Source organism: Nelusetta ayraudi, unplaced genomic scaffold, assembly GCF_046127955.1.
Source record: "Nelusetta ayraudi isolate G7.1 ecotype Tasmania unplaced genomic scaffold, CSIRO-AGI_Nayr_v1 ptg000024l, whole genome shotgun sequence".
NCBI classification, from domain to species: Eukaryota; Metazoa; Chordata; class Actinopteri; order Tetraodontiformes; family Monacanthidae; genus Nelusetta; species Nelusetta ayraudi.
In genome coordinates, this window is record NW_027466074.1 from 538,783 (window position 1) to 672,500 (window position 133,718).

A 133,718-nucleotide genomic window follows, 5' to 3' on the forward strand; every position below is an offset into this window, starting at 1 on the left:
TGAGCCTAGTCACAAACAATTTGCCTGAAGTGTCTCAGTCTGTGATGGACACCAACATAAATTAATCATAGCTGGTATGGGATGTGTGTTTGTGCCATGGGTTGCTTAGTTAATTACATTTTAGGATCTGGGCTGCACAGTCAGGGAGCTGCAAAGGCCAAAGCAGAACCCCTGCGTTCTCTCCCGAAGCTACAACAGATTTCAAATCATCCCACTGAGCTTCAGGGCGGACATTGTGTTCCTCAATTTGCAAAACAGTCGTCTTTCAGTATGCTTTCCCAAGTATCCACCCTGAGGAATACTGTCAATACGTAGAAACCACAAATTGGTGGGATGATTGAAAATTGAAATCTTGGGAAATTCTGCTCTTTCATGTTTGCAGGCCATGTGTTTTAGACAGTGCAAAATATCAAAAATGGGTCAACGTACCCAGAAGTTTGGAGCACCTGTGGTATGGTGGGGTTAAAAAAAAAAAAAAAAAAGGTCTTTGATATTAAGACTTTACTTTCATCAAATGTATTTGGCTTCAGGCATCTTGTTTATGATTTGCAGCTTAAAAGTTGCTCAAATAGAAGGACTAACTGGCAGCCTGTGCCATAAGCCCTTGTCTGACAACCTTATGAAGTTTATTTTTGGCTCCGGAGGACTGTCTGGATCATTGGAAAGCTCCCAGCTCTCGCCTCCCATGTTTGTCCTCCATATTGATTATGCTAGTTGACTGAACTGCCAGCTTTCCAGCCCCACCTTGCCTTTTTACAACCATGCCAGTGTTAGGCTAGACCAGGCATGGGCAAACTATGGCCCGTGCCTGGTCTATGGTCATATGTCTAAGGTCATATGCGTCCCCTTAGGCTTTTTAATCCAGCCCGCTTAACCTGAAGAAATTACATTAATAGTAAGTAATAAAATAGCTGTATTTCATTGATGTTTTCGTGTTTAAAGAGTCATTTCCATAAAGAGCTCAATACTATGCGGTTTCAAAGACAAATATTTTGTTGTCAGGCTTTTGTTCATTTGCAACTGACATTAAAACACATTTTCTACATATCCCATGTTATGTTTATCTCCTATGAGGTGGGTCACCTAAACACTCCATCCATCTGCTCCTGGTCTGGCTCCTCTGTCAAATTTTAGAACCCATCTTGGCCGACCAGTCAAAAAGTTTGCCCACCCCTGCTAGACAGTCCCTTGAAGGCCACTAAACCTCAGAACCTTTAGCTTTACACGGTATAAATGCTTTAGCGCGTAGGTGTGTGTCGCACAGACATGGGGACCGATCTAATGCTGATAGGTCTTGGGAAGGACAGTGCAGAGTTGCAGAGCACAGCAAAGTTCTGTCAGCTAGCGGAGTTTCAAATACAGGCCCCTCTTGTTAACTGTGCAGCTGCCCCTGCATTCACACGTGCATGTGCGTGTACCTACTTGATCATCTTAGTGGCCACTTGACGTCCGCGACAGAGAGCGGACATAGAGTGAATGTGAGCGCCTCGTATTGACCACTCAGCAGAAGGAGGCACAAAGTCAATTGTGGCAATGAGAGCGATCAATGATGTACAGTGCGGACTGACAATTAACGTTTTGCTGCTAATTAGATGATAGGATTAGGAGGCGTGTGAAGGCTAAACCACATTGGCACTTGATTGGACATCTTTCCACGATGAACGTCAATAGCTGCAACCGGCGTGCCGTGCGCTGGAGTCGGAGATGGGAGTCTTTGTCCCTCTTACTCGGAAAAAACAATATTGACCGAAGGCCTCATAATGGGCAAGATCATTGGGTATTATTATGTGCTGCATTCTCTTTGTGGTTCAGCGTATTAATGCACGGCAAGCGTTTCTCCACAGCTTTGTTCAGGCACTGTTTCCTCCAGATAGAGAAGAATGCGCGTCTCCAGCGGCATGCTCGGAATGACAATGCGGGTCTATTGCTGTGCAGCAAGCATGTTCGCCATGTTCAGCAACTTACTGAGGCGTGCGAGCATGCCCACTTATGGAAATTAGCCGCGCAATAACATACAGTGGGATTGATGGTGAGTAATTATGGTGTTCGCTCGCTGAAAATCAGTCTGCTGAATGCAAAAAGATATTTTTCGCTGAATGTATCGCTTACCTCGTTCAGACACGTTGGTCAAGGACAAATGTGGGCGTCTTTGAGATTTTGCGCTTTAAGTTTTGACAAAGTCCCCGTCAGGGAGCGGTTCATGGTTTGATGATGTTGTCCAATCACGCTCCTCGACATCCAAGCATTCAGCCTCACAATTTTACTCTGTTGAAAATTGGCGGCGTTATGACATCCAAAATAGAAAATAACATCACATGACCTCTGTGTGTGTGTTGTTCAGCTGCTCCTTGTTTACCGACTGGGCTGGCTCTGCAGTCATGTTAATGCATGCTGTTCTCCTCTTCCTCACTGCCTTGGTCTCCTCCACAACCACACACACTAAAAAAACACAATGATGGCAATTGAGGATCCTCTGAGTGATCTAAATTCATTACACAAGATAGATAACTTTCCAAACTTTCCATTCGGGATTATCTACGTTGTACTTCACTATGTTTATAGCCGTGTACATAGACTTCTCTTTCCTTTCATTTTTTTGCATGCTTCTATTTTTTTTTTGGACTATGTACAGTTGAATGGAGCACTGGTACGAACAAAATTTCCTGATCATGTTGTGTTTTTTTCGAAACTGTAAATGGGCTATTCAAATTGACTTGTGGCATAATGCCTGATCTGGAGGTCACGGCGCTGTGTCAGTCGTTAAAGTTTAGCTTGTGGTTCAAGTATCGTGCCCATCTGCAACAGACAGGTGTGTTTTAGGATGCGCCTCCTTCCATTTCTACCTTTTTCTTTTATAGATAGTTGTGATTTTTTTTTTTTTGCATCAAACTTCATGTTGAACTGGATTCTAGGACAAATCTTTCGACAGAGGACACCGCATCGATGACATCAGTCGCCTCTCTGCAGGCCTATGCTTTGCCTCTGCCTGTCACACCACTATTGACGGTTTTTTTTTTCACTCCCACTTCAGCCAAAATTGCTTTGATCTATATCTCAGGAAATGTTTCCTTCCTCTTCCTCCCCTTATTTTCTTTTACCACGCACGTGCAGAGGATTTACCTCTGCATGGTGATCATCGCGCCCTTATAGCGAGCTGCTGGTCTGCGATTGATTGGCATTCATCGACATGTGAATACAGTCAAATTGGGGTTTTATGCAGCATCTTAGTGGTGCCCAAGGGATTTATGCAGTAGTAGTAAGTAGTAAGTGCTCTTGCGCCTCTTTTACTACTAATAAGACCCAGTAACATGGTAATCAAATTCTAATGTAACGCTTTATTGAGGTATTTTAACATAAAATAGGATTTAGAAAATAGATAGGTGTGCTTTAAGTTAAGATATATTTTCTTACCATTAAATGCTGTCGAATTTTGCACACTATGCTTTTAACATTTTTTTTTTACTTGTATTACTAACATACACAAAGTATGGACATTTGTGTTGTTGTGTGCTAGATTATTTCTTTGTTGCAACAATCCTTCTTGTGCAATATTTAACAACATGTGCTAAAATAGTACATAGTACGGTGTAATTTTGTCCTAGAGTGAACTTATGTGACTGAAATATCTAACACTGTTTGTGCAACAGTAAAAATACACACACACACACACACACACACACACACACACACACACACACACACACTCTTTCGCTCTGTAGGGGAGACTGGGATTAAGAAAGCATCCATGCACACAGCTCTGTCCTAGACCTGTTCAAAAATATCTCTGCTCTGTCAACAACTGTCTCCACCGTTTCGTACGCTAAACATTGTTCTGTTGGGGATTTGGCCCTCTCGTATTCTGCTCTGCATCTGTCCAACCTCTAAAGGAACAGTGCATTTGGTATCTCTGAGATGTGTGTCTGCGTATGTGTGCCCAGCATCCTGGACTAGAAGCCAAAACCACTTTGGGGCCTTCGCAGACGTACTTTAAATATCCTCAGTGCACATTTTTGCAGAGGAAAAGTAAATCTTGCCCAGATTGGCTCAGACAGATGAATGTGGGTATCAAGGTGCATATCAGTCCAAGATGAACGTAATGTTATATAGTCCTACAGCTCTTACCTAACAGAAACCCCAGACGTCATCATCAGAAAAGATGACGTGTTTTCTTGATGTACCTGAATTTAAACAAGCTGGTGATGCAACTTCATCTGTTTGAAATTCCATCTGCCGCGTTATTTCCATCCTCTGTTGTAATTTTGTTTTTGTGACCTTCCAGAATACAACATGCAAGGCGCTGATCAGGCGGTGGTTCAATCCACCATCAGCATGCAACATCGCACCACAGGTCAGTGGCCCCTATTTTCGGCATTAAGCGGCTAAGTTTACATGGTCACGCACAAATAAAATGCACATAGAAAACACATATCATTTTCATGTTGCACTGACACTGTAGCCCGGATTACATTTGTAATGATGCACACGCATCCCCAATCACGATGCAGGTTAAACTCTAATTTCCCCAGAGATGGTGTTTCACAATGCTGAGGTACGTGCGTTGCACTTGATTTTTCACGCTGCAAAGCAGGTTGCATATGTGAATTATGTACCGTGGCAGAATGCAGATGAACTGCAATGCAGTACATCCCAGGACCAAGTTTTGCCGAATACGCAACGTGTCCTAACAAGCACCCTACAGAGGTCCAGCAACCTTGGAATTTGCTTCATCAACTCATTGTCCTTGGCCTAACACGATGACAAAGTGCTATGGTATGCATTGGATTGGAAACATTTGAATTAGTGTAAGGCATAGGGAGAGAGCAGAGGCAAATGTAGACCGACACAATGCGAAATAAAAGGAAGAAAACCCACAAGAGAGGAGGAGAGCGTAACCCAGATTGCGTTCCGTCTCTTCGGCACACAACATACACCCCCACATGGGGATAGCCGTGAGTGACAGCGCTGAGGTGAGGCTGCTAAAAACAATAAACCACGGCCTCAACGCAGACGAAGCATTATTAAATTTGTTAATCATAATAAATCATGAGCACATCGCCCTGCAGCGAAAAATACGCCATCTGACACTGAATTGTGGTCGTGGCCTCACGTCATTTCTAATAAGTGCACCACCATGTCATCAGGACGAATGAAACGCCCCGCTCAGTTTATTTTACACGAGGCTACAAAGCACGCAGTGTTTTATTGGGAAGAATTTTGTAAAAAAAAAAAAAAAAAAAGATGCTGTCAGACTGTTTCCTTTGTGTTGCAACAGGGCAAAAAAAAAAAAACTTAAGCTTTCCAGCTGTTTGTATACAATTAAAAGCGCTGTCAGTCACACCCCCAGGGTAAATGAGGCTCTCTCTGTTAAAAAAAAACCTGTTTGGTTCAGGCAATGTTAACGCTGAGCCACAAAAAGGAAAATTTAAACACTGTCAGGGTTCACTTGTCAACCTAGAATACTATAAGGTCCAGTGCGTAATATTGCGCTCGATTAATGATTTTTGTATTGGTAAAAGCTTAACAGCACGATTCACAATTAGGGTCACAACTCTCGACTTCAAATAAACCAACAAAGAAGCAGGTGGACGAGGTATCCATGTTTGGGTACGCAGGCCACCGTAGTTCACTGGCAAGCTCAGGAGGGGGAGGGACAGTGAAAGACCACTTGATGTCTCAGTGTGAGAACCAGAAAGATCCTCATATAGCTGTTTGTACTGTGTCTTGCAGTGTCCTGATAACTGATAAATTATTTTAATGACATTGCTTGTGTTATGACAGTGAAATGCAATAATTAAACTTTTTTTGAACCATGACTAAAAAAAGAATAAAATACATTCAGGTGTTTCATTTTTTAGACAGTTATAATTAAGCACATTTTAAACTCCAATTGCTGCTGTAAGCCGACAGTTCTTGATGTAATTGTCAAAGATTTGAATTGATGAAGAACTGACTGTCCACGTAGCTCAACATCACCAACTGCCTTTGGAGGAAGAGACTGAAAAGCAAGACTCAGCAGGTCGCAGTTCATAAAGCCTGTGTTGTTTATTGACGGTGCTTCACATGAAATTATCAATTGATGTAACTCTAGCACATTTTTATGGATGGATATTGTTGGGGCCTCAAATTGCTGTCGGTGCTGCATACAATATACAACAATATCTGGACAGAAGTCCTCAGTTGGAACCTCAGTGGACCAGTTGGCCGGAATAATTTTGCCTTTATTGAGTTTGGGGAGCAAACATGAGGAATGATTATGACTTTGTTACAAAGCCTGTGAGTATTGAGTTGGATCCTAATATATGTGCTTCTTAATTTCTGTTTTTTTCCCCCCTCTTTGTTATATAAATAATCAAATGTTTTATTTAGCTTGTAATTGAATGTGGTTTAGTGCCTCTGTTAACTGGCAGTCATAAAGTTAATTACACGAGTTACAGACGGAAAAATCTATCTTTGCTACACGATGAGCGACGCTAGACCTGTAAAACTTAAAAAATAAAAGCAGCATCCAAGCATTTTAAAGTCGTAATGGAGTAAAATCAACTCAACATATCTTCACCAAATAACTGTGGCGTTCACCTGTTATCCTGTTTTATTAGGAATTAAGTTGCTGATCACAGAAGTTTTATACATTACTGAACACCAGCCAACTGTAAAGAATTTACTTTGACTAACTGGCTTTATGTTACATAAATGTAGCTAACATCATTGAACCTTGTCATGGGGTTTTGCATGATTGCTGGTCACGATGCTTAATAAATCCCAAGTCCGGAGGCACGACACTTGGTATACATTCATTCAGTATATTCTTAAAAATAAAAAAAAAATACATGTAGCCACACTGCTGCTTTTGTTGCAAATGAACATAGGTGCCTTGTTGAATCGTGTGCATGCAACTCGTTTAACATGTCTGTGGAATGTTATGTGACATAAATGTGGAAGGGAACAATTTATTGGACACAGCATGTCCTGTTTCTGGGGAAGCATTTGCAAACTGTTGCTATCCCATGATGACAGCAACTTATAAATAAGACTTATACATACCCATAGCAATCTGGAAAAGTATAAATGGCAGCAATACTAAAGCCTCTTCATGTGATAACAAACAACCAGGAAAGGCCCTGTGTGGAATTTTTAATCTACCGTTGCAGTTACACTGGTTTGCTCCAGCTTAGTTTAATGTCTTTACCTCAATGCCTTGTCCTGTCATTCTCAAACTGATTAGCTCTACAATTATCACTCACTACTAAAACAAAACAAACATTCACATTTTTTTTTTTTATGGATTAATACTATCAGTTAAAATAGCCAATCTCTACATGTCAACCAACTCATGCCTGTGTGTGTACTATTTCAGCACCTGCAGCGGTTATGAATAGTGAAACAGATATGGTATTAATATAATCCACATTTGTAATGGTCAGCTTTACTCAACAGTATTAATTTATTCATGAAAAAAATCGTCATTTTTTTAATCAGAAATTTTAACTGTACATTAGTCCACATGAGGAAGACGCTATTGTCTGAACGTCTGCATAAAAATAGGAAATGATGCTCTTAATAGCTACTACATCCCTTCGACAGCTCCACCAACACTGTTAACTGTGTAACTCACTTCTGAAGACAGTTTATGCATTTTTATGACATCAGTATACTGATAAACAGGGGAAGTTCATAAAGAAAAACCTTTTGCATTTTTGATAATACATAATTTGTGATTTACATTTTTCATGAACTCATGCAGAGCTTTCTCATCGTTTAATCTGTTATCTGTCAATCACATTCGCTGTTTAAAAAAAATTAAAAAATAAACAAATGTGATCAACAGTGACGAGCCTTTTGGAATTGAATGTGTCAGCTAACTGTCACAAGCTTCTAGTCTGCTCGGGTTTCAACGACAGGTTGTCCTCTATGCGTTAAGACAAATGAGTAAGGCTGTTTACTTTTCCCACTCTGGATCAATGAATAGAAATGAGGGTCGGAGTGAGTGAAGCAGGGTAGGTGGCACATCGGTGTCATTCGCTCCGCGCGGACCTGTCCTTGATCATAAACATCGGCTGCATTCCTACAAAACAGGATCCCATAAAGGAGTGAAATCATAATCGACCAGTGCAGAGTGCTGGCTGGCTAAAGCACCATGGGGTGTGACGTGACTTACAATGAGCTACCAGTCCTGTGCGGGCATCCCCCCACCTGACTGTGAGCTGCCACGTTAGGTGGAGACGTTCAAAGACATTGGACAGTGTTTTATAGCTCGCCCTGAATTCAAATGCAGCGTCCGAAAATAACCAAAAAAAAAAAAACTAGAGCGAAATAAGACATTGCTGTGGTCTCTGAACAGCTGTAAGACTCGCCCATTTTCAAAAGGTACAATAAAAAAAAAATACTCTGGTCAGCTGTGACCAACGCTGTCATCAGGTCTTGTTAGTTTTCACTCCAAGAGCACCAGAAATTAAGCAAGTGGCAAATATTCCTGGTTGCCGTGTGTCGAAATGAATGTTATGCAGAGATGGCTTAAGCTGCAGATTTACTTTTTTGAACCATGTGATTGCAAAGGCGTGTAATTTACACAGCGGGTATTTTTCTTTTTTTAGTTGCACTCCCTATTAAATGCCCTTGGGGTATGTTATCAGCTGTGTGGAAGAGGAAAAAAAAATATGGTTTGCTGGAAAAAAAAAAAAAAACCTACTCCACCTCCTCACCTGTGCTCCCCAAGAACAAGCTCTCCAGTGGAGTGGACAGACGGGTGGGTAGGTGCCAGTGTCAGAGAAGCGAAACAGACAGAAAGATGGATACCTCGCTGAAGATATTTTTCAATTTCTTGGATTTTAAATGGCGGTGGGTTGTGTGAATAGTACATAGAGCTTGAATAAAAAACACTTGGCGCCTGCTCTGTTTTCCCCCATCTAATCATTGGCAAACTGAACAAAAGCAGAAGTGTTCATTTTATGAAAAAACACACACACTGCTGGAATGACTTGGAGTGGAGTGACACAAAAGTATCGGACTGTGAAGAAAAATTTAATGGGGATGGAAGCATTTTTTGTTGTTGCCAGCAGCGGATTGGAAATTCTATTTTTATTTTATTTTATTTTGTGAAAGAGCTTTTGGTTTTCACATTCTTTTGTCGAAAAACATGGCAACTGATTTACAATAACAATGACTGTGAAGCCCAGAAGCGCGTTCCTTTCATCGCAGATATGGAGTCAGCTCCCCGTCCTCCTCCACGGAGCACAAAACCCTCCAGACGGTCCGTATTTCAGGAACAAATTGCATGACCATGTCTTCCATGCACAATAGCCAATTTCGCAGGAGAAAACAAACGAACCAAAACAAAAAAACAACAAACTCCTGACCTTTCTTTCTGAAAAACACGAAACAACCAAGGACTTAGTTAAGGAAAGCAAAGTTTGTGAAAATGCATTCCTCCCCCGCCTGTAAGTATCTACCGCGCTGTTCACAGCCTACTTTTGGACATCTGCTGTCTGCTTTTCAAGTGGCAGCTTGTCGAGGGACCTTCAGCTGCCTTAAGGGGGAAAACGCCTGCGTCCAAAAACTCAGTCCACCTCAACTCCTTCAACCTTGCCAGAGAGTGCGGCTTGATTGTTGTCAAGCCGATGTGATATGCTGCTCTTCCCTCCACCGCATCCTTCAGTATGTCCCTGCTCTCACTGCAAGGCTGAGCAGAGATGGGGGAATTGGAGGGGGTGGAGGAGAGTGGGTATCACCCCCCCCCCTCAGTCCATTGGTCACAAAGAGTGACTTTCTCTGAATGGCCTCAAGGACCGTGGCAGAGCAGCACAGACTTTCTCTGCCACTCTTGCTAATCAGCCAGATAAAGGTGACGCTCAGGGACTCCACAGATACGTCGCTATCATCGTCATCATCAACATCGTCACCAGGTGGCCTAGTTTGGTGCGTCCAATCTCTCTGGGACCGGACCGTACTTCCTTGGTGTTGAGATGGTAGTTGAGAAAAAGAGAGAGGGGGAGTTTGCACTGGTTGGAACATTACTTATTCACAATCCATGAATAATCCATGAATTTGACACATCATCCGGGAAAAAAACAGCCCATGGACATTGGTTGAACATTTATTCTGTCTGTTGTATCATAACAAGGCAATCATATTTCCTAACTATTGGAGTTGTGAGCTGGCAGCAGCATTGTTCTTCTTACTGGGACCATCCAGCTTTTGCACAACAACATTTCAACCATAATCCGCTCCTTTCCAAAGTTGAGTGACCGTGTCAGCCATATTTAGATGATGGGAGGTTTTTTTTCCTGCTGAGATTTTGGAGTTTTGATCTCAGCAGTCCAACTGTTTAGTAGGAGTAGAAAGAGAGGATCGCTCCTTTCAGTTTTATATTCACTTTGGTGATAAGCAGGTCCATTTGCCTTGGCCTCCAGCACTTATCCTCACCCTGAATTAGTCTGTCCTTTAAAGCAATGGGACACTGCCAAATGGTGCATGGCCTCCCGCTACCACAGGGACACCATCAGCATCTGCTCCCTACAGATGATGCAATCGCACCAGCACAGTACCACAAAAAAATTGTCTTTTGTTTGTTGTTGTTATTATTTTATATATTTTTTATTTTCATTTAATATGTTTCTCACATTGATTCATTTAATTAGAAATCCACTGTGGGAAGACATGGGTCTGACAGTGGTTTTCTTCATGAGTCACCTCTGGAAGACACATGCTGGAGGTGTTACATTTGAAATAAAATCATAGTTGATAGTTGATCGCTGCCCATACAGTGTTGTGTGTTGGTGAGCAGCCCAATCCAGGATTTGCATTCCTTCCTACACTCGCTAGAGGTACAGACTGACCCTGTTCTGTCTGTCTGGCTTCAGGTCTTTTTTTGTTCTCGTCAACTTTCACCCCAGGCTGCCGGGCAGAGAATCTCTTCAAGCTTAGAAACGTCTTCTTGTGTTCGAGGCTACAGCTTCCCAAGCGATGAGGTCAACACTCCTAAGCACATTACTGGTCCCACTATGACTATCCGCTGCATCAAAACCAGACGCACTACACAGTGGTCTGGATTGTCAGGTTGTGGTGCTGTGTGCTTGGATTGAGGGTGCTGCCAGGAGACCTTGTGATGAAATTTCATGTTGAAGAATGTGTTGCTAATACAGAGACCGTTGTGACAGCAGTTCTGTTTATTCGCCTACTGCCAAAATGATCCATACTGACAGAACAGGATTGATGATCTTCCCCTTCTGAAATCCCAGAGGTTGCACGGTGACTCTTTTCGGATTCCGCTGGTGCATGACTGGGGGCCATCATCAAACTTCTCTTTTATTTCTGCCAGTGAAGTCGAGATTGACAGATATGGAATGATTAAGCTGACTTGTTTCACTAATGAGTAGAGCTTGAGAGACAGGATAGAATTGGTACCCTCAGTGGGTGGCACTGGTGGATCCCAACAAGATGATGATGCTGTTTACGAAACAAAACTCAAAGGTCACACATTCCAGCGTTGTCTATACCGGAGAGGAACTTAACATTGTAAACAAATTCAAGTATCTTGGAGTGACTACAATTTGCTGTTCCTCACTACTTTCTGACATACAGTATGTTGCACCATGTTCACTCTGACCCGAATTGAAACATATACTTTGTAGCCATGTCATTGAATTCTAACTGAAGTAGGTACAGGGACAATATTTTTAGCACATTTAAACACAACCTTCGACCCGTGACAGCTGGGGCAGGCTCCAGCTGACCCCCGCGACCCTGGGTGCAGGAAGCGGGTATTGAAAATTGATGGATGGACAATATAATACATTATAATATAACATACTGGCGACAAGGTGGTTCACACTGTCCCCACTCAGCAAGAATGTTGTGAGTTTGATGTCTACATGAATTATCTCTGGGTACTCCAACTCCCAGCATTCCAAAAAAACATGCATGTGAGACAAATTGGCAACTCTAAATTGGATGCAGGTGTCTTAGCATGTGAAGAGTTGTCTTTCAATGTGGCCATGTGATGAACTGACTACTTGTCCAGTGTGTAACCTGCCTTCGCCATATGACGCCTGGGAAAGGTTCCAGCACATCCCCATGACCCTGAGTGCAGGAGAATGTGAGTATAGAAGACCAGTGAATAGATTATATAACATCCTCCACGAGTTGAGTTACCTGAGATTTTAATGTGACCTCTTTTCGTTTCTGCCAGCTCCGCTCTTTACCAATCTTCACAGCCAATGTTAGAACAGAAACGCGGACCACCGCAATCATCTGCAATTTAACAGGCACTGTATTGTTTATGGTCCAGGAGCTCCACCTCTTTTACATGTCACCTTGTCCTCACCTCTCGTACTGTACACGCCAACGTGGCAGGCGGCGTGTAACTGTGCTGATGTTTATCTGCATCGGAGGCGCGGCCATTTATAGTCCCCACAGTGCCATGTACTGTAAGTGTCATATGGACGTATCACATGATGCCACACGTGAGAAATGGCCCCGCGTACATTGCACTGAGGGGCTTTCTGGATGATGTGCAGGCCAGAAATAGTGCTTCTTTAAATGAACCATGAACAGCGCCGGTCTTGCTGGGGGTCTGACGATAGAGAGGCCCCCCCCCCCCCAATGATGCAGTGCCACACCGGCAAGTCCGCGGAAAACCCTGTGGGCCATTATCTTTTTTATTTAATTGTCTGTTGGAATAAAAGAGGGCCATAAGCCCGTGTGAGATACCATAAAAGCAACACATCCGCACTTAAAGAAGGGGACGTGGAATGAATCACCCAGAATAGTTTCGTCACCACTTACTTACAGTGCACAGCCTCGTTGAGCTGGCACCTGTCCGAGTGCTAATCAATGTGTGCGTTTGTGTGTGTGTGTGTGTGCGTGCGCGTGTGTGTGTGGCAAAGGCTGATAAGACCTCCTTAGACGTGTGTCCTCTTGATGTCACAATACCCTGAGGAAAAGCCAGCTCCAGCGGAGGATATCAGGCAGAACGACGACTGCTCTGCTCCGTGATTCCTCTGTGCTGTCTGCGACTTCACCTCCCCGTCCCTCTGTTTTGTGTGCAGTGGCCCATTGCTGTCGCACTGTATTACTAAATTCACACTACACACGACACATACATACACCATACATACTATTTTTTTTCGCTTTTTGTTTGCACTACTTATGGAGCTAAACAATGTGGATGATTATTATCTATTTTAATCCACACACTGTTTTTGTTAAATGCGGAATCCCTGTATCTAATGGCGGAACCTCAGATTCACTGTTTCCTTGCGATTACAAAAATAATTGCCAATTATAATTCGGCTGTATTGTGCCACATCGTATCTATAGTAGGCGATAATACTGTTGTTTTTTTTTTTTTATTTCACCTTGAAATTATACTGACATTGGGAAGATGTGAGATCAAGCGGGACACTAGCAAATAGAGATAAACACTAACCTTGCTTACTTCCTGTTAAATAGCACTAAATCTCAAGGGCGGAGCCTTAAAATTGAGATGGTTGACAGTTGAACTTGCTGACCATTACTGGCCTCAGATTAGAGCCACCTCATTATGGCAGTGACATTTGTGGGTGTGGTTAACTCTACTGCAGTCGCACCGTAATTGCTATGTGCCCGTATTACTCTGTGATATATTCGACCCTTCTGTTGTCCTTGACTGTGCTGTTGTCTGTTTGTACTTTATATGTCGTGTAAATGCAGCAGTCTCATTACTAATTACACATTACTTTTAGCCCCGAGACAAATTTGGGGCAACAAGTTCATTTTTTGTTTATTTATTTATTTTTTTAACTGTATGACGTGTAGTATTTATTCAACAGCTTTTAAATTTGTTCCCAGTTTTTGTTTTTCTGCACGACCTCCACATTGAATGTGTGCTACTAAGAAAAATTGGATTTCAGAGGTTGGGCACCAGTAAACATGGCAATTTTAAGTAACATTTAAGTCACCTTTAAATGTGGTTAATGAGCCTGTGGTGAATGGCATACGGATGAAATGAATTAGTCGGGTTTATATCAGGTGATGCCATGGATGTTACACGCACTAATGTACCCTACCTTCATGTTATTTCACCTGCGACCATGTCAGGTGACCTGAGCAACAACACTAAATAGGATCATCGTGGGAAATGGTTCATAATTTGAAGCAGCTGACCACACATTTGCCCATCCATTCGTCCAATCATTTTCTATACCCACTTCCTCCTGCACTCAGATTTGCAGGGGCTGCTGGAGCCTATCCCTGCCTTATTTGATGCGAAGCGGGGGTTACACCCTTGGACAAGACGCCAGTTTATCGCAGGGCCACACAACCATTCGCATTCGCGTTCACTCCTGCGGCCAGTTTGCCATCTCACGCGCATGTTTTTGAACTGTGGGCGGAAGCCGGAGAGCCCAGACAAGCACAACTCGGTTACTAACAATAACTGTCTGTTTAACATTTTGTACCAAATACAAAATTAAAGGCCCTGCAGATATGATTGTTCATGAACACACTGTAAAGACGCAGGCACTTTGCACATACAAACACGAGCACGCACTCGATGCGCTTTACAGCCTGGCACCTCGCCAACAACTAATGTGATGGTTCCACATTAGGCAGCAGATTCTTCTCCCTCCTGTCCTCTGGCCTGGATCCACGGTGGGATGCTGCCGAGTCTTTAATGTGAACAACAACATGTGGGGCTATTTTAAGTAACTTGCAGTCATGTTCGGGGGGGTGTGAGCCGGGAGGGGAACAGGCTTTATCTTGCACTGATTTCTCTTGCATTATTCCCCTACATTTGCCTCAGTCTGGGTTTTGATTATGTAACTCTGCTTGCAAGAAGGCAAACAAGGGATACACACACAAGACAGTGTGCACTTGCACGTGCACACACACACACACACACACACTCACTCTAATAATTACACAGAACCATAGTCAGGTGGTTTACTACTGGCAAGTATATTCTGGACACACATTGAGATGAACAATTGTTCACACCTGTTTTTCTCCTTCACATTAACATTTTTATTATTTTTTGCTTTTTTAAAGCTGCACACCACAGCTTTCCCACCTTTATTCAGAACATTTGTCTCACAGTGTCCTCCGCAGGTGTCACAGCTTGCTTTTGCATTAGTTAAGGGTCTGTCTCACACTACGAGGAACTGTTGTGGGAGTCCCCCAACGTGTGATATAATTTCAAAACCGTTGAGAATGTGTGATTATTGAACTCAATTGGCCAGTTTAATTATGTGTATGAAGATGCACTACAATCACATAGCGAAGTGGGAGAAGTTTTTTTTTTTTTTTTCTTTTTTTAAAAAACAACTATCTAACTAACTATGAAATTCTTATACATGGCCTGAATGTGAAGCAAGGGGTGTCTTCTTCTTGAAACTTTCAGTTTTGACCTGGACGGAACAGTGCATCGGCAAAATGAAAAAAACTTAGCTTAGAGACTTACATTTCTTCTTGATGCAATATATTACAAAAACTTTTTTTCTTCATTTCTGTATTGTCGTGATTGAGGCTGTGTAATGAGAATGTGGGCGTTTTTTTTTGTTTTGTTTGTTTTTTTTCAAATGAGACAGAGCTAAGGTCGCTGCTACGCTGTAAAGTCAGGAAAGTCATTGGCTTCCCCGAACAGTTCCAAAGTGAGGTAACTGCAGCTGAAGTCAGACAACTGCAACCAGTGCGAACCAAACTGAAGCTGCAGTGAACAACTTGACACACGTTCGGTCGTGATTCCTGATTGCGGCACTCTGTGCCAACCTTGCAGTTGTTTACATTGCTCACTGCCCAGAAACCCCCCTGCAAGAACGCAGCATGGGCCTTATGACGTGACTCTTTAATGCCATCTGATTTCTTCATGTGTAGATGATTTCATCAGTGAGCATCACTTAGTTTTCCTCACACTTTCTCCTTTGCTCATCATGGGAGGTAAGTGTAATGCTGCTGCCCTGATGAAATTTGAAGACTTTGACACTTTTGTTTTGCGTCTTTTTAAAACAAAGCTGGTTGTAAAATGTAAAATGGCAATGGACTTTTTTTTTTTTTGTTAAAACGGGGATATATGATGTGTGTGTGTGTGTGTGTGTGTGTGTGTGTGTGCGTGCGCATGCGTGTATGCATGTTTATTAGTTATGTAATATTTGTTTCTTGATAATACCGCCTTTCTCTGTCCACAGCAGAGCAACAATAATTGATTCTGACTTTCACTCTGTTAAAATAAATAAAGACGCTTTCATTTTGACAACGGACTCTGTTATTCTGATATCGTGGGAAAATGGGTTTCGCTCTGAAATTGAAATGGTAGGCAGTGAGGCAAGGACAGACAGTGATGGAATAAGGATAAATTGACAAACGCATGCTCTGATAAGCGGGCCTTGGAAGCAAACTTGCATCCAGTCATGGGCTGCTATCTAAAGAGGTCTCCTCCCTCAGGAGGAAACGATGCAGAAGCGCGTGCATTTTCACCGTTACATTTGGGTGACCATTCCCTCCAAGATCATTCACATTGAATGGCCAGCGGACAATATCACACTTTGCTCTTGGGTTTTTTTTTTTGTATTTTTCATTTTTTTTGCATTTTCTGCTGTGGTTTCCCCACCAATGTTGTTCACTTTTGTTTCTGTGATTTGTTTGAGATGAAGAAATGACCATTGCATGCTTGTAATGAAATGTCCTACATTCACAATATAATACGACAGTTACATACGTTTTTCCATAAATTTTACTCAAATGTCCAATATTGCGAAAAGTGAGTGTCATCGACAAAACAAAATAATACAAAATTAAAAGATAGCTGAGAGTCCAGTTCCAAAACATCATATTCATTCTTTTACACCTTTCAGAGGAAGTAACCAATATCAGTGATGTAAATAATGGAAGGTTGGAAAAATGGCTTTGAAAGTGCCAATCAGCTGTACGCTCCATATCTCCCCCTCACAAATTCTGTGTTTTCTCGGTTACTGTCTCATTCCTCTTCTTCTCCTCTTCAGGATGGAAGAGACAATTGTCCTCCTCGAGAGTGTCGGGGCATAATGAAGCACAAAGGTCAGCATGTTGATTTTTATGTTGGATTGGACAGTTTATTGAGCTGCCATTTCTTTGTCTGTCCACAGGGCACTTTAGATCATTACATTTCAATCACCACCTTGGTTTAAAATGCCATAGCATTGACTCGTTAGACGCATTTACAGTATCACAGGTCAAAGGTGGTCAGCAATGCTTTTGCCCTTCTTCGTCAAAGTTATGTGCTTATACTTGTAGCATAACCAAGGTTTTGTTTGTCACTGACCCCTTCAGTATCCTTTACGTCTGCTATTTGTAATGCACTAATTAGATCACTGATTGTCAATCAATTACAGTGACGATAAAGAATAGAAATAATTAATGCATTTTTTTTTTTTTAAGTGAGGTGTCACCTCAATCAGTGCTAATCAACTTTCCAGGCCAGCTTGTAAAACGTCACATCTCCCTGTCAGTTGGTGGAAAATGTAAAATAATGGAACATTTCTTTCCTTTATTCACGTTTATCATGTCGACTTATAATAGGTCGACATGTTGACTTATGATATGAAGGGAAAAAAAAACATCACACACATACATCATGCAGTGAATGCTCAGCAGGACAAATACTTAGTATTTAGAATGAGTCATTGTTTTCACACAACATTTTAGTTTAAAGGTGTCCAAACCACCAACACCTGATGCTCAGCCAAGGGGGGAAAAAAACATATTTCACTGAATATGAATTAGCATTCTTTGTGAGTATAGTATCAACAGGCATGTGGGTGTGTGTTTATGAAATTATAAGGGAAGCAGAGTGAACATTTTGCCAGAAAAACCATGTTGAGATAAATTTGAGAATTTAATCTGAAAAAACTACATCATCAAAAGTTGAGATACATATCATTAATAAAGCACAATACCAAACATTTGAATTGTTCGCAACTTTCTCCATAAATTAAAAGTTTTAAAGGAAAAAAAGAGTCACATTTCAATCTTTTATCTTGCTCTCATTGCCGTGTGTCTTCACGCCTCCTGAAACATTTGTACCCTGTGGATCCATATATATATTTTTTAATTTCAACACAGACCTTTTTTGACCGCGAGCAACATATTTCACTGTCACTATAAGATCTTTATGCATGTGCAGCTGTCAAAGTGCCAGCATGAATCTGAGAATCCCAGCCATTAGGTTTTTTGTCAGGCTCCAAATGAACTGCAAAGCAAAATATCTTTTTAATGGCGGCAGTCAAATCTCTTACATCATCACGCACAATAAGTAGGCGAGATACGACGAGATGCTTTTAGCTCGGAAGTAACCAATTTACAAACTGACAAAGGCTATTTGGAATTCATCACCGCGACGCATGCATCAGACCTCTTTGCATTCAGCAGCTGACAGTTAAGCTGACCCCATCTGCAACGCGCACTGCGAGGCGCATTTGAAAACCATGCCCATGTGAAAAAAAATAACCCTAACTGCGAACATGTGCACTCGATCTGCATAAATACTGTGCAGCGGCAGAGCACCTGCCTGGCGAGGCAGGGGGTGAGTGATTGAGGTGGTGGAGCTTATAGTACCTTTTTCTCTGGGGCATTTTAAACCTCTTATATGTTGATTAGAGTCCCGCAATCCGTCGGACAGTAACAGTGAAGCTGCTGTGTTTCATCGCGTCCTCTAAGTGGCCCAGTTCTGGCCACGCACTGCAGATTTCACTTCAGCCATTCATGATAATGCCGACGTTCTGTTGCGCATGTATCCACTGAAGAATGGAAGATGTGTACACGCTTTTTTTTTGAGCTCGGGCCTTTACACACAGGGATGATAACGGAGAAAAGATGCGGAAATGTGGAATATCACGCAAATGAATAGGTCCAGTGTGTAAAATTTGACTTTGTTTATGACTTTTATATTGGCAAAACCTAAACATACTGCCCATAAATACATTAATAAAGGTGTATACTCGCAGTACAATAAAAGTAATATGGTTTTCTTACCCTCGGAATGGTTCGGAAATGTATATAAGAATATACATGGAGCAGGGGTCTCGCTCCTAGTTACCTGCAATCTTGAGCCGTCATTTTTTTTTTAAGGAAGCCAGCCTGATAGTTCCCTATATACAAAACGTGCGGTCTGGCAGGCCATCTTAAATACTGGGCTTCCTTAAAAAATTTTACACACTGGCCCTTTAACTCAGCAAATTATGGTTTCATCCTCTTGCAGTCATTTTGGGCTTGTTTTCCACTTTCACGCCTGGGAGAAAATGTTATTTTTGGTTCTTCAGATGGGAAGTTTTATTGTCTTGTGCAGGATTGAAAATGATTTTTCACAAAATGCAGTCATAAAGTACCTGAACTGACAGCAAAACTAATACTCATTTCAAACACGACGCTGGAAATTCATGAGGAGTGCACTGCCGATTATTCAGTGCTCTTAACTTTGCCCAAACCTGCAAGGCTGCTGTCCACTGTTGTCCTGTTACCAAGCCTGCTGCCTCCGAAACAACACACTATCCTGAAAAGTCAGTTGTTGTTCAGTTGTCCTTCATTTCAAAGCCTTTGTAAAATGTTTGCGTCCCTTGTCAAAAACAACAGGGTGATGAGAAACACAGGTGAGAAGAGAAGCATGTCTGCCACTGTTGCCATGGCGTGGTGTAGGTTTGTGACGCACTGCCTTCCCATTGCAACATCATTGGTTGATGTGTTTAGTCGATAGGGGAAAAGCTCAGAAAAATAATCGACCTAACTTACATGAGAAATTATACTGTGTTTTCACAGCCGTCCTCTGTGTGAAATAAAGAATCTCCCTTCACTTTGGCGTCATATAATGTTTTCTACTTATGTAGATAGCTGGATGTTGAAATGCAAAATGATTATCAACGAATGGCACCTGCTTTCTCTGTTCTCTAGTTGCATAACAAAAGAAAGTTATAAAAAAAATATGTCTGCAATGTTAATGTTCAGCATAAAGCTAACATTGAGGGACGGATGAGATGTCGGACAGCAAAGGACCACAGCCCTTTGACAATGCAGCGTCTGTTTGACTGACAAATGGCATCATCAAAGTGACGGCACATGATGGCGAGCTAACAGCATCTGCTGATACTTTCTCATGTTGACAGTTGTTAGACACAGATGAGTAGAAATGCTGTACAGTAGTGTCATGTGGATTAAGGCTAGAGGTCCGTGTGGACCACTGGTCAACATACCATAATTGCTGCAATGTCAGAGACAGTTGGCTTTGTCGCTGTTCAGCTTAGTTGACAAAGGGGTCCAGACTAGTCTTCGAATTGAGCACGACTAGAGTCTTTATTTGTTACTGTTTGAATTGTTTTAGGTGGCCACTGGGAAAAATCAGCGCGCCACCATTTTGCCAGTCTGGTATCCAGTTGTTACAATACATCCATGATTCTGCCTACTTGCTGCCTCTGTTGGTGGTGTTTTGACTGCCTGGAACTCGTCAATGCTGTTTTGGGTGGCAGTTGTGAGTTGTTGCAGCCTAGCTTGAAGGTTTTGAAATTGGAAATACTATCTAGGCTCCAACGTATAGCAGGGTATTGTTTGTAGTACTTTAAGCTCTGCTCCTCTTCTATTTATATGTACTGGAATCTGCTGTGGCCTGTTACGAAGTCAGTTTCCACTCTCTCCTGTGGTCTCTGTAGTCTCACATCTCCTGTAGGCAGTTCTGCCCGCAACCACTGCTGCACCTGTTGCCCCTCGTAACCTAACTGTTCAGTACTGCAACAATTTGTTTAGATTGGTACTACTAACGTCACTTGGCTTTTTTTTCTTTTTTTTTTTTTTTAAACATTTACCATCACTGTTGTTCTATCCTCCTTATAGTTATTTTTTTCTCTGTTATCTTTCTTAGTGATATTACTAAATTATACTTAGACAGCTGTGCCATCAGATTGTTACAAGCAGGTTGTATAATCCGGACTGATCACGCCAAAGGGTCACCGAGTGTCACAGAATTTTACAGTGGAGAAATAAAAGTGGACTAACCCATTACAGATTATAAGATTAGTGTCACAGTTTGTCAATAAGACAAGGACACACAGGGAAAAACACAAACAAAAAAATGATTGTTGGATGTCACGTGGCATCAGTTGATCCACGTGTCACTAATACGCACACATATATATATATATATATATATATATATATGTATATATATATATATATATATATATATATATATATATATATACATATATATATACATATATATATTTATATATATATATATATATATATATATATATATATATATATATATATATATATATATATATATAAATATATATATATATATATATATATATATATATACATATACACATATGAAAAGGGTCTTTCATATTGCGTTAGCTGAGAACAGTATAAGGTTATCCGTTCAACTTTATAAAACTCTGAGTAAATTAAGGATATGGGACAGGGCGAAAAAAAACAGAACAAAAACAGGAACCTGTGTAAGTGTATCTTTGAAGGTTTGGGAATTTGAAGGTAAAGATAACCGTGGATGTCTTTCTACAGCAGGAAAGAAGAACACAATCGCGGGTGAAGGATGATGTCCAGTTCTTTGGTGTCAGTGGCATCACTTCCACACACAGGAAATGTTCCCTTTTCCTCTACTCTGTGTGGGCATGCTTGCCGGTTCACATTTAGCTCTGCACACTGATCAGAGGGAACATGGCTCTCACATTTTCTTCCTCCTCCTTTTTATTTATACCGGTATATATTTATTTTTAAATATGATGTAACTTTTAAATGAGTCTTCTTTGCACTTGGACTTGGTTGTAGTGTGCTGGCAACACCTCTGTCAGTCTGTCTGTCTGTCTGTCTGTCTGTCTGTCTGTCTGTCTGTCAGGGACACTTTTTCCAATGTTCTATGAGAAACTCTAATCCCCGATCACATCTATGTCTCTCTCTCTCTCTCTCTCTCTCTCTCTCTCTCTCTCTCTCTCTCTCACACACACACACACACACACACACACACACACACAATCCAATATATCATTTTTCTATCCTCCCCAGGGGAGCTAGGGAGGTTCGGGCTGTTTAAACCACAGGAGTGAGGTCAGGCAATCAATGCGATGCAGCAAGCAAGCAAAGTTTAAACCACGTTTTGTTTGTTTCTTGTTCACAGAGAATGAAGCAAATCTTTCTTCTTCTTCTTGTTATTATTATTAGGCAATTGCATTCAAAGATTCATTACCAACATACAATGGACATCTACCAAAGGCAACAGTTTTGTTGCCACAAATCTTGCCATTAAAAGACAACTGCGGCATCGAGATGTCCCTTGATCAGGTCTGAAAGTGTCGGTTCCCGACGTGGTCGGTCATCTTGTGGATTATGCATTCTGTGCCAGACAAATTGCTGTGTTCTGTTCCTCATAGCAGACAGCTGTCTCTCTGCCACGGCTCCTGTATTCACTGGCGCCTCAGGCGGTAGCTAGGTAAGCCGCCCCCACCAGATATGTTCTGTGTTGCCTGGCATACAGTGGATTGTCCATCAAAGCGGAGTGAGACACAGCGAGTTCTTAGTATTTGATCAAAAGATAGGGCTAGTGATTAAATAATGATGGAGGTAGAAAGCATATGCCGGAGGAGCAGAGACTGCTGGAAAAAAGGACTGCTGCCATCAGTTGGAATGTTTTATTTAAAAATGTATGTTTGATTAACTAGCCATAAGTAATGTTTTACCCATATCTGTGATTTAGTAGAAATAGAGTGTGCAGACAGGGAAATCTTGAACCTTCAATGAGCATTTACAAGTGTTTTAGGTTAAATAGAAAGACGTTACCACATTTTGGGATTATCTTTATCTCCTTTTTAGATTGGTCTCTCAAATAAGAACAAGTCAGTTCCTTTTTGTTGGGCAAACTGCTTTGGTTGGTGTCAAAGATTTATTTACATATAACAATTCACCCCTCTCAGCAGTCAGGCTGCTTTTGTTTGTTTTTGATGTTTTTTGTTACCTGAGAGTTTTGCTTTTATCCATTTTAATATATATATATTTTTTAATCTCTGCTCCCTCCAGCTCTGCCTTCAGTCCTTTACTCAGCGCTACTGTCTCTAAACCAGACAACTCTGTTGCCCGCACTACTGTTTTCTACCTCTTTCCTTTCTTTATCTTGCTCTTATCACACCTGACACCTTCCTCCACTCAGTTGAACCTGCGTGTGCCTGTTCTTCACTTCTTTTCCACATTCCGTTGTTTGTTGCCAGTGTCACTTGCAGCACAAATTTTTGATTTGCCATCATTTATCAATAAGCGCAATCAACAGAATCACTATGCATACATTATGCATAATGCTTTTCCTTGGGTCTGAATTTCATTTTCCTTTTGTGCGTACGAGTGTGCGTGCACACGTGTGTCTGTTTCCAGTGTGCCTGCTCCTATGGGACAGTATTAAGTGACTGTTTAATTAAAAACCTGGCATTTGTTCAGTTTGCTTCATTCGTTTTTTCCGTGTTGCCTCAAGTGTTTCACCTCTGCATTCCTGAGAACTAAATCCAATTAAGTTTCTGCTTTTAATTTTTGCGGCGCCACCCACGTTTACTTGTGCACCGCGACTTTCTTCGCTGTTCCTTGTGTTTGAAATCAAATCAAATCAACAAATGAACGAAGCCAGGGGACCCAATTGCTTTCATTGCTTTGATCTCTCTTGGGTGTTGCAGGTGGTGAAAATTAAGATGTGTTTGGACTGGAAAGGCTTTTTTGGGGGGGGAAATATCTTGTCTGTCAAATGTCAACAAGCATGGTAATTTGACTTAAATTTCAGTAACGGTAATGTCATTATGTTGCAAGTAGTTGCATTACGTAACACATTATTTAGTAACGCGTTAGTCCCAATACTGGTGGAGAGTTTGCATATCCTCCATGTGTATACTTGAGTCCTCTCCTACTACTTCCACAGTCTACAGACTTGCACGTCAGCGTAATTGACTGTGCTGTGATTTGTCTGTAGGTGTGAGTGTGGATGGTTGTCTCTCTCTGTGTTGGCCCTGTGATAAGCTGGCAACTTGTCCAGGGTGTAATGTGCCTTCGCCAGGATGAATGGATGGATGGAAAGACTTTGCCGTCGTCTTCTTTGCTCCTCAGCCGAGGATAAAGCAGATGTGTAAACTGACGTGGGAAGACGGTGAGAGTGAATGAGAGTTTTCTTCAGTGACAAGACATGAAAGCTTGTGTAAACACGTGCATGAATGACAGGGGGATCTATGATGCATGAATGAGTGGCGTGAAATACGGGACGCTGTCATGAGTGGGGAAAAGGAGGGGGGAATGATAAGAAGAGCATGCAAGCTGTGCAGAGTGGAATGTGGTTGTCTGCGCCTGAGGGGCTTTCGGGAGGGGGAGGGGGGGGCGGGGCGTTCACGGACCATCGACAACGCAACACGTGAGAAAATTAATTTAACGCAGCAAGAGAAGATGAAAGTGCTCGTTGTACATGTGTGATTTCTCATCAATCTATGGCGGTTACTGTATGACTGCTACTCCAAGCCTACCGTATTGGTTTCCATGTGGTCATTCCGTGGTGGAATATGAAAGAGTGCAGTTGCTCCTTTATGATTTTTAAAAAGCTAAGCAAACATGAAAAACTACTACAACGATTCAACTGTCACTCAGTCCCTGGCACACGTTTTGGCATACAGTTAGAAATTATGAAGTGATTCACATATTCGCTCGGACAAGTGTTACTCTAACGCACTGCGTGTTTACAGCAGCCCAAGGTCACTGTTATCTTCTCATACCATAGAACTCAATTAGTCATTAATCACTTCATTTCATTTGGCCAAGCAGATAAGCGTCTTCCACTTAAACTGACAAGCTCATTACCTTCATGTCCAGAGTGGCACGCAGGGGGAATAACAAACTGGTTTGGAGTGAGCGTCAGCCTACAGAGCAAAACTTTGATGCATCAGCTGGATCTGTGTAATGTACCCTCACTGGTCACCATTAGATTAAATGTTTTGGACTCTGAAATAAACAACAACAACAACAACAACAACTTCCTTTAAAGACAATCTGCCGCAAAGTTAAAATATGTCCATTCTCATTTTCCACTACAGGTCCAGTTTGTAAAATTTTTAAGGAAGCCCAGTAATTAACAGCAAGATGGCTTCAGCAGCAGCTATTTATCATATATTCGTACCTCCCATTTCAGCATGTGTGAAAGAAGCCGATTGGTTATCACATCCAATGAAGCTTTGAGACCAAGTGAAACGAACTTCTGTTGGAGGTTAGAAAGATGGATGAGCGGGAGTTCCCAGTTGAAGTCAACATGATCTTCTTCAGCACATCGGTGTCTGTCATTGACAGCATGCCCACAGACAAAATCGCATGAAAAAAACCCATATATATACATATATTGGACAGTGTGTAAATGGGATTTGTTAGTTCTCAGAATGGAGCCAGCAGCAGTCCCCTCCATTGTCTATCATTTGCGCCTCTTGGTTTTACTGTCAGCATGGCTTCCTGATGAAGTGAGCATCTTACAGTGTTTTGCCCAGTTGGATGTTCATCCTTTCTCTCCCCTTGGCTTTGTTCGTCTCTCTACTTCCCTGCCAATAATGTGCTACTCTTTCATAGCCTCGAGATTAGTTGCATCCTGCCAAAACGTGGTCCGCCCGGCTGCCAAACACTTCTATCTGTCTTTGGATTTTTGAGAGTGTTGTGACAAGGATGCTGCTGAAGTCCTTACACTTCAGACTTGTGAAAGGCTTTGACAGTCGTCGCCTCTGTGGAAGGTGAAGGGTGAACCAAAACAGGAACCAAACATAATATGTGCATCATATCTTCAAGTTTAACAATGTTCTGTTTTCACCTTTGCTGTGTTTAACAAACTGGAATTGTCCGCTGAAGTGTACTGACGATGCTCCGCACCATTCACACCCCTCACTTCCCCTGCTGGAATGCATGCGGCCGGGTTCTACATGATGACACCTGAGCGCAAACGTTTTTGTTAAGCTGTCCGCACATCCTGACTGGCTGGAGTGCAACGAAACTGGATGCAACATTGTTGTTGCACTTATGGATTGACAGTTTCTGCCACATATTTGAGAGGGCAGGGCTGTCATATTGGATAGCATCATGGTGTGCAGCCTTCATTTCACGTCACATCACGGCAGCGATGATACGCAGTACTTAGTTGACTGCTATTTGACAGTATCAGACACAGGATCACAAGGAATCCACTGCTTTTTGGTTCCTTTTCGAGCTCCATGTTAGAAACTGGAACCAAGGTTGACATGGCTAAGTTTGTCGCTGTCTTTGCTGTGCCATTTCTGCCAGTATTTATAACTCATGGCAGCACCACTTGGAATTGGTGTAATAAAAAGGTCGATACACCTGTGAGTGAGAAGGATTTGTACAGTAGTAAGTGTCAGTGTCCGTGAGGTCTGTATTTTAGCTCTCATGGAAAGTGCTTCCTTAGAACTGACCATTTTATGATTACAGACATTGTTGCCATTGAAACTGTTGGGATTTCGCCCTAGTGAATGACTAGACAATGTCAAATCACTTTTGAGGTTGTTTTTAACATTGCCAGTGGGAGGCAACAAGTTTTGGCTCAAGGTCATTTGAACCAGATCACATGATATCTTTGTGTGCACCATGTGGCAGCTGTTCTTTTTTGTTGTGTTTCTGTGTCTGCACATTTGCCTTAGGCGTGGATACTTGTGTTTTGGAGTGTTTGATCTGATGACCTTATGACCTTAAGGGCAGACTGATGAGGGAGTTCTAAGGTTTTCAGTTTTATAAAGCTTTGCCACTATTTATGTGGAAACATCGCCATGAAAAACAGTACTAGCATTAGCATAGCCTCCAGCCCGAATTTTGTTCCAGATAAGTCACAACCAATAAAAAAAAAACCTGGTTTCTTGAAGAGAGATCAGTAGCTAGTGGTGTCTTAAGTGAGTCTAATCGAAATTTTTAAAAAAAACTTCTTTAGGATTTCATTTTTCCTCTCGTTTAGTTTCATCTTGATCAGCCGGTTTGATTCTAGACATTAATGCAATCTCAATGTCTGTGACGCGTTTAGTTAGATGTCTTTGCTCTTTGTTTGCAGTCAGTTATTCAGCAAAAAAGTATATGATTACAGTACAGTGGCTGACAAGCTCATTAACTGTGTCTCTCGGCACCGAGCACTGTCTGACAAATGTGATCCTGTCAAAACTTTGTTTTCACACGTGTCTGCTGCAAATGTGCAGGCACACGTAATGAGCCTTGAACGTTCAAAATTCATCAGTCGGCGTCAATTTCTCATCCGCACAAAACTTCTACTCATAGTTGAGATAAAAATGAACTTGTGATAAAGAAGAAACTGAATTGGGCAATGTATTGGATCACATTTAGGAGCTGCCTGCAGCAATGCTGTGTTTGCCCATCCCTCCTACACCCAGAAGCATAATAGTGATTTTAAGCCGATCGTTGTTAACAATGACTGTGTTTTGGAAGTGGTCACACAGAGCCACAAGACACAGCAGAGCAGAGATGACAAGAGAATGAGAGTAGGGCGGGCTGTCTCCACTGGATTCCTCTCCGCTGTGCTAAAGGGCACACATCAATGTCATACCTCAGTCACAAGACAGAGAGTGAACTCGTGCCTACTGCAGATTCGTTGCAGAAAGGGAAATTCAAACTGGACCCATTTCGGTTTTTGCAAAATAAAACTTGGTGCTTGTCGCCTTCTTTAGTCAATTGATCAGTCAACTTTTATTTTGAAATCGCTGAATCACATCCAGAATCTTCTCAAGGCGCTTTCCTATATTATTGCTCTCAAACACAAGAACAAATGTGGCCATGTTTCATTGACTTGAATTTTGAGAAATGGGCACCGTGTTCTTCGGAACAGTTGCATAACTGAAGTTCATTTGAATGAACCCACAACACTTTTGTTTGCTCTGTTTTTAGTGTTTCTGGAACACACGCTTTTTTGAGTCGAATAATTTGAGTCGAAAACTTATTTTTTTTTCTCTCTGTATTTGTGTTCTCCTTTTTAAATACTCTTACTTGCTTTCAAGATGTGTTCAATGTAGAGTTCACTATTTTTTCCCAGCTTAGGAATGTTTGGGGGAGATGCTCAGAGGAACATCAACTTTGTAGAAGTTTTCTTTGTATTTTTCTAGTCTTTTTTCAGGGCTTGTGTTCTTTTTATAAGTGCCATACCAATAATAAAGCTGTAGAACCTTGTAAATTTGATTATACAATTTCTCCACAAATATGTGGATGGATGTATTGATTAATTTAATTTTCAGAAATTAGACTCAAACAATTTACAAGCCAAAAGTTCCGCCTTCGGTTTTTGACGACATTACCACATACTTATACATGTATTGCCAAGATTACACAGGGCCAATCCGATCAAATTTATTGTTTGGAAGCGAGTTACAGTTTGAAAAATGAGAACTTGATGGTTTACGTTATTGTCCCCGGAATGTCTCATTTCATTTGAAGTCCATATTTTGTCTATAATCCTCAAGGCCACTGCTTGCTTACCGATAAGTACAATTATATTATATATTATTATGTACATCGTCTAATTATATCTTTCTCAGTAATCCCTTTGGTTTTGTTTACCTGATAAACGCATTGCTCTGTTGCATGACGTAATTACTCCAGGCCTTAATTTTCATCCAATGACTCAATGGAATCGTGGAACTTGAAGAGCCTTTTTCGAAACTTTGCCTAAAATTTGCTTGACGTCGTGTGGAAGTGCGCTTATTGATGTCTTATAGGAAGCGAGATCACACATTTTAATGTCAGCGTCTGCAGAATGTTCCGCGAAGCCTACAGGGCCAGCGAATACGCACACCGCAGGGGGCATCAGAAGATTCCCGCCAGCAGTCATCGCTCTCTGATGTTCCCTCCTCGTGCTTCCGTCCTAGTTTCAGTGCTTGCAAAGCGAAATTATGTCACTGCATGTGTTGATATTTATCAAAGCCAAACTGTATGAATGAGTGGTGCTGGTTCGCAAGAAATGCCAAGCTGCTGTGGCATTAATGTGTGAAGGAAAGTGGCGGGCAGCTGCTCAGTGGCACACTCAGACAAGGCGGCCCGTCTGTGAACATCAGCAAAGAACACAGTCAATGCGTGAGTCAACAACACTCGTGTTTTTTTTTTATATTTTCACAACCTCACATCATTTTGCAGTGACTCTGAATGAGCCCGGTCGTCAACGATTTCATTGTGTGTAATGAAGCCAACTAATGCGACGGCTTCACAGCCTTCCAAAGATTGACACATTGGGCGTGCACGTGCAGGCGTGCACGTGCACCAAAGGTGTCCAGCGGTGTTCATCCAAATGGCACTACAGACCTGCATTGGTCTAAACAGACCCTGAAGGGACGAGGAGAGGAGTAGGTTATTTTACCGGTTTAATAATTCAATCCACGTTTGAAGAAGTGGATGAGGAAAAAAAAAAAAAAAAAAAAGGAAATGACCTGATTGAAATAAGTGCCTCTCCTTTTAAAATTCACCCTTGCTCTCACGGCCCGTGCGCTCAGTGAACACACAATTCCCCCCACGCATGACTGAAAAACAGGTAGCGCTACAACTCCTGCCGCAAATTGCATTCCTCAACTGTCGCGCGCACGTGTCGTCCGGGAAAACCAGAGAAGAAATGGAATCTGACGCTTGAAGTCTTTTTTTTTTTTTTTTTTTTTTGTCTGGCTTCTCTCGCTCTCAGCGCGGCTCCTTCGGTATGTTGCGAAATTGCATGGAATGGACCAGAGAGAAAGGAGGAAAGAGAGGTGGTGGTGGTGGTGGGAAGGGGGGGTTTGAGGGAGGCACGGGAGCAAGGGTACGCGCCACTGTGTGTGCCTTTGCTGGTGGCGAGAGAGAGAGAGAGAGAGAGAGAGAGAGAGAGAGAGAGAGAGAGAGAGAGAGAGAGAAAGAGAGAAAAAAAAACAAACTGCGCTCGCTGCCACAGATTAGCCATGACATTTTGCTTCCATTTGCACTTCAAAGCCCCAAACCCGCTGCCCCACTCTTAACCCCGCCGGACCCTCCGCAGCCGCTCCTGTGGTTTTGGTGCGGCGTCATTATTACATTTCACTTCCGATGTTTTTTGGAAACCCAAACCGTTTTTTTCTTTTTTTCTTTTTTTTTTTTGTGAATTTCCCCCCTTTCGGAATGAATGAAGTGTCCGTCCGTTGGTCTTGATCTTCCCCCACTTTGCTCGCTGTTATCTTCTGTTTCTCTCTGTTGATAGTTTTTGAGTAAAGTGAGGTTGGGGGGGTGGGGGGTTGGGGGGGACAAGTACTTAATCAGACATTAAGCGCCCCCCCGCCAGGAACACACCCTTATCGTCAGAGACCGAAAAACACGTCATCAAAAAGGCAACTGGAAAAAGGAAAAATGGACAGAGGTGACGATTGTGTGTGTGTGTGTGTGTGTGTGTGTGTGTGTGTGTGTGTGTGTGTGTGTGTGTGTGAGCGCAAAGGGCTGGAGAGCGTGCGTGCCTGCGTGCGCTCAGGGGGTTGGAGGATGTGTGGGAGCGGCGCGTGTGTATAAGAAAGAGATGCAAGTGGAGAGGGAGCGCGGGAGCGACTGAGGGAAGTGGGGTGGGAGCTGCGGGCTGATGCACGGCACAGAGGAGGAGAGAGGGGAGAGCAAGAGAACCAGCAGCGTGTCTCACTCTATCTGTCGCCTCTTGGATCTCTCGGAGCGCAGCTGTCGGGCTGCTCTCCGACCCGCTCGCAGAGTCCGTCAGTGTGCGCGCGCGTGCGTGCGGGGGTTTAGGGAGTATGTGAGTGTGTCTGTGTCTGTGTCTGTGTGTCTGTGTGTGGCGCACAGCGCAACGGCGCCTCTGTGATTACGCAGAAAGAAAAAGAGAAAAGTCATCCTTCCAATTGCAGCGCTTCATCTTCTCCCTCTTCTCCTGGTGAGGCTCAGACCGCTCCGGCTTCTGGACTTGACTTCAACACCCATGATCCCCAGCCGTCTGTGGCATACCCACTAATTAAGGTAGGCGGGAAGAAAAGGAACTGAGAGAGAGAGAGAGAGAGAGAGAGAGAGAGAGAGGTGTTCTTCTTGAGTGGAGTGTGTTGTGCTTTTTTATGTTGTACCTGGACTTTCTGCTGGCTTTGTCAAGAAGGCAGCTGAAAAAGCAAAACAAAGAAACACGCTGGGCCGCGAGTGCGGAGATCACGTTGCTTGCGTGTCCCGGGCTCTGGTTTCGACTCTTTACTGTATCAGCTCTCACCTCCTTTGTGTCAAAATAGAGTCCCGTGTCAAGTGGTGACCCCCGTGCAGCAGCCCTTGCCTCCATGTGATCGTTGTGCTCGACATTATCTAACGCCGTGACCCTGCCTCTGCGCGGCCGGTTGTTTTCATATGAGGACGCCGGCCGTAAGTGAGCTTCATTATCCGTCGTTAGGCGAGCTAATGGATGGGTGGGATTTTTGAGAGTTTGCGTCATGTGGATTGCGTTTCCAGTGGCATGTGCACATGCGTCTTCTGGACAGTAAGTTTTTGGGTTGTTTTTTTTTTCCAGCGCAAGTCTTTGCGGGAAGCGACTCAAATCAAACTGAGTGGATTTGATTTGCCACTGTTTGAAACAATGCACAAGAGGACCAGAGCAGCGTGTCAAGGTGGAGTTAAAGGGAACGCTTTTGTCTCTCTTGACCACTCACTTGGAAACAACGGCTGCTCTATTGAGCAGTATAAACTGACCCATTTAAAACAGTATCTGTAATAATTCTTGACCTTGTTATCGTTCTAAAGCAACAAGGAGAATGTTTTATGTCACTGAGAAACCCTGTGATTTTTTTTTAGTTCCCCTGCCATCGTGAGTCATTACCCAGTTCTTAATGAACGCTCGTCTGTTTTGACAGCAGCCGTGTTTATCCAAGCCATTCTCCATGCTGCTCTCGCAAACCACTGAATAACACAAAAGTGTGGCCATTAGCGCGCAAGTCGCTGATTCAGATTTGACTGCCTTAAAGGCCTGTCCCCCCTCTAATTTAATCACAGCGGGGATAATTATTTATAGAAGCCTCTTGGGGCTCGGGCATAAATAAAAACCAGACGTTTTGACCCAAATGAGCAGTCAAACAGTTGCCACTTTGAGCACTAAAGTTAAACAAGAATGAATGGAAATAAATGAGGCATGTGTGGCGGCGGTTTTACTCTCCTAGCCGGTCAAGCAGAAGATACTCAAGCATCCTTCGCCGCAGCGGCCATGCCAGAGCCCGTAAACATGGCAAACTGCATTCAGCATTGGACACGAGAGAAGCTCTTGCCCGGGGACATCGCTGATGCCTGTTGCTCAGATTTACTACCGATTCACATGATGTTCTGGATGTGAGCCAAGACCTCAGCCAAACTGTGCGCTGAAGAAACAACCAGTTGTTTCGAAAACAAAACTGAAAAGAGACGATGATTTAAATGCATAAGTTCGTACGACCCTGACGTGAGAGGAGTTGATTTATTTGGTTTGCGCTGACAGCTCAGGACTTTGTCAAATCAACTGGGTTTCTGTTGCAGTTGATTAATGGGGATTTAAATAGCAGCATCGATCTGCGTGTCTTTCTTTATTATGTATTCAAAATGTGAAGCATTGCTTGCCGCAATTGGTCCTTTTTTTTCCTTTTCGAGCTTTAAATTGATTTAGATAGGCATTCTTGTTACAGATTAAGCCAAATCACATTTAATTCCATGACTGGTTTTCTTGATAAATGGCCCCAAATGATTATTTAAGTAACAACCCCTCCATTAAGCAACGTTGAATTGTGCTTCCTTTCTGTTTGTTTTTGTGATTAACTGATGATAATAATTACAATTTTTCTTTTTGCCGCTGAATGATTGCCACTGTGCCACAGTTCTATGCAAATCTGCCTGCATGTGAGAAATATTATGTCACTACATGCTGCTTTTTATTTTTGTAAGGTTCTAATTAGATGGCTGTAATATTAGTCTCAGGAAATTAATTTGCTGTGGAGCTTCTCCATCAGCCTCGCAAAGCAGAGGAACACACGGCTCCGACTAGGGAAGGTAATGTCGCGTGAGAACAATCGTGCCCGTGCGTGGTCTTGTGTTTTTGTTCGTGCCACGCGGCTCCTGGCGGTACCCCTGCCCGGACGCTCTCGCTCAAGGGCGAACCTTTGTTGTCGCGCGTGTCGGAAGGTAGGATGAATGACAAGACGTAGTATTAATCCATCGGCAGCCGTCGTTTGGAAAACCTTCACAGGCACACAGTGCATCCTCAGCCACACTCCGTTTTGTGTAGACATGAATGGACGAGGTCAGCCATGTATTGTGTGGGAGCGTATAATGATGAGGGCTGCAGTGTGGGTAGATGTTCACAAATGCTTTGTCTTACCTCTGCGCGCACGCACACACACAAACACACACAATGCGCGCTCACACACAAGCTTTTTTAACACCACGCATACAGAACATCATCTGTCTGTTGACTCATGAATGTAATCACAACTCCCTGAGTGGGTTCCTGGTCTGGTTACCCACTTTTCACTCACTTTCATTGGTGCAATATAAACCATCTTGCTTGCATCTCTCTCCAGCTCTTTTCATCTTCCAAGCTTTATGGAAATTAGTGGGTTTTTTTAAAAAAAAAAAAATCTATAATCCAGGGCAAATATTCTTTGGAAACTCAGGGCAATTCAAAATGTTTTCAGATGGAATCTTTCATGCCTTGCATTGTGGTTCTTTGTATGTGTGTAGTCAGTTCAAGTCAATTTTTATTCATTCAGTTTTACATTTCATTGAATCTCAAAAAAACATCCCTCAATGACGACTGACAGTGCAGGCCAAAAACCTCCTCAATATCTTCCTATCTGAACACACATGGGGCTGTGAGCAAAGAATTGCTCCAAATTGCAAAGTGTTGAAGGAAGATATTGTTCTCAGCCATAAGCTTATCACTATCAAGTGACAATGTTGAGCATCAAGCCAAGACCATAACATGTAAATGCATCAGCAGTGTAAAGGTAGTCCTATTGATGTCAGCTGACTCAAACATAGACAACTCAAAAAGTTAAGACTATGCGACCTTGGGATGACATTTCATAATGCACTTTAAATGACCCTAAATTGCATTGGATTTCCTTCTCTAAACCTTTGAATGCACACGTCCAACACTTCAGTGCGTATTGCGTAACGTGCTGTTGCCTCAGAAAGCGATTAGCTGTAAATGTCACAAACACGAGTGTCTGATCCATGAATTGACCTCTGAATGTTCTGGTTCAGTGAGTTTGTATTTAAAAAGCCCTCTTCATCATCATGCTGGTCACATTTTGACATCATGAGACCAACCCTTAAACAAAAAGAGCACAACACATGACAAGTTCTTGAGACAGTGACATTTTTTGTTCTGGTCAACCTACCATTGTTGTATGTTATGTTTTACTTTGTGCATTATGAAGAGGCACAAAGGACCCAAACAATTGTGCATCACAAGGTGATAATGTGAGCAATGGCGTGTGGAGCCCCCTTGCATTTAGAAGTCTGTAGTACTGTGACTAGGCCCTGGTCTCAGCCAACCTTAACTGTAGGCGTTCTCAAAAAGAGAGTGAAGCCTTCTCTCAAACACACAGAGGAGAAGACCCCCAGAGGGAGCGTTGTTATCTCTGCATCCCATAAGCCTTTGCGATTGAGTGAAAGACACCTTCTTTTTTTTGTGGGATATGATGGTGCCTGCTCTCAAAGGGCCCTCTCTGTAAGTGAAGAAAAGGACTTAAAAGTTGAGACGCTCGTGCAGAAAAAATAGCAGTGGAAGAACAGCGATCTGATCAGCCAAGGCGTCAGCAAACAACGGAATTTGTTCTTCTGATTTTGATGGAAAGGTCAATGGCTTATGCAGCTATTTTAGCTTGAAGATCACAAATGAGCATCGTAATATTTCCATTTTCTCGGCTTGCGTCACAGTGAGAATTACTAATTGGACGTTTTTGCAGAGGCAGTCCCATTTCAATAAAACTTTCCCTGCTGAAGGTATTCTAATCTTGTATCACTCGATATACTCATGAACAAAGTGTTTTGAATTAGGTAGAGAAATTAGATTGGAGCTAATTAAACCAAGCCTGTAGTCCCGAGCAAACTGTGTAATTGTAGAATTAATGCATGAAACTGTGAGTAACTGTGCTCTCTCACGGAGAAGGCCAAAACTAAATGTTTACCAGCGACCTAGTCTCATATTTTAAAAGAGCAGTCATTGTGATTTTTGCTTGAGTGCCACAGTTTGTGAGCACGATTTGCCCCTATAAATGTGTTAGTGATGGCACAGGACATGCCGCGGGGTGACACTGGACATGAAAAGAACATTAAAAAACTTTACAAGAGCTATTCTTCTGTGTCACAAAGTCTCTATTAACGAAGCCTAGGAAAGTGACTCATCCCGCACAGGGAAAGAAATTGTACAGTTGACATCATTCCCATTCACTGCACCTGTGGCAGTATGTGCATCTCATTACCTACCCCTGTGGAAATATGCTTGAAGGACATGAAAACTGACTTTGAAAACTTATTGATTTTCACTTCTTTCTGGGAGGAAAAAAAACAACAAATGTCCGTTTGTCCATTCTGACCAACAAAGAACGTTTCTCCACACAGCTGCCGCCTAACATGTTTTTTTTCTCTTTTTGGGACCGTTCTCTGTAAACCCCAGAAATGGTTGTGATGTCATAAAAATCCAAGTGGATCAGCAGTTTGTGAAATACACACAGTGACCGTGTTCAGCACATTCAAAGTCACTCAAATCTCTCCCCCCCCCCCCCTTTCTGATGGTCACTTTGAAATATAGCAAGTCCTCTTCACCACATTGCGTGCCGAATCGCAGTGAATTGATGCCATGTGATGGAACATTTACCTAATAAAGCGGCCGCTGAATGTAGACATTACCTTTTCGCTTTCATGACACTGCCCCAAGTGATTCAGTGTGATGGAAACTTTTTTTTCGGAAACTTCTTAAATACAATAAATATATCTTTGTTGCTCGCTGTACATAAGGTTAGGGAAGTCAGGAAGCGTGATGCAACAACAGTTTGAGCTGACCTCTCTCAAAATATTCAACTTTATTTTTGATAGAATAAAGTGACAGCGGCAGTGGAAGAAAAATCATCCAGTTTGTTCCTCCGTTGAACTAAAACAGAGGTAGCTAGCAGCTGCACGGGGTTAAAAGTGACACGTAAGCTCAGTTAAGTGGTCAGTGAGTGTTTTGTAGGTCTAAAATATAAAACATCCAGATTCTCTCATTAAGGTTGTATCTTTGGAGGCAAAACTGCAGCGCATTTTCACCATCTCCCTCAAAAGTCCGCTGCAATGACATTTTTAACAGCTGTGGGGCATTCAGCCTCCATTCTCACTGAATGATGTGCAGCAATGGAGACAAAACCAGCTGTGCGACTATACCAGCAATACACCTTTGTTTCCTAATGGCAAGTTTGGGAGTGTGATTGTTTGAAAGGAGTCGCCTAAAGCGGCACTTCTTTTGGAGCGTTTCCATTCATTTCATGGCTAATATAAGCAGCTGCTGTGTTTTTCCTTACTTGCCATATTTTGAAGAGGTATTTTGATGACGATAGAAACACAAGTTTGTTAGAGGACAAGCAGCTTGCTGGCACGTGAACATCACCACATTCACGCTTGCCTCTTGTACTGCAGTTGCACTGGTTAAAGTCTATTCCATCACTGTTTGTTTTCATAAATAAATAAAATTCACAAATTTGCACTTACGTGTCTCGGCTATTTCTTACTATACTTTCATACAGCTATTTTTTCTTGGTATCCTTCCGCCAACAGTATATTTATTCAAAGTACAGCATGGCAACACTACTCACAAACGGAGGAAATTCCATTTTTGGATTGAATTTTCATAAACGGTAAGAAGTTCCTGCCACGATGATAGTATAACATCAAAATAAGTCCTGGGCAATGGTATTTTCTTTACTTGGCACATATTTCTTCATCTGACATAGATGAGATGCTTGTGTTTGTGGTTTGTGCCGCTTATCACCTTTTCAGAGAACAGTGTGCAATAAATACTGAATTTCTAAAAAGGCTCTCGTGCACTTAAGGTGCATTTGTTTATTTCATCCAAGAGGCGAATATCCCTTTTACATCTGTGAATCAAATAAAGTGACAATGTTTTAGCAGCTCGTCTAATGCCTTGTTGTGACAAGTTTACACTGGAGACCTTGATCTGCCAGTTTAAAAATAAAGTGTGATCCTCCCAGTTAGCTTTGGCTTAATGCGTTTTTTATTTCTCTCTCCCCCCCTGACTGTGTGTGTGTGTGTGTGTGTGTGTGTGTGCGTGCGTTTGGGCAGGCTACACGATTTGTGTAATGGACTGGTCGTGTTTACAATACTGCGAGCAATGTGGGGTTGTCACGCAGCCTTCTCCCTAATTATAGCTGCTGTATTAATGCGGTCTCTGTCACATGCCACTGTCTGTGATGTTAAAATGCCATTTAAAAAAAACAAAACAAAAAAAAAAAGGCAAAAAACAAAACAAAAACCCCCACAGCTCAAATGTAAGGCAGCTAACTGTAAATGGTACGCTGTGGAGTGGAAAGAGTGGAAACAGTGAGTCCGCTGGAACGCTAAATCCACGCTAGAACGACGACTGGGGGCTGAACAATTGTTTGCTGCAGCCAAATGATGGCTCTGATGAAAAATAAAGTACAACTGCCAGTCACGCTGGCCCAAGGATATATAGTATGTGTGTGCTTGTGTATATGTGCTTCAGCCAGCTTTTGTGATTGTACATATGAATGTATGTGCACGGTCACCCCCCGAGGGTAGCTATATCCTGAATGACTAGCAACCAAATGTCAGTAATCCTTGTCCTCATGCTCTGTGCATTATGCATAAGGCTGTCACTACTAACTAGGCTGTAAGAGCAACATGGACACGTCTTTACGAGCACACTCACGCAGTGTCAAATCGCTGGAAAGGAGACAACAAACAGCTTTTATTGCTGTGCTTGCTGTTGTCCACCTCGTTACTGAGTGTCTTATCCTCATTACAGGGCGAAAAAATACATAAATCACGGCAAACGCTCCACAAAATTGCTGTGATTTTAAATGGCGCCCTGTGTTGAGTTAAGATGTGGCTGCCCGTTGCACAATTTTGACACGTCAGTCACATTATCAGACTCAAGTAAGCATAATGTAATAAAACCCCCAGCCAGCAACGAGTGCAATTTAATGAGCGCGTGCAACAGAACATTGCCGGAGATGGCACTGATCATCACCCATCTTCACATCTCAAGGCTGGAGGAGGCGGAGTTCTGTTTGTGCGCTGTCCTTTGAATCTTGCATTGTTTTGTTTTTTTTTTCATCGTGACTGCTTTTAAAAAGAGCAGGGGCCCTTCTGTTGCTAAGTATCAATTGAAATCATCCATGAAATGAAAATGACCTGCCATCCAAGGGAACTCCGGATATAAGCCACTTTTTATTTTCTATTTTTTATATTGTGCTAAAACAAAACAAAAAACTGAAAACAATTCTTCCTCTTTTACTTTTTCCTCTTTTTCATCAGACCTGTTGAAAAAGAAGAAAAGCACCAAGGAGATTAATTTCATCACTGATAGATTACTTGCGACTTATTTTTCTTCTTGTAAAGCAAATTACACTAACTGCTTTTAAAAATGTTCTGCCATTTTTCTTCCAGCAATCTGCTTTTGCTTTTCTTTTGTTTCCCTCCAACATAGGCAAAAGCAAATCAAACTCGCAAGCGGGTAAAATTCTGACCGTTTCTTCAAATTCATCGCCATTTCTTTGAGGGATGTTTGTCGTTGGTGTCGCAACGTGGAGAAGCAAAATGACACGGGCAGGACCGCATAAATGCATAGAAAAAACATACATACATGGCAATTATTACAGCTATTTGTCTCTCTCCTCGTTATTTATTCATGGGTTTCCGCATGCTTTCCACAGTCATTTTTGTGTTTTTGTGCAACGGCGACCCTACCATCAGTCTTGTGTGGTGTGATTGAATCTGCTCGTGCAGCCTTGACTGAGTAACCACCATTACTCCACCCTCAAAATGCTGTTGCCATGCAAATGTGAATGTTAACTGCTCTTGGTGCTACACCAATTTGCCTCAGGCATGCATCTGTTGGCTATATTGAGCCGCTTAACCTAAAGTTGCTTGGTCCTGTTTTAGGTTTTAAGAGCCACTGTGATTGATTTCAGATCCTTAGCTAAGAGCTTTGAAAACAACGCACTCGCCTAATGTCTCCAGGGGCCGTGTGGTGGTGCATTTGTTAGCATTGCCCAAGGTCATGGGTTCGATTCCGAAGTGCGCAGCCTTCGGTGTGGTGTTTGCGTGTTCAACCTGTGTCTGTCTGCATTGGTTACCTTCAGCCTACTTCAGCTTGCTCCCACACTCTAAAGGCGTCTATGTCTTTAAGTGTAATTGGCAACACTGAATTAGCCGCAGGTTTGATTGTGAGTGTGGACGGTTGTTTTTTTCTATGTGACTCATTCTGGACCATCAAGCCTGGGTGTAGGATAAGTGCAGAGGAACAATGGATGGCTGGAGCACTCTTTTAATTTCTGCCCACTGTCAATATGGGTGTGTAGATATTTCGATCACATCAACATTATTGTAATTGACAAAAAAAAAAAAAAAGCTTCACGGAACGCACTGAGCGATCAGTTTGTATACTACCTACTTTTTAGACTTGATTGAGTTGTGCTTTGTGGTCGCTGTGTGATTGTGTAAGAGCTTTCCCATAAGCGCTCCAAGAGCTTTGCCATCATGGAAGGGACGCTGTAATTGAAAGTTGCAGCCATGGCAACAAAGTTATGCAGTCACCAAGCTCCTGTACTCGTAATCCGCCTCATGCCCACTGAAGCGGAGGCACACTTTCAGAGTAAACACATTGAAAGATAATAAGAGTGCCTCCTACACAGTTAAATGCACAGTTCCATCTGATGTTCTATACGTTCCGCATCACCTTTGGGAGGAAGTTGCGCGGAAGAGGTTTGCAGAAAAGGACGCCCCTGTCCTCTCTTCCCCCCCCCGCCCCACACCTCTGACTTCCGCTGTCTGTTCAAATTCTTACATCACAGCTGGCCTCGCCGTGCTGCGCTGACCCCTTTATATCTGTCTGACACACATCCTGAGCACCCCCTCACACTTCTCACGACTCCTACGATTATGTATCATCTCTGACCCACGTTATGTGTCTTGTTATGCGAGGAGTCTTTCAGCTTTAATGGGTAGGAAATTGAGTCAGGCATAGGTGACAGCAGTGGATGTGGGTTTATGAGTCCATATATCAGGAACCAAGTTTTTTTTTTTTTCTTATCCAGAGCTCTTGACTGCACTGTTCGGAGAATGCTAAATTAAACACAGTGTTATTGAGGAGCTGAACGGTTGTTTGAGAAGGCGCTCTCTGCCTGTGACTCCACTTGTGTGTATTTGTTAAGATATCTCTGGCTAGATTGTTGATTCAGGGCTTGTGAGCTCTTTGGAGGCCCATGTGTTTAGAAAGTCTCTAAATATCGGATAGCCTAGGCCTCTTTCATTTCCGTTGTTAAACATTCCAGGCACTGAGAAAATATATAACGGTTGTTTTTCATAGCACATCCCGTGCCACATTAATAAAGGAAAAAATATCACAAAAAAATAACTATTAAAGATTAATAGCTGTTTTGGTTTTAAAAATGAAGGAATGAGTTGCCCCACCCCCCCCTCTTCAAAGCACACCAAAAAAAAGAAAAGAAGAAAATAGTTAAAAACAGGATAAAAGAACGTCCATTGGAATTCTATAGGGTGAAAGAAAACTTATCAGAATATTTCGTATCAAGATTTCCTTTAAATCGGTAATAGATTAAGAACTCCTGGGACCTTCGGCAGGCGGTGAGTTTTAGAGCAGAGCGATTAGCAGCTGCTGCTCCGAGTCTTTACCCGAGGAATAATCAGCAGTGCGCTAATGAAGGAGTGTAGATAAAGTGTGCGCTATTAACTGTTCATCTCAGAGGTCAACTGAAGATTGTAGAAAAAAAACAAACAAACTGCGGCCCCAAGACTGGGAGGAGTAAATAATCCCCACATAGACTCAAAAATCCTTTGCCTTGAGCGATCGACCAAACATGTTTATCGACCGCAAGCGGTTTAAAACCAGCGGCCTTAACTCTGCAGAATGAGCCCAACATCGCTGGATGAAATGTAGGTGGTATGACTTATCAAGAAAATAATGTTTCCACAGTAATAAGTCGTGCTGAGTTAAATGGGTACTACAATTCATTTTTATCTTGTCATACGCCCAATGGATATAGGCTTTTTTTTTTCACATTTTGCACAACAACATTCTGTTTATTTATTTTTTTACTATTATTGCACTAATAGATTACTGTAACATTAGATTCATAAAAAGAAGGTAGCCCTGCATCACACACTGTAGCTACAGCACTAATTATAGAGAAGCTGGTGTCCCATCTCGTTAAAAATGTATTGTTACAGGACTTTTGCCTTTTTATTTTTTTTTTAAATGATGTTGGGATCCTTTGCTACTGAGGATCCCAACACATTTGCAACAACCAACAGTTGATAAAACTCTGACTCGCAACAATCGATTATATATTTGCAATTTATCTCACCATACTGCTCGAGGAAATCTATGACTGCAGAAGAATTACCTTCAGTTCCTGCTGTCAACTAAGACAGCATTAGGAATTTTAATCCCGAGTTTTTCAAAAATTGCCATTGCCATGACGAGTTCCAGTTCGATTTGGTGAGGCTGAATGGTTGAATGTGACTTTTCTTTGGAATGCAACACAACTTGATAACTGTACAACCAGCTCCTGGCTGGCTTGTCAAAATATAACGTGTGTTTACATTAATTAATTGTTGTAATATGGGCTACGATCAGAAAATTAGGAACAACTGCTGGAGCTGGTGTAAGTAATTAAGACAGAAACATAATGGATTTTTGGTAAAGAATAATACAATGTATTGTGAAACTCAAGTATTTACAAAACTCAAAATAAATAATAATAATAATAATAATAATAATAATAATAATAATAATAATAATAATAATGTAGATAATAATAATAATGACCTCAAAATATATTTCCAAATAATTGCAGTTTTATACCCAATTAGGAAATGGGGGAGGGGGGTGGGGGGACAACAACAACAACAAAGAAATACACTGAACTGACTAATTTCAGGTGGTCAGTTCTCAACAACACATAAATGCAATTCAACACCTACACACACCTACGTGAGGCACAGCTGGAGCACGTAAATAGAAATAAATGAAGTTGTATATAGATATAGATATAGATATAGATGTTTACTCAAACACATCAGAAGCATACACCAGTGCAGTGCAGTTACCGTCTGCCTCACCAAATAACGTCCCTGTGTGGCATGAGTAGTTCAGGCTGTTCCCTCTTCATGGAGCTCTGGCTCTGTTCTCCACCCTGGCATCTACACTGGGAAATGGAGGGGGTGGGAGGAGAAAGTCACAGCTGGCACCAAGCGGGAAAAAAATCCATAGCCACCATTTGTATTGCTCCAAGGCAGCAGCACTGCCCCACCACACTGTCACATTGCTCCATTTCACCCCCTTCCTCCTGGAGGTGAGCAAGCGGCAAACGGGGAGCTAAAAGTGCGAGGAGCAGCACACCGAGGGAAAAGAATCCAACCGAAGGGCCGTCGCATCAGGCCAGAGAATCTTCTGATTTGTAAACGCAGGCAGATCATCCGTCAGGAGATGATCGCCGCAGTTCTACCCATCAAATCACATTTTTCACAAGGCTGAAGCTGTACGGCAGAAGGTATTCTATTATATGTGTGTATATATATGTATATATATGTATATATATATACATATATATATATATCTTGCAGAGGTTTGGATTTTTTTTAAATAAATCTAAAATATAAGTATAAAGAATTAAATAAATAAATAAATAAATAAATAAATACAAAAAACACAATGGTTTTCACCATCTGTCTCACTGGACAAAGAAAGGAAATCCTCAAAGCCATCTGTCTTTCCCCTCTCACTTTTGTGTGCTAACTTTAGAGTCAGACTTTTAATCAGGCATGGATCACATATTACGTGGTGCTTTATATATTCTACAGTTAATTAGAAATAGGTAGAACATTGCAGTTTTTTGAGAAAGTCTTATGGTGGCAGTCCAGCCCTGAGGACTCATCCCTTGTAATTTATCAAGGATCAGTGTCAGCCACATTTCACAACCAATTAACCGAGCAAGACAGCTGGACAACTAAGGTTTCTGATGAACTTGCACATCCATTTTAAAAGCTCATGTTTAAACAATTTTCTTATTGGTGTGAGTGGTGCTGTGGCAATTACTGTCCTTTGAGGAGAAGGCGGGAGGTTTAGTTGTCACTGAAACAGGAAGTTCCTGCAGGCTTTTATAACCATGTAGATGCTGCAGTGGTGACAGTTTCATCAGAACTTGAACAACTATTCCCTCATTAAGAGCAGAGCAAAAATGGCGCTAAAGGCTTTTCTCCACTTTCCGCTAGCTTTGGCATGACATGTCATGACAGGCGTCAGTTGTCACCCGTCATACCACTTGGAAGGCCCGGAGCGTTGCCTACTTGCTCAGCTGGCAATAAAGAAATATGATTGGCCCATTTAGACTTTTGACCGTGCTACTCCGATCCGGTTTGTTTTTGTGTTAACGCTTGGTTATAAACATTTTCTCTCAAAGTATATGTGAAATAAATACAGACACTTGAGGAAACCATACCTTCTAGCGTATCAATTTAGCAACCAGTGCTGAGACAGCAAGTATCTGTAGCCACTAGCTAGATATCAATGTTGAGTGCAACAGTGCAGCAGCTGATAACCTTGAAGAACATTGAATTAGCACCTTTTATACAATTAGTAAAGTTGGAACTGTTCTTCTGTGATGTTGATTGAATTGAGGGCTGAGTTTTATGAGCAACTGAGCAGTTGGAATCTTGCCAGCACTTTTTACAATCTAACCTGGAGGCTCTGAGCATGTACATATATTCCCTGCCCCAACTACAAGCAATCAGTCATCGTGGCATGTCCAACAGGCACTGCAAACAAATGAGCTGTAGTACCTTGTTGAAACAGAAAATACGTTTTTGGAGCACAACCATATCCTTTGTGGCCTGTGGTCTCGATGAACACATCTGATTACCGTAGTCACCAGATATAAAGTTGTAGGTTAACGACTGCTATGAGGTCCTATTGGCCTTTTTAACACCTCGTTGGTAATCAAGACCTATTGTTGAAAATCAACACCTTGCACCTTGAGCAGGATTACTATTGCAACAACACATCATCAGTAGGGTAAAACTAACCTGTCTCACGACGGTCTAAACCCAGCTCACGTTCCCTATTAAAAAAAAGAAAAGAATATCAACACCTTGCCAAGAGTACCATCAGCCTGAGCCCCTCCCACACCTTTGGGTGGTTAAATACCTGGGACTCGCCAACCGGTTTTTAGAACTGAAGAAGCCCCTTGGATGAGAGGTTAAACGTCTTCAAGATTACAAAACAAGTCCAGTTGCCCTAACTCAACCCTTCTACCTCAATATGAAAAGACAATACTACAATTTCAAATTTCTCTACACAGTAGGCACTTAAGTATGTCCTGTTGAAAGCACTGTCTCCACCATCATCATCATCATCATCATCATCATCATCATCGTCATCATCATCATCAATCCTGTCATCATGTGCATTCACTCTAAAGATGGCTCGACTTAAATGTCTCTTTCCAACAATCACACTGTGCTGGGCTGTGCAAATATTTCTCTTAGACCAGGGGTGTCAAACTCCTTTTGGTCTGGGGGCCGAATACAGCTTAATCTGATCTCAAGCGGGCCGTGCCAGTAAACTCATTGCAAAATTACATAGAACTAACAATAAATCCACTTTTTTTCTTTGTATTAGTGACTAATACTAATAATTAGTGAAAAGAAGAATTAGTCAATTATAAAAATCTTTATTAAATGAATTTTCCTTTTACTAAATACATTATGAACAACCTAAGAACTTAAAAAAAAAGTATGTGCACACTTTTACTCAGTTTAACATTTATGTGTGTCATGCATAACTGATCACAGTGATAGTAACAATGTTGCAAAACATTTAGTCACAGCTTTGTGGAACTTAAAAACACTGTTTTTTCAACATCTGGAAAGCAATTTGAACAAATGAATGAGTTCCACAGCAAATACTCGTCTTGCTTAGTATTTGCCCCTGAAACTTGGCATTGTTTACCCTGCACAAGAGCATCAATATTAGGCATCATGTCCTGAGAAGCAGCCAATTTCAGAATATCATGTAAGTGCTTATGTGTGAGCTTTGAGCGCAGCTTTGTTTTATTAATGTTCATTAGTGAGAAAACTTGCTCACAAAGGTAGGTAGTCCCAAACATGGACAACATTTTTGCAGCCTGTGTAGGATAGCCTGGTAGGAGGTACTTGTAAAATGTGTCCAAGCCCACAGATGCAAATTTGTCCTTCAATTCTACATCACACTGCAAATCAATGATTTCAAGTTGCATGTCAACGGGCCAATCAGAAGCTCTGACTGTGAATGGTGAGCGAAAAACTTCAAATTCTGTCTCGAGTTCGCTAAAAACCTGAAATCGTTTCTCAAACCCCCTCAACAACCCTGAAATCTTGTCTTTGTACCGTTTTGCATCAGAATTAACTCTTGCTGCGCATATATCTTTTAAACAGGGAAAATGAGCAGGGTTACCGCTTGCCATCTGCGTCTCCCATAACCTGAGCTTTAACTTGAACGCACTTATGCTGTCATAGTACTGTGTTACGATTTTTTTTGCGTCCTTGCAACATTTTGTTAAGATTATTCAAGTGCTCAGTGATGTCAACCATAAACGCAAGGTCCTGCAGCCATAGTGGGCACTGTAATTCCTCAACAGGTTTACCTTTTTTCTCCATGAATTGTCCAGTTTCGCCACGTAAATCAAAGAAGCGCTTCAGCACAGCACCTCTGCTTAAACATCGTACTTCCGTGTGGTAAGGCACACCATGGGTAATGTTGCAGTCACTGAGAAGGCTGTCAAACTGACGATGATTGAGACCTATGGCTCGGATGAAATTAACAGTTCGGACAACCACCTCCATGACGTGATCCATTTTTAGCGATTTGCTGCATAATGCCTCCTGATGCAAAATGCAATGAAATGTCCAAAACTTACCTCCTCCATTTGTGGCTTGCACTTTATCTCTGAACTTTGTCACAACACCTGCCTTTTTACTGATCATTGACGGCGCGCCATCAGTAGCCAGGCTTACGGCGCGTGACCAGTCCGCCCCGATTCTGTCCAGCGCTCCAACTACGGAGCGGAAAATGTCCTCAGCTGTCGTGGTGTCGGTCATAGGCACGAGCTCAAGAAACTCCCCTGTGACAGTCAAAGTCTTATCAACTCCAGGAATGAATATGGCCAGTTGAGCGCCGTCCGTAATATCAGTACTCTCATCAATAGCAACAGAAAATGCCAAAAATGATTCCACTTTGCGTTTTCAGTTGGTGGTCCAAATCTGCCAATGGTTCTGAAATCCTGTCTGCCACGGTATTTCTTGTCAAGCTAATATTGGCAAAAGCATGTCGCTTCTCAGGACACGCATGCAGTGTCTAACGAACTCTCCATCACTGTACGGCTTTGATGCTAATGCTATTTAGCTCGCAATTAGGTAGCTGGCTTTCACCGCAGCATCACTGGCTTCTCGACTCTGGGTGAAAACAGATTGCTGTTTCGTCAGACGCACCATCATTTCATTTACCTTTTGTTTTCTCAGTTCTCCCTGCAAGCCGTTGTATATATTTCAACATGCTGAGTTTCATAATGGCGCCGAATATTGTGTTCTTTAAGCACCAAAACTTGATGCTGGCACACCAGGCACACGGGTTTCCCATTCACCTCCGTGAACATATAAGAACATGTCCATTTTTCTTGAAAAATCCGACACTCTGTGTCCACTTTTCTCCTTTTTGACAAAGACATTTCGCTAATGAGGGTGCGAGGCTAAAGGAAAAATGGATAATGCAATTGCCACCAACAGACGCTGAACAGACGTAAATGTTACCACCTCCAGGTGTTAGTTCCACCACAGTGTTGCTCTTATGCTGTCTGCGCGTACTGAAACACTGCGCCCCTAGCGGACAATATAGGAACCACAGATTTGAAAGAAAATTACAGTAAATTCATTATTTTTTTAAATAATGCAGATTTATCCCCCGGGCCGTACCGAACCCCCAGGCGGGCCGGATCCGGCCCGCGGGCCGTATGTTTGACACCCCTGTCTGAGACCTTAAAGACAAGAATCAGCTTCAGCAGTTTCATGCAAGAACCGACTGTAGTCGAAGCACTCCAGCACTCTGGTGCTTTATGGACGCCTCCATTTGGATAAGCTCTTCATGGCCAGGCAGTAACAACAGAGCGGTTGGAGTGAGTAGCTGTGTGGGCTCCATCTGCTCCTGTCGAACAAAGCTTACATTTACAAACCTTATGTTTGCCACTGTCATGTGCTGCTCATTCTGCCAGCGGGTCAAGAACCTGACTGCTGGTGATCTTGGAGAAATGAACTCTTGCTGAGGGAATCTTTAGACAATGTGTGATTGAGTAGGAGCATTGGTCGAGATTTCCGTACAGTGCGCTCTGTTTGACAAAATGCATTTTCTGAGTGGCAGGCTGCTAATTCTACTCAGAAGGTTTGACTTTCATTCTTTAGACAAGGGTAAGTGAAACATATGCATGTTAGAAAGGTCGTTGGGACATAAAGGTAGTCTTTTTTGGATTGCTGTGAACGTGTTTTTGGACAGAGAAAAGCCTTATAGCAGAACATTTTGAAAGAGTCAGGGGGAAACAAGGAAATTCAAGCTCTGTTGAGCGTGCCTTTGCTTTTTTCTGGAACTGTGTCGAAATGGATTTCCTTCTGGCAGCACAGCTCCAGAGGCTATCATCTTAATTGGCTCTCGGGGCACAGTGACAAGAGTGCCTTTTAGGGTGAGCTGTTTTACCGTCGTTGTTTCTGGGAAAATATATGTCATACATTTGTTTAGCAACATGTGACACATGCCATCAATGCACTCGATCTATTTATACTTGGATACTGTACACTTTTTTTCTTTTCTTTTTTTTTTTACATTTACAATTAACCTGGGGTTAGTTATATTTATTGTTTAATGTATTCAAAGAAAAGCGGTAGCCTAATACTTTAAAATGGCAAGTATTTTGTCAGTGTAATATAAAATAAAAGTGCATAGATGACTCAGTAGTCAGAACAGTTAATATATCAGGAAACACACATTTTGAAGAGCAACATGTTTCTTGTTTAGGGAACAGATAAACTTAAGAAAAGCCAAATATATGTTGTATTTTACCTGCAATGTCATAAATATTACTGCATCGGGATTCGACCTGCATCGTTGTGCTGTCTCCACCAACCACCCAGCCAAAGTTCAATGTTAAAAACTTTTTCATTAGGAAATAAAGAAGCTGTTTTTTGTTGTTGTTGTTTTTTTTTAGCATTTATTTCCTGTTTACTTTTTTAATAGAATACATCGCTGAATAAGTCACAAGTGCTGACGCCTACAATCCGTCAATTTATTTTCCCATCACTTGAGACGTCACATGTTTTTGGGACTGCGTTACAAAAAAAAACAAAAAAAAGAGAAACACAATGTGACACTTTAGTCTCTGTTCTGTGTGCCGGCAGCTGGTGACAGATGGAAACAAAGAGAAAGAAACATCTCCCTTCGCAGAAAACTGGATAATCCCTGATGGTACAAATCGCACCTTGTGCCCCTCTGTCAGTCCTGTTTTGTGTGCTATCACACTCACCTTCACACATTGCATTCCGCTTTTGTGAATAGAACATCACCTGAGACTTACTATTCTGTGAGCACGGCTTGGTTTCCTTTCAAGCGAATCCCTATACACCTTTAAAAATGCACCAAAGAAAGACCTGACACTCAGACAGGCACAAGCAAACCCAGATCTTTTGTACAATCTGCAGGAACAATCTGAATAATTGAGAGAAGTAACATAATGAATGTGAATGTTACGACTCAAGTGCTATGCATAATAAGCACAATCAACATCCATTTATGCTCTGTGGTGTGTTTACATATTTGTGGAAGGAGCAATTTGTGCCTAGATGGAGGATCTAATAATTCTGGAATTATGAAGCACAAAACTGCTAAATTGACTTCTGTTTACAAAGATGTGGCTACAAAAAAACAAATAGATAAATAAATGACAATTTGATGAAATGACAATAAGATGTGCGATAGAAAGTCCTTAACTTGTAAATTATAGTCTTGACAACAAATTTGTTTGCTATTAAATGTAAAACAATCAGTTGGAGTTTTTCGGTTTGAAATCAAATAACAAGGGCATTACACTGAATATGGTCCCTAATGTGTAATGTAAAATTCTGAAATCTTCTTAACCAAATCTGAAACTTAACAGCATTTCTTGCACATTTGCTGTCACAATAATAAAAACATAAAGTATACTAATATATATCCTGGCCCTACACGTCTGTACTCATTAATCAGGGAACGGGACAAGTATCGAAATATAGAGACAAAAAAAATTACAGAATTAATATGCTGTGATTATATATCATTAAGGTGATTTCATTAAAAACAAAAAAAAAAAAGACAAAAAAAAAAACCTCAAACACTGAAATTGCTTTTGGGTGATTGGTATTGTGCAGTGTTCTAACTGCAGTAATCTCATTGGGATCAATTAGAAAACAGGAGAGGCTCAGGCAAAACCAAGCAGAATAAGCAGTCTCAAAGATAAACTTTGAGGAAGAGGCAAAGCTGGTTGCTGTGAGAAACAGTGACGGAAATTGACCAGAGAACTATCACCACTAGAAATAAGCTTACAGACAGAGTTTTACACACCGACGACATTTTATCCTCGTGCAGTAAAATCAATTGACATACTTTGTCACCTGGAATTTAATCAAGGTTCTCATCAGACAATCTGAACACGGGCATGCAGCATATTGTTTGAATTAGTTGTTGTACAAGGGAGCTTAACGGATAAGCTGCACCAAATGAATGAGTAAAAGGGTGAATGAAAGACACCCTGTGAACCAAATGAATGAATCGATTGATGGCTTTCATTTTTAATGAATCAAATGATAAGTAATAAAGTTGCAGATTTAGAGGGGGGGAATGAAATGAGGTTGTTGTTGCTTGAATCATAATGCTGCATTACATTGAAACTAATTATATTAACATGTAAGGTGTGTTGACAAGTAATGTAGCAATCATAATTATGCTTTTGCGTGACGTTGCCCCTCGTCATCGTGTTCACTGATCCCCTGATATATCCCCCCTCCTTTATTTATAATGCCTCTTACCCACAATTTAATTTCCCTTAACTCCCTCAATATGCTCCCCTGTTGCTTTGCGAGCAAACTGTGAATTGCTGGCTGCACAAATGAGCAGTCGCTGTTCATGTCATGTGATCCAAATTGTGGTGCCTTTTATTGTTTTTTATTATACTTGTCTTTAGTGGAGCTGCCATATTTCAACCAAGCTGTTAATTCACGCTGAAGAAAGCCTCTCTCCTCTGCCATCTCTGGGGCTCAGCATAATAGCCTCCATAAGGGTTCAGATTTACACATGAGACATTTCATGTTTCATCTTTTATTATCTATTATGAAAAAGTGACATCTTTCTTTTAACGTGCCGCTCACGCCGGCCACATACTAAAAGCTTCATCGGGATGTGGAAGGGACAGAAAATTTATGCTAGAAACATAAATCCATTGCGGCACCGTCTTGACGTGCCGTGACAACACTTAGCGTGATTTCAATTATTGTGAAGAGATTGCCACCCTTTTCTCATATAACTAATTTGCAATGAGACATGGTTTCTCATTGACCACAACTCATTCATTTATTGAATTGCAGACCATTGGAGGATATTCAATTATGTCCACACAAAACACCAAGCTCTCCACTCCCATTGCAGGTATTCCTCCTGTTGTCTGTCCTAGAAGAACTCGCACCTGCGTATTTACTCAACCTCCCTGTCATCTCGTTGTCTATCTAATCTCAGTTGCTTCTTGGATCCAGACACTGAAGAGCACCAGAAGTAAGGAAGAAAGACTGACCGACACCCATGCAGCACTTCATGCTTGTTTTGCTTTGAACTAGTCTAATCTCACTCTGGCCTTACCCTACTCTCGTTTATATACCTCGAACTGAGGTCACAGCATGCCAGCTGTAAGAATAAAAAAAAAAAATAAAAAATAAAATAAAATAAAAAATTACAAGCCTGCCCGAGTTGCCGTCAGCCAGGCACCAGAGAGAGGAGCACAGACAAGCTGTCCAAACCTTTGTGTGTTTCCTCTCTTCTCTCTGTCTCCATCCACCCTCCTCCTCCTCCTCTCAGCGTGGAAGGGAGCAGCAAGAGGAGCAGCAAACCCAGTCTTAGCCGGGCTGAAGGCGTTGTTAAATCTCTTCAGCTCTGCACTGTTTGGTGATTATCGGTCCAGTCTGACAGCTGCTCTTCGGCAGCTTTGTGCACCTCTTATGTAATTCTCGTCTGATTGGAGGGGGGGATTACTGGGTATGGAACTGTTAGCCACGCACAAACGCTCAGGTTCGGCTGTGAGTTGGAGGAGGCGGCACTTGAAAAGAGCAGCACCGTTGACCTAACTGAGAAATTGAGCTTTGAAGGAAACTTGTTGAGAAACGATAATGGCACGGTCCAACCATGAATCGTTGAGCAGTAATCACTAACATGTCTTTAGGGTCTACTTATGCCACTTTCCTACTGGCCGGCATTACCACTCCTCACACCAACATAACTACTTCCTTATACTTGAACAACACACCCAGACTCTCAACGTGCAAGGCCCACGCCATAACAGCACCGACTGAAGCAAATGGACCTCAATAAATTGTATATTAGAATGATGATACAGTTGGTTACGTTGCAGCGTGCTGCTAAGGAGTGAGTCCTCTCGTCGTCTTCCTCTTTGATGGTTTGAAGCCAGCTGAGGATAAAGTGAATTCTATCCTTCTTGTACATGACAAGGTTGATAATAACAGGATAGCTGCCCTACCTTGCCTGTACGCAGCTTTAATCGGACAAAAAAGCTGCTCTTATTGCACTTTACCTGTTTGTTAGGATGCGCCCAAAACATCCTCAATCTTAGAAACTGTTGGTTGACGTACTGAATAATCAATTAAATGAATTATTACAATCACATCATAGACTGTCAAGTCAGGAATAGGCTGTAACTCTATTGAAATGATGAATGTATTATTGACTATATATTTATTCCCCCCCCAACTTATTTCTGTATTTCTGCATTCAGGATCGTACAACAAACTAGTGTGATATGAGCTGCTGCATATGAAACAAAAATAATGAGGTTGCAAAGCTCTTTTTTCTTCAATCAAAGACCTGGCCTGCTGAACTCCCTTTGAGATTTTCCACTTTTAAATCTGTAGCCAGTGTGGAGCAGCCAGAGTGATGTGCCCCACTTAGCCCTAAATCACACTTTTATAGTATTTATATGCAGAGGGGGCGACTTTGGTCTCTGCCAGGTATCCTGCAGGCTGCCATGCACTTTTCTTTTGTTCTGGGAAGGCACTGGTTGATTAGTATATACAATGACAGAGACCCGAGTATTTCCTCCAACGCAGATGTCCATTTTATTCTCCAGAGGGACAGTTGCTTTGTGTTCCGGATCAGGATGAGAAAGTCTTCTGTCCAGCACTGCTGCACAGTGACACAAAGGCTTTTCACAACTGTATCATGCAGTGCACAGAAATTTGCCAGGTTCTGGCAAGAGAAAGCCGGAACAAGACGGAGGATGTGGCCAAATGTAGCGTAACGGCCACATATTTCAATGTAACCGTCTGCAAACCCAGGGATCTCTCTTATCCACGGAGAACAGCACCTGGTTTTAATTTTGCCTCAAATAATCTACTCAACACCTTCACCCACCAACGAAAGGGTCGTAATCATGTTGAACAGGAAAGTGCTTGGAGCTGGCAGAAATTATGAGGTGTGCGTCACACTTGATAAAAAGATAATTGCCTGCCAGCCTCGGTTATTGGCTCGGTGACATCCGATCATTAGAGTCGGGGCGTGTTGGAGCCGAGAAATATGGAAAACAAGGCGGGCCTCCCCCAGCACAATGGCTGATTATTAATGTGTCTTTAGTGCTTCCGCCACATATTAACAGCCACGGCATGAGCTCAGTAATTTGCCAGCAGTGTCAAAACCCACATGCTTCATACGGCCAAAATGAAGCCATTCTTATTAAGCCTGGGTTCAAGCCTGGGTGGCCTTGTTAAGCCTGGGTATTGAGCTTGGGTTTAAGACTGTACATGCACATTTGGAACATCAACAAATTACCTTTCATTAGTATTTGCATGTCAAAACATGGTCTGATCACCTCTGCATTTACCTCATTTACACTCAGACGGTAACTGTTACATTCTGAATACTGAGCCAAACATAGATGGATTGTCTGTTGTTGGCTGCCTCACCCTCATGACACTGTACCACTTAACAACAAATAGATGCAAGTTGCCATAACTAATCACTGGACTTGGGTAATAGTTGAATTGTATCCTTTTTTGACCAGTGGAGTTTTGGCTTGCATTGAGGCTGCTTGTTTTGGCGTACACAAAACTGTGTCAGCTCCCCAGTAAAATGATCCATGTAGCCCCTTTAAATGTTAGCTGTTACTGCTTTCATTACAAACTGACTGAAGTCTGTCCAATTTGAAAGCATGTCAATTATTTTAGATGGCAGAAGTCCACATCCCACGCACGTTTAAAAAAAAGGTGAAGAATTTTTAAGTTTTTATTCATGGGTAGCAAGATTTGAGATGAAGTTTCTGAATTCGATCAACATATTAAATTAATAGTTAATTTTTGGTTACAATGTACAGTACTGGAATTGTGTGCAATCAACTGACTAAAAAGAAAAGAAAAATCCTTCCATACAAATGTGCATGATACATTCTCTCTCTCTCTCTCTCTCTCTCTCTCTCTCTCTCAGCAAAATTTCGTCAATATTTAAAAAGGCACAAACAGATTTCAGACATGATGTCTCACTCTGTGTGTGTGGTCACAATGTATAGACCTTCCAATTTGAGCTTTTCTATTCATCAAAAACCCTCTTGTTTGCAACCTGTCAAGCTTTATTATCTGACTTGAAGCTGGCCCATCAAAGTAAAATATCTTCTCTGCTCTGCTTGTCATGCAGTTGCCACATATAAGCAGTTATTTGTATTTAAATGTAAACACAGCAAAGCCTTTGCATATGGTCTGTCTTCCCAGGCCAAGCTCAATCGGGAGAAGCAGCTTGAATAGAGCGTGATGAAATTAGAAAAGCAGTGCCAAGTCATGCAGCCCTGTGGAAGATGATTTATGGAGGAGGAAAAAATGTGGTTCTTGCGCGCTACCTCCAAACTTTCCTGACACACGTGACAGAACTTTTAAATCTTCAATGATGGAGCGTGAGCTCCAGTTTTCTATAAAACTCCTTGTCGTAAACAATACAAGACTTGCACGCTCTCTTTGAGTGATAAAGCCCATGTAACGCCTGTTTGTTTTGAAACACACATAACCCCATCAGCCTTTTTGTCAATCTGATAAATTCCCCCTTTTGAGATAAGGAAACATTTGTCTTGTATTTCCAGCCGCAGCAGCTCGACCTGTAGTGAGCAGATGGAAGATTAAGGGATGACGCTTCTGGGTTCGGTGGCCTTGAAAGCAAAGACAAGGTAAAACACTAACTGATAACGTTGGCACGTTGGGCATGGTGCCGTTGTAGAGGCGCTGGTTGGATGAGTGGCTGACGACCCAAGCAGATGTGTGTATAAATAAAGGAGTGTCCCGGCATCTGGAGACTTCACAAGATGACTGTCAGACATACAATTTGCATAAACCTCAGTAAATGTTGGGATCACGTGGTGCGTTGTTGACTAAATAGAAAAGCTCTCGGACATGAAGTGAGAGCAGTACATGGAAGAAGAACATGAGAGCCGAGAGGAAAACAACATGTGGCAAACAGGCGTATCGTAAATGTTCAGTGACATGCACTGCAAAGTCATTTTGTATGAATAACATGGGAATTCTCATCCCCGCAAAACTCATATTTTCTGTCATAGAGCACATTTCGTGATGGACGCAATAAGAAGCATTCCGAGAAACAGCTTTTGCTGCAATGTGTGTTTCTGAAGTTATATTTACAGCAATAGTTCCAATATTTACCACATCCATTTTTATCTCTGAGATGAAACCATGGCGATGGCCAGCTAATGCACCTGTCCTTTCTAATTTATGGCCTTCTTCCTCTTGTCATTTTCACCATGTTCCACCTCGAGTGCAAGGCCTGAATTTGCTGCGTTTGTATTCATGAGATTGACAGGCAGTGTTGCTGTCTTGTCTCAGCTGTCCTATTAAATCATGAAAGCTCCTGGTCATTTCCGACTGCCAGTGTGTAGGAGCACCATTTTATATGTAACATTGTTGCATAATGTTACTTTACATCATAGTGAGGATGAGTAACGCACGTGCATGTAACAGTTTCTGAGAAAACACAAATGGGTCCTTTGTCTTTTTTTTTTATGTGGACCATATTTTGATTTGCTAAATATATCATGGTATATATTAACGTTTTAACTAAAAGGATACTTAACCTAGTATTTCCTCGTCTGCACTTTGTGGTTGTAGTCCCTGGTGACATTTGGTAATCCACATAACCATTATGGAGTTTCACAGATGGTTGGAGATCCATTCCAATGGACACCTACAGTAGTATCATGGAAACAAACACAAAACATGTCTCCATTATGCCAGTGTGGTGTCTTCCAAGTGTCTGCATGTGACTCCAACAGTTCAATTTGACTGAAAATATTGATGTCAGCACAATATTTTTGGCTGCAACTGGTGTCCATGTGGGCATTCACAAGAGAAAGAGAGCTTCTTCTGTATATTCTGTATGTGATACATAATGATACATAGGATGAGGACATTTGAAAGGATTTTAACATAATGCAGTGTTCACTGCTTGGCAATCTTGCTCACCATATCTTGTTTAGCATACATGCAGTTCCTATCTGGGCAGGCTTTTGTGATTAGCAAAACACTGTCCTAGTTTCACTGTCTGGAGTACAATTGAACTGCCAGGTCTTCCTCCCACATGGCTGACATTTCCGTTCTCTGTGGCCACAGTTGTTGCTTGCTGGAAGGAAGCCCTCCCATCTGAAAAGTTCAACAACACTTAGGTCGATTCAAAAGTTTCACCATTGCCTGCATTCACAAAGCGGCGAGTTGTAAATGATTGACACCACCACTATGAAGACAGCTCATACACTCAGTTACATGGGTTAGAAGATGAACCTACATTCACAAAGTGTTCTGTGGTTAAATGGCTAAATTGTCATATGAACTACTCTGGGATTGTCTTAACCCTTCTAACTGCTCCACATCCTACAGCCTTCAGTGTTGATTCAGTGTTTACCACATCTTAACATAGAAGCCATTATTTTTTAGTTGTTTTATTTTTATTTTTCAATACACAGAATGGTCCAGCTACTTCTCTCACCCATCACTCCAACTCCTTTAACTACTTTAAACTTCAAAAGTCTCCCTGAAACATTCAGATTGTATCAGTCACGCTCCGTATTGAACACATTCAGGACGATAGCCATCTAGTGCGTATTCAGTGGATTCTGTAATAAACGGTTACTCATATAATCTTTATGGGTTTAAACCAGGAAATTGTACAAAACTAATTAAATGAGAATGGGAGCACGACCTGGAATTTATGTGTTCTTCTGCAAGTATGTGCTGACTTCCAACATTTGTTCGACAACAAACATCTTCCAACATTTTTTTTAGATTAGAATTGCGAAAGGGAGGTGCAACAACTTGGCATTGACAAAGGAGCCACGCTGAGAGATGTTAGTTAGATTGTTGTACAAGCAATTCTCTGGAGAAAAACAAACAAACAAAAAACAGCGCGCTTTGCCGTAAAGAAAAAAAAGATTAAAAGCAGAAAAAACAAACAAAAACAAAGTTTTGACGAAAATGGGGATAAGACGAATGAAGAGCCTTGGGGAGAACATGAGGATGAACGATTGAGCTAAACACTTTTTCACTTCCACCTCCTCTTATTCCGGAGCTGCCAAGTAGCGGCTCGGAGGGAGTTGAAGGATGAAATAAAGTGGCCGTAATGGAGGCCATTTGAAGTGGTTTGTATTCCACTTCATCATCAGAAATGAGTGTGTGCATTTTAAGTCGAGAAGGATGGTCGTACTGTAGCAAAACCAAGCCTGGGATTTGGTTCATGGCCGGTGGAGCCCTCAACTTCTACTGACTGTCACTCTCTGAGTTCGAATATACATCACTCTCCCCTTCTGGCTTTCTTACCCTCCCACCAAATCCACAGTGAACAAGGGACGCAGTTAGAGGTTTTAAAAATGACTCCTTGAAGGTTTGCGCCCGTTTCTCACTGTGAAAGCATCCGGAGGAGCAGATCTACTCTGTCCTGCAGCCAAATCATGGATCGGCAGTTTGGATGCTGAAGGAAAGAAAAAGAGATAAAGCTTTGAAAAGTGAAAAAATAAATAAATGTCGGAGTGGAAGTTGGGAGCGAGACAGGGGATTTGTTTTCCGTCCTCCACGTCATCCTGCGATGATTTCTAGGGGCAAAAACAAAATTATCACTCGGGCTGTGATTATATAATCAAGCTTATTTTTGGAATTCACTCCTGCTGTATCACTTCTTTGGATCCAGACTCTGCCGTGCTTCAAGAGATGCACGCCTATCTTGGGGTACTTTCTCTCTCTTTGCGCTGGATTCAGATAGATAGATAGATGCATAACTACTTCATTCATCTCCAAGAGATGATTTGAATTTATGATAATTGTTCACATTTATTGCTGTATCAAGCAAAGTAACATGGGTAATATATGAATGAATGAGGTCAGGCTTAGTTGCACATTCACATTATCGGCAGCAAATTAAAAACTTATGTAAAACAAATATGCACAGTGCATTAATTTCAGTCTCACTGGTGTTTGATTTTGAATGGAAAAATATCGCCATTTCATCGCCGCGACAAAAGTGTCCCTGTGTTGTTGCAAATGTGCGACTTTCAAATGGAACGTCCTCCAGGCAGAACACGAAGGGTTTTGTTTGTTTTTGTTGTCAATTTTTCCCCCAGCAGGGAGAATGGGTGACATCTGACATAGAAACGACAATGCACACAATTGTTTATACACACACTTGCAGCTCTTTTTTTTTTTTGCATAAATGGTAAGAGGCAAACTTCAGTTGTTTTTTAATAATCACCAATGCCACATTTAAGCGAGTCTATATTTCTTTTGTTACCAAGGTGCCATCAAATATATACCACGTGGTGATGCAGATTAAAAGTCCTGAGCAAGGCTGCCTTCACTATCAAATCACCAACACAGATAAATCTGTCTTTCCTCGTGCAGAGCTTTCACCAGGTACTCTGAGGTTCATGGTGACTCAGGAGTCGATTCAGGGTCACAGTGAAAACGTCGCTCCCCAGAGATGCCATCAAGTGCACGCAAACTCCTAATAATTTATGCCAGATGCCTTAATTTACAGAGGCGTCTGCGACTCAGTCACAAATCTGAGCACAAATCCTACTGCATAAATAAATGGCTTTAAAATATCCCCCTAAACCACAGACGCTATTTTGTTTCTCATAAATGGATTGAATATGGAAATTGGATTCCCAGTCTCAGTTCATAATTCTTTTTTGATCAATATAAAAATATATTATGGTATCATATCAGGAATAATAATAATAATAATAATAATAATAATAATAATAATAATAATAATAATAATAATAATAACCTGCAGAACAGTTTAAGAAAAAAAATCCTTTTGCCTTCTTCACTGATCATTATTGAGAATTTCAGGTGAGAGATTGTATTTTGGTTTTTCCAATTGGTGTCTGGCTGTCTGGCTAGTTGCAAAGTTTTAGAATTTGGCAGAATTGGCAAATTTCATTTTTGCCCCCCTTTCTTCCTGGACAGCACAATTAGCACAATTCCTTCTCCCTAATGTAACCTTTTAAGGGCTTTGCCCTTCACTTTCCTGAAGTCACAAAACTATCAGTTTGTCATCTGTTGCACTTCCTGCTGCATGACAAAGGCAGGGGTGGATGCCAAGGCAAAACATTGTGTACCACTGCTCAGTAAAGGAATGGACAGTATTTAATTATCACTAAGGGGTTTTTGATCCTGGGAGATCTTTGCTAACTTGGTGAGCTGATGCCTTGCAGAGATGAATCACATGTTCAGTGTCAGCGCACCAGCTACACACGTGGGAGGCTATGTATTATTATTTTTTTAATGAGCTGCTTTCTGCCTTTTTTCCCCCTCCCCATGCAACGTCACGAAGTCTAGTGTGTGTGAGAGGCCTCTGGCATGAGGTCATCTTTTGTTTAGTGTGATAAATTGTTGCCTGGTGCACCAGAAAGCAGCTTTTACATACTTAATGAATACTTATAAACTCACCATAACAATAACAATGTTATTTTGGGTAAAACACCAGCTTGTTAAGATGTTTGCAATGTGTTGCCATTCGGTCGTATATTTGATCATCATCTTTAATTCATTGTGATGAATTGAATCCCTGGTCAGTTAAACAGAGTACCTTTTCCAATTCAGACGAACATTTTGTACATTTCATTCTAAGATATATATATTTTCTCCCTTCTTTCTGGTGGCCCTTCCCCCTGCTTGATCAGTCTGATGAGATCTGACCACATGAAATTCTAGTCCATGTTAATAAACATGGCAGAACTGAGCGCTGCTCCACTGAATGAACCCACCATAACTTGAAAGAAAATGTGAAACTGCATCTTTTGATCCAAACGAGAAAAAGAAGGAAAAAAATGCATTTGACAACCAGATATATTGACTGCAAAAGTGTATTACTGCACTGTGTTCTACAATAAGCACAGGAAGATTGAACAACTGGGCATGTGCATTCAAAGGTTCTGACAAGATGGAATGTAAGTAACCTGTAAAGGTTATAGTGTATTTCAGAGACATTCTGGCATGTGGCTTTTTTTTCATTAAAGAAAATCTCAGTAGTTCTTCGAGAATCTGATTTGAGTCTTTAATGCTGATGCAAAATAGTCAATCAATCAATTCAAGGCTGGTGTTAAAACCTATAGGGACTCCTTACGCATGATGTAAATAAACTTCATTATCCGTCATTCATCATTCATGTGCCTCATGATTGTTGCGCATCTGGATCGAATGTTACCAGCATAATTAGCAACGGCTGTAATATAACAATGTGTAATGTAGGGGAGGAAATATCTAGACACAAATAGTAATATCTCCCCAATACGTATTCCGTCGTTCCGGTGTCAAGGTGAGGATTTCAAAGTAAAGTACATAATAATTAATTTAATCTGACTCCATTTGATAATAATAACTTTACTTTTATATCTTGATTGAGAGAAAGACTTGATTAACAATTAAGAATATAGACTCAATAATAATAAAATTCTTGTGATCTGACAGTCTTCATTTCAGGGATGGCTTCTATAAATTAACAAAACTATTCAGTTTGTTCATTAAACATGGAAGAATAGCCTGATGTCTGGGTTGGAGTATTCAGAGGTTATTGAACATGATACCCAATCTTATCTGACCAACTCAGAGGTTAAGGGTTTGAATAATGTCCAGTGAAACTTACCATATAACTAAGGTCTTTGGGATTCTGATTAATCCCTATCTTAGTTCAGTGATGGCAGATATAGACAAAGCATTCAGTGACCTTCTTAACATAGAAGAACAGCCCAGACATCTAGGTTGAGATATTCAGAGGTTTATATCTTCCAACTCAATAGTTAGAAAAACATGACACTCAATCTTTTCTATTCAACTCAGAGGTAAAGAGTACTAGCATTACTCAGATAAATCTACCATATAACTGAAGAGTTATTCAACATCTAATGTCAGATTATTCTCAACATAGAACAAAAGTCTCAACAAGTTGATACTGAAGGGAAATGGATAACGTACCAGTTTATTGCGATGTCCAGAGTAAAAATGCAGCAAAAATGTAACAGACCGGTTGTGTAAAAATGATGGTAAACAAATCAAGAAGTCAAAGAAAAAGAAGAAGAAGAGAGAGAGAGAGAGAGAGAGAGAGAGAGAGAGAGAGAGAGTGAAAAAGAGAATCAAGAAAGAGAGTGGGTTCCAGAAAAGGAGAGGAAAAAGAGAGAGAGAGTGGGTCCCAGAAAAGGAGAGAGAAAAAGAGAGAGAGAGTGGGTCCCAGAAAAGGAGAGAGAAAAGAGAGAGTTTCAGATTCTTGTTCCTTCCCTTAAATATCCTCCCAGAACAGAGACACTGCTAAAATGCATATTTAAAAGATTCAAATCAGATCAACTCTTCCTACTCGGGAACCTTTTGGTCATCAGGGGTAATTTTCCACAGCAACAATAGATCACCAAGACCTTCATACCTCTCGCACTGACACTCACAACATTTCAAAGGAAAGTTCTAAACAAAAGGCAGAGACAGTCCCTGAATGCAAATCCAACAAACACAAGGAGATACCTTTTGGCCCTCAGGGGTTCCTTTCCCACGACTTGTAAATCATGTTAGTTAATTACAATAGGTGAGATTGATACAGTTGTAACCCCCGTCTTTGAAGAACTTCCATTGTTAGAGAAAACACTTCAGGATGTGGATTTGACTGTCTTACAGTAATACAATTATGCATTTGAACAGCTGAGTTACTTTTTCAAAAAGACACTTTTGTCGCGTTGCAGCGTTTTCAGCTGAACAATGTGAACGTGTCCTTTTCGCCTTCTTGTCTCTACAACAAAACACAGAGTCAGACGTCCCCATAAACTTTTCCAATCCCGAGCTCGATATTTTGCTGCATTTTACCACCATTTTTATTCTGAATCACCAAAACAGTATGTATAAACACTAAAGATGCGAATGTGACGGATAAAAATGTGAGTCATCTGCTTTTGGGGTGATAAGAGGAGAGTGCAGGTGCCTTTTGAGGGGGAATACAGACGCGACAGTTGGGGATAAATGAAACTACAGTAATCTGTTTTTCATATACTGTACGCTGGGACGAAACCCCAGCTGCTTGTAGCCACACACTCCTTCAGTCTTTTTGTATTTCACAAGGGTGTTCAATGAGAAGTGGGTGCAGGGAGGAACTCTGTCATTGTCACCGAAACGCTCCATTGTGCGCATTCGTGTTATGGATTATCTCCATCATTCTGCTGGCAAACACTTGTGACAGTTCCAGTTGAGGGATTTCTTGAATCCATTCTGCCATTTTTTTTTATTTTTTTTATTTTTTTTGGCACGGTGCTCTCCCCCTCCAACACTCATTTCCGGGCCTCTCCGGCTTTTTGCATTGTACTCTGGCGACCATGAGTGTCTGGATGTGTGCAGAGTTCCATTCTGTGAGACGGCACGGCTTAAGTTGTCAGTGATCGTCCCCAAAATTCCTCCGTTCAGCCGCACACTGACAGGCACTTTTCTTCACTGAGGCAGCGCGTTCTCCTCCTCTCCCACTGATTCTGGGGAGTGGTGGACAGAGGTTGCGCCCTGTTAAAGCGGCGGCTTCATCGTCTCAGACAGACTGTTAATTCAGCGCTCCCCTCACGCGCTCCCCTCACTATTCACAGAGGCATTAAAGGGGAAGAGGACAATGACGTAAAACGTCAGAGGGGCAGTTGAACACCTTATTATCTCGGGTCTGTTTGACGGCTATTTCTCAAACGTTCAGCAAGATCAGTGCTGACAGCAGTTTATTCCTGACATCACCCCATAACTACGTTAACCTTGCAATTGAGCAGAATTGCTGAATTTTCAGCCTGAGGTCCTATTGAAAATCTCCACAGTGAAACATTTTCAGTGGTCTGGGTACAGAGGGATCTGTTAGCATGAGCATGCAAAGGCATAACATTTAAAAAAAAAGAAGTGTTTTTGTATCTTTCACAATAGAAACAAGAAACGTGAAATTAGAATTAAATAGATATTTTTAGTTTAAATGACACCAAGCACGTGGAGCCGCTGTGGCAGAGTGGCAGAGTGTGAAAGATGTTGGATGGGCTTGCACTTTCACCATAACGGACAATTCAAATCTTAGTAATCTTACCGCTCAAATGAAGCTTTTCAGTGACGCCACATTCAATGCTAACTGTGAAATGGCGAGCGAGTCTGATCGAGAAAGCACAAACTCTTCTTCATGAGTTTGTTTGAAAATGAATAATGTAACACTAACGAACGTCGTTGTTGCGGCTTGTTTCATACCCTTGCTCGTCAGGTATCGACGCTCTGTCACAGCCTCCTGTAACCTTCCTCTGAAAATGCACATGCCATGATGACACCCTTTGGCCTCAGTCGGTTGAACATCCGATCAATGTAGCATCAGCATAAAGCAGATGACGCCACAGAGGGCATGCGCTTACACATCAGCCCTGGTGGCGTTTCACATGTTAGCGTGCCAGGAGGTTCCTTCCAAGTCTAGGTGAGGTCAGGTTCCATCTGACAACCTTTTGATATTTTTAGCATGTCGTGTGAATGTCGTGTTCGTATTAGCCTTAGAGGACCTTCGTCATGTGCCAGGTGTCTATTTATATGGTTATGACTCAGTTTTAAAGACTGACGATGGCGGTTGTCCTGAAGACATGCTGGGCATCTCCCATGCAATTACCAGCATTTTTTTTTTTCTTGAGTGCAGATTGGGTAAGAAGTGCAGTAAAAGCATGGATAATGGAGCGATGCGAATGTGTAAGGCACATTGCAAAGATGGAAAAAAGGAAAAAAAACCAACAACATAATAATTCACAAGATATCAGCAGTTCAGGGATCGAAGGAACATCTGTTAGTTGTTCATTTTTGTTCATTGAAAAAGTGCAAAGTTCGCCTTGTAACCATTCAACAGAACACTTACAGTTTCGACTGCACGCTGTACATTCCGTGCTTAACATAAGTGTCCTTTCCGTCTGTGGACCTAATCTGCGCTCCGGTTGTCTGGTTTCATATGCAATGTTCTGTCTGTTAATAAAGCTCCATCTGTTCCTCCACTGCAAACACTCCTCACCCTGCTCTCAACATCTGCACGGGCATTTTTTAGAAACAGAAGCAGGGCAGGATTATATGGCAGCACCTGCACGTATGGAGAAATCACGTCATTTGAGGATGAATTACGAGCGTCACTTCTACAATCAGGCTACTAGTGACATGTCTAAATCAATATAGTGGCGCTAAAATTTAATTATGACGCTCGCAAAGAACATTTCGAAGGGTTTAACATCACTGAACTAATCTTTGACAGAGCAGGTTTTTGCAGGTGTCTCCCAAAGCTCTCTGTCATAGACACAGTTCATGCATGAAATAAATACTACTGGCCAAAGTGCATTGATACTTATGTGCAGAGATGCGCAGCCTTGTAATTGCTAACGAGCCGTGCTCCGCACACCCGGGTCACACACACGTTATAGCACTAAAATAATTTCCTCACCTCTAGTTCTCTTTGAAGGTAATCTCCCGAGTTTATGGTAATGTGGATTTATCCACGAGTAGCTCAGCCTTACCCCCAGGTGACTCGTCTTGTGTCTTGCCTTTGTTGGCTGCCTTTAAGTCACTGAGCGAAGAAAGGCTATGAATACATTTTCGTGTTATCTCCCCCCAATAAATTCCACATTAAATAGGGTGTCAGCAGCTTGTTTTGAGTGAACACACTGGAGTGGAAGCCGCAACTCCTGCCACCAATGCAAATAACTGCCTCTTTGCCAAATGAGACGCCTGTTGACATAAGGGGTTATTTCAGAGACGTACGCTGAGAGAGCCTCGTCCTCGCTCTGTTTATTCAATGAGACCCTCCAGCCCCCAAATTGTATTAGAGGACCGATGCGTGGACGCTGCCATGTATCAGAAAATGGGAGAGGTGACAGAAATGTGGAGAGAGCGTCATAAATACCAAGACAGAAATGCATAGTAAATTAACTTTGCAGGAAGAAAGCAGTTGGCCTGTATAAAACGGCATATAAAGACTGCTTATTTCATAAATACCATATTCACAAAAAGGTTTCGCCTGAACTTGTGCTGTATTGAGAATGCATTTGATATACACTAAAAACCTTTACAGCTGTATATCCAACAGTTCAGTGTTTCAGTACATGATGTTTTCAAACAAGGTGAATATAAATCCACCACTGAATATTCTGCCTCAGTTTGTATCAAAACTCTTCATTCTCAAAAATGCCTATATGCCATAAACTGTGCATTCATGCATGCGCATTTGCTTTTGTATTTGCTCTATCACTATTGCATCCAAAGAAATTTGCGAAAAGAAACCACAGTAAAAATTTAGCAGTGCTCACCAAGATGTTATTAATAATATTGAGTGAAGATTATGACGAATTAGCTGTGCAGTGTGGTGAAGATCATTAAGATGATGACTGCACAGCAAAGCAGAGGATTTGCAGCTCCTCCTCAGGTGCAGCCTCAGCCAATAATGTGCCAAGTAACTTTGTATCTGGGTATTTCATCATCCAAGCCACATTTTCCTTTGTGTGATAAAAACAGTAGAAACCTCTGCTAAAATATATACATATATATATATATATATGTATATCTTATATTTGAAAGGGTAAAAAAAATAAATAATCCACGGCATTCCAGTGATGAGACTTGATTGCAATGCTGTTATGTCATATTTTTCGGGTGGTCTTGTAATGGCTTTGACATTTCTCCTCCACTCTCTTTCTCTCTTTTTCCACTCCTCCTCCTAGATGGGAAATGCCTCCGAAATAATCCTCCTTGTCTCCAGAATATCCAAGGATCATGACTTCCTCATGGGAAGTCTTTACACCATTTTCGGTGAGCAATAGGAGTTTTTACGTTCCTCAAAAGTTCTGCGTTCGTGCACGTGTTCGTGCACGTGTTCGTCCACGTGGCGCTTCCTCCATAAACTCCGCCTCCTTCTCTCGCAGGTGTGCTGTCGGTGGCGGGGAACGGGATCCTGCTCTTTGTGGCCTACAGGAAGAAGTCCTCCCTGAAGCCAGCAGAGTTTTTTGTGGTCAACCTGGCCATTAGTGACCTGAGCATGACCATGACTCTCTTCCCACTCGCCATCCCCTCAACCTTCGCTCACATGTGAGGGAGCGTCCACATTTTTATTGCCCCTTCGCTCATCCATTATGTCACTGGGCCCTGGTGTCGCGTTTAATACGTTCCCATGGGACGTGCAAAGACGGGAACAAATAAAAGGAGGATGTCGTTAGAAAGGCGCAGATGAAGCTACTGCTGACAGGGCTGAAATTCTGTTACTATTACATCGAAATGTAGGTTTGATTTCAGATCCATTTTAAGAAGCTCTCTTTTTTTCTTTTTTTTTACTTATACATACGTGAATTAGAGATTATAGCCTGGATTGCAGCCAGAATTACAAGCAGCCAACATTGATTAGCCTGCTGTCAATTTCACCTCGAGGCTGTTTAAAGGATGCCCTTCTTTGAAGATGAAGGTTGCCCAGGCTTCTGGCATGTGTTACCAAGACTTAAAGAATGACTTTTCCAGTGTCAACAGTCACAGTTTTACATACATGTTGAATGAAATATGATCCTGTTGTAAAAGAGTGGATTAACCTTTTTGATTAAAGAGTTTTTAAATCAAATTTAGAGGAAGAAAAGTGACCAGAACAGACACGAAAGACATAGAAGTATTTCTTTTTTTTTTTTTTAAAGAGGAAAACATTTGATTCTTCTGTAACCTGTATTCCACAACCTGTAACACCAAAATGATGCATATTTCAAGTCCAATGGAAGTTTGATAATCTATAACTGGAAAGTACGCGCAATATGTCAGGTATTATGACTACACCTGTCTGGATTGATTCCAACTCATTCTTAAGTTTCATGGAGGGGAACATATTATTGTACTGCTGGTGTCACTTTGCTTTTTGTTTAACTATCCACAGAAGTGGCTCTTGTACAGGCGGCAACAGTAGCCGTTCTAGCTGAATTGAGTTAAATTGGACTGCATGGATCTTGGATGTCCTTTTTCTAAGTTCACAAGTATCATGGGCTTCTGCTGAGTTGGAAAACCTTCCCTCGGTAAAACTCCAGAATTGTTATGTGCTTTAGACAATTCCACAAGAGCCTCAATCTATATCAAGGTGCTGACATTTTTCAAATTGTGCACAACATTCTAGACCCAGTGGAGTGGCATATTCCCACCTTGCCCGTGTATAAAAATGCAAACTAAGCAGTGGAAAAGGTGGATGAAATATTGAAATGTGACAGCTTATCTCTCAGTCCGCCTCGAGGTCTCTGGCTCTAATCCCTGGTGCTCACCTATTTGATAGCTGTCACATGTGCGCCGTGATTGGGTCTAAATGCATGGCTGCTCACCGCAGCTGTATGTGACTCATGGGAAGACGAGAAAATGTATTACCTTTTCCTGTTGACTTGGGGGAAATTGTACTGGTCGGTCACAAGGATTTTACTTTGAAATCTTGGCTCACTGTCAAACTTTGAGAAACGTCTCTTCATCTCTTCATTCAGGTGGCTGTTTCATCAGACAACCTGCATTGTCTACGCCTTTTGTGGTGTTTTGTTTGGCCTGTGCAGCCTCTCCAACCTGACTGCCCTCTCCTGTGTCTGCTGGCTCAAGGTCTGCTGTCCAAATTATGGTAAGTCAGCCAACACAAATTCACTGAAAGGGGATTTCAATTTTTTGCTAATTTTCTCTCTTAAATGAAAAATGAAAAAGGATGGATTTTAAGAGAGAAATGCTAATGCAGTGTGCCCAGTGAGTGGAGGACTTGTTATGCAGCGCAAGTGAACATGATTCAGTCGTGTTCAAGGCCATGTTATGAACAACAGCCTGTGTAAACAAGGGGATTTGACCTCTGACAAACTTGCTTTGAATGTAAATCCATTCTCCTGAAGTGTGTTCCAAAAAAAGAGAGAAAAAAAAACATTGCTGTCATCATTAATTTAGATTATTTTTGTGATTTTGCAAACTTGAGGTACGTGATTGTTAAAAAGAAAAAATATATATGTTGACCCTAAGAAGTAAGTTTTTGGCAGTATTCTGCATGAAAATAAAAATGCGTCCAATTAATTTGCCTCCCCACCAACAAAGATGTGGTGTGTAATGGTCTTCACATAGGTGTGACACATATATTCAGGTGTGCTTCGCAGGAAGGGAAACCCTTGGCCAGCGCTGACAGCCCGAACCCAGCACACCCGGCACTAACATACAGTGCCGTTTCCTTGAAAGAACATCAAGAACGTCCTTCTCTGTGTGGTTTTCCTCACAGAACACAGATTAGTTCATCAGAAGGCTGTAAGAGAATCCCTCTCTAAGAGGACAGGCGAAAAATAATGAGGTGATACAGTATAATCCCCTGTTGCCAAAGCTGAAAATAAAGTTCCTTCATCGCCAGTTAGCTAATTAGAAGCAAAAACAAAACCAGGATGTGATATCGTCAGATCAACACCAAACACCAAAACCGCTCCAAAGAGAGATCAGACGTGAAAGAGATGCAAAAACACCACTGCAGTCGTCGAGCTCGACAGGGGCAGAAACACAACAACCACAAGAACAAAGAGAGACAGGAGTCCAAATGAACACAAACTAAATGTGATATTTATTACACATTTATTACACATTTATTACACATTTAAAGAGTTTTGTTTTGTCACATGTTTTATCTATTATGGATGAATTAAAGAGGTCATCCCAGAGAGATTTTTCAAAGCTCGAAGAGTCAGCCTAAATGTGGACTCTGGGAGGACTGCACGCAGGCACATGGAGGAAATGAAAACTGCACGCAGAGAAGCCTGTGTTAGACCTGCTTTCATGCCGCTGTCCCTCTGTGCTGCCCAGCAATGGATGGGATTAATGAATTGTATTCCACATTTGTGCGACCAAATAATCCATCTACTTGTGGCCACTGTTTTACCCCTACATCTGTGGTGTGGATCTTGTTTTATCTAGTGGGGTTTCATTCCGCATTAACTCTGTACTCCCTTTTGATGCCTGTGGATGGGAACCCAGCTTGTGATGCATTTGCATGATGGCAAACTGGTTCAAGCAGTTCACCGCTAATGATTCTAATTAATCTCGCGCCTGGGCAGACACTGCTGATTTATTTGCGCGGCCATCTTCCACTATGTCCGTCCACAGCACGGGCAGTTCATTTCACCTCCTCTCTGTCTTTACAGTATTGGATTTTGTGTTTTCTTCTTTTCATTAGCTGTGTGCCACTGTCTTGGCTAAAAGTTAATTCACTTTGAGTTCCCCCCTCACGGTTCATCAGTCACTCCTAATGCACTCATTAAATCTTCACACTTTTCTCCCCTCTGTGCAAATCGTATGTCACAGCGCCATTTAGCCATAATTAATAATTCAATGGTGACAATTAATTTGGAGCCGGCTGATGTGCATTACAAAAGCAGTGGTATCAGCTCAGAGACACTCTGCATATCTTTAATGTAACCACATCTCTTTACATCTCTGAATACACATAATAGACATTCCAGTATGAGTCACAGCACAGATCATTTATTGCACTTGTATGCATACTGGAGTCCAGGACCAGTTACATTCTGGGTTTGCAGAAGCCAGTTGATGAGCAGTCTAAAGATGTTTGGTACATCAAGGGCAAGATAACCAAGCGAAGTGTAATTTCTCAAAAAGGAGAGAATGGAAGAAAATAAAGTGGATAGAGCTTAGAGTGGCGTCGTGTCAACTATAAAGGTAGATCTGAAAAGGTTTCATAAAAGTTAAATTAAATGTTAAAAAATATTTGTTTAGCCTTGTCTGTTGACATTCTGCTCAGCCAATACAAGGTTTTTCAGTCCGAGTAATAGTTCACCCGCAAGCAGCTTCAAGTCAGAAGCAAAACTCCATACCAGACTCCAGTAGCTTAAACGACTGGTGCAGATAAATGCCGCTATAATTAAAAGAAATAAAACTCAAAGCTATTTTTTTTTGAAGGGCTCCTCTTGGCTCTATACCAAAGGAGCTCTCTATAATTTGGAGACAAAACACCAGAGACTACCAGGGACTCACGAATTGAAGCGTTTGATGTGCAAATAAGCAAACTCAAATTCTCTCTTTTTTGGAGGCATGGAACTTTATGCAAAACTCAAAAGCAGACATTAGTTTATCATGGACATATACATTAGTCATACCTGTTTTAAATGGATGTTGCCCAAAGTAACATTATGTAGTCAAAGTACCTGAAAGTTGTAGTTTCAGCACCATTTTCTGAGTATTGTGAAGAATGGCACACTTGTCACTGAAGTCGAACCTCCTACTGGCCAGGTATAGGACTTTAATCCTGAGTTGCCTGCCCGACACCCTCTTTTGAGAAATCCACAATGCAGTTACAAAGTACAGTATTCTATAGCAGAGCAGCCAGATGCACTGTGGTAAAGGTAGTGGAGCCCTTTCACATGATGCAAGTCAGCGAATCATAAGAAATGAAAACATTGTTTCATGGTAGAAAAATGACCCAATAATACTTTAATATACCTGAGCACAACAATATACACTGCTTGTGCAAATGCCACTAATACATTTGCCATTCCGGTAAAGCACAAGTGTTTGTTCCAGTTTTATGAAACGGAGTGGTTGTACTTTCTACAGCATCAGAAGCTCTGCTGTTTATTTACACAGTGTTTGTGGATTTAATATGTCCAGTAATGGTGGCAAGAACGTTTTAAAGAGGATTTCCCTCCACATCATCGAGGATGAGAACCACGAAGTCGGACTTGTGTGAAGTGTGTGGGAAAAACGGAGGTGATCAATGGAACGGCCCACATTTAAACGCTGTGCCTACGTTTTCAGCAGTGGTTTATCGATTTATTGAGTGAATAAACACGGGCATTGCTGACAAAGAAACATTGTCAGAAACAAATAAACGCCAGCAATAATAGCAATTCTGCAGTTATTAGAGCAGTAAATATCGAAGATGCCAAAGAAGCTTTGGACTGATGCGAGCAGTCTGTGAAATTGTGAGAGTACAAACAACAGATGGAATTTTGACAGTCTCTAATATCAGAATGCTCATGTGACAGTGGCGGTCCTGTCACTGTGCCTCCGATTGATCACGCTCCCAGGCTACTTGGCCAAAGTGGTTAAGCGCGCATGGCTGTTACCTGGGAGTCTGGGGTTCGCAGCCCGCCCGGCCCTCTGCGCCTTGCCACGCTCACATTTCCAGTAATATGAGCTTGCTCCAACATGGCCAAGAATGCGAAGACATGGGGAAAATACAAAGGGGGTGTTAAGCATCTTCATGTGTCACTGTATCCACGCAGAGTCGAAGCCACACAAGAAGAAACACTTAATCTACCAGGTGACAATGATCTATCTCTAAAGGTCTGCATGCAGCCCCGGCAGCCATTAGGGAGGGCACAAGGTTCCGAGGCGGTCGATAGCCGGGCAGGAAGAGGAGGAGGAGGAGATGGAGGAAATTAGGGCAAGAGGACAGGAGTGGAATAAATCCGCACTGCTGGCCAGCTTGTGGAAAAAGAAAACCAATCAAAAAGAAGAAAAACAACAAACAGCAAGAACAAAATTGTTACAGAGCGGTTGTTGAGTGTTTGGAGGTAACAGAGGAAACAAAGGATTTATTGCAAAGAGCAGAAGAGTCTGAACTGATTGAAGAATAGGCTTTGAATTAAAAGTTGTGCCAAAGTAAATGTTAAGCTTGAAGCCCTGCAGTCGTTCTGCCTGAGATCAACAGGTGTTTTGACTTATTCATTTTATTTATTTATTTGCTGGAGGAAGGGGAGATATTGAAAAAGGCTTTAGCGGGACAGACCAAGGCCTTGTGGCATTTAAAGTTTAACAAGGCCAGATCTTTGTGAATGCCATCATGTCCTCACAAGTGTATCACACTCAATTTTGACACGAATATGGACCAAATGAACCCACATGCGCTGCGCTGGTCTCATTTGCTGCCAGTATTTAATATTCTGTGTGCAGCCCGCTCCTCTTATGGATCCACTAACGACTCACTGCTTGAGGCCAGCAAATGGCATGCAGGGGCAGACAAAGGAATATATATTTATGCATATGACCACATTAAAAGGCACCTATAGCTCAAAACGTGGAGTCTAACTTTTGGAGGCCTCCAGTTAAGAAAGTGATTCACCTCTTTTGAAAAGAGCTCTCTCTGGGTTTGTCAGTTTCAGAGCCAAACGGTACAAAAACAAGATCAGAGGTGAACAACTTCTATAGTCACTTGTGTGGTTTGCTGACTGATAAACAAGTTGTGTTCCGTGCCTGAAAATGTTTCTTTGAGTGTTGATTTTAAACACGCTCATCTTAAAAATTTCCCGATCAACCTTCGTGACCCCGCGCTTAATAAATAAATTTCACAATAGAAGTCACCGCCGACTTGTTACCACTTGCATCCAGAGTGTCCTTGGGGAAGGCAATAACGAGCCAGTGATGATACCAACATAAATAAGTCTGTGAAGAGACAGGCCCATTAGGGAAAGGACTGATAATGATACGGATTAAGTTTTCTTCATGCCTTTTTTGATATTTTTCTCCACTGCAGCTTCAGTCGGTTATCGCCCTTCCTGATTCAACGCTGCTGACGGACAAATTAAACCCCTTTCGGTTTCCCTCTAGTGGTGCCCGCCCCTTCCACTTTAATTTTGTTATTCAGCACTCCAAAAAAAAAACAACTTCAAACTAGCGAGAGCTGCATTGAAGTCCGTCGAATGTTAGGCCTGTTTGGATGAGTCAGACGTGTCTTCAGGGTTCCGCTCATTAAAACGACAAGAGCGAGGAGGTGTGTGTGTAAAGCAAGAGACTCTGGGGAAAAGACATCTTCATATTCTCAGGCAGCTTTTGGTCATAGAAAATGAAGTCACCTGAAATGCGTATTTAAATTTAAATCAAAATTAGTATCTATTAATCAGTCATGCATAGAGGAAGATAGAGTGAAAATGCATGGGAATATAGGGTTGATTTGCTCTTGAAAACTTAAGCAGCTTTTTTGTGTGTTTTTGGTCAGGTATGGGCTATGGTTTGAATATAAATACAAATCATTTTATCTCTCATGTACTGGTGTTTTGGGAGCCAAACAGGTTAATTTTGGAAACCAGGTCCCAGACTGATCAAATCTCCAAACGCTACCTTTGCTTCTGAACATATCTTTTCTGAAGCAATGATGCCGTTGACCGACCTCTCTGGATGACAGTTTTTGTTGGAAGTTCTGTCGATCCACAATAACTTTGGTCATTGACATTCAATATGAGTTTGTCTATGTCACAACAGTTTTGTGCGCATGCTCCATGTCTTCTTCTCTGTGTTATTGCCCTTAAGGGCAGGCTTTCGGCGCCACTTACACACCGTGCATGTTAACTACAGCGTTTTTTTTGGTGGTTCTGTGTGGGAACACACATTTCTTCATGCAAGGCAATGCCAAAAAGTTTTTCTTTTAATAAAAAAAGTAAAAGTTCACTGCCCTTCTCCTATGGACAAAGCCACTTACTAAAGCCTAATTGACAACCTCCACCCTAATACATGCAGAATTCATGAAGGAAGACTTAGTGTTGTTGGGCTGTGGGTTTCAACTATTGGTGTGAGTATTCCAAGTATTTGTACACATTAGAGGGCTTGGGTTGTGAAGAGGGGCTCTGGAAAATTCACCCATGTGTGAAACAGGCCGATGTAGACTTTGTTCTGTGAATGGATCATTAATATTGAATAAAAGCCATCTGTAACGGCGAACCAGCGCCCCTGCCTTCCCCCAGTGGCGCTCAGTGACGTGAGCGCCGCGGGACTTAATCTCCAACCCCCACTCCTCGCGTGAAGTGTAAAAGGGGCTGACATCCGGCTAAAAGAGGCAGTGTCAGTGTCAGGGCTCCTCGTACGCCTCTCCAACCTCATTCCGTGACGGAGAATCCCTCGTCTGAAACAATTACAGCCTACACCGGGGGTCGCGAGGAACCAGTCCCACACATGACCTCCCATAACGAGGAAGTGCTCCGACACACATTGCTCCAAAATGGGCCGAGGCTCATCACGAATACGCACAACATCATGGAAATTGGTGGAGGCATCTCATTACACCTACTTCCTCTTCACAGTCTGTACGTCGGCTGATGCGTTGCCCACCCTCGCAATCGCGCTCTGCTGACGTCAGAGGGATTCTTATGTGTTGTTGCATAAGGGCTGAAAGCGTTTTGTCCTTGGCACCCTCTGAAACCGCAAGCAGCAGACACTCAAACAGGACCTTGATGCTCTTTTAACTTAATAGAACTCGCCTACTCTCCTTGTTGTTCTCATAGTTTTCCTTTAAAGTCAATCCAAAGATTCAAGGAAAGTCAATGGGCACTATGTTTTCCCTCAGAGTGTTTTCTCATCACTCGGCCATCAGACATACAGTTCAGTCCAACAATAATGACAATGACATGAAATAGTTGTAGTGAGTATAGACACATTGTGAAAATAGGTGTTACAGTACATGTATATACATATACATAAAATGGCTTGACCGTGATGGTCCTGCTGCAGGATGGAACGAAGCAGAGGATGACTTTGTCATGATTGTACAGATTGTGCCTTGTTCAACATTCTGGACTATGACAGTGTGGCTACATCATTCATGTCGCTGCAAACTCTCACCACTTTCTACAGCCTATGTTTTGATTATTTTCTTTTGAGGAGGCTAATCCGCACCTTCGCGTAAGGAAAAAATGTTAACATTGTTTCAGTCAAACATCGGCATTGAAGCTCTGCCCAAGTGCACGATAAGGAGAACCTTCCCACTCTGTCCTGCCTGCAGTAGGTGCTTGTTTTCGGCGGAAGTTCTCTCTTGAGGAAAATCACCTCCTTCTTAGAGTGCAGGTTTCACACCCTCTGCGGTAATTCCCTCTGCTCTCGTAGTTGTATTTTTCCATCTTGTCTCGTTATTTCCTGTGAGCTTTGATATGAGGCTGTGACAAAGGGCCCTGTGTAGGAAAGTGCTCTTTTAAAGTGCCATTCCAATTGATTCGGGGCCGCAAGGGGAATGTGATCGGTATGGCTGGACGCACTCCCAGCTGGAATATTTCATCAATACACCCTAGGGTCTCTGATAAGCTGCAGGGAAGACCCAAGCTTTCTGTTTTGTGTTTTTTTTTGGTCAAAAAAAGTTTTTTTTCATGTGGCCTTGCATGTTTTTTTTTTTAGAAAACTCACCAGCTGCTCCCAGGAGGACGTTACCACACGCTTCAAAACACTGGCAACATATCTTGACAGGTGGCTGGTGGGAAAATCCTTTGGAATGACAGCGAAGGCCTTTGGGTCTCAGACAGTGGGGGTGAAGTGGCATGGATTAAAATTTAACGGGAGAATGGCGGCCACCCAGTGTGACAATCTTTTCTCAGCAATTGCAGTCAAACCATCTCAACATGGTCTTTGGGGCAGAAGAGGTGAAGATAACTTGACGGACAGCCAAAGGAAGTGTTGAGCTCTTCTTAGGGAACCTGCAGGACGTAACTTTAATGTGATGAGGTTTTTCTTTTTTAAAGGTCCAGTGTGTAAAATTTGACTTGATTTATGAATTTCATATTGGTAAAAACTTAACATACTGCCCAGAGCTACATTAATAAAAGTGTATACTCATAGTACAATAAAAGCAATTTGGTTTTTCTACCCTTACAACGGTTCTCATATATATATATAAGAGTATACATAGAGTATGGGTCTTACCCTTACCCCTTACCTTCCTGAAATGCAGGGCTTCCTTAATATTTTTACACACTCGACCTTTCAGTAAGGTTATTTTTTTTCCCTTTCATTTGTGCAAGAAAAAAGTATATTCTGGTTTCAGTAACTGGGATATCTGAACTCCTTGTATTTAAACACTTATTAAAAGGCTGATATATTCTACTTCTTTCCCCTTCTCTTCTCTTCTTACATAGAATCAACGTGGAAGGGTATTTCCGTACCCTTCCGCTGCCCCCTCATGTGTCACTAATTGCCTCTCTAACACCTCATTCTCCGCCTCTGCTCTTCACCTCCTCAGGTAACAAGTTCTCCTACTGCCACGCCTGCCTGCTGGTCGCTGGAGTCTGGTGCTACGCCGGAGTCTTTGCCATCGGTCCCCTGTCCGGCTGGGGCGAGTACGGGGCCGAGCCATATGGTACAGCTTGCTGCATCAACTGGCACGCGCCCAGCCAAAGCTCGGCGGCCATGAGCTACATCATCTGCCTCTTCTTCTTCTGCTACATTATCCCCTGCACTGTCATCTTCCTGTCCTACACGTACATCCTGCTGACCGTGCGGGGCTCCCGCCAGGCTGTGCAGCAGCACGTGTCCCCGCAGAACAAGATCACGAATGCGCACACCCTTATTGTCAAGGTAAACGGGTTCACTGAAAGTAATTTGGAGGAGGTATAGCAGTTGTGACGGATATTAAAAGTTGGGAAAGTATAATTGTGGCATACGACACTCAGTCTGTTGGCCTCTTTGCACCTGCTAACTCAATAACGTTTTGTGTTGAACTGTTGCCACCAACTGGAACTGTCAGAAATCCCTCGTGTTGTGTGGCAGCATGAATTATTATCTATTTTATGACTTCTAATTAATACAGAGGTTTTACCAAATTTTTCAGGATATTCCATATGTTTTTGGTAAACAAAACTGATGGTGAGTCATAGTTGAGGGCGAAAGATGTTTTCGTCCAGAACATTTACAAAAAAAAACCCCAAAAACGCACATCTCGGAGCTGTGAAAGTTAAACCGTAACGTTTTGGCTTCAGGTTATTATTCCTTCAGAACCTCGCAGCGGCCCCATGCCTAATGTGAACTGGATTTAACCCTCCCAGCAAGAGATTTGAAACAGTATGGGCGTTGCGTTCATGAGCCGCTCTTTGATGCTTTCTCCAACCAACACACACACACGCTCAGAAAGTCATTTGGCAACTGGGTTTTAAAAAACATACTGACCTGTTAAAAACAAAAAAAGTCTAATCAATGTCTGCACTGTCGCAGAAGAGAGGTCCAGTGTGTAATATTTGGCTTGATTTATGATTTTTCCAGTGGTAAAAGCTTAATATACCACTCATAAATACATTAATAAAAGTGTACAATCGCAGTACAATAAATGTAATTTCCTACCCCAACAGTTCTCACATACACATCAGATTATACATATAGAAAGGGTTTTGGTCCCAGTAAACTGCCATCTTGCACCGCCATATTTTTAAGGAAGCCTGTGTGGACAACTCAGCCCACTTGACGTTATTAAGATGACTGCTCGCATGTTCAAATAAACCAACAAATAAGAAGGTGGATGAGGTATCCAGGTTTGGGTGCACAGGCCGTAGTTCACTGGCAAGCTTAGGAGAGGGAGGGTTATAGGGCGAGTGCTGCAATCTAAAATGAAAGCACTTGATGACACTGTTTCTTTCAAAATCTCCAAATATTACACAGTTGCAGAGGGTTCAACAGCTCATATTACCACAAACCTCTGTGAGGGATGAGCAGCCAGTAGGGGGCAGCACCTTGCGGCCTTGTAGCAACCAGAGTACCTGGCAACAAAAGTATCTGCTCACGAAAGCCCCACGAGAAACAACCGCGGTGGAGACTAGCGATGAGGCCAAGTCCCCGCCAGTGCGCAACCGTGTTGAACACTGCTTTGTCCTTCCAGCTGTCGGTGGCAGTTTGCATCGGCTTCCTCACGGCGTGGAGCCCGTACGCCATTGTGTCCATGTGGGCGGCGTTCGGTGACCCTGACGAAGTGCCGCCCATGGCTTTCGCCGTGGCGGCGATCTTCGCCAAGTCCTCCACCCTCTACAACCCCATCATATACCTGGTCTTCAAGCCCAACTTCCGCAAGTCCCTGTGCCGGGACATGGCCCTGTGCCGCATGACGCTGTGCAGGTGCCTGTGTCAGCCCGGCCCACCCAAGAAGGGGACCTGCACGCAGTCCCATCACAAGGAGGAGTGCAACTCCACCCGGCTGTCCAACGGGCTGCCCGAGGACCACGGCACCTGCAGACACTGCCCTTGCCCCGACGCCGTCACCTGCAACAGGGACTGCGCCAACTTCAGCCCGCAGCAGACGGCGAGGATACTGAAGGGGGCGCTCAACAGCGAGGTGGCCGTCAGCCAGTTGTCCAACGAAATGCAGAGTGACTTCTTATAGAATGACGGTTTGGGAAAAAGAGCAGGTGAGGTGTTGGGGCCCAAAAAAAAAAGGGAAAGTGGATTTTTAAAAGAAAGCTGCTGAAAACGATTGTTTCATCTCACCAGACTGGAAACTTCTCTGATGCCTCAAATATCGCCTCAAATATATATTACTGCCAAAAAGAAAAATAGAGACTACAATCAATCCAGTACAGGAGGATAAATGAGCCAAACATTTACAGTATGCAAACACGGGTGAGTGTCTTTCACCAAGTCAGAGAACCTCGACAGACACCTGGTTACTCTGACCTGATGCGAGGGAAAGAAGAAATTCAAGCAGAAACAAGGACCTAGCATCGTGACTCTTCTCTGTGAACAATCGATCGTGTTTTACTTTCTGTGTTTAACAATATTTTTAAACAGTCTGTATTTATAAGTGCATGCTAAATTCGGAAGGGGGGGAGGGGGGGGAGCTGTGCCCTCATTTCTGAGGATCATTTCAGTGTTTTAAAACTGAAATTAAAATTTTGTCCGGCTCATGTCAGTATCTCTGCCAGATAATAAGTGAAGAAATGAGGCTCTGAGATAATGATTCGACTTGCTGAGCCGGCCCGATGTCTGTAAAAAGAAGAGGAACTTTGACATTCTATAAGTTACCCAGGGGGCAAAATATGCCACAGATTTGATTGCTGCCAATGTCACTGTCCTCTGTCTTCTTGTCTTTACTGCTTTCCTGTTCTCTTTGCATACAGAGGCCTCTGAAAATAGTCCCCCTATTGAAAATATTCCGTAATCTTTTAGATTTTGACCTATTTATTTTTCTATTGCTTGCGATATGATTATCTTTGACCGTATTTTGAAATGTTAGAGTGTCTATCTATCTGTAAGAGCTTTTATTGAGCTGATATTTTAAGAAAAAGGGGGTAGTTTTTTTTTTTTTTTATGTTGGTATATTTTACTTCCAGGGCAGTGGTTGGCTGTAGACAGGGAGCTGCAGTCAATGAAGGAAATGTGCCCTGCGTTCAAGTGGAGACAACTGTGATGAGAGAGAGAAAAAAAAAAAACACAAAAAAAACCATCCACATTATCAGACTAATTGGTAACAAATCAGCTCAGCTGTTTTATCTAAAAGTTCACAAATAATCTTCATAATCGTGCTAAATTGCAAAGACTTTGCATAGCCACAGCCAATAAACACAGGGTCAACGTTTGCCAGCTAAAAGTGACGTTTACAGAGGACAGAAATTCATCCGTGATTAATTTCTCATCGAGTCCGAAAAAGAAAACTTGGTATATTTGTTTTTATTGTTTTTTATTTTTTTTATTGCTACTCAAACAAAAACAATGACCTTCCACCCCTATTGCAGCCCGACTGCACAGTGGCAAAGTTGTTTGCTTCACAGGAGTTCATAAAGTTTGGGCCTGTGAGGAAAGATAAAAAAATCATTTAATGAATATTATATTGTTGTAGTTCAAAGTTCTTTGTCGAAGCAAGTAGAGTGCAAGAAGAGAATCCTGCTGCTAAATTACACAGACAATTGTTTGTTTATTTATTTGTTTGTTTGCCTTAGAGTGTGTTTACATGTGCGCCCTCCCCCCCGCCCCATCCCCCAACACGCGCCCACGCGTGCGTTCTTCGTGCGCAGGACTTCTTGGGCAGCCCCAGAGACGAGCTCGCACCATATCGGCAAATGGTTAACCGTTCGGAAAAACAAAAATGGTCCCGCGCCCGTTTAACTCCTTGTCCCTCAAGCCATTGAAACGCAGGCAGCTAGAAATTAAATCTGTCTTTACGCATGGAAACGGGCCGCTGGCCTGCGGTGCTCCTCCGTCCTTGCCCTGCAATGCCGAGTGGGAGGATTTGAAAGCATGACCTTGCCCCATCACCTGTCAACATTATCCCTGTAAGAAAAGAAAAAAAAAGCCCAGTGAGCACATTTGAGCAAAAAAAAAAAAAAAGAAAATGGTTAGTGTTTCAACAGCAAACCGTTTTGTACTCTTCCCCTCCTCTCAGCAAACCACCTTCAGCGCATAAAACTGTCACGGATGAGATTACTTAATTGCTACTGCCGGAGCGTGCACCGGCTTTGACGGGCATGACTTTCATGTAGCGGCGGCGCGCGGAGACTGAAACCCTGCATTTTTTCTTTTCCCCCTCCCTAAATAAAATACCTGACTGCAGAGCATGAAAACATTTTCCTCACTTGCACAAAAAACACCCGCCGCAGCTTTTTATGTTTGTTTCCTGCCGTTAGCCTGCGCTCCTAGAGCTAGCGCTCCGAACGCTGGTGGCAACGGATTTTTGAGGTAGCTCGGGCTCAGCCGCTGCGCCAGCTGAACTAACAGCTCGGCGGGGGCTGTTCAAACAACAGTTTGCCCCGTGGTCAGGCTCCTTGTTAGTCCAGGGCTTAGAGCTCTGCGGGGTTTAAAAGCGAGGCTGCGTTCTAATGGACGTCACCGCAGCGTAGAAGAATGCAAAGCACTTATCCACGATTCCCGTGATTGCGGGGGGCGCCACTGTGTTAATACCGACGCCTGTAGCAACAAAACACGCAAGCTGTGTTTCTCAATCCCGCACTTTTGTCGACGCAGCGTGCTTGTTGTGTGGCGCACCAGTTTCCACGTTGTCCAAATTGCCCAATGTTCTTTTTTTTTCTTCGAAAGGCAAACACGATAGGCAAAGTGAACAATGGCAAATTTATTCCTGTACACACCTAGCGCAAGGCGTATTAAATTCGCTAAGTGAAGAAAGTTAAGTGCTCTTTCTTTTGCGCCGTAGGAGAAACAATGGAGTCGACTAGATCCTCTAGTGACGATATCCTGGTGATGGCTGAATTAAAAAAGAATAAGAAAAAGAATAGACCCAAAATTGTTCTTGAGAGAGGAGATAGGTGAGTTTAAAGCCATGATCCAGGAGGTCAAATTTTACCCAGTGAAATTTTGCCAGTACTCTAGAATGTCCGTCAATTTGAAGGACTGCTCCGTCAACTGGCTCCACGTTTGCAGAGGGAGAGAACAAATTACCGAGAGCCGATTGACCTGAAACAGCGGCTAGCTACATCTAGCTACATGTCTGAGGTAAGGTATTCATGTAAGGCTAATAGTGCTATGATAGGTCAGAGGTCTAGCTGTTCGCCTTTTCGGCTATGCAAAATTTGACACGGGTGAAAAAATAACAGCCACTTTTTCACTCTGTGGAAATTTGCTGCTTGTCTGGAAGATTGCATTGCAAGAGGTTTTTTGTTTGTTGGTTGGTTTGTTTTAAAAAAGCAAATTATTCACCCTGCAAATTAGCTCCTGGTGTGTCAGGACCTTGACAGTCTCTGTAGGAGAGTAACACACGAAAACCTAACTTGCACCGCGGTGTTCATGACTGATTGAATTGTGTCTGGCTAGCTGAGAGCACATCATCTAGCTAGCGAACGGCCACATTATTAGCTGCTATGCTAATTATGTAGTTGTATGGCTTTCATTGGGGGGGTTTAGCTTTGCCCGGAAACACAGAGAGTCTAAAAAAAAAAGATCTTCAGCATTCTTTTCTGTTATCGGAGCGACCCTTGCTTACAAGTAAGACCCTTGCTTCAGTACGCTTATGTGGACATTTCAAGTTGTGTGTACTGAACTCACTGGACGGTCGGACCTATCGACCGCCTCTTGGAGAACTTTTGACCTGCAATAGTGAAACTGCAGATTGCAACCCAGTGTCTGAAAAAGCCTTAAGATTCCTAAGCCGAAATCAATGTCAATCACACCTTTGTGTTATTTTTTATTTTATTTTTTTTTGTGCATGGCTTCTTTTTATCACTGTTCTTTCCCTCAACCTCTCTGGTGTTAAGTAGTTTGCAGTCGGTAACAAACACTCAGATAAAGAGCCTCTGTGGTTTTATGAATCCATTTCGAGAAGTGGACAGCGAAGGGGTGTTGAAAGGAGCAGGCAGAACGCACGTGGAGGTGTCAAGGCCTCACTTTAGCGAGGGAGGACAAGGACAAGGCCTCTTTTTTGTCTCGCATGAATATAGTTTGGTAGATGTCCGACCGCGACAGCCACTCATCGTCCGTGCGCAGGCGACTTGTCGTGGGCCAGCAGCTCATTACTGATTCTTCTTCTTTAAACCTCAAGGGTGAGGCGGGGGGGGGGGGGGGGGGTGGAACTCACACTGACTGACTCTAGCCTCTAAATCTTTGAAATGATTATGCTGGCAATTTGGCTTGTGAAGCATTGCCATGATTTTGCAGGACGGGAAGCATGTTTCAATGCAATTCAAGCAGCACTTTTATTTTTCCATTTAACCTTACTATTATTATTATGATTAGTGTTATTTTCATGTCATGCTACAACCAAAGGTTCAGATCACCTTAGCAATCACTGTCTGAGCCCAGCTTTCTTTTAATAAAATAAAAAAAATGCAGGTTACCATTGCAAATAAATCAATAAATCATACATATCAGAGACAACCAGTTCCACGACTGGACGGGTGTTGCCAATAACACGAGTCAGAACGTAACTGTGAAAAAAAAAAATACAAAAACAAATCTGATGTCTCTTTCCTTCTGGCTTGTTCGATTGTCAGAAGGCACTCTGCAGGTACCTGAGCACATTGCGAATAACTTGCCGTTCCTCCCCCGGGTTATTTCCACTGGCTTTTTGCTCATTACTCGTGAGTGGGAAAGGGGAAAAAAAATTGTGCATGTATTCATAAGACGTCAGGGAATTCATGTAGACATTGGTTTGCATGTATGTATGTATATATATATAATGTGATGTACAGCTGCAGCTGAAATTCATTCATTATGAAGAAGAGTCTCAGCCTGTGTGTAAATGAGATGGAGAGAAAGGAAGAAAAAAACAAGTCCTCGCTGTGTCTCGGTGTGGGGAGTTTGTGCTGTTTTGACTCAACGCCTTCCCGCATTTTTCTCCTCTCGCGAAGCGCGTACAGCCGGCAGGAAGCACTGCCCACCACCAAGCCGGGCTGACGCGCTACACTGGCTGTATCGCGACGCAATTACATCCAATCGCCATTATGCAAATTTCATTTTCTGCCGCGGCGTGTTGGGATCTTTGCAGAGACCTGCGTTAAAAACATTGTTACTCATGCACCGGCTGCACGGCCGGGCCCTGTTCTACCTCCCTCATCTATTAGTGGAATGTAGTTGCGGCTCTGGAGAGCTGGAGATTTGCAGCGGTCAGAAATGAGCAGCGCAAATGTATTTGATGAGATTAGAGTTGACGACACGCAGGCTTAATTACCGTGAAATCAAAGTGCTGATAAGTCCTAAGTGGGCAACAAAAAAAAAAAACGCCCGGGCCGATCGCAACTTCCCTCCGCAGCGCCCAAATCTTTCTGTTGTCCTCGGCGCAGTGTTCAGGAATAAACACGCTCGCTCTGACTGTCTGCGCTGCTTGAGCCGCACCTGTCGGAAGCAGCGTGGAAAACATCACAAAGACTTTGATAATCCCGTCTGAGACGGGAAACTGAATCAGCAGCAGTTTCTTATGCAGTTTCTTACACGGCTCTATGGTGCACCCAGTCGGCGCTCCAAGCCCGCGCCGGATCTGAACTGGGTGACAGTTTCCGTGAATGCGGCTCTCTATATCTCACTGCTAATCCGCTGTAAATAAAACACCATCAGGACTTTGCACAGCTGATCCTGTGACTGCCGTCTGCAGCTGCTTAGTCGAGTCTCTCTCTCTGCAATAATCCATCGCGCTCGCCCGTTTGTTTCCTGCTGCTTTTTATTCACGCAAATAGGGGTCAAAGGTTATGACCCAGCCCCCCACCCCCCCCCACCACCTATTCTGAGACACATGCAGGTCTGAATGTGATGTGTTGTACATATGTACGTCGAGAAAAAAAATATATCTAAAAGAGTCTGTCTATATGGGTTTAAACGTGTTCTAAGTGTATTATAATTACTGGAGGTATCATTGTTGTCTGTGACATTTCCGATGCATTGTGAGAACCTATGTTTACATCTTTTGTTCGATTTATTCAAAACTGTGGATTGTATAGGAAGTGATAAGCGCATATTTGACGAGCTCCTTGTTCTTGGTTACAATGAGAAATAAATTCAGGTTTCGACGAGCAAGAACAAATCTGCTGTTGTTTCCATTTCATTCACATTTAACTTGAGTTCTACATTTTATAACACTTTGTGTAGTTTTTTTGGCAACCCTTTTCCTTGTTGATTGCATATAGTCACTTTATCTGCTGCACCCCATTCGTACCTGGTGATATCTGGTGTGTGGTGCTATCGACCCGTCAATCAACTTTTATTTGTACAGCGTTAAATCACAACCAGAGGTTTCTGAAAGCTCTTTGTACAGTCAGAGGAAAACCAACTCGGCCCCCAGAGCGGGCAAGGTGCCACAGTGGTCAGGGAAAACTCCCATGTGGGAAGAAACCTAGAGCAGATCCAGAAGACAGAGAGACAGACAGAAATAGAAGTATCCACAATAGCAGACAGGCCAGAGTGACTTGTTGTTGAACAACAAAGCTCTCACAATATACAGTAGATGTTGATATATATAAAGACACACATAAGTACATGAGGTATATCAATGTAAACATGTAGATATAATAAATGTATATAAATGTACGTGTTGTTTTTAAATAGGCTTAAACGTTAAGTGGTTTAGCTGCTGTGCATGTAGAATGTGTTTGTGTGTCTGTGTTTGGGGGGGCAAGAGTTCATGATGGCACATGATACGCCGTTAAATCAAGTCCTCTGATTATAGATTCAACATTCATACGGCACAATGTCATTGATCATGAAGTTGCTGCAGATTCGTTGGCTGCACATCAATGAATCTCGTGCCATGGTGTGTGAAGCTGCTCCATCAGAGGATGTAACGCTGTGATCAGCAAGGGATGGACGGGATCTGCAGCAGCCACTCATTTGGGCTGTGGCGTCTAAACGATGCTAAACTGGCACTAAGGGGGCCAAAAGTCATCAGTGTTTTTCAAGTCTAGTCCTCCGCAGCCCTCAGCTTCCTGTTCTGAGCTGGCAGGACCCCAGCGTCGTCCTCGGCTGCTGTAGCCCATCTGCTCCAAGGTGGGACACGTCGTCCGCTCTGAGACGGTCCTCTGCCAGCCTTGGCGCATGGCGAGCGCACTAAGCGGAGCCTCCAGTGGCCTGTTTACATCAACGAGGCTCCGCTGCCCCCAGCCAGAATGGTGGAGGAGAGCAGATTGCTTCAACAAAGCTTCTTCTTCTTCTTCTTCTTCTTCTTCTTCTTCTTCTTCTTCTTCTTCTCCATTCTTATTCATTTAGCAAGAAGAGGGAAGAAACTGAGGTGGGGTCAAAATTAGGTCAGAGTCGATTACATAGCCGGATGGCTTTAATGTGTTCTGTCAGACTTTTCAACGTTTCACAGACTCATGTTTGTAGGTCAAAAAGCACTGACGTGACGCTACTGCAGTCACCAACAGGGAAAATGAATGAACCTTGTTGTGCATAACGGCAAGATGACTGCAAGATGACTGCAAGATATCTGCAAGATATCTGCAAGATACCCTCCGTATTGTCTTAACTACATATAACCAAACCGGCGTTGCTACACACAACTCAAAATCCCCTATTGCGTTTACAATACATTTTATTATAACATTCTATCAGAATAGAATAATACGATTAAAAACATTGCATAAACACGTTGACCCCAGTTACGTCACTTCAATGCTTTTCCGCTCGTTACCACAGACATGGAATTTGTGTTTAGAATTGAAAAGTCGTGGCCATAGATATCAGACTTGTTTTCACAAATGTTTGCTTTACATTCACACTCAGAAAAACACACCAGCAAATTTACTGACTGTCTATGGAAGTGTTATTTTGTCTACAGTATAATTTACATTCAAATGTTTACAACCCCGATTACAAATGGGTCATAGTTATGAATAGCTATGACAGCGCTATTACACCTTACATCTCGTCCTTTCCTTCTCGTTTTTTTGAGGACCAAATTCTTACTGCCTGGAGTTGGCTGTAAACTCAACTTTTGAAGCAGACCAGCTGGTTGAGCGAGTGATTTGGTAGCAGTTATTTTGTTTCCAATGTCCAAAGAGTTCCCTGCATCCTCCATGGTGTCCTTCTGGGATCTTAACAGCCTGCTGCAGATTCTGAGCCGTAATTGCTTTGGCCATGGTGTTCCGCGTGTCCAGAACAAGACTATTGATTGAGATTCATGCATTTCCCGCTGCTGTGCAAAACTGCCGTTCTCGCCGTCTGACCTCCACTCGCCACGGTGAGTTTATGCAACACAGTGGGGGCAAATAGGTATAAACAGCACAATATAAAGGTGAAATGATTCCCTGCGACTTAAACTATAATCTTCCATAAGAAGCTCAGCCTCCTGCATTAAATAACTCCTGTCGGGCAACGCTTTATTTAGTATCATTTGAATTGTAAAGTCTGAATAAAATGTAATTTTAAGTTCACCTCTGCAGCAACAAGCTTGACCTCCAACCAACGGTGGGCAGAAATCTCCATCTTTAGACACAGTGTCCGCTGCTACCGTGTCCGTTCCACACCCTCGCACTCTCCTGTTCTCGCACACCTGGCCTGCATGTATCAGGTGCATCAGAGTATCTTCACACTGTATGAAAACAGATGGATGCGATCTGGCTGCCTCACCGTAACAAGATGTCCCTGCTGAATGCCATCTGCCCGAAACATCTACACAGTGCCAGCTCTGCAGCAGAGCGAGATCAGGAAATATGCTGCATTGTAATCCTGACCGCTGCCACCGAGCACACGCAGTTTATGTTGGGATGAGTTGGAACCCAGGAATCATATCAAGGTGACTTTGGCTCCCGCCAACCGGGATGCGGCCAAGCCCAACGCTAAAGGCCTGAAAGACACAAGTGCACTCGGTTCAACGATAGTCCCAGAGTCAGAAGGAAAAATATATTCAAAACAAAAACAAAAACAAAGCAAGCTATATTCATTAAGATATGTTAACCCAGAGTCCAGTTCAGACTTCAAATTATTTACACAGTCCAGGTGTAAACTCACATTTCTAAACTCATTCAGTCAAAAAACTGCAGCAGTATGTTTGACTGCCTGCACTTAAATATTTATGCCATATTTAACTTTATAATGTTCACTGCATGACCATTGATCCCATGTGTACACTGGCCAAACGAAGCAAAACCTGCTATCATATCTGATTTTTTTGCTCATGGCCACAATAAAAGGCAACACCTGACTGCCGAACAACACAGAAGCGTTGGATGGATTCCAGCTTCTGTGGTGGAATTGGATTCAATTGAGGACTAAGCGTGTGGGTTTTTCATTTCTATGCATGCAATTACACAGTAACTCGGTTTTAAGTGGTGTGATGATTGTGTTCAGTGCATAATCACACAAACCTCGCCTTTTATCCCCATTGGTATTATTTTTCAGCTCCCCCAATTCAATTTCCTGGTACAACCAGGTCACTTCTTTGCTCATGTGTCTCCTTTTTTTTTTCCTTTGGTCCTGAAGCGTCTCTCTCTCTCTCTCATCTCATAATGGGAAAAAGTGGCTGTCGGGATCTGAGCCAACCGTCCATCGCCTGTAGGCGAACTCCATGAATACAAACAATCCATTCACAATGACTTTTTCAGTCCTTGCCTCCGCAGTCTGCGCAGCACATCAAATTAAACTGCAGTACATTGCCGGCGTAAATAATTTTCCTGTCTGAACATTAGCACGGGTCTCTTGCACACGAATGTGCCCTCCACTGATGCAGGATATGACTTTAATGTGACTTCCTGTCTGGACAGACGGCTCCTCTGACATTGTTAAAATTGGACACATGTTTCCACTTAGTGCTTCCAAACAAGAAGTCAGCAAATTAAAAACTGTAAAATTGAGATGACCTTTAAAAAAAACACCTTAAAGTTCACTCCTGAACCAACACACAGTAACTTCATGAACTTAATATATCTACATATACATACATGCATACATATATAACACACATACAGTATATACAAATACATATACGTGTATATAGTTTCTTTTTTTTAATTTGTCATGCGATTATCACTGGTTTTGCAACCAGTAATGCTGAATAAAAAGTTAATTTAGTCAACTGGCTGAACTGCACAGGGCCATTGAATTTCTAATTTAAATAATTAAATAATTTATCATCCAAGCTTCTACAAAATTAAATGTTCCGACAAAGCAGACAATTACTGCAAACCATGAGTTGTAAACTCACGATTCAGCATTTAGACATTTCAAGCACAAGAGCTTCAAGTAAATGGGTTCATTTAGCAATAGCAGCATGCTTTAATTTGAGGATGTGATAAAGCAGGGTAGATCAATGAACCAGTCTTGAGCCACAGCTGTGATAACAGCCGCACGGCTGCGGGCGGGAGGGGAAGTCTGACTGAACGGAAAAGTTCCCCCCAACAAGTCTTGGAGAAAGATTATTACTGATTTTAAGATTAGGGATTAATTAAAGGTCTTTTTTTATTTGGACACCCGTCTGATGTCCCGCAGAGTTTACTTCACAACAAAATTAGTTGATGGCAAAAAGTTTTGAGCAGGTCACTATGAATACAGAATCTTAGATTAAAAATGTACAAAAAGTGCACTGCTGCATCCTCTGACTCACACTTGGTGCTGAAGCATGATGTCAGTTTGTGAAGGTCTTAAGTCGATGTTGTGGAAAATCATCCTATAGTGTGTCTACACTAGCCTTTTGTATCATTTTTTTTTACAATTAGCTGATTTGCTGATTAGCTGAAAATGATTATTTTCCCTTCATGAAACCTTCTTTGAGAATCTCATCCATGCGCTGAAGCTGTTTTCAATTGTTTGAAGCACTCGGCATATATAAGAGGTTCCAGTTGTTTTGTTAAATTCGCCATTAAAACATAGACATCTATAAACCATAGAATACAGGCACCATAAGGAGACTGTTGGTCGTTTTCATTATAAAAACATAAGCTGAGCCTTTTTCACTGTGAGTGCCACACAATCATGCTTCCTTCACAGAAGAAGCCAAAAGACGTCTCACAGGGCACAGCTGTGGGATTCTGAATATTGATATTGATAATCACAAATTCAAGTGCATAAAACAGTAGAATTCTCTTCCTCTGATCTTTCTTGTTTCAGGAATGTCACAAAATGAGATGATGTCTTCTTGAACAGATCTGACAGATCTGTCAGATGTTTACAGAATTTTTGGCCGCCACTTTATATATCTGTTCAGCGGCTGCTGTGAACATTCATCCAACCACTCAAATCAAAATATTAAAACTATTCCCCTCAAAAAGGCTCCTACGAAATCCTTTGAGCTTGACAGAGATTTTCAAAGTTGCAAAGATTGAAGTGATGATTCACCAGCACGGGACTCTGCTATTAACTCTGTGCTAAATAGCGGCGAGGGTTGCGGCGTAATCAGTGTTACAGCAATCTGGCCTCTGATGTGGGTTCAGGCCAGACCAACCAGACCAGCACCAGCTGCGCATTGTGACCGTGAAAGAGGTGCTTGCTGCTTGTTTTCTGCTCCGGGGGCATAAATTAGCAGGGAAGTTGTGACTCGAAGTAATCACCTTTAACATTTTTGCTGACCTTCGAGCTTGCAGCTGACATCGCTCACGGTGGATTAGATAGTCTGAAAAGTGTGTGTATGTGTGTGTGTGTGTGCGAGTGGGGGGGGGGGGGGGGGCGAATTAAATGGATTAAACATTTAAGCCCCAGGACCATCCAAAAATAGAGACGGATGTGCGCGTGTACATGACGGCTCCTGCCGAGGTATGAGTGTGAGCCGTGGACAGGGGAGAGGGGGGCGGAGGGGGGGGGGGGGGGGGCTCACCGGCTGAGTGACGTGCCGGTGATTTAGCGACATAATAGACTCAGACATTGACGTCTCCCTCCTATTCAGCCCTTAAAGCGAGTGTCCTTCCCGCCGCAGTCCCTTGTTTCGACTCTCACACCTGCACACGTTTCTTCCTTTATTCCAGCCAGTGTGGGGGGGGGGAGTTGTAAACATTAGGAGACTTCCTGTCGGTGCACTGGGTGACGTTAAAGCTTCTTTCCTCTTTTTTTTTTTTTTCAACAAAATGTCCTGTTCTGATAAAACTGCTGCTGCTGTTTACAAGCTTGTGGCGGCTTCCAGATAAAGTCAAGCTGCAACCAGCTCCTCTCTTCTTCCTGCAAAGAATCCAGCTGCAGCTATTGCTTATTTTTGTACTTGATTCTATCAATGGTTCACTTTTATTAATTTTTAATTAATGAAGAACAATAATCTGATGCTCAAATCAAACTAATCATAGCAGTTTCATTTAATGGTTGGATATTTATTTTATTGCAGTCATCATTTTTTTTGTCTTATTTGATGTTCTGTTTACTTTAAGGTTATCAATCTGTTCACTAAATAAATCCTTGAAATGGACGGAGTTGCACCGGCGTCCTCTGTGATCATCATGGCAGAGTCCAGTTTAAGCACTGAGGAAATAACTCAACAGTAACTTTACACAGTAGATATCAATTTAAATTACCAGTTCCCTTTAATCCCCCTACTAAACTAAAGATCGCCAGGGTGAGTGTCAACTATAAATGTGAAACCCGGCTCTTCCCTTGCTCTTGCACACTTACTGCTGTGTTCTAATATTTCTCGTTCGTAAGTTTTTCCACAGAAAGTGCCTCACGTTCAGACGACAAGAAGGCCCGATGGGTTGAATCGAGGAACGCTAACGTCGCTCACAGCGACAGAGCTTGATTTTCAATTTATGTCGGAGTGACAAAACGAGAGCATCTCTGATGCAGAGGAATATATATCCGTCTCGAATTGGTTAAATTGAAACCCACATGGTACGCTTGTTCTTTGGCACCTGACACGTGAACATATTAAACTCGTTCGGATTTTGTTAATCAGTTAAGGGAATAAGATAAAGCCAAGTGAGCGCTCGATTCTGCGAGGTGCAAAGCTCCACTGGAATTGATTCAGATTTTCATTCATCGATTTATTATGCTTGTGGTCACTGGAGGCGGCCCGTGAACGCTCTGATGAATCCATTCATTTATTCTATTTTATTCATTGGTCTCCGTACATGAGTGGTGCATGAAGTATTTTCTGTTGCACATATTTAATACAATCCTCATTCCTGACTTACAAATGAGGGAACAGAGTCCTGAGAGAGGCCTCAGATTCCTAGAGTAAAGCAGCTTGTAACGTGTTTTGCAATTTAAGTCATTGAAGTAATTTGGTTCTGCATCATGGTTGTATCAAAATGGGATGAGTTGCAGTCACGATGTTTTGTATTTTCCACAAAAAGAAAATGATGGCACTTACTTCGTTTTTTTCGTTTGTTTGTTTTTATTTTTTTCTGTAATAAAACAAAGAAGGGCTAGTATACTAAAGCTGAACTGTCATAGAAACCACAAGACATAATAATAAAAAGTCACTTGATTCCACTGCCCGTATGACTACAACATTTGGATTACGAGTAGCATTCAAGTGTTGCGCAGAAAGCAGTACAATTCATGGCAAGACCACAAAAGAGCCTTTATGGAGGCTTTAAGCAACACCACACTCAGAACTCACGACATTACCATGAGCTTTTGTCAGCAGGAAAAAAAAAATATTCAAAGTTTTCAAGGGTTTTGCTGTTCATCACACATTTATTGAGAAATTGATGGAGAGTGTTGAGAATAAACAAATGTGGTTTTATTGATTTTTGCTGTTTAAGCTTTAATAAAAGACAGTCTCACCAGACACAACTCTTAATGCTGTACTATACGTAGGTAGATAGATAAATGACAGATAGATAGATAGATAGATAGATAGATAGATAGATAGATAGATAGATAGATAGCTTGAAGAGAGTAGAGATGTCTTACTCACAGATGATTAATGCGATGCAGGTCACTGATCATTTTATAATTTCCTGCAAAAAGTTAAGCAAATCAACGTGTCATCAACCATAGTTGCATTATTTTTTATTACGAGTTTGATCAATCACAGTTCTGCGCTGTTATGACGTCGGAGGCCCAGCTGCACCCCAGTTACACTGCAGTTAGTTCCCAGCATTTGAATTGGACAACAGAGGCATCCCATGAGCGCTGCTGCAAAGTAGATAACGCACAGAATCCCACCGGTGCTTGTGCTGAAAACAGATGTAGTTACCATCGTGCGGTTGTGGTTCCGCTCATTTAAATAACAGAAAGCGTTGAGTCGTTTAGTTGTGCAGCCCGTCGAGTTTCTGCGTTTGCATCTTCGCCCAATCAGAAGTGACATTGGCCAGAGAGAGGAAAGTCAGTTGAGCTCTCGCACGGCCTTGTGTCGATGGCTGCATCCCACCTGTGAGGATGTTCAGTGTGGCGGCACTGCATCTTGGTTGGCCGTGCTTCATCATGTGGCCAGCTAGACTTAAGCTAGTCATGTTGTCAAAGTCTCTCCGGTCGAGTGTGTAAAATTTGGCTTGATTTATGATTTTTGTATTGCATTATCTTAACATACTGCTCATAAATACCTTGATAAAAGTATATGCTTGCAGTACAATGAAAGGCATTTGTTTTTCCTACCCTTTAACGGTTCTCATATTCACTAGAATTCATAAACCAAGGGTCTTGCTCCTAGTTAGCTGCCATCTTGCGCTGCCATTTCTTAAGGCTTCCTTAAATATTTTACACCTTTGACCTTTAAAGCTGCCACGCCGCACTAATATTTTCCAAATTCAGACATTATTCATTGGGTGCATTTGGCGTTTTTTTCTCCACTTTTCAAAACTGTGAAACCTCACCTCTCACAGCCCTGCAGCTGTTCGACCAGCCAGCAAATCAAGCCAAACACAAGCAGCTGTTGACGATCATCTTTTTCTGACGTCTGCATTTCAAAGGTCTCTCACCGCGGGAACATAATGGCCTTTTTTTCCCCTCCACGTGGGTTTGGGGGGGGGACTGCAGCCTACAGATTCTTACTCGGCCCCACGGTTGAAGCGCTTACAAAGGATAGTTAATACGATCTGGGGTGAGGAAGCAGTGCCGAAACCGTTCCGCCTGCTGCGGTAACTTTCTGCACAGCGGTGGGTAAAATTGTAGTTCGGTGTGGGGCGAACATGTTGCATGAATCATCATCCGGCCGTGACCGCGGTGGAAAGTGATGCCGGTCGCAATGCCTCCTGCCGTAGCGTGATATTATTACGCTTGCGATAAGTTTGCCACAAGCATCGCCTGTGTGTATGTGTGTGTGTGTCTGTGTGTGTGTGTGTGTGTGTGTGTGTGTGAGAGAGAGAAAGAGAGAGAGAGAGAGAATGAGAGAGAGGACAGACCACATGTTTTTGGACAGCAATTACTCAATGTTTACTTATTCCACATCAGTTTAAGATAGTTAAGAAGTTGAATCCCTTGTAGGCAGTTTTAATCATCTCAAGCTACTAAATCAGGAAATCCAGATGCCACGTTCCCTCCCAAAAAAAAAATCCAAGATATATATATATAGATTTTTTTCCGAATATGCACTAAAAGCAGTGTGAGTTGCTCCCCAGCAGTGATGGCTATCGACGTGCGGCGGACATTCCGGAGCTCGGGAACACCAAGTTCCGGGTTATTCCGGCGATTCAGGCAGCCTGTCAGACAGCCAGACGAGCGTGTTGAGCGTCCTCCTAGTCTCTGCCTCCAGCCGCCTCCCGTGGCCGGAAAAACAATAAGAAGTTGCCCTCTGCCTCCAGCAACCTCGACCATGTTTTCAGCCTCCCTCCGTGTGCATCAGCCAGATGTGGGTGATGGGACATAACGAGGCTGCTTCTAGCAAATGGTTTCCGTGACCTCTGCTTGACTTTGGAAGGCCATTCGCCTCTCCTCTCTTCCCTCTTTGCCTCCAGCATCACTTTGCGGAACACAACTGTTTTGGTTGGGTTTTTATTTTTTCCCCCTCCAAGTTGTTTACCGTCGGAGGGCACGCAGGCTCTCTCGTTCTGAACACCGCTGCAAAGGAACAAAATTGTATGGCAATTTGCGTGTGGGAAAACGTAAACACTGAGGTCCGTCTGATGCTGATGATGGTAATGTCGACCGCTTGTTGTCGACGCAAACGCTCAATCAATCTTCAGCCAATCTATCTATCAAACGGTCTATATCAGCCAAAGGATTCCCAGGATGATTGCTTGCATATGCTGCGTTCGCCGTTCGGCGTGTTTTTTTTGCTGTTTGATATCCTCATTCCGATTCATCACCACGTCCTTCATTAGCCCATGTTCTAAGACAACATGCGGAACCTCTCACTCGACGCCGGATAAGGCAAAGCGGGCCGACGTAAAACTTGGACAGTGATGAAAATCCAGCGAGTCGGTATCACTCGCAAACATGTGGATTTAGTCTCTGACAGCCAACCCTCCACCCTCCAAAAAACCCATCCTAGAGAACAGGCGAGAGCTCCACCTGTCCCCCGTCTGCTGCTCTTCCACACAGGACACAGTTTCGCTCCCGTTCGCCCTCGTGATTGAGCAATTTCTGCCCGCTAATCCGCCAACACCCTCATCAAGGCTACGCGGCTCATTGTCAGGGTCCCTGGCAGCGCACATCCGTCCACGCATTTATCTTAGCCCCTCGACCACATCAGAGGCACGGAATGTGGATGGATCACTTGTGAAGGAGAAAGAAGGGCATGGATAATGGGAAAGGGGGGGAAGGACGGTTACATTTGGAATGTTATGGAAATCTCCACGATGAAAGATAGGATAATAACAGTGAGATTGACGAATGAAATTATCAACGATCGGTTCACTTCCGTGTCTTATGTATCTGGGTTTTTCATTGCCCGCTATTTTACCTCTGCAAGACATTATATGAGTCCACTCAAATAATGCACTTAGTGGGGGGAACAAAATGCTCAAAACTGCAGCAAAAATACAAAACAAAAACAAAAACAAATCTGGAAAAGTTTCACATGTAATTTCACCATGTAGCCTACAACAGGAAGTCATCATGGATGGATCCCAGCAAAGAGGGAGGAAGTTTAGGTTTATTTTTGTGTATTTAACGTGCTCAACAATATTTTTGTCTGAATGCAAAAAAAAAAAAAAAATATATATATATATATATACATATATATATATATATATTAGAGCTGTCAGTCGATTAAAAAAATTAATCCGATTAATCGCATGGTGTTCCATAGTTAACTCACGATTAATCGCAAATGATTCGCATATTTTCTTTTTATCTGCTCTAAATCTACCGTAAACTGATTTTCCATTTTTTAAATAATCATATCAACATGGGAGTAGGCAAATACTTGCTTTATGCAAATGCAGCATGTTTATTCGTGTTAGAGCAATGACAAGTACTACTAACAAAACAAAAGATGCATAGGGTAAAAAAAAAATGTTGTGCGTGTGTGTGTGTGTAAATAGAAACACGCACTCAGGTGTCCATCTCAAGACCTTTCATAATGATCACTGACTGGCATCTCTAGGATCAAACAGACGTATTTTGATCAAGTCTTCCTCGTGTGTGTGTGTGTGTGTGTGTGTGTGTGTGTGTGTGTGTGTGTGTGTGTGTGTATTTGTTTAATCTCTCTCGCACTCTGATACAATGTACTGACAAATATGATCGAATTTGTCATTCGGTTTTTATTTTGAAAATTCACCGGATTTTCTCGTTTTTTTTGAGCGACTTCCTGATGACGAGGATCGCTCGCGGCTCGTGCACAAAATAGAGCAGACGCCGAAACGACAACTGCATGGCGCGAGCCGCGCGCCTGTTCGCGTCTAGTGTGAACCACCACATTGATTAACGTGGGCGCCGAATGGAAGCGCTCGGCGCTTCTCTTTCACGTCCAGTGAACTACGTTAAAAGCATGGCGCGATCCGCGGATTGTTGATTAACATGGCCGCCGAATGGAAGCACTCGTTACAGTAAATGCATATCACTTTTGTCCTGTCAAGACTGCCATCTGGCAGGATTTTGAAGTGGAACTTTCCATTTACAATTGACGTCTTATCCATGTTAGTCCTTCCTAGTGCTCATCTACGCTCTGTGTCTTTTTCTTTTTTTTGTTGTGTTTACAACCCGGCTGCAAGCGTGTGACTGTGTGCTGTGAGTCAATTCATTTCCCGTTTCCACAATCTACGGAGCGGCCAAAGGTTCAAAAAGCACCGTGTGCGTTAATCGCGCGATAAAAAGAATTGTCGGCGATAAAGCGGCGTTGAGTTAACGCGTTAATAACGCGTTAACTTTGACACCCTTAAAATATATATATATATATATATATATATATATATATATATATATATATATATATATATATATATATATATATATATATATATTTATTTTTTTGTGTGTCTATATATATATATATATATATATATATATATATATATATATACACATATATATATGTATATATATATATATATATATATATATATATATATATATATATATATATATAGCTTATAGCAAATATATATATACATATGTATATATATATATACACATATATATGTATATATAGATATATAGATATATATATATATATATATATATATATATATATATATATATATATACACATATATATATGTATATATATATATATATATATATATATATATATATATATATATATATATATATATATATACATATGTATATATATATTTGCTATAAGCTAAGTCAATCAAGCCTTTATGATACACGGTATGGTATTTGCTTTGATAGTGAATTGACTGTCAGGTGGGCTGGATTGTTGATTGCCATCTTCCTTAAATGATGACATGTGAAAGGCTAAAGCAAGTTCAGCCAAGTAGTGACAGCTTAAGGCTTCCAATCAGTGAAAGAGGCAATGTCTCTATCTCTGGCCTGTTACCTGTTACTGCGCCACAGTGTTTCACTAAACTCTCGCCAAAGCAAGTCGAGATAAGTTAAGCACCATCTAAAAGCTTTAGCACAGTTTTTCAATTTAGTTAAAAATGTTGTCCAGCTCTACTGAAATGCAGTCTTACGAGAGCTGGACAGCATTTTATTTTTGCTACGGACAGCCGTAGCATGTAAGCTAGCATTTACAATAGCCTGTAAGCTGGCTGCTAACTTGGTAGCAGCAGTGATTGAGTGTGTGGCTGCTTTCTGAGTATCTTCTCGCTTCTCTTGGGCTTTGAAGGCAGTTGGCATGCTGCCCCTTCTTGGTTTTGGTCAAAACTCAAAGGAAGATGATTAGTGAGAGAACTCTCTTCTGCCTAGCAACGTTCCTGCACCTGACTTAGTGCAGTAATTAATATTTGACGGCTTTCACCAGTCGGTTTCTCGCCCATCCTGTCTGTTTGACAGATTGGAGCCGGTTTCAGTTGAAGTCATCTGTAAAACACTCTGGTTTTTAATATGCAAAAATGAAGTCTGTGAATATGTGGCGCGTGAGACGAACGGTCGCAGAGGAGGATTTGAGCACAAACACCAGGCCCGCCGGTGTTGAAAGTGTCCGTCACGCGCCCATGACTCAGCTCCGAATCCGTCTGAAGTCACAGCCACAAGGTCCGCGTCCGCCCTCCCTCTCTGCTTTTCCCGCCCGGTCACACCACTTCCTGGCTAACCTCAATCTCTCAGTCACTCTGGCCATCGCCTCCTCTGCACTGCCTCTGTCTGCCTCCTCCTCTGTCACTCCTCATCCGACTCCCCCGCCGTCACACAGAGCCCTTTGCTCACCTCCCCCTCCCCCGCTCGCCCGGGACTTTTTTTTTTTTTTTTTTTAACTCTCCGGCCGGCTGCTTCCCATTGATCTTCACCACCTCGCCGCTCGCCCCTTATTCACACCGATGCTGCGCTCGCTCCGTCTACAGTTCATCTGCCTGTAGTCGCATCGTCTTCCATCACTTCATTTTATCAGCAAGTTCTCCCGCTGGGTGCCCCCTCACCCCCACCCCACCCTGCCTCACCACAACACATGACTCTCTCTTGATCTTCAAGAGACAAGACACACACACACACACGCACACACTTTCTCACATGTGGTTTTTTGCACACACTGGTCTTTTAGCACCGCCAGGCGTGACCTCAGCAGAGAGCACCAACATATAGCCCGTGTGGCCTCCCCCTCACGCTTATGTAACCACCAACAAAACTTCCTGTTGTCACGTTCAGCCGTGATTCCGGAGGAGGCTCGTCCTGATCGCGGCAGCAATGTGAAATGAGAGGAAAGCCTGAGAGAATGGCTCTGTCTGCCTTGGCGGCTGTGCACGTTCATGTCATTTTCGTGCTGAAACTTCATGACAGCCAACACGGAGAAGCTTTGCTCCGCCTGCCCCTGTGACTTCTACATTTTGGATGAAACATTATTGTGAGGACAAAGGCGAAAAGAGCAAGTTTAGTGCAATATCTGCACCTCATCTGCCGCAGTTCCATCCGTGTCACATCGTCTCACTCGTTTAGACAAGAGGCAGGCGGAATTTAGAATTTTATGCTACGACTTGTGTTTTCTTTTCCTGCAAGCTGCCGCTGCCTAAGAGGATGAGCTGTGTGTTCCCAAAGTGAGGAACAGCAACGAGTGATGCGCTGATAAATATTTTAAGGAGGGATGATAAATATTTGAGGAAAAGATGTAAATCTGAACGTGATCATGCTTAAATTAAATACAGTGTGACTTTTTCAATTTATGACATTCCCATTTCCAGAAAGTTCATTCCGCTGCTGCAGGCTTTGAAGAATCATTTTGGCACTAAAGACTTTTGGGCCACAAGATGACACTGAAAAAAACAAAGAAGACAAAGAAAACCTCTGGCAAGCAGAAGCAAATCAAAATGATGTTTTTATCACAGTGAGGATAAGGTTTAACTTCTTCACAATACCTGAAAACAAAAAATATACCCACAGCTGTGCAGCACTGGCGGGTACTTTATTCTTTATTGACCGCATCCAGTGTTTACAGTGGAGCCACAGCGAGTCGCACTGCTCCCCCTGCGCTACTTTGACTTTGCCAACCCCCAGAATGAGCCACGTTTTTTCTGAACCAGGAATGTTGGCTCCAAGCGGAGCTTTAACAGAACTGATAGCAGAAACAGAAATACAAAATCTGGCTGGATACGATTAAATATGAAGGCTTTCTTCAGAAAACAACGTGTTCTCACTTGTTTCACTCCCCACTGGATTTGGCAGGAGTTTAGTTGAACAACGCACAGCTTAGCGATGATGTGCGCCTTGTGTCACCCCTCAGACCAAACAGAAACCTCAACCTGGCTGAACCTGGAGTAACGAATGTGATTGTCTACTTGACAGAGGGTTGGCCTAATCAGCTTTCACATTTAGGTTCCCTTTTCTTTATACTTTCAATGGGCTCTTTTCCCATTTGCGAGATGAAAAAAAAAAAATTAGAGGACGTTCCATCTGATGAGCCAGATTAACAAACAAAAAGAGAATTTATTAAAATGAAGAGTTAACATTCCAAAAAGCAGGATAAGCTAGAAATGAAGACATCAACAGGGAAACAGTGTTTGAAATGTTGTTCTTATCAGTGAAGGTGAAAAGAAGGCAAAAAGATGAGCCACTGTGCAAATGGAAATGAAGAATAATGCCTTTGATGTAAATTTAGGAATTAAGGGATGTTGCAGAGTCCAGACCTGTCAGATACACATCTGAAGTGTTCCCTTAACAGAAGACATTTGACGTCCTTTTAGTCATGCAAGCCTTTTGACACGGCAGACATTATGAGAGATGCTCACCTGCAGACTGCAGAAGGAAGCATTAATGGAAGAAGTGTCAAAAACAGTCCTTATGAATGTGACAATGTGGATACTGTTTGATTTGATGTCAAGAATATGATTTTTCCCTAATGAAGAAAAGAAAAGCTCATCTCCAGAACATTTTTGTCAGTTTTGATCCTGAAGGACACATTACTCTCATACCAACATCCAACAAGACTACTTATAAATACACACATTAATGTAAAAGACATAGATTACACAAAGACATCAAAGATGCCGTGATTGGTGACTCATGAAATATTATTTTCATGTTTCAAAGACAGCTATACATTCTTTACAATCCAGAGGCAGCGTTCTCAATAGGCTCGATACAATCAGTGCCACCTCATTATCCTTCTCATATTGTTTTAAACAACAGCCTTTATGGTCCCTTTGAAAATATGCTGATATTAGTTTCCCCTCTACTACATTTTTCTCTTTTTCTGTAAAGAAAGCATAAGGACATGTCTTCTTTATGTTTTTCTTCAGCCTCCCATGAGTGCTAAATAAGTTTTTTTTTTTTTTTTTCCTATTCAGTGTTGCCAAGGTTTCAAAGAGTCCCTTATGAGATTCATGTCATTGATGAGAATATTCCCTTTTCTCCATTACATCGAACGTGTTCTGTTGGGAGTCAGTTCATCATTTAACAATTTAACAGGTCCCTGACACTGGGGGTTTAATGTATACATTCACTGGAAGCTTTGTGGCCTAGATGAATAAAAAGAAAGAAAAAAACATGGCATTTTCATCTCGGACAACATTAGCAGGGCAATTTTATTTACTTCCTTAGTCTCCAGGATTATTTTTCTTTCTTTCCCGAAGAGGCATTTCATCAAAACGGAAGAAATAACAGCTATTCAAACAATAATTCTAATTAAAACAGGGCGATACGGTGGCGCAATGGTTAGCGCTGCCGCCTCACAGCAAGAAGGTCGTGGGTTCGATTCCGGGACCTTTCTGTGTGGAGTTTGCATGTTCTCCCTGTGTCTGCGTGGGTTCTCTCCGGGTTCTCTGGCTTCCTCCCATAGTCCAAAAACGTGCATGTGAGGTCAATTGAAAACTCTATATTGTCCGTAGGTGTGCATGTGAGTGTGTCTATGTGGCCCTGCGATGAACTGGCGACTTGTCCAGGGTGTCACCCTGCCTTTGCCCTAAAACAGCTGTCATAGGCTTCAGCAGACCCCCATCACCCTGAATAGGAATAAGCAGGAATAAGCATATAGAAGATGAATGAATAAATAATTAAAATAATATCAATATTATTCAGTATCTGGTATGTATAAATACATACACAAAGATTGGTGTTAAAAATTTTATTGGCTCTTGTACAAAAGCTATGTCTACCTGAACACACACGCATGCACGTACACACACGCACGCGCACACACACATAGTACTGGATTCCCATGATGTCAGAAAAAGTCAGAGGCCAAGTGTTTAATGTATTTTCGTGTTGGAGGGAAGACCTCTGTTCTAAATTAGCATATCATGAAATAGAGTTAAAGAATGCATCTGAAAATGGCTGTGCCATTTCCTGATGGAACTTGAGAGGGAATTGGTGAAACTGCCCATAGGCAGGTGTGCCAAGCTTGTGGTGTCATATTCAAATAGACTCGAGGCTGTAATTGCTACCAGAGGTGCATCAACAAAGTTTTAAAGCGAAGGCTGTAAATACTAATGTACATGTGATTTATCACGTTTTTTTATTTTATTTTTAATAACGTTGGAGAAAATGTCCAAACTGTGTCCCTCACTTAATCATTATGTTGCGTTGTGTGCTGAATGTTGATGGAAAAATACTTAAATCAACTTTTGAACAAGGCTCTAACATAAAATGGAGAAAAGTGGAATCCTGTAAATACTTTTCCAAGGCACCATAGGCGCCAGATGAATTTAAAGATCAGGAAAAAAAATGTATCATGGCTTTTGGGTATTTCTGAGATTCATTCAAATATTCCAGTGACCTTTTTTTTTGAACAGATGTGGCCTCTGTTTTGCAGTACATTTTCTTGATGGCACTTTTGTTGTATTGTAAATGTGTTGCTGCGGAAGGAGGAACTGAAGGTTATACAGCACTTGGAGTCATTAAGACTTTATCCACAGGGGGACAATAAAAGTGTGTGATATCATATCTTGCATTAAAAACGCAACTCAAAATTATGATAGAGGATTGCTTTTTACGTGCGCTGCTCTTGGAGACTGAAGCCCGTTTTGATCCCAGCAGAAATTCAGAACTGAAACTGGTTCAAATTGATTCAGATGCTTGTTTACTAAATAATTACTCACTTACCCACTCAGTGACATGATTTTGCTAATAAACATCATTCACATTAATATCTACATACCAGGGCTCAGTTCCATTTATTTTATGGGGGTGAAGCTAACAATATTGATGTTAGGGCGACACTCGCTGGTCATACGCGTTTAGTGCACATTTAAAAGCAGTCGAGTGGCCAGACGTCTGTTCATTGAAACAACTTTTTATTTTATTTTAGAAATAACATGACTGTTATATATATGTGTAGCCGAACGTCCCGGGTTCGGTTATATTGTGTGGGTGTACGGGAGCAACAAATGGGACAGGAGACGAAAGTACAGGTGGACAGTATCCTGTTTCTTCTTTTTAATTTCGTTGAACAGAATAGAGCACTCGCCGCGGCCACGCGGTAACTACTTCCTCTCCTCTTTTTTCTCCTTCCGCCCTAGGGCAGCTCAGAGGGACACACCTCCTCTCGCACCTAACACCGAACAGTCTGTTACATATATATGATTATTATGATTTCTAAGTCATTATCTGGCTTTACAAGTTGTAACAAAAAATATCCATGGACTTAGCTAGTTGTTTTAATGGATAACAATCCCCTCTTATGTGTCACAAAAATTGTAAATACATTTAGGTGAGTGAGTAAGTGTTGAGAGGTGACAACAACAGGGGAAACTAGATGCAGCTTATTCAATGATAAATGTATCTTATTGGTGTAAAACTTTGGTCTGAAGCTAAGTTTTGATATGCTTGAATTGTGTGTTTGGACGAAACATCGGTAGCTTGTCACTTAGAAATGCAGTGTGTTTCGAGTTTGTGGAGTTTGTCACCGATTTTTGGGGCTGTCAAAATCGCTTCATTGGGGCCAATGTTTGGCATGAGCGGTTGACCAGAACCTAACGCGTTTAGTTTATGTCGGATAACGTAGCAAAACTTAGCAGCTCACACTCTGAAATTGGACCAACAGCCAAGTTAACGACAACGGCAACAGTGTCAGTGAGGTAGAATAATGAATGAATAAATAAATAAATAAATAAATAAATAGATAAATAAATAAAAACTTCAGGCTCAAATGAGTGAATGACTGGAGATGTTTTGAGTATTAATAAAACGTTCGGCACAGACAGCCAGGTGTTGAATCAACCTTTGATTTGAATGAGCCTCGGTTTAAAGTTACAACTCATTTGGTTTGAATCAAACATCCACTCTCACCTACAGAGAATTTAGTTCCACCCATAGCAGAGGACCTGTTTATCTGCTACCTCTTTTTATTATGTTTGTTTTCTGTTGCTTTAACCCTCTGTGCCTTGCACTTTAATTTGACAACTTTTTATTATTAATGCACAAAATTTTGATTTGAGCTAGCAGTGCATTACGAAATGCAGGACAGAATATACAGCAAATCATCCAGCAAGCTGCCTTTTCTCCACAAAGTGATTGTATCCAGTGATACTCTTGATAATGCAAGCTTAATGATGTCAAACAAAATAGACACCAATGTTGTGCAGTTATTGTTCTAGGAAAGAACACACTCTGTCATTTCTGATGTTACATAGTGTGTCAGGTAATGTTATTTCTTTAATTCTTTTTTTTTTTCTTTTTTCTTTTTTTTCAACAGTCAATTCGGAGAATCTGTAGGCAGTCCTTCTGTCTTTTAGTCCTATAAAATTACAAATAAAGTGGGCAAGGCCAGGTAGACTCACTAAGTCTTGTCTACGCCCACCTATACTATGATTTACGTAATCTAATTTTAATTAGTCCCCACCCTACTGGGGGAAAAGCTCTATTGTGGATCAGTATCGGTGACAAAGGACAGAGTGGATGGCCAGCAATAAGTAGTTACATAACATGCTGCTGTAAAGTTGTCAGGGGCAGTGGAAGATCAACAAATCTGCTGCAGATGTATTGAAGAACCTAACAGGAAATAAACAAGTGCTCAGTCCAGACACCAGGGCCGACTGCCAATAGGACGTTAGAATTGAAAATATTTATATTTATTGAAGGTGAGTACATTTAGTGAAATGGATGTATGTTTTATGTTGTTGTTTTTTTCTCAAATGTAAAAAGGAAGTTGTGGTTTCAGCATGAACCACTTGTTAAATAAGGTCAAAACAGTTACCATAACTTTTTATGAAAACTTAAAAGAAATGCAGAACATCTTTTCTACAGGTTTGTCTGTCCATCAATCTGCTTTGTATCGCTGCTTCTCTTGCACTCAGGGCCACAGGTGTTGTTGAAGTCTTCACCAGGTGTCCTGGGTCGAAGGTGGACCTACACCATGGACAAGTCGCCAGTACATTTCTTTACATTTTCTTTTCTTCCTCTCCTCTTCTCTGCCCAGTGTCAGGAGTGATGTTTTTCAATTGTTCCTCATCAAATACCTCCCTTTCATCTGCTTCTTCCACTGACACCCAATCTTTAGTTTGTTTGTACCAATGTGATCAGTCCTCAGTTGCCAATAACTTTATCATCACCTTCACCATCACCTCTGTCATCTTCCTCCTCCCTGTCTACATCTTCATCCTCCACCTGGGTTTCAAACAGTGGCGACAGCAGAGCTTCAGCACGATGGCCATGAGCCACTTTGACCTCTTCACCTACAACATGGTTCTATTTGAGGTGCTGGGCGTCTTAGCGTGCACATGTACATGTTGTGGCATGAATACTAAAAATGAGCATCTCGTGCTGATGGGAATGGTTCTGACAGCTTTGAGCCAATGTGGACAATTTTGCCTTCACATCCTCACCTGTGCGGAGCGCCACCTGGCTGTTGTCCACCCCATCACCTACTTGAGTCTGAAAGGGCAGCGATGGATCAGGGCCAGAAATGTGACCATCGGCTTTGTTTGGCTGTTTTCCATGTTGATGATAATTAACATTTTCCAACTGAGGAGCAGTGACGTATATTTGGTGACAATTATACCACTAGCTTTTACAGTATTTCATGTCTTGGTATTTTGTCTGTCAGTCCTGAGGGTGTTGATGCGTTCAGGGCCAGGGGAGGGGAACGGTGGAAGACAGCACATTGACCAATCAAAGCTGAGGGCCTTCTATGTCATTGTAGGCGTGCTGGTAGTAATGGTGTTGAGACTCAGTTGGAGCGTAATATCAGGTTCATTGATGCTCCATGTCAGTGAGAGTGTGAAGTGTGGTTTAATATATTTTGGATTGTGGACCGGTCTGCCCAGCAGTTTGCTGATGCCACTGCTGTATCTCCAGAGAAAAGGGAAATGGTTGTGTTGCAAAGAGAAAAATTAACCAAAAAAATTCAGAAGGTTATAATAAGTTTAAAAACATGGGCCTTTTTTTGATAAATGTTTTCCATTTTAACATAAAACATAGGGTCTAGCATTTCTTTCTGTTTTTCGAGAGGTTTTTCGGTTTGTTAACATTTCCCAGGGGCTAATTATATTGGAAGATGAAGGATGTTGAATTTACCACATGGACAACTAATTTAAGTTTAGTTTAACATCAGCAACAATTTTGTTTAATCAACGACATAAAGTCAATTCCATGTTCAGTGTGTTTCCTTTAGTGTTGGTTTTAATGTAAATTTAAAACATTTGCTTTGTTCCTAGATGTTATTTCAATGTAAACTCTCTTATCTTTTATTTCCAAAGTATTTTTTTGGTTTGTTTGTTTTTTTGGGTTTTTTTTGCAAATGTGGAATGTTTTGTGCGTATGCATTTTCAAGTTTCATGTCCAGGACAAAGTTTTGCATTGCTACGAGTGCTTTCATTAAAAACAAATTGTGTGACAGCCAGGTGTTCTGCTTTCAATCACCTCTTCATTTGAATGAGCGTCGGTTTAAAGTTACAACTCATTTGATTTTAATCAAACATCCACTCTCACCTACAGAGAATGTATTTCCACCCGTAGGAGAAGACCCGTTCATTGATCATCTGATAGCTGTTTGTTTTCTGTTTCTTTAATCCTCTGTGCCTTGCACTTTAATTGGACAACATTTTAAGACTAATCACACAGGTAAGATGTGAGCTGGCAGTGCTGCATTACAGAACTGTAGGACAGAAAATCCAGCAAAGCAGCCAGCAAAGTGCCTCCTCTAAACAAAGTGATTGCATTCAGTGATGTTCTTGATAATGCAAGCAAAACTAAATCAATTGAAATAGATGCCAATGTCGTGCAGTTAAACAGATTTTAGGACCAGACACACCTATCTTTAATCTACTACGAAGGAAGGGTGCTGTTGTGGATCAGTTTCAGTGACAGAAAAACAGAGTGGATAGTCAATAACTGGTTATATAACATGCAAAAAAAACCAAAAAAAAAAACAGCAGCAGTCGAATTGACGAACACAGGACAAGGTATAAAAACAAATGCACTGCCCAGATACACAGGGTACCGCCAACTGGAGGCTGAAATAAAAATACATTATCTGTATATATATAGATTAAAGGTGAGTACATTTCATGAAATTGATGTATTTCTTTTCTGATTTATTCAGTATGTAACTGTCATTTCAGTGTGAATCAGTTGTTAAAGTAAAAAAAAAAAAAAAATCCGATAACTTTTGATCATTGAAAAAAGTATGTTTTCTGATTTCAAGATGTCAGACGAGACGTTCATAATGTTCCACTCAGCATTGTGTTGCCTGACATTTGTGCAATTGAAAAATGCATACATACTTCTTACATGTTTGTGTCAAAATGTTCTATCACGTTTCTCTTGCACTCAGGGCCACAGGTGTTGTTGAAGTCTGCACCAGCTGTCCTAGGTCGAAGGTGGACCTACACCCTGGACAAGTCGCCAGTACATTTCTTTACATTTTCTTTTCTTCCTCTCCTCTTCTCTGCCCAGTGTCAAGAGTGATGTTTTTCAATTGTTCCTCATTGAATACCTCCCTTTCATCTGCTTCTTCCACTGACACCCAATCTTTAGTGTGTTTGTACCAATGTGATCAGTCCTCAGTTGCCAATAACTTTATCATCACCTTCACCATCACCTCTGTCATCTTCCTCCTCCCTGTTTACATCTTCATCCTCCACCTGGGTTTCAAACAGTGGCGGCAGCAGAGCTTCAGCACGATGGCCATGAGCCACTTTGACCTCTTCACCTACAACATGGTTCTATTTGAGGTGCTGGGCGTCTTAGCGTGCACATGTACATGTTGTGCTATGAATACCAAAAATGAGTATCTCGTGCTGATGGGAATGGTTCTGACAGCTTTGAGCCAATGTGGACAATTTTGCCTTCACATATTGACCTGTGCGGAGCGCCACCTGGCTGTTGTCCACCCCATCACCTACTTGAGTCTGAAAGGGCAGCGATGGATCAGGGCCAGAAATGTGACCATCGGCTTTGTTTGGCTGTTTTCCATGTTGATGATAATTAACATTTTCCAACTGAGGAGCAGTGACGTATATTTGGTGACAATTATACCACTAGCTTTTACAGTATTTCATGTCTTGGTATTTTGTCTGTCAGTCCTGAGGGTGTTGATGCGTTCAGGGCCAGGGGAGGGGAACGGTGGAAGACAGCACATTGACCAATCAAAGCTGAGGGCCTTCTATGTCATTGTAGGCGTGCTGGTAGTAATGGTGTTGAGACTCAGTTGGAACGTAATATCAGGTTCATTGATGCTCCATGTCAGTGAGAGTGTGAAGTGTGGTTTAATATATTTTGGATTGTGGACCGGTCTGCCCAGCAGTTTGCTGATGCCACTGCTGTATCTCCAGAGAAAAGGGAAATGGTTGTGTTGCAAAGAGAAAAATTAACCAAAAAAATTCAGAAGGTTATAATAAGTTTAAAAACATGGGCCTTTTTTTGATAAATGTTTTCCATTTTAACATAAAACATAGGGTCTAGCATTTCTTTCTGTTTTTCGAGAGGTTTTTCGGTTTGTTAACATTTCCCAGGGGCTAATTATATTGGAAGATGAAGGATGTTGAATTTACCACATGGACAACTAATTTAAGTTTAGTTTAACATCAGCAACAATTTTGTTTAATCAACGACATAAAGTCAATTCCATGTTCAGTGTGTTTCCTTTAGTGTTGGTTTTAATGTAAATTTAAAACATTTGCTTTGTTCCTAGATGTTATTCCAATGTAAACTCTCTTATCTTTTATTTCCAAAGTATTTTTTTTGGTTTGTTTGTTTTTTTTGTTTTTTTTTGCAAATGTGGAATGTTTTGGGCGTATGCATTTTCAAGTTTCATGTCCAGGACAAAGTTTTGCATTGCTACGAGTGCTTTCATTAAAAACAAATTGTGTGACAGCCAGGTGTTCTGCTTTCAATCACCTCTTCATTTGAATGAGCGTCGGTTTAAAGTCACAACTCATTTGATTTTAATCAAACATCCACTCTCACCTACAGAGAATGTATTTCCACCCGTAGGAGAATACCCGTTCATTGATCATCTGATAGCTGTTTGTTTTCTGTTTCTTTAATCCTCTGTGCCTTGCACTTTAATTGGACAACATTTTAAGACTAATCACACAGGTAAGATGTGAGCTGTTGGATCAGTTTCAGTGACAGAAAAAAAGAGTGGATAGTCAATAACTGGTTATATAACATGCAAAAAAAAACAGCAGCAGTCGAATTGACGAACACAGGAGGAGGTATAAAAACAAATGCACTGCCCAGATACACAGGGTACCGCCAACTGGAGGCTGAAATAAAAAGAAATTATCTGTATATATATATAGATTAAAGGTGAGTACATTTCATAAAATTGATGTATTTCTTTTCTGATTTATTCAGTATGTAACTGTCATTTCAGTGTGAATCAGTTGTTAAAGTAAAAAAAAAAAATTCCGATAACTTTTGATCATTGAAAAAAGTATGTTTTCTGATTTCAAGATGTCAGACGAGATGTTAATAATATTCCACTCAGCATTGTGTTGCCTTACATTTGTGCAATTGAAAAATGTATTCATACTTCCTGCATGTTGTTCCATAGGTGTTGTTGAAGTCTTCACCAGCTGTCCTGGGTCGAAGGTGGACCTACACCCTGGACAAGTCGCCAGCACATTTCTTTACATTTTCTTTTCTTCCTGTGTTCTTTTCTTCCAGTGTCAAGAGTGATGCTTTTCAATTGTTTCACATTGAATTCCTCCCTGCCATCTGCTTCTTCCACTGACACCCAATCTTTTGTTTGCTTGTACCAATGTGATCAGTCCTCAGTTGCCAATAACTTTATCATCACCTTCACTATCACCTCTGTCATCTTCCTCCTCCCTGTTTACATCTTCATCCTCCACCTGGGTTTCAAACAGTGGCGGCAGCAGAGCTTCAGCACGATGGCCATGAGCCACTTTGATCTCTTCACATACAACATGGTATTTGAGATGCTGGGCATCTTCACCTGCATATGCATATGTCATTGCATGAATATTAATAATGAACATTTCCTGCGGATTGGAATGATCCTTACAATTGTAAGCCAATGTGGACAGCTTTTCCTTCACATCCTCACCTGTGCGGAGCGCCACCTGGCTGTTGTCCCTCCCGTCACCTACCTGAGTCTGAAAGGGCAGCGAGGGATCAGGGCCAGAAACGTGAGTATTGGCTTTGTTTGGCTGCTTTCCATTTTGATGACAATGAACCTTTTTCAGCTGGGGAGCAGTGACAAATATTTGGTGATGTTTTTTACCAGTAGATTTTTGCCCTATTTCTTGTCTTAGCATTTTGTCTTTCTGTCCTGAGGGTGTTGATTCGTTCAGGGCCAGGGGAGGGGAATGGCGGAAGACGGCGCATCGACCAATCAAAACTGAGGGCCTCTATGTCATTGTAGGTGTGCTGGTAGTGCTGGTTTTGAGGCTCAGCTGGAATGTAATATCAGGCTTCTTAATGCCACATGTTAGTGAGAGTGTGATGTCTGGTTTCATGTCATTTGCCAACTGGAATAGTCTGCCCAGCAGTTTTCTGATGCCAATGCTGTATCTCCAGAGAAAAGGGAAACTGTTGTGTTGCAAAAAGAAAAATTACCCAAAGAATTCAAGAGGTTAGAACAGGTTTAAGAACATGGCCATTTTTCTTGATAAGTTTTTTTAATTTCAAAAAGTAATATAGAATGTGGGAATTATTATTATCATTATTATTATCATTATTATTATTATTATTATTATTATTATTATTATTATTATTATTATTATTATTTACTTTTTTGAGAGGTTTTTCGGTTTGTTAACATTTCCCAGGGGCTAATTATATTGGAAGATGAAGGATGTTGAATTTACCACATTGACAACTCATGTAAGTTCAATTTAACATCAGCAACAATTTTGTTTAAGCAAAGACATAAATTAAATTCCATTTTCAGTGTGTTTCCTTTAGTGTTGGTTTTAATGTAAATTTAAAACATTTGCTTTGTTCCTAGATGTTATTCCAATGTAAACTCTCTTATCTTTTATTTCCAAAGTATTTTTTTTGGTTTGTTTGTTTTTTTGGGGTTTTTTTGCAAATGTGGAATGTTTTGTGCGTATGCATTTTCAAGTTTCATGTCCAGGACAAAGTTTTGCATTGCTACGAGTGCTTTCATTAAAAACAAATTGTGTGACAGCCAGGTGTTCTGCTTTCAATCACCTCTTCATTTGAATGAGCGTCGGTTTAAAGTTACAACTCATTTGATTTTAATCAAACATCCACTCTCACCTACAGAGAATGTATTTCCACCCGTAGGAGAAGACCCGTTCATTGATCATCTGATAGCTGTTTGTTTTCTGTTTCTTTAATCCTCTGTGCCTTGCACTTTAATTGGACAACATTTTAAGACTAATCACACAGGTAAGATGTGAGCTGGCAGTGCTGCATTACAGAACTGTAGGACAGAAAATCCAGCAAAGCAGCCAGCAAAGTGCCTCCTCTAAACAAAGTGATTGCATTCAGTGATGTTCTTGATAATGCAAGCAAAACTAAATCAATTGAAATAGATGCCAATGTCGTGCAGTTAAACAGATTTTAGGACCAGACACACCTATCTTTAATCTACTACGAAGGAAGGGTGCTGTTGTGGATCAGTTTCAGTGACAGAAAAACAGAGTGGATAGTCAATAACTGGTTATATAACATGCAAAAAAAACCAAAAAAAAAAACAGCAGCAGTCGAATTGACGAACACAGGACAAGGTATAAAAACAAATGCACTGCCCAGATACACAGGGTACCGCCAACTGGAGGCTGAAATAAAAATACATTATCTGTATATATATAGATTAAAGGTGAGTACATTTCATGAAATTGATGTATTTCTTTTCTGATTTATTCAGTATGTAACTGTCATTTCAGTGTGAATCAGTTGTTAAAGTAAAAAGAAAAAAAAATTCCGATAACTTTTGATCATTGAAAAAAGTATGTTTTCTGATTTCAAGATGTCAGACGAGACGTTCATAATGTTCCACTCAGCATTGTGTTGCCTGACATTTGTGCAATTGAAAAATGCATACATACTTCCTACATGTTTGTGTCAAAATGTTCTATCACGTTTCTCTTGCACTCAGGGCCACAGGTGTTGTTGAAGTCTGCACCAGCTGTCCTGGGTCGAAGGTGGACCTACACCCTGGACAAGTCGCCAGTACATTTCTTTACATTTTCTTTTCTTCCTCTCCTCTTCTCTGCCCAGTGTCAAGAGTGATGTTTTTCAATTGTTCCTCATTGAATTCCTCCCTGCCATCTGCTTCTTCCACTGACACCCAATCTTTAGTTTGTTTGTACCTATGTGATCAGTCCTCAGTTGCCAATAACTTTATCATCACCTTCACCATCACCTCTGTCATCTTCCTCCTCCCTGTTTACATCTTCATCCTCCACCTGGGTTTCAAACAGTGGCGGCAGCAGAGCTTCAGCACGATGGCCATGAGCCACTTTGACCTCTTCACCTACAACATGGTTCTATTTGAGGTGCTGGGCGTCTTAGCGTGCACATGTACATGTTGTGGCATGAATACTAAAAATGAGCATCTCGTGCTGATGGGAATGGTTCTGACAGCTTTGAGCCAATGTGGACAATTTTGCCTTCACATATTGACCTGTGCGGAGCGCCACCTGGCTGTTGTCCACCCCATCACCTACTTGAGTCTGAAAGGGCAGCGATGGATCAGGGCCAGAAATGTGACCATCGGCTTTGTTTGGCTGTTTTCCATGTTGATGATAATTAACATTTTCCAACTGAGGAGCAGTGACATATATTTGGTGACAATTATACCACTAGCTTTTACAGTATTTCATGTCTTGGTATTTTGTCTGTCAGTCCTGAGGGTGTTGATGTGTTCAGGGCCAGGGGAGGGGAACGGTGGAAGACAGCACATCGACCAATCAAAGCTGAGGGCCTTCTATGTCATTGTAGGCGTGCTGGTAGTAATGGTGTTGAGACTCAGTTGGAACGTAATATCAGGTTCATTGATGCTCCATGTCAGTGAGAGTGTGAAGTGTGGTTTAATATATTTTGGATTGTGGACCGGTCTGCCCAGCAGTTTGCTGATGCCACTGCTGTATCTCCAGAGAAAAGGGAAATGGTTGTGTTGCAAAGAGAAAAATTAACCAAAAAAATTCAGAAGGTTATAATAAGTTTAAAAACATGGGCCTTTTTTTGATAAATGTTTTCCATTTTAACATAAAACATAGGGTCTAGCATTTCTTTCTGTTTTTCGAGAGGTTTTTCGGTTTGTTAACATTTCCCAGGGGCTAATTATATTGGAAGATGAAGGATGTTGAATTTACCACATGGACAACTAATTTAAGTTTAGTTTAACATCAGCAACAATTTTGTTTAATCAACGACATAAAGTCAATTCCATGTTCAGTGTGTTTCCTTTAGTGTTGGTTTTAATGTAAATTTAAAACATTTGCTTTGTTCCTAGATGTTATTCCAATGTAAACTCTCTTATCTTTTATTTCCAAAGTATTTTTTTTGGTTTGTTTGTTTTTTTGGGGTTTTTTTGCAAATGTGGAATGTTTTGTGCGTATGCATTTTCAAGTTTCATGTCCAGGACAAAGTTTTGCATTGCTACGAGTGCTTTCATTAAAAACAAATTGTGTGACAGCCAGGTGTTCTGCTTTCAATCACCTCTTCATTTGAATGAGCGTCGGTTTAAAGTTACAACTCATTTGATTTTAATCAAACATCCACTCTCACCTACAGAGAATGTATTTCCACCCGTAGGAGAAGACCCGTTCATTGATCATCTGATAGCTGTTTGTTTTCTGTTTCTTTAATCCTCTGTGCCTTGCACTTTAATTGGACAACATTTTAAGACTAATCACACAGGTAAGATGTGAGCTGGCAGTGCTGCATTACAGAACTGTAGGACAGAAAATCCAGCAAAGCAGCCAGCAAAGTGCCTCCTCTAAACAAAGTGATTGCATTCAGTGATGTTCTTGATAATGCAAGCAAAACTAAATCAATTGAAATAGATGCCAATGTCGTGCAGTTAAACAGATTTTAGGACCAGACACACCTATCTTTAATCTACTACGAAGGAAGGGTGCTGTTGTGGATCAGTTTCAGTGACAGAAAAACAGAGTGGATAGTCAATAACTGGTTATATAACATGCAAAAAAAAACAAAAAAAAAAACAGCAGCAGTCGAATTGACGAACACAGGACAAGGTATAAAAACAAATGCACTGCCCAGATACACAGGGTACCGCCAACTGGAGGCTGAAATAAAAATACATTATCTGTATATATATAGATTAAAGGTGAGTACATTTCATGAAATTGATGTATTTCTTTTCTGATTTATTCAGTATGTAACTGTCATTTCAGTGTGAATCAGTTGTTAAAGTAAAAAGAAAAAAAAATTCCGATAACTTTTGATCATTGAAAAAAGTATGTTTTCTGATTTCAAGATGTCAGACGAGACGTTCATAATGTTCCACTCAGCATTGTGTTGCCTGACATTTGTGCAATTGAAAAATGCATACATACTTCCTACATGTTTGTGTCAAAATGTTCTATCACGTTTCTCTTGCACTCAGGGCCACAGGTGTTGTTGAAGTCTGCACCAGCTGTCCTAGGTCGAAGGTGGACCTACACCCTGGACAAGTCGCCAGTACATTTCTTTACATTTTCTTTTCTTCCTCTCCTCTTCTCTGCCCAGTGTCAAGAGTGATGTTTTTCAATTGTTCCTCATTGAATTCCTCCCTGCCATCTGCTTCTTCCACTGACACCCAATCTTTAGTTTGTTTGTACCTATGTGATCAGTCCTCAGTTGCCAATAACTTTATCATCACCTTCACCATCACCTCTGTCATCTTCCTCCTCCCTGTTTACATCTTCATCCTCCACCTGGGTTTCAAACAGTGGCGGCAGCAGAGCTTCAGCACGATGGCCATGAGCCACTTTGACCTCTTCACCTACAACATGGTTCTATTTGAGGTGCTGGGCGTCTTAGCGTGCACATGTACATGTTGTGGCATGAATACTAAAAATGAGCATCTCGTGCTGATGGGAATGGTTCTGACAGCTTTGAGCCAATGTGGACAATTTTGCCTTCACATATTGACCTGTGCGGAGCGCCACCTGGCTGTTGTCCACCCCATCACCTACTTGAGTCTGAAAGGGCAGCGATGGATCAGGGCCAGAAATGTGACCATCGGCTTTGTTTGGCTGTTTTCCATGTTGATGATAATTAACATTTTCCAACTGAGGAGCAGTGACGTATATTTGGTGACAATTATACCACTAGCTTTTACAGTATTTCATGTCTTGGTATTTTGTCTGTCAGTCCTGAGGGTGTTGATGTGTTCAGGGCCAGGGGAGGGGAACGGTGGAAGACAGCACATCGACCAATCAAAGCTGAGGGCCTTCTATGTCATTGTAGGCGTGCTGGTAGTAATGGTGTTGAGACTCAGTTGGAGCGTAATATCAGGTTCATTGATGCTCCATGTCAGTGAGAGTGTGAAGTGTGGTTTAATATATTTTGGATTGTGGACCGGTCTGCCCAGCAGTTTGCTGATGCCACTGCTGTATCTCCAGAGAAAAGGGAAATGGTTGTGTTGCAAAGAGAAAAATTAACCAAAAAAATTCAGAAGGTTATAATAAGTTTAAAAACATGGGCCTTTTTTTGATAAATGTTTTCCATTTTAACATAAAACATAGGGTCTAGCATTTCTTTCTGTTTTTCGAGAGGTTTTTCGGTTTGTTAACATTTCCCAGGGGCTAATTATATTGGAAGATGAAGGATGTTGAATTTACCACATGGACAACTAATTTAAGTTTAGTTTAACATCAGCAACAATTTTGTTTAATCAACGACATAAAGTCAATTCCATGTTCAGTGTGTTTCCTTTAGTGTTGGTTTTAATGTAAATTTAAAACATTTGCTTTGTTCCTAGATGTTATTTCAATGTAAACTCTCTTATCTTTTATTTCCAAAGTATTTTTTTGGTTTGTTTGTTTTTTTTGTTTTTTTTTGCAAATGTGGAATGTTTTGTGCGTATGCATTTTCAAGTTTCATGTCCAGGACAAAGTTTTGCATTGCTACGAGTGCTTTCATTAAAAACAAATTGTGTGACAGCCAGGTGTTCTGCTTTCAATCACCTCTTCATTTGAATGAGCGTCGGTTTAAAGTTACAACTCATTTGATTTTAATCAAACATCCACTCTCACCTACAGAGAATGTATTTCCACCCATAGGAGAAGACCCGTTCATTGATCATCTGATAGCTGTTTGTTTTCTGTTTCTTTAATCCTCTGTGCCTTGCACTTTAATTGGACAACATTTTAAGACTAATCACACAGGTAAGATGTGAGCTGGTGGATCAGTTTCAGTGACAGAAAAACAGAGTGGATAGTCAATAACTGGTTATATAACATGCAAAAAAAAAACAGCAGCAGTCGAATTGACGAACACAGGAGGAGGTATAAAAACAAATGCACTGCCCAGATACACAGGGTACCGCCAACTGGAGGCTGAACTAAAAATACATTATCTGTATATATATAGATTAAAGGTGAGTACATTTCATGAAATTGATGTATTTCTTTTCTGATGTATTCAGTATGTAACTGTCATTTCAGTGTGAATCAGTTGTTAAAGTAAAAAAAAAAAAATTCCGATAACTTTTGATCATTGAAAAAAGTATGTTTTCTGATTTCAAGATGTCAGACGAGATGTTAATAATATTCCACTCAGCATTGTGTTGCCTTACATTTGTGCAATTGAAAAATGTATTCATACTTCCTGCATGTTGTTCCATAGGTGTTGTTGAAGTCTTCACCAGCTGTCCTGGGTCGAAGGTGGACCTACACCCTGGACAAGTCGCCAGCACATTTCTTTACATTTTCTTTTCTTCCTGTATTCTTTTCTTCCAGTGTCAAGAGTGATGCTTTTCAATTGTTTCACATTGAATTCCTCCCTGCCATCTGCTTCTTCCACTGACACCCAATCTTTTGTTTGCTTGTACCAATGTGATCAGTCCTCAGTTGCCAATAACTTTATCATCACCTTCACTATCACCTCTGTCATCTTCCTCCTCCCTGTTTACATCTTCATCCTCCACCTGGGTTTCAAACAGTGGCGGCAGCAGAGCTTCAGCACGATGGCCATGAGCCACTTTGACCTCTTCACCTACAACATGGTTCTATTTGAGGTGCTGGGCATCTTTGCGTGCATATGCTTATGTTATTGCATGAATACTAAAAATGAGCATCTCATGCTGATGGGAAAGGTCCTGACAGCTTTGAGCCAATGTGGACAAGTGAACCTTCACATCCTCACCTGTGCGGAGCGCCACCTGGCTGTTGTCCACCCCATCACCTACTTGAGTCTGAAAGGGCAGCGATGGATCAGGGCCAGAAATGTGACCATCGGCTTTGTTTGGCTGTTTTCCATGTTGACGATAATTAACATTTTTCAGCTGAGGAGCAGTGACGTATATTTGGTGACAATTATACCACTAGCTTGTGTGCTATTCCTTGTCTTGGTAATTTGTCTTTCTGTCCTGAGAGTGTTGATGCGTTCAGGGCCAGGGGAGGGGAACGGTGGAAGACAGCACATCGACCAATCAAAGCTGAGGGCCTTCTATGTCATTGTAGGCGTGCTGGTAGTAATGGTGTTGAGACTCAGCTGGAGCGTGACATCATTTTCATTGATGCTCCATGTCAGTGAGAGTGTGAAGTGTGGTTTAATATATTTTGGATTGTGGACCGGTCTGCCCAGCAGTTTGCTGATGCCACTGCTGTATCTCCAGAGAAAAGGGAAATGGTTGTGTTGCAAAGAGTAAAATTAACCCAAAAAATTCCAGAGGTTACAACAGGTTTAAAAACATGGGCATTTTTTGATACATGTTTTCCATTTGAAAATAAAACATAGGCTGTAGCATTTTTTTTCTGTGTTTTGAGAGGTTTTTCAGTCTCTCAACATTTCTTAGGGATTAATTATATTGGAATATGAAGGTTTATTTTACAACGTGGCTGATGTATGTTAGTTCAGTTCAAGATCAGCAACAATTTTGTTTATGCAAAGATATAAAGTCAATTCCATTAGCACTGTGCCTCTACAGCAGGGCATCAAATGCTCTGACGGAAAAGTCCACATGTATAGAGAACAATATCTTTCAGGCTTTACAAATTTTTGTCACTTTCAAGATTCTGGGGTTTATGTTTATGTAGGTACCTGACAGCAAATTTGTGTTAAATATTTTAGCCACAGCAGTCATTGACTGGTTAGCATTTCCTTTCATGTTGTTTTAATGTAAATGAAAAACATTTGCTTTGTTTTGTAAATGTCATTACAATGTTACCTTTCAACTATAATTTTCAGAGTTTTTTTTTTTTTTTTTCAAAATTGGAAAATTTTGTGTGTATGCATTTGCATGCGCTTTCATTAAAAACAAATTGTGTGACAGCCAGGTGTTCTGCTTACAATCACCCTTTGACTTGAATAAGCGTCTGTTTAAAGTTACAACGCTATTTATTTTAATCAAACATCCACTCTCACCCACAGAGAACGTATCTGCACCCATAGGAGAAGACCCTAACCCTAACCCTTGCACTTTAATTTGACAACATTTAAAGACTAATCACAAAGGTAAGATGTGAGCTGGCAGTGCTGCATTACAGAACAGCAGGACAGAAAATCCAACAAAGCAGCCAGCAAAGTGCCTCCTCTTAACACAGTGATTGCATCCAGTGATGCTCTTGATGATGCAAGCATATGGTGTCAATCGAAATAGACACCAATGTTGTGCAGTTATCATTCTAGAAACAGACACAGTCTTTCATTTCTGGTGTTATGTAGTGTGTAATGTAATGTGATCCTTCAATTCATATATTTTTTCAATAGTCATTTAGGAGAGTCTGTAGACAGTCCTGAAGTATTTTATTCTTATAAAACTGCAATTAAGGTGGACAAGGCCTGGTACCCAGTTTTCTGTGTGCCCACCCACAATAGAATTCCATATAAGTCTCCACACTACTGGGGGAAAAGGTGCTATTGGGGATCAGTTTCAGTGACAAAAGATAAAGTGGATGACAAGCAATAACTAGTTGCATAACATGCAAATACAAGTCAGCTGCAGATGTATTAAAAGACCCAATAGGAGATTGACAAACAAGTGCTCAGTCCAGACACAATGGGAGACAGCCATTGGGAGGCTGACATAAAATAATATATGTATTGAAGTTGACTGAAGGTGAGTACATTTTATGAAAAGTGGCTATGTTTTATTTAAGAGGTTAGATGGACATTGTCATGGTTTCAGCATGAACCAGTTGTTAAATAAGGTCAAAATTATGGGTTTGTCTATCCATCAATTTATTTTGTATTACTGCTTCTCTTGCACTCAGGGTCACAGTATGTGTTGAAGTCTGAACCAGCTGTCCTGGGCCAAAGGTGGACCTACACCCTGGACAAGTTGTCTGTAAATTTCTTTAGATTTTCTTTTCTTCTCTTCCTCTTCTCTGCCCAGTGTCAGGAGTGATGTTTACCATTTGTTCCACATCAAATACCTCCCTGCCGTCTGCTTCTTCCATTCAATCTTTTATTTGCTTGCAATGTAATCAATTGTTAGTTGCCAATTACATTGTCATCACCTTCACCATCACCTCCATCGTCTTCCTCCTCCCTGTCTACATCTTCATCCTCCACCTGGGTTTCAAACAGTGGCGACAGCAGAGCTTCAGCATGATAGCCATGAGCCACTTTGACCTCTTTACCTACCACATGGTTGTCTTCGAGATGTTGAGCATCTTCGCATGCATATGCATATGTTATTGCATGAATACTAATAATGAACATTTCCTGTGGATTGGAATGATCCTTACAATTGTAAGCCAATGTGGACAGCTTTTCCTTCACATCCTCACCTGTGCGGAGCGCCACCTGGCTGTTGTCCATCCCGTCACCTACCTGAGTCTGAAAGGGCAGCGAGGGATCAGGGCCAGAAATGTGACCATTGGCTTTGTTTGGCTGCTTTCCATTTTGATGACAATGAACCTTTTTCAGCTGGGGAGCAGTGAGATGTTTGTGGTGATGTTTATACCAGTAGCTTTTGCGCTATTTCTTGTCTTAGCATTTTGTCTTTCTGTCCTGAGGGTGTTGATTCGTTCAGGGCCAGGGGAGGGGAATGGCGGAAGACAGCACATCGACCAATCAAAACTGAGGGCCTTCTATGTCATTGTAGGTGTGCTGGCAGTGCTGGTTTTGAGATTCAGCTGGAATGTAATATCAGGCTTCTTAATGCCACATATTAGTGAGAATGTGATGTGTGGTTTCATGTCATTTGCCTACTGGAATAGTCTGCCCAGCAGTTTTCTGATGCCAATGCTGTATCTCCAGAGAAAAGGGAAACTGTTGTGTTGCAAAAAGAAAAATTACCCAAAAAATTCAAGAGGTTAGAACAGGTTTAAGAACATGGCCATTTTTCTTGATAAATATTTTCAATTTAAAAATAAAATGTAGAATGTAAGATTTTGAAAATTCCAAAGGTTTAAAAAAACATTTGTAGTTGTTGTTTTTTTTTTGTTGTTTTTTTTAGATAAATACCTCTACATCTGACTATATTTTTCACCATCAAATTTTGTCAAGTTTATTTTTTTCATTATGGAGGTGTGTGTATTTGGAGGTAACTACAGTGAAAAAATACATGATGCATACATGTTTTCCACGTCAACGTTACTTTCAAGTCCAATTCAAAGTTTCAATTTTGTGTATGTTTCCAAATTTTAGAAGACATATGAAGTAATATAAATGTAAATTACGTTTACCATGAATCAGGGAGTTTCATGTAATAAGCCTTATAGATTTGATTAAATTAAAAATTGAACAGAACAGCGTGGGCTTTTGTGTGGTGCTTTTTTTCTCTATTATTTTGCATCAGTTTTTTTTTTTGTCTTATTGAAATCGTATAAACAATTCACCCCATCAGCCAACTCAATAGAGATAGCTTCAAGTGTCAAGTGTTTAAGTGTCAAGAGATTATTATCAGTATGAAATCACAAACTATTGTTGCAAAGTGTTGTTGCACTATATGTCGGACATGCAAATGAATGTCACCTAGTGAGCATCTTGGTTATATTTATTCTTAATTCTTTATGCTCATCTACTGCTTTTGGGCACTGCTGCCCCATTTCAATCCAAGTAGAAATTCAGAACCAAAAACTCGTTCAAATTGATTTAGATGCTGATAAAACAAATAGTTATTCAAACCTCAATGACATAATTTTGCTTTTAAATATCCTTCACATGAATATCTGCATAAATAGACTGCTTAGTTTTATTGCTCATCTAATGGAAGAGAAGCGAAGTATACAGGTGGTAGGGCGACATCAGCTGGTCATATTGATGTAGTGCACTTGTAAACTCCAGAAGTCAAGCAGTCTGACGTCAAGTGTCTCTATCGGCATGGACATTAAAACTAACTTCTTCTTTTTTAAAGAAACAGTGTTGTAGCTATTATGATTTCAAAGTACCCACTTCTCTGACTTTAACTGTTACATTAAATTAGCTATTTATTCTAATTTTTAAATTTCATGTCTCATTATTATTTTAAGATGTTGTGTGCAACAACAAAAATTAAATTCATTCAATACAAGGCACACCGTCGGCAGTCTAATGAAAAATGTCGCTTAACGGTTTAAAAAGGAGGCCTATGTTTTTAAAAAATGATCCCAGGTTTTTGTGATTAGCAGGTCCTCGGAGATCAACCCCAGTTTGTCATCGTCTCCGCTAGGGCTGTTCTCACTTCTCTTTCGTCTTTCGGAGAAACAAAGTGCGTAAATGCGTGTGAACTGAGGCTCGGCCAGCCATGGTTTTGTTGTGACGGTGAAGCGAACTTTGTCGAAGTAGCAAGAGAGCGTTAACTCTCGTCGTTTCACCTCGTTTGAACTGTGTGGTTGGACGAAGCATATCTGTAGGTTGGCACTTAGAACCGCGGTGTGTATCGAGTTTGTGGAGTTTTGTTACTAAAGTTGGGGCCGTCAAATTCACTTCCTTGAGCGCAAAGTTTGGCATTAGCAGTTGAGCAGAAATCGCTCGGACGCTCAGTTTTGACCAAAAGCCAAGTGAACGAGAGAACGACTACCAAGGCAAAAAATGTCCGACACACAGACAGATAGATAGACGTGCAGACGAGTTAATGACTGGAGCGCGGTATGTCTGATGTTTTGAGTCTTATCAAAACATTTGACACAGGCAAAACAGGTGTTGAATCAACCTTAAAGTTACAACTCATTTGATTTTAATCAAACATCCACTCTCACCTACCGAGAGTGTAGTTCCCCCCGTAGCAGAAGACCTGTTCATTAATAATCTGCTAGCTGTTTGTTTACTGTTTGTTTTCTTTGACCCTCTGTGCCTTGCACTTTAATTTGACAATATTTTAATAATAGTCACGCAGGCGAAATGTGAGCTGGCAGGGCTGCATTACAGAACTGCAGGACAGATTATACAGCAAATCAACCAGCAAGCTGCCTTTTCTCAGCAAAGTGATCGAATCTAGTGATGCTCATTATAACGCAAGCATAATGATGATGAACAAAATAGACACCAGTGTTGTGCACTTATTGTTGTAGGAACGAACACACTCTTTCATTTCTGATGTTACGTAGTGTGTCATGTAATATGACTTTTTTAATTCATATTTTTCAATAGTCAATTAGGATAATCTATTTAAAACAACAACAACTGAACAGGACAACGTGGGCTTTGGCGTGGTGCTTTTTTCTCTCTCTATAATTGTCATCATCTTTCAGATCTTATTGAAATTATAGAAACAATTCACCCCATCAGCCAACTCAATAGCTTCTAATAAGCTTCAAGAGATTATTATCGGTATGAAATCACAAACTAATGTTGCAAAGTGTTGTTGCACTTTACTGCATGTCGGACATACAAACAAATTTCACCTTGTCAGCATCTTGGTTATATTTATTCTTAATTCTTTATGCTCATCCACTGCTTTTGGGCACTGCTGCCCCTTTTCAACCCAATAAAAAAAAATAAACTGGTTCAAATTGAATTAGATGCTGATTGACCAAATAGTTACTCATACTTCAATGACATAATTTTGCTTTTAAATAGCCGTCACATTAATATCGACATAAATAGGCTGCTCAGTTTTATTGCTTATCTTATGGGAGAGAAGCGAAGTATATAGGCGGTAGGGCGACATCAGCTGGGCATATTAATGTAGTGCATGTGTAAACTTCTTTTTAAAGAAACAATGGTGTAATAAATATTATGACTTCAAAGTACCCGCTTCTTGTCATTAGCCGTAGAATTAAATTAGCTATTTATTTCATTTTATTCAGTTTATGTCTAATTATTATTTTAAGATCTTATGTGCAACAAAATTCTTACATTTATGCGGGTTAATATAAGGCACATCGTCGGCAGTCAGTATAATGAAAAATGTACCTTAAAGGTGTAAAAATGCGGTCCTTGTTTTTTTTTATATATAAATTGATCTCTGGTTTTCGTGATTGGCGGGTCATCGGAGTTCAACCCCAGTTTGTCAGGTCTCTGCTTGGGCTGCTGTCACTGTTCTTGAAGAAACAAAAGTGCGTTAATGCGTGTGAACTGAGGCTCAGCCAGCCATGGTTTTATTGTGACGGTGAAGCGAACTTTGTCGAAGTAGTAAGAGAGCGTTAACTCTCGTCGTTTTACTACGTTTGAACTGTGTGGTTGGACGAAACATATCTGTAGGTTGGCACCTTAGATAGATGGATAGATAGACGTGCAGACGAGTTAATGACTGGAGCGCGGTATGTCTAATGTTTTTAGTCTTATCAAAACATTTGACGCGGACAAAATAGGTGTTGAATCAACCTTTGATTTGAATGAGCCTCGATTTAAAGTTACAACTCATTTGATTTTAATCAAACATCCACTCCCACCTACGTAGAATGAAGTTCCACCCGTAGCAGAAGACCTGTTCATTGATAATCTGCTAGCTGTTTGTTTACTGTTTGTTTTCTTTGATCCTCTGTGCCTTGCACTTTAATTTGACAACATTTTAATACTAGTCACACAGGCAAAATATGAGCTGGCAGTAATCTATACCTGCAGCCTTTTATTCTGATGAAATTGCAAATAAAGTGGGCAAAGCCAGATAGACTCACTCAGTTTTGTCTACGCCCACCCCCACTATAATTCCGTAGTCCCCACCCTACTGGGGGAAAAGTTCTATAGTGGAACAGTTTCAGAATGAGAATGGATGGTTAGCAGTAACTAGTGACATAACATGCAAAAAACATCTGCTGTAAAGTTGTCAGGGGCAGTAGGAGATCTACAAATCTGCTGCAGATGTATTGAAGAACCTAACAGGAAATAAACAAGTGCTCAGTCCAGACACAAGAGGCGACAGCCAATAGGAGGTTGGCATTGAAAATACTTATATTTACTGAAGGTGAGTACATTTAGTGAAATGGATGTACAGTATATTTTATGATTTATTCAGAAAGTAAAAAAAAAAAAATGAAGTTGTGGTTTCAGCATGAACCACTTGTTAAATAAAGTCAAACCAGTTACCGTGACGTTTTCTGCAAACTTAAAAGAAATGCAATTTTTTTTTTCGACAGGTTTGTCTGTCCATCAATCTGTTTTGTATCGCTGCTTCTCTTGCACTCAGGGCCACAGGTGTTGCTGAAGTCTACACCAGCTGTCCTGGGTCGAAGGTGGACCTACACCCTGGACAAGTCGCTAGTACATTTCTTTACATTTTCTTTTCTTCCTCTCCTCTTCTCTGCCCAGTGTCAGGAGTGATGTTTTTCAATTGTTCCTCATCAAATACCTCCCTTTCATCTGCTTCTTCCACTGACACCCAATCTCTTTTTTGCGCTCACCAATGTGATCATCAATCCACATTGGCAAACTACATTATCATCACCTTCACCATCACCTCTGTTGTCTTCCTCCTCCCTGTCTACATCTTCATCCTCCACCTGGGTCACAAACAGTGCACTGTTAAAAAGAAAAAGTTCAGAAAACGTAAAATTTCAAGGCAACATGATGCAAGAGATTTTTGAGTTTTCTCAACTTTTGCTGGCTCTTGTTGACTTAATTAAACTTTTTAAGTATAGCCAAGAGTTCTGCCAACTCAAATCTTTGCGTTCATCTTATGAGGGTAATACTGTGAGACTAACAAAGAACTTCTTGTTTGAATGCAATGTATTTCTACCTTCACCAAACACAGATTTTTATGTTGAATTAATAAACAATTTTTCTAATCAATGCCATTTATTTTTACCTTTTTTAAACTTAGATTTTCTTGTTGTATAAATATAAAATTATTCCTTCAATGACATATATTTTATAATTCACCAACACAAATATTCTTGTTGAATAAACATACATTTTCCCTTTATAAATCAAGCTGAACTCATCAATCAACAGATGGATAATTAATAATACAGACTAAAGCTGAATGTTATTCAATTTTTTATTGAATCAAACCATAACAGCTGCAGTGCATCAGAATCACAGTCGCACACAGCCATGAAGACATAAACAGGCAGATGCATCCAACCCCAATATCACTCAGGTCACTGTATTTCAAGTAACCTCTTCTTTAGTTCTTCACTCTTTAAACATATCAACCTTCACCTGAAGCAAAGAGTATAAAATACAGAGAAACATATCCTGCAGAGACAACACCTGATGTCATCTTTCAACGATCGAAAATACAACCCTCACTAAAATCAGAGAAAACTTTGTTTCCACATGCAGCAGAAACAAACCCTGCATCTAATTTTTTTCTACTTTCTCGAGAATATAATAAAAAAAAAACATTGTGTCCAAACAATCACAACTGCAACATGCTTTCCTGCATTAGTCTAGCAGGACTAGGTAGCTGTATAAAACACTAACATTAAGACACTTATAAAAAACAATACCTTGAACGTTTTGGCAACTGCCAAAGTCACAGGACAAGTTTGGATTTAAGCGCCCTTGTGCGCTGAGAGCATCGAGACCCTCCAAGCGAAAAGAAGATGGTCTGGATGCCCTCGAAGGTGTACCTCATGTCTTTGGGGTAGTCTATGTTAAGGGCGTACAGAAGGCCAAAGAGATGTGCCATGGCAGCAGACATGTGGGGAATATTGTGAAGCACAATTGCCCCTTCCAAAATGACCGCATGGTCTCGCACACAGGATTGATCCTCATAGAACACCGTGAGGATGGCAACAGACACACCTTCAATCACTGGAATCATATTTTCGGTGTCCTGGGGAAGAAGAAAAGATACATTATCAAGATCTTAGAGAACAAAGAGCATATAAAAAAATGTGAGTGCTGAAAAGGTTAATGCTAAAGCTAAAAAGTATAACTTGTAAGCGGGAGATGATTGGCTGCCCGTTTCTCGTGAGCATGTGAGTTGGGCTGTAAATCTTTTGGTTTCTCACAATTCAATTCCAAATTCAAAGGTCACTATCCGATTCAAACTCGATTCTCATATGCATATGCTCATAATTGTCCATCACCTTTAACAATTGTGCTGATTAAAAAAAAAAGAAAAGAAAAAGGCATTCTCTCTCACGCCGCTTCAACTGTCAGAGACTGCTGCTGCTGCTGCTTTTCTGCAGTTACTATTACTTACCATGCACTTCAGGAGAAACTTGGTTGTGTCTTCGCGGAGGTAGATTGGCAGGCCTCTCAGAGCTGCTGTCTTGCGGTGGGACATAATGTCGGTTGTCTAAAAATATGCAGTGCATAATTGAATTAGTATATTAATGTAATGTCATTCCTAATAAGAAAGTATATTTCTCTTCTAAAACTGCCTGTGAAAAGGGCACTTCACTGACCTGATCATCGAGTTCATCAAGGAGCTCCTCCATTTTTTGACCAAAGGCTCCTTTCTTGGACCTGTAGAGCTTCAGCAGGCCAGGCCCAAATTTGTCAAGGGATGCATTGAAAGTCCTGAGCAGGTCTTTGCTTGTGATCCGCTGAAATTCTTCAGATATCTTGACAAGAAAACAAAAAATAATATATTGTCAATTTTCAAACTATTGAATTTCAAGGTGCAAGTGTATCCTTGTCCACTGCTGGTCTGAAATCTGTGACCCGTCAGATTCTGAGGTGCCTCTACGTCTCACTGCTGGTTTCCCTTTTGCCAGTAAAAAGATAAAAAATGTCATCCATAATTATACTAAATGTTACTCTCAATTGTTTTGCCCCTGATGAAAATACTTTAAATCATATTCATGACATTTTAAACTTGCAATTTCAATTAAGCATGGGGAAGTGTACTTCCAAAGAAGTGAGATGCTTATATAAGAATAATAGGACAGGTCACAGAATAAAATTGATCACATATTAAAATGTAACACTGGCAAGAAAGAAAATCATCTATAAACATGTAGTTTGAGTTTTGAAAATTCAATAAAAATGTCCAGAAACCACCCAGGGTGGAGGGGACTTGGGCAGCCAGCTGTTGAATGACGCATTAGCAGCACATCGGATGACGCTTCTGAGGAAGGCTGACATCTCAGTCGAAACTGTCGAATTAACATCCTTTTTTACCCACTTGTCTGACAAAATCCTTACCACTTCAGAGGAAAACAGAGCAGGCCACCTCTCCTGCACCTCAGACACCATCGGCTGACACTCTCTCCGCCTGAGGGAAAACGTCAGCTCCATTTTCTGCTTTATCAATGTTGTGTTCCTTTTCTTTTTCATCATTTCTTCAATCAATGCAACTCTTTCCTCTTCAAGGGTAGCATCATCATGGTATTGTGGGTAATCTGGCACGTGATTGACCTCTCCACGCTTGGGCTTCTTCAGCGTGAATGGACTGTCGTCTTCACCTCCCCCTTTCCTTTTCTTGTTCACATTTAGCTCATTGCATCCTGCCTGACGAAGTTTTGACCTATAGTTTCCAAGTTTGTACTTGATACTTGTCTTCCATCCCTCGTAGCCTGTGACGCCAAATGGCTCCTTCAAACATGGATACTTGTGAATCAGCGCAGCAGCAACTGACTCAAGCTCATCTTTCTCAGGGTAGCTTTTGATTTCAAAAATTGCTTGTGCAATTTTATCCAATATCTCCATCTTCATGTCTCTTGTCACTTCAAGGCCCTTCTTTGTCTTTGCATATGTTTCATTGGCCTTGCACAATTTCAGTTCAACATCATATGCAAACTTGGGCATAAGGAATGGAGATGGCCACTCTACAGCTTGCCTTAATTTGGTTTGCACAGAATTGGTCTGGATAGAATCAGTCCAACTAGGCCCGAAATCTTCACTGTGAACACTGATTGTGTCCTGAGAGGAGACAGAAGTAGTTGACTGGTTATGTGGAGACAAATCACAGTTCCACATGATATGCAAGACTGCACGCTCTGCTGGTAATTCGGACATCTCTGTTAATCTGCAGAGTGCATTTCCGAACTCTGGATCCTCAAAGTGGAGTGAAAAATCATCTTGAATGTCGAGTCTCTCTTTAAGTATAACAAGCAATTGCCCAACAGATGTTGGGACTTCGGGAAGCTGGATTCGCCGCGCATCTCTGGAGGAAATAACGACCCGAAGTAACATAGTCTGTAAAGAGAGGAGAGACAAAAAGTGATTAGTCAAACCTTATTAGAAGAAAGATTAGCCTACATCTATATAATGGGGGCTGCAAATGAAGAACCTTCTCTAGAAAAAAACAAGCGTCTATACCATAATGAATGCCCATATTTTCATTTTCTGCCGTTACTGAACTCAACTGGCCATTTGAACTGTGATTGAACATTAAAGATGGTGCCACAACTAGCAGCCTTGGTGTTTGGGTGTGCTCTTTTTGTACACATCGTTATTCTTTGTATAGTATATGTGTATTTTTTTGCATACAGTATGTGCATCTTTTGCAATAGAATATTTTAATTCATGCTATTCCATTTCATATTATTTTAATTCTAAATTCAATTTTTATCACTCCCTTTAAAACATTTTTGGTACCTTTATGTTTACACCTGGCACCAAGAAAAGTGTATGAATGGTAAGGGGAGGAGAGAGCTCGTAGAAGACAGGAAAGGAGAGCAGGAGAAGAGAATTGGTGAGGAGAGAGAAGGGAGTCATAGAGGACAACAGGGAGTGAGTAAGGGACAGAGGAGGAGAAGAGATGTTGAGGAGAAAATGGGAGTAGGGACAGAGCAGAGGAGAGTAGAAAGAACATACCATTTTGACTAACTTTAATGGAGAATGAATGCCCTCGGAGTCACCATAAGCTTTCCACCAACTGTGTATGCTGCTAGGGGATGGTAATCTATCAGCACATCTGGATCCAGAAGAAGAAAGTCTGCATAGGTGTGTTCAACAAGCTCATAGGACCTGAAATGTTCAATGTACCAGGAAGAAATGAATGCCACCTTCTCTGAATCGATAAGAATGGTTGCAATTTTATGGAACTCTGGGAGTCCACTGCACTGTCCAGCAGACAAAATCATGCCTGCCGCATACTGTGTCCCATCCAGGTGAATCGTGTTAGACAGAGACACACTGTCTAGATGTGGGTACTTCTTCTGTATTTCACGCTTTAGAGGTGGATCCAATCCTGAAAGCCTGACCACCTTCACATTTTCAACATACAGTCTTGGCTTGAAAAGAATGCCACAGTCAAGGTGGTAGGCCATCATCTGCTGATGTTTTGTGGAGAGAGTGAGCAGCACATTTTTCCAGTTGCGAGTGTCATGGACAACTTTTTTAAAGAAGCTGTGCTTGGCTTCGAATCTCATTGTCCATAATTCAACTAGAGGCCCATAGCAGCGAATAAGTTGCGGGTAGTGGTCAATGAAGTGATGTTTCGGCCGCAGTCTGAACTCTGGAAAGGTACTGGTAAGCAACTTGCGATGCTCGAGTAGTTTACCAGATAAATAACACAGTGCATCCTCAGAAAGCTCGCTTGATACAACAATGTCAAGAATTTCCTTAAGGTCCATTAAAATCTCCCAAGATGGCTCCTGTTCTGGTATCTTGCGTCCAATCATAAACGGAAGTAAACGCAGCAGTGTCCAGTTTTCATGTCCATTCCCCCCAACTGTTCCCTTTTCAAAGCTTGCTTTTGGAATTTTTTGAGGCTTGTTTACTTTGTCTGAATACTTAAAGGGAAATGATTTTATGCAGTCATTTAACACTTCTAATGTAATGAAGCCTTTTGAGATCAGACATTTCAAACATAAGGACAATTCCACTGGTATGACCCCTTCCAAAAGGTCATGTAAAATATCTGGAGGAAATCCAGTTATTGGGTGAAAGAAAAGGAGATGTTTGCCCAGTACACATTCAGTTTTGACCCCGTTGACACTTTTGAGGTTTGCCCCCTGCCTAAGCTCTTCCAGAAACAAGTTATGTTGATCAACACTTCTCAATTGAAAATCATTAACGTCAGTAGTTGCAATGTGGCCCCGACTTATCAAACAAAACCGACAGAATTTATCAACAGCAAAACTTTCAGAAAAGCCTGCGAGACCATGTGCACCAAGATTATCAGCACATACACAATATACACTGCTTTTAACAAACTGGCCCACAGCTTCAATAAAAATTCCCTCTTGTTCAAGACACTTTATATCATTAAGCAATGGCTCAAGAAACTTTTCATACCCATATTGTTTGACGTCTACACTTTTACCCAAGAGAGCTAGCTGAATTGAAGTGAGACCCGATCGGAACCTAGCTGGTAAATTTAGAACCACCCAATATACTGCAGTGATCTTATGAAGTTTTCTAGAAGTGCCCAATGGGTTGCACACTTCAAAATCGTCAATGTATAATCCCAGACTAATACATGTGTTTTGTTCTCCCAGTAGTTTATTCTCCTTGTAATACTTGCCGTCTTGAAAAGATTTAAAGTGTCCAGATAAAGCTTCTTGATTAAATACAACTTTGTCAAAAAAATCTGTACACCCAAGTAAAGTTTCAAGTACCTTAGTGACAGATATATATACAAAACAGTTTTTGTGGGCTGTGTTGTACAGATATTCTGTGGGTTCGATAATAGGAAAATGCTCTTTGAAATATATATTCCTTCTGTGATCTGTAGATAGGGAACCTTTCTCCGATATTGTTGAAAGGAGTGGATTAGTTAGAGCTATAGCACTAGATATTTCTTGCAAAACACAATCATTTACTTCAATTTTATGTTTTGAAAGGATCTCTTTGACACTGTTGAAGGTTTGAATGTTAGAGAAAGATAGAAGGTTTTGCAAATTTTCTACAATCTTTTGTGTTGCACTTCGAGAAACATGCAACACAGTTTGCATAGACAAAAAGAGAGAGGCAAATTGGTGCTCAAGTGTCTCACTATCTACATCCTCCACAATATCTTCTACCTCATTTAATCTCACAATTTCATGAGCTGATGTCCCTGCTTCACTATCACATTGTTCACCTTCAATTATTTCTTCTTCAGTAACAGTGCACACTGTTCGAAAATCCTTAAGCGTACAATTTTTATGGTTACGACTTTTGTGAGAACTAAAGGTTGGGCGAGTGTTTGTTTTAAAGGAACACCTTAGAAAGGGACATTGTACTGTTTCTCTGTTCTTTAAATGATGTCCAAGATGGTTCCAAAAAGTTTTTTCACTGCAAATTTCTTTAAAATCACACAATTCACATTTAAAGGTTAATTTTTCATGGGTTTTCACTTTTGAATGTGATCTTGAGAGGTGTGATCTTAACGATCCGAGTGTTTTAAATACACAAACACAGTCTGTATGTGTGCAAGGCCAGTGTGCACCTTGACCGTGGCGAAGGCGAAGATGTTTGAAGAGAGTCACTTTACTGGAGCACGTGAAGTTACAATGCCGGCACTGCATGGAATCCACCACTAAAACACAGCCACAAACACCACAAAGACAGTTTTGTTAAAAGCACTTTCACAACAGCATTTGAAATTTGCAAACACACACACACACACACACACACACACACACACACACACACACACACACACACACACACACACACACACACACACACACTAGCATTGTAGCATTGTGCACGTTCGCACGCGCGACAGAGTGCAGCGTCAGCTAACGTTACTAGCTAACGGGCTCCGGTCACGTTCACAGAATAACGTTGAGCAAACACCATCGTCTTTTACGGCCTTTTTTACCCAATGTTAGGCTGACGTTAGGCCTACATACACCAATAAAAAAGACACAACGTTAGCTAAAATTGTTATATCTTCCGAATTACTTACACCACTGTCTTTTAAAATGTTACAAGGATCGGCCCAATCCTCCGAGCTCAAGATAAAGTTAACGTATGACGAGGCACGCGGATTACAAAGCGAAAACAGCGGACAATGACACTCGCTAGAGTAAAGAAAGAAAGAAAGAAAGAAAGAAAACCAGTCTGCAATAAGCGTGATGACAGCACAAACATATATAGCTTACCTGCAGGGCGAAAGTGATGTGCGCTTTCAGCTTCGTCAGCTCACACCTGTCGGATGGGCTGAGCTGTTCCAACTTGTTCAAACTTGTACGCGCATGCGCAAATGAGCAATCGACGGAGTTGGACCAACTTAACTCAAAAATCTGCTCCAAAATGAAAAAAAATTTGTTGAGTTGATTTAAAAATAGTAGATAAGTCAACAATGGGAAAAAATTGCTGGGCAGACAAGAGTTTATACATTACTTATTGCAAAGTCATATTTCCAAGTCAGTTCAACTTAAAAACTGTAATGAGATCAACAATTGCTAGTTATCATTTTTACAGTGTGGCGGCAGCAGAGCTTCAGCACGATGGCCATGAGCCACTTTGACCTCTTCACCTACAACATGGTTCAATTTGAGGTGCTGGGCGTCTTAGCGTGCATATGTACATGTTGTGGCATGAATACTAATAATGAGCATTTCATAGTTATGGGATTCGTCCTTACAACAGTGAGCCAATGTGGACAAACTGACCTTCACATCCTCACCTGTGCGGAGCGCTACCTGGCTGTTGTCCGCCCCATCACCTACCTGAGTCTGAAAGGGCAGCGATGGATCAGGGCCAGAAATGTGACCATCGGTTTTGTTTGGCTGCTTTCCATTTTGATGACAATGAACATGTTTCTGCCGAGGCAAAGTGACTTGATGTTGGTGATGTTTATGCCTATAGCCTTTCTGCTGTTTCTTGTCTTGGTATTTTGTCTTTCTGTCCTGAGGGTGTTGATTCGTTCAGGGCCAGGGGAGGGGAATGGTGGAAGACAGCACATCGACCAATCAAAGCTGAGGGCCTTCTATGTCATTGTAGGTGTACTGGCAGTGCTGGTTTTGAGATTCAGCTGGAACGTAATATCAGGCTTCTTAATGCCACATGTTAGTGATAGTGTGAAGTGTGGTTTACTGTCATTTGGATTTTGGACCAGTCTGCCCAGTAGTTTGCTGATGCCACTGCTGTATCTCCAGAGAAAAGGAAAACTATTGTGTTGCAAAGAGAAAAATTCACTAAAAAATTAAAGAGGCTAGAACAGGTTTAAAAACATGGACATTTTTTTTTTTTGATAAATTGTTTCATTTTAAAAAATAGAATATAATGTGTGGAATTTAGAATATTCCAAAGGTTAAAAAACAAAACAAACATTGTTATTGTCTTTTTAAGATTAATGCATCTACATCTGACTATATTTTTCAGCACTGTATTTTTTTTTTATCAGATAGCCATAACCACTCTCATCGCCACAGGATATTTGAGTCAACTGAGTCAAACTGTCGTGTCTACTTCCCAGTCTCAATAAACATGTTCACTACTGCTTTGTGCGAGCTTCTTAAATGGAGGTTTGTCGGGGTTTTTCCCTTTTTAGAAGCAAGCCACATATTTTGTGTCTTTCCACCACAGGACGTTGGCTTTTGTCACTCTCTTTGTCGTATTGGGAAAAAGTGGCATATCGGACTTTCCCGCCGCGAGTCGCTCGTCAACATACTGCTGTGAAAGAGGGGTGACGTCACAGAAAGCGAGGTGCATTTAGGTGCTGCTGCGTAAAACTAAAAGATTTTCCTGGGCAAATATTCATTTGACAGACGTAAACGAAGTGAAATATGACTTCAATTTAAGTTTGTTTTAGTTTGTTTTTATAAACACACAAAAAAGTTTGAGTTAGTTATCGTTTTTGAAAAAAGTTCTTGGCTTCTACTTTAGAGATATTGATGACGAGTTGTTGTATATAAACGGTGTGACTATGTGGTTCGGCAAGCGGTGGTGCTGTCTGTACATAGCTTAGCAAACGGCTAGCGCTAGCACCCCCTTTCAATGCCAGAGTGAAAAGATCC

General features: G+C 41.5%; 1 protein-coding gene across 2 annotated transcripts; it reads left to right on the forward strand.

Moving 5' to 3' along the window:
- Positions 1–30,818: 30,818 nt before the first annotated feature.
- On the forward strand, positions 30,819–78,596 carry opn7b (opsin 7, group member b). 2 transcript variants are annotated; one of them, XM_076028533.1, is made up of 6 exons: positions 30,819–30,957; positions 65,787–65,874; positions 65,988–66,150; positions 67,560–67,687; positions 76,040–76,374; positions 77,666–78,596. In XM_076028533.1, exons 2-6 carry the CDS (start codon positions 65,787–65,789, stop codon positions 78,161–78,163), a joined length of 1,212 nt encoding a protein of 403 aa, XP_075884648.1. In that variant the 5' UTR covers positions 30,819–30,957; the 3' UTR covers positions 78,164–78,596. The 2 variants fall into 2 exon arrangements, with proteins under 2 accessions (XP_075884648.1, XP_075884649.1); XM_076028534.1 differs by lacking the exon at positions 30,819–30,957 and adding an exon at positions 54,646–54,731.
- Positions 78,597–133,718: the final 55,122 nt, after the last annotated feature.

Bases quoted from the DNA above. Each gene is read 5' to 3' on its own strand.
- opn7b (XM_076028533.1), top strand. From the start codon at position 65,787: ATGGGAAATGCCTCCGAAATAATCCTCCTTGTCTCCAGAATATCCAAG. The intron at 66,151-67,559 runs GTGAGGGAGCGT...CTCTTCATTCAG, and splicing joins CCCTCAACCTTCGCTCACAT to GTGGCTGTTTCATCAGACAA. The intron at 76,375-77,665 runs GTAAACGGGTTC...TTGTCCTTCCAG, and splicing joins CGCACACCCTTATTGTCAAG to CTGTCGGTGGCAGTTTGCAT.